The sequence below is a fragment of the Megalops cyprinoides genome, chromosome 15, assembly GCF_013368585.1.
Source record: "Megalops cyprinoides isolate fMegCyp1 chromosome 15, fMegCyp1.pri, whole genome shotgun sequence".
NCBI lineage: Eukaryota > Metazoa > Chordata > Actinopteri > Elopiformes > Megalopidae > Megalops > Megalops cyprinoides.
The window spans coordinates 4,377,921-4,512,499 of NC_050597.1; the positions used below are offsets into that span (position 1 = coordinate 4,377,921).

The window sequence follows — 134,579 nt, forward strand, 5'->3', positions numbered from 1 at the left end:
TACAGCATCACATTTAGGGGTGAAAACTGAATTATCCAAATCTGATAGACTTCACTGGTTAACCACCTTTTTGTGAATCATTAAAGGTATCCTTTAAATGATTGCTGAAACAGATGATGCTGAGAACTCCTTGAGCCAAGTATAGGTTAATAGATCAATTAATAGATAATTAAGTACATCTGGGGATTTGAGACTCCCAGCCAATTCAGCTGTAGATGCAGATGACAACCAGACCCACACCAAATCAATTTCAGCATTCAATCTTTTAAGATGGCGTCAAGTATTATTCAATACATAAATGATATGGATGTCTTGGACCTATTTCCAGTACTTATCCACCTAATATGATTTGTTTCAGTCAGTGCAATTTAGAAGTGTTAATGCGCTGATCTGGGAAGTTTAAACAACTTAACATGAGATATCTTTTTTTTTTTCCTCCAGAGGAATACTAAAATGACTCAGAAGAACTATCCTTGTCACAAATGCTGACCTCTGCAATTTAAAGGACAATGGAATTCAGAGGTGTAAAAGACCTCCTTTCTTTGAGGGTGTCAAGTGCTGTCACACTAATGCTCTGATTATTTTACTCGTCAAAAGACGATGTTTCAGACAGAAAATGAATAAGCCTGTTGGAAGTATTTTGACGCCGTCGCACCAAACAGAGTAACCATGATAGAAAACAAATGAAATATATGAGTCGAAAAGATTTCTTTCGGAAACCCGAGTTGAACATGCTTATTTATCCAGGTAATGGCGTGTGTAACTGAGAACACATGATGTCTATAGAATTCAATTTCCCTCGTCTAATTGCACTATTTGGCTAGCGTAATGACATTTCAGCAGGTCGATGTTAAGTTGTTTTAGTTTAAGTCTTAAAATAGCGCGCTTATGGATGGTGATGACATTTAATTATCTAATTGCGGCAATACCGAAACAACTGTAATTTTGACACAACGCCGAGAAACACCTATAGAATCGTCTCTCAAGCAGATGCTATCCTGGCTCCTCGTGTATAGCTCCCTCTCTCTCGCTCTGTCTCTGTCTGCCTCTCTCTCTCCCTCTCTCACTTTCTCTCTCTCTCACTCTCACTTTCTTACTGGTGCAGCTTCGGCGCCTTGGCTTTAATTCTGCGCCTTCCCGTGTAGCGGTTCATTTGGTGAAATTCTTCAACGTGAATTGTTTGGCTGAAAAGCACTTTTCCGACAACCAAGACAGCTGCGACGAAGCTGATAACCTCGCAATTTAGGTGTTTTCTGTTTCCCCAGTTATTATACATATACATTAAAAAAGCAAAGCTCGAAGGAAATTCCACACGAATCTTAACCTGCGATGGAGACGAGGGCTGCATTGTGCCCAGGCTTGTTTTTAGCTCTGTGGACCTGGCTTTTGATCTGTTCTCAAATTCCGGCAGTGGCTGAGGGAGCGATAACCTGCGCATCGTGCCCATCGCCAGTTAAACTAAAGCTGGAGGAATTACCGCAGGGACGGCGCATGAACCCGGCAGAGAAGATGACATTTCCTGAACAGGTCCGTAAAGAATCTCACCTATCAGCAGACCTTAAGATGGGAGTACCAGACGGTCCCGTGGCAGTTAAGAATGTGGCAGAGGATGCGAAGGAATTGGGTGAAGATTTGAGAGCGGATGGAGTTTATACCAAAGTGTCACTTGATCGTTCACCACAGGCTACTGAAACCGAAGAACTACTCACCCTTCGGCAAAATGAGGAAGAGGGGGGGATTGTAGGGAATTCGAGCGACGAAGTTACTCAAGGTGCGTCTAATATTGTACACAATGACCTCAAAGACGTAAAGTTTGCGAGGGTGAAGCGAAGTGAACTAGAACTGTCCGAAACGACAAAAGGCGTAAAACCCAGCAACCATCCTCTGGACGGAGCGCTGATGGGAGACGGAAAGAGCGCTGGTATCGCGCTGGACGGGCTCAGAATGAGGTCCGAATTTAACTGGAACAGGGATGATGACCGAGCGATAAGCCCCAGGAAAGAGGAGCCCAAACTAATCAGCACCACTTTCGCCTTGTCTGGGGATTCCGCTCACAACCAGGCGATGGTGCACTGGTCTGGACACAACAGCAGCGTAAGTTCTTTGCGTTCTAGTTCATGCGAATTTCGGCACAACAACTAAAATATCAACGTCGCCCAGGTGTGTCTAGATACTGAAATACCCATTTGATGTGTAATTTCACACGCGGTTAAACTGCAGAACTAAACGCCCAAGATGTGCTTACATGTGTATTGCGTACCTTTTCACAACTGTAACAGGTGCACATATTCGGTTGTGGTCCATATCCCATAAAATCTGATTTCACCTTAGTGGAATTACTAGAAAACATCAGTTTCCTCTTGGTGTTATTTTTCTGCATCTGCACAATAGATTTTTTTTTTTTGACAAATTATCCAGATACGCACTCGCAACGCTTTGCTGCAGCTGCCGCGCTCCCCTCTATACGAAATACGCAACGGAAGAAACACCGCACAGATGCTGTTTATAATGCAATTGTCCAAGAGAATTGAAAAAAGGCTCAAACAGTTCTTTCAGCCAGATGGAATTTGCAATGTGTGCTTGCGCCGTAATGATGGTGCATGATTAAAGAAAATAATAATACGCTTGATATAATACGTTTGAATACACGTGAGAATGAATTTATTAAAAGCCATCACATTGAAGAATGCCCATAAAGTATAAGTTATCGTGAAAGGTAAATAGTACGTTTTAACGGCAAAACCCTTTCAACAGTATACATTTTATACTGGAATTTACAGTGCTGCATGTGGTGTTGATTTGTGGGTTTTCAATTAAGTGCATATTTTAACATAAAGAGAAAGTATTCTGCTCACCTGTGTGTGTGTGCGCGCGAGCGCGCGTGAGTGACAGAATGAGAGAGTGAGAGAGACAGAGACAGAGACAGAGAGAAGGAGAGAGAGAGATTGAGAGTGTTGGGGGGGGGGGGGGGGGGGGGGAGGGGAGTGGCAGTAGGCTACTGGTATATAAAAGGGGAAATGATAGCTCAATAGCTAAATATTTTCAGAGCCTCGATAGCTGTCTTTTCCCAGTGTTACCTAAGTTTCTGTATGCTGTCTGTATAGAGAAACTTTATATTTATTGCTGGTGATGGTACTTGAGGTTTCTAATGATGGTGGGGTGCTAAAGATGTTGTGCCTGCAGGTTCTTTCCCCCAGAAATGTGAATCTTTTGGTGGGACCCTCTTCTCAAATTATTATGCAACAGTTTCCTCAAAGTGACTACAATTGGTGATTATTTGAAAAGGGTTTGGTTGCAAAAATATTCTTGTGGAATGGAATAATTTAATGTGGCAAGCATTTAAGTTCACATTGCTCAGTAGTGGTGGGTGTTAAATATTTTATGCCTTAGTCTCCAGAAAGCCTAACTATAAATATATAATTTTTTTTTATAGGCATATATTGGTATGAAACTTTAGATCTGCTGCTTAATACATGTAAAATATGTGACATTTCTGTACGCCTGTGTTTAGATGTTGATACTTGAGAAAATGCTAAAATTCCTGAGGCACTGTATTTGACTTGATTCACATATTTATTTCATTTATTTCATTCATAGAATTTGCATCATATTGAGTAGAAAGGGTATCAGTGACAAAAATGTCTGCATTTAATGACCTTTATGAGGCTCACATTCCCACACCTAGATGGAAAGAAGTTGTTGGATGAATTTTTTTCTCAGTCAACGAACCAATCAAACACTTGGTGGTGTTGTAATGGCGACAGGTGGGTGTTGTCTATCTGTAGTCTCTTGTGTTTGTTTGTAATTTGTTTGTGCATACACAACTGCTTGTGCCACTATGCTGTGTGCAATATGTGTTCTTAATGCTATGTCTGTGCTATCATGTATCTGTGGTTTAACAAGTCAACATGCCACAAATGAGGTTCCTGTGGGAAAAAACAAAGTTCTGTTCTATTCTATTTAATATAGCATACTTCACAAATACATTTTTCGCACTGCCTTAAAGGTACAGGATAAGTATACAGTTGCATGATATACCAACAAGTTACATGATTTGATAATAAGGCAGTTTCAAATTTTCCTTTGAGAGGGCAAAAGCCGACTGGCCCCCTGAGAGCAAGTTAAGGCTTCCCATGGCAAGGAAAAAGCGATTCCTTTTTGGCTGGTTTCAGTTAAGAAACCACAAGGGAACCAACGGTCTGTAGATTGAACATTTCCTGTGGGTCATCTGGAGAGTTGTGCATGATGTTCTAGCTTAGAAAGCATGTTATATTCAGGAGAAACACATTGAAGCAGGCTGGGTTGATCAGGTCAAGTTGATCAAGTCTCTGGGGTTAAAGAGGTGGGATGGTCAGGTCTACGGTGAGTCTGCAAGGGGATACGTAAGGTCATTGATGGGTACGTGAAGAAGTCTGGTATGTTCTAGGGAGGAAGTGATCTCGTTTATGTTCCTGAGATGGAGACAGGATGAAGGAGAGGCATTAGAAATTGTACACTTCAAGTAAGAAATTAAATAAAAGAACAATAATGTGATTATGTTAGATGAAGATTTTAATGTATTGTTATAGGGATGGGAATGATGACATCTCAGATGAAGGGAAAAGCAAGATGTCAGGAAATCTATATGAGGGAGGGACAGACCAGCTCCACTTGGGTGTGCTTTACTGATCATTCCCCAGATTCAGACACAAACATAACAGATATATCTGCTGCAGACTGGCCTGCTTGAAGTATATCCTACCCTGATCTGTATACATATGTCAGCATCAAGTCAGCCAGCTTGACATAAAGCTCTCTGGTTTCAAGAAAAGACCTCAGTGTAAGCAAGGTGAAAAAGTTCTTACTTTTCAATATTGTCATACATCACCATATTAATAGAATATTAATATCTCATCTTGAATCTAACAGGGAGCCAGGATTCACTGCGCTAGTGAGAGAACAGCACCACTGTTCTGTTGAAACTGAGGTGGCTCTGAACTACAGTTTGAGCTACTCGACAGAAGACATTGCAGTAGTCTAGCCTAAAACTGACATGCTATAGTGAAGTTGAAGGGAGTTTGTATTAAATGTTTGCATTTCAAACCAGGGCAAATGAAGCATTTACTGAGAATTAAATCTGCCCATTCAACCCCAAATAATACGTTTCAACTTGTAATAAAAAATGCTTGCTGAAATTTTTCATAAATAACTATTTGCTGTGTGCCGTTTGCTATGTAATTTATTTGTGGAGCCTGTTATTTCATTGTAAACCCTCATTGTGCACATGGTAGTTTCCATAAAACACTCACCATGTGATTCTGCCTGTCTGTTAGAAAGCAAGTTTGTTTATTTTTGAATGCTTTATCAAGTGGCAAATCCATTCCCATGGAGATGATCTGAATTATGGAGGACTGAATTGTATGTGCCCAAAACACAAGAGCAAAAAAGGTTAGAAATAAAAGTATGTTTTGTGCATTTAATTATGTATGCATTTTTTGTTAAATCATTAATATGTGCAATTGTTTGTTCATTCATTGCCATTTGATAACAGGCTAATGAGTTCCATAAATCAGAAGCCCAGTGGGTGATATCAGGCCCCAGTGCTGAATGGAAGCAGTGCTTGTTTGTATTTGATAAAACTAAAAAATGCTACTCGGTTATTGTTAGCCATTTTGCTAAAGATAGCAGAATTTATTAATGCAATTAAGAGGGACAACATAGAACATTTGCTGTTCAAATGTATAGCTGAGATGTGTCTCTAGGTTATGATTTATTTCAAGTTTCATAAACTGATCAATCTTACAAGAAGACTGTCACTCTGCTTTGTGATGACGAAGATATGTGATGTTGTTAGGTATGTCGTATATGGAGGCTCTGGTTGACTGACCGATATTGCCAACCATTTCCAAGAAAACCGTAGAATGAATGGAGAAGAATGGTGTTGATATGTGATAATGGGGAGGAAAAAACGTAACTGCAATAAAAATAACTAGCTAGCTATGGTATATCCAGTAATTATGTTTCTTTGTGTTATGTGTTTGTTGTCATGATAATCATGATTGCCTTTTAACTCTGCACACTGGCAGTACCTTTGGACATGGGTTTTATTTTTTTTCTCCAGTTCTTACAGACATAATACCATAATGCATGATTCCACTTAGCCATGGAAACCTATTATGCCATTTCAAAAACGGTGACAGCAATTAACATGCATGTTTAAGTTTGTCATTTATTTTTGAAAATTGGCCATTATTTGTGTGAATAGAATTTTGCATTAACCCCAAACATGAATCACTTGCCATAAAAGGAGGTCTCCATAGAAACATCTTGACTACCCAGGAATTTTCCACAGCCCAGTTCTGTACAGTTCAGAAGCTGAATGTGCTATTTATTTTGTTTTACTCTTTTTTTTTGCTGTATTCAAGTGAGTTCATTTCTGGAAATTGTACCATGTTTTGTTGTTTATATCCTGTGGATTGTTGCAGATTGGCAGGTCTTTATGCCTTCCTTAATGACTAGGGACTGTTGTTAACCCTTGAGGCACAAGACTGAAGCCGCCCTTTTGAGTTTCTGTTCCCTGGCAGAAAAATGGTTTTTACCTCTTTTCTTCTACTCTCCTGATGGAATGCTTTGTCTTCATTGGAATGACCCAGCCTCTGACTGTGATTAATCAAGTACATCTAGGTACTGTGCTGGATCCTGAAGTCCTTTATTTAACTACGGTCAAGTCTTAGAACAGACTGCTCTGCAGACCTCGTGCTGGATAGCCTAGAACTACTTTTTTTCACATAATGTTTTTGGCGCTCTTACCAATGATGCCCTATTGTTGAGACAGGTGTGGGGGAGAGGGGTGGGGGTGGTGACAAGCTACTTTGCAGCCACATGAACTGGTCAGATGTGAGACTGTGAAATATGAATGCTCTGCAAAATGATCAGTCCTATATGATTTCAAGATTTTTTTTGCCCCACTTTCAGATTAATACATTTATATTGATTATCATTTAAGGAAAGCATACATGACGTGCATACACATTTTGCTCTATTATACTAGCCTAGAGTCTAGAGTCAAACTAGAGTCAAACTGGGCTGTATAGATGCCAGCTGGTTGTCTCATAGAATTAAGATATTCTAAAAAGAAAAGAAAAATGATGTGTAATATTTATTGTCCTGAGCATACTTGCACCAGGCAGAATTTTTGCACTTTTGCACTTGGAGTTTGTCTTGATGATGTAGAATCTCACACAGTTACAATGCACTATGACATCACAGTCAAAAGGGAGAGGGGCATACATGCCCCTGGAACTGCAGGAATGGGTGTTTAGCACCTAAGTCAGTTCAAGTAGTCAGCCATTCCACTTTCACATACAGTGAGTGAATAATAAAATGAGCCATTTCCATGTAACAATAAATGCAACAATCTTCCTCTCAAGGAAATGTTGGACTGTATTTTTACATCATGAATGCAGCATGAAAAGGTGTGCGTTTTGGAATTTCTGCCACTAATTTTGGCTCAAAATTGGAAGTCATTAACATCGTACAACATGACACAAACCTTTGCGAGCAAGAGCCAAATATATTTGGCCCATCATGAATAATATGTTGTTTATCTGAAATCTGTAAATTTTGCGGTGAAAACACTAATATGGAGGAAGAAAAATATTTGCCAGGCACAAACCCAAACAGATCTTACTCAAGCATTCACACTAAGGGCTTGCTGTGGCCTCCCTCATTCCCAAACCCTGGATACTGTTCTTTATAAATCATTAGCTGTCTTCAATTAAAGAAACCTTTTATTTACCCTCTGTCTCATCCCAAACGTGATGGAAGAGGAAATGAGTGTAATCAATTATTTACTCATCCAGAGGGTTCATTTTTCCCCTCTAATTAGTGTTTACAAATGAGTTCCTCTGACTTTTTTTCCTTTGCAATAGAAGTTGGGTTTCCTGGCTCAATGCCTCCACCAGAGCGTTTCTACCCAATGTCTCAGATGGCCAAGCGTAAACTTTGCTCAACGCCAAGTGACATGAATTGGTGTTTTTTTCCCCAGAATGTTTGAAGCCAAGAGGTCTGCTCTATGCAATAGATTATACACCTCTCAGTTCATTCAGCGGATGACGTACGATAAAGTAACGCTGTCCTAAATTCATTATTTATTCATTTAAGTATTATAATTAATTTCACGTTAGTTTAGAAGAGGCTCCCAAAAGAGTAATACCAGTTTAATTTAGTGATTTTTTTCCCCTGTTTCGTCATAATCAAACAAGCTGAATAAAATATATTTCGGAACCCAATTCAAAATCAGTTGAAATCAATATGAATTCAATGTGGAACCAAGTGTATTTAATCAAAAAATCAAAACATTCCTATTGGCTGTCATCCCATCTCCTGCATGGTTATTGCAAGCTGGACCCTTTGGGGAGCTGTGAGATTTGCTTTCCAAAGGCTCCAGGGAAATATGTGAGATGCCTGAATTTGATGAAGACCTTATCAGGCAAAGAGAGAAACAGAGTAACTGTAAATAGATGTAAATATTACAATACGCAATGTATGTAGGCCAAAACTTGAATTATTCATTGGATTAATTAAGGAAACAAGACATGGACCATAAACGCATGCACTGTAGACTGTCCTTATATACACGCATAGTATAGTACAGTCCATGCTGTCTTAACCGCAAGGGCGTGAGTAATTGTAGAGTCGCACTAGTGTAACTAGAAGCATAATGAGCTAGTTTCACTAGCACGAATCGTGCAAATCATTTGCATTTCGTCCTCAGTGTCTGTAGGTCCTACTTCTGCGTGGGCATTCTGATTGTAATGAAATTCTGAGAATTGATACAGTAAGTTGTTACAGCCTACTTTACATGCAGTCTCTCAGAGCTGCATTTAATTACTCTGTGGAGCACACTGTCTAGACTCCTAACACAGCAGAGTCAATCAAGCAGTGTAAGTACATGCAGCAGCAGCTACCTCACATTAAACTGTTCTTAATATAAACAAATGTATTTCTGTATTCATGATATTTCATATCATAACAACATAAACGAATAAAAAAGGGACATCCCTGAGGTAGAAGACTAATGCCATCTTTCCATCTAGCTTGAGAAAACTGAGAAACTATGTTAGGAACAAGTTCCCAAGAAGGGAAAGACTGGAAAGACTTACAAAAGGGGTGACTACACTTTATTTACATTAATATGGTTGTGTTGCTAATGTTATTTCTTGTGTATTGCAGTCAATGAATTGTAGGATATGTGGACATATCATATGGACACCCACTACATTCTTCAGGCCTGCGCAGTTAAACGTCCACAATCACAGCCTAATGGCTTCTTGCGCAATGACTCAGTGAATGCAGATTAAGTGTCCTTTAAATAAATTTAATGTAATGTTGCAGATGCTTGGCCTCCATTGTGTCATCTATATAGAGCTATCTTGATCATTAGGTAGAATTCAGATGACAAATGCAGTTGTGCAAAATGACTATGCATGCTATTGCTTTCAATGGAGAGGGCCAAGCAGCACTGTATAGGCTGTGACTACAGTCCAGCAGTGTAATAAACCAGATGTGGCAAAGTTAACAAGGTGGGAACTTTTACAGTAATGATAGGTTAATGCACAGTAGATGAATTTTGACCAATGAGTGCTAAATTAGTAATCCATACAGAGTATTACATTTCTTTAAGATGATGGCAGACAGTAATACTAAAAACTAAACTGTTTCAGCAAATATCTAGTTGTATAAATGGATGAAGTGTAGTGCTATCTGCTAGGTAAATAACCCAAGTGAAGGAGACTTCAGAGTAAATGAAGAACAATGGTAACAGCAACACCGCACACTGTAGTAGATAAATCATGAAAGTACTTCATTGAAGCCTTGAAATTGAAACTATTCTGATCACACTCGTCATTTATATATATATATAAAAAAAGTGAGATGAGCTTTCATGGGTATTTCTGCAATAATATATGCTATTGTCTTAAAAAGAGCAACAGCACACCGTGGAGCACATGGTTAGCAGGTAATGCTCACTGTGCTGTGCTGTAGTTCTCAGAGGAAAGTGTGAGGGTGAGCCATTTTCAGACTCTTAATTCTCCCCCATGGTTCACAGCAGAAAAAACATAGTCTGTTGTGAATGTCAAACAATTCACATAATATCGTATTTAATGGCAAATGATCAGCTTTTTGAGTGTATGTGTAAAGTGCCTTTTACTATGTCAGTAAGGTCCTCAGTCAATGAACACCTGGTAAAAGGGAAGTAATCATATTTTTCATTTCCAGTTCTGTCTGGCACAGATTCGCAGAGGTTTTGCTTCAGTGGATTTTACCTTTCTATCCTTGCATGCAGTTAACCAAAGAGTTAACCAAACTTCATTTTTTCCCCACCCACAATACATTTTAGCTTGGTTTGAAGTTTTCCTCCTTCTGTTTGTGAAAAAGTACTGGAAAAAAACACAGAAAATTCAATGATGAGTGACACAAATCCTGTGACAGCTTGTCTTTGAAACCTTAGACACAACCACCTTTTTGTTAAAGACACTTACACAGTAGATCATTTTAGACTGTATCACACTAGTTTTACATATAATAAAAACAAATATGAACAACTAATGTGACAGTTTGATTTTTTCCATGGACAGTGATCAGCCCTGACTTAAGTAAACAATACCTTTGTCCAATTTCCCTGTTCTAACGCTAATCACGGTCTGTGGACAGTCGAGTTTGCGATGACGATGGTCAACTTGTGACATCCCCTTACCCCCAGTGCTCGACGTTAGATAGGTTGAGGAGTCGGGATGGCTGAAAGAAGGTCAGACTGGTCTTGTCTGCAAAAATAAAGTCTGTATCTGTGTCCCCCAGCCAATGTCTGTCCCTATATTTACTTTACTCCATCAATGCTAGGACAGCTCATCCAGCCATGAATCCAAGGGTTCAATCCAGCACTGGTTGCCGCGGGTTTTTCCCGGCATCTGACTGTCACAGTGCGCCTTTGTTTCATCACCCAACCACCACACTCCAGATGTTTTATGTGCAGTATGACAATCCTGTGCTGGCAGAAAGCCCTGTGGCAGCCATCACAGGTTGACTGATATTTTACCCAGCATCAGGCATTGTGCTGAAATGTCACGCCATTGTACAGTTATTGGCAAAACTACAATGCAGAAAATTCTGTTCCCGCCTCAAATTAGAATGCCAAAATTCCGTTCTTTCCTCAAATAAGAATGCCAGAGAAATTCACCCTCTACTTGGGAGCAAAGAGGGTTTGTCACTTTCCTCAAGGGTGAGGTCTGTGGGCGTGAAGTACACCGGTGTGTGGGACTCTGAATGTGAAGTTCTCCCTGGGGGGTACTGTGATACACCGGCTTTCACATCACTACTTTAAGACAGACACTCTTTTTGGTGCACCAAACAGTCCTGACACTTCAAAAATGTCAGCCTCACCACAGTATGCTAGGCAAGTAGAGATTGCTGTATGAATCTATTCAAATTTCCCTTCCAACCTACATGATGTTTGTGGTTCACCATCCGCCGAGTGCATATCTTTGCAGTGGGGCCACAGAAAATGAGCAGTAGGTAATTACCTGGGAGGCAAGAGAGAACAGAAGTGTGTGGGTCAGTGCCCTTGTCACACAGTTTGACATTTATGCTTCTCCTGATATTAGGCTGGCTGATTGCCAGGTCTCCACAGGTAGCTGTCAACACATTCAGTGCTATTACATATACAGCATAGTCTTGTTTTAGTTCGATAAGGTTGTTCTTGAATATGAAAAAAAAAAGTTTACTACCACACCACTTGTTTCATATGTGTTATGCATGCAATAGATGGTGCATTAATGTATTCTTATTGACAATTCCCTCCACCCTCTAATGCATGCTTTACAAAGCACCTTTCAAAAGCTATAATGATTTGAGTTCAAAAATGATTTGCGCTGAAACATTTTGTTTGGTCAGAATCACTAAGAAAGTACATAATTACATAATTTCTAGTATTCTGAAAGACCAGGCTTGATTAGTACCTGGATGTGAGATCTCCTTGAGAAAGAAATTCTAATAATACTAAGGTTGATTTGAGTGGAAGGGGCGCTCTTTCCTCTCCACCAAGCAGATATGAATTCTATAGCATTAGTGATGGGGACACTGTGCTACAGGAGGTGTTGTCTTTCTAATGAGATGGTAAACTGTGGTCTAACCTCAATCATTAGACGTCATCTGGCTGTTACAGTAAATGGTAGCAGTGGTCTCTTCTGTCTTTGCCAAATTTTCTCTGTCAGGCTATATACTCACCCCTCAGTCTAACTTGCTGCGTGAATTCTGGCCGTGCCCCTGCAATTGGTGTATGGTGAGGCTTTTGATGCAAAATGGCAGTATTGTGCCACCTAGATGGTGAATGAGATGACTGATCCCATCACTACAAGGTGCTTGGAAACCCTTGAAACAAGAGACACTGTATACACGCATGCAATTATCATAATCATGTTCCAGTTAAACACTGTAAAACATGTTTCATAGTGTTTGGCCTGCCTGGTGCCATAAAAATGTAATATAAATGCAATTAAGTTTCAGAATGATGTATTCGCTAACAGCGCAGTGTCTTTCATGTCATACACTGTTACAGGCGGTGCAGAATTATTTATGAAAGACAAAAGGAGATTCTCAAGCTTAAACTCTTTCACACACAATCACATACATACACACCCCATGAAAGCAATGGAGTATTTTCACTTCACAGTGTCAGTATACAGTATACTTTTCACTCCTGAAGCAGGGTTTTCCAGACAAATTCAAATTAATCCATGACCTTGATCTCAGGTTTCCTTTGATTAATCATCACAGTTAACAGTAATCAGTTGTGAACCCCATTTTGTCAAGTTCTATTTGTTCAGAAGAACGCAGCTTTTACAGCTGAACAGAGGTCTGACCGTGGCCCAATGGGCATAAAATGCAGGAGAGATAATCTCAGGGTAAATAAACAGTTGGACACATTTGCAAAAATTTAGCTTGTTCTCTGCTTTCTTTGTGCATGAGTATTAAAAGAGTCTTCCTTAACGCACACTCTACAGCTGATCACAGCAGATTGTACTGGCTTTGTGTTCCATTTCCTAGTTTTTATTGGGCTCCATTACTGTGTACAGATTTCTATTTAAGGAAACTTGTGAAATTAGAATAGCTGTTGTTTTGAAATGGTATGCTCCTTTATAGTCTGCAGCCACAAAGCATGCAATATTAATGCATACAACAACTTGCCAACATGTGACGGTAGATGTTGGAGTTGTGTCACACCCATGCTGATATTTTTGAATGAGGCTTTTTCTTTTTTTTGCCAAGATGTCTTGGCAAAGACATGTCTACATGTCTTGTAGGAATTCACAAAAAACTTTGCCATGGTGAGACTGTTGCAATGCATTTGATATTAAAGTATATTTTTGTAGTTCTTAAGTTTGGTGCCACTAAGTATTTGTCTGGACATCCCTTTGAACAGCAGACAAAATACTGCTCCTTGTTACAATCAGTCTGGGAAGAAGCTGGCTGATACTTCAAAGTTTTTTTTGTTTAAAAATAGATTTGGAGAGTTTCAGAAATGCATAATGTATATGCAAATAAATAAGGAAAGTTAAATTCAGAGAGTCAGACATAAAATAATTAAATAAAAAGGGGGGGGGGGGAGTCATGCTTTTAAGCAGACAAGGGTAAAAGTGATTTTCTGTTGCAAAATATATGTCATTAAACACACAAGACCCTGAACACAAATAACATACACCTTCAGCACAAATATAAAAACAGGAAGGAAATGTGTGTCCACGGTAAAGACTGCATCTTCACACAGTCACTCAAAAGAGTGAGAAATGAAAGAAAATGCTATTTTAGAAATCATTAGTACCATCCTGAGAGTGAGTCATTTAGTCAACCGGCCTATGCAGGGCAACTGTGTAGAGATCTGTTCAAAGACGTTTTGTGTGTATTTTATTCCATTGTATTATGTGGTTTAATTGGATTATTTCTCTGTACTGTGCGTCTTTATACAGCCATAACTCTTTCGTTTACTGTAACTGAACAATGAAACCATAGATTTTCCCTTTGTACGCATTGCTCATATTGAAGTTACATGAAAATTGATGGACCACTGGTCTAAAGACCCTATTAATACTAATCCCATTAATCCTATTACTGTTAATGGCAATGCAAAAAAAAGTCATTATTCAGATTCATTATGTACATATTAACGCAGCAGAGGCAATGAGGTCAGTGGTGTATTCTTACTTAATGCTAAACAGTGAATACATTATTGCCCCCTCCTAAAAGGACAGGAAATCAGTTATTTAAGACATGAGTTATGAGTATGTGCTTTTGCTGAAAGCCGAGAAGTAACTATGGAAATATGAATTATCTCCTGAGCAAATCTCATGTAGGTCTTACATTCTGTCAATACAAGGCCTTAATGGGTTTAAAGTAAGGCTGCTTGATGGGGAGCATAAGATGGCAGCTCTTTGTCCACTCTTTTTCTGTAGTTCACCTTGGTTCAGCGTACCAGTTCAGCTCACTGCACATTCTCCCGATCTTCCTCCCCTGTGTAGACCTCTCATTCTAATTGGATTCTGACATGTTTTGTGAAAGTTTGATTGCATTTAAATGCCCCTCAGTCTCACACAATGTGTTAATATACAGAGTCTGAATTGTTAGATGAACCCTCTAGATTTCAATTTTGGTCAATTTTAGATTGATTCTCCAGAGCCATTAAAGTGAACAGGTTTAGCAACACCCTTGCAAACAGCAAAATGAAACGGGATGAAAACGAGCTTTATTGCCATTCAATTAGGAGTTTACCCTGAGCAGAGTGATGTTTAAGTGTTCATACAAATAGCTGCATTTCAATTTGAGCCTTTAATGTTTTTCAAAATAAAAGTAAATTTTTTTTTTTCATAAAACAAAACTGTTTCTGTTTATTGCAGTTCTGAATAGACTAAGATGATAATGAGGTACTGTGCTTTTCTACAGGTACTCGATCATGCATAATTGATGTTTTGAAGACTAGGTGCAGTCTCTCCCTGGCTGGTGTTTTTATTGCTCAGAGGAAGATCCTGAGGCAGTGCCTCATGCCAACACTAGAGGGAGTAATTAGATTACGTGACATACCGTAAACACCGGATGCTAGAGGGGAGTTAAGGAAGGAAAACTCCATGAAGCCGTCAGCACATGTTAAATGCTACCTTAACCCTGTACTCCAGTAACGCCATTTTGTACTCTTTCCAAATTTACATTCTGTGTTGCAACTCGGTCGGCATATGGCACATACAGCCCAGGCCGAGTCAGTTGTTTCTAAGATGAGAGATGCTGAGGCAAGTGAGGGAGGTAGATGAAGCTTGATGAACTAAAATGTTTAAAATTAGCAGTTCTTTTCCAGCATCATCTGTACACTCGCACAGGTATAAAAATGATATTGACAGCAATATGACAACACTGTTAACACCTCACTCAATCTGTTTCTCTCTCTCTTTATTCTGAGAGGTCAACAGCACAGTCAAGGGCCAACCTTTCTTCCATTCAAACAATAGTGATTAATTCTGTTTTGCTAAATGGCTTTTCCCTGTATTTTGTGTAATACAACATGACCTCAAACCCCACTGGGAGAGATGTGAGATGTGGTTGGTCAATGGACAGACACCAGAATGTCAAAAAGTGTGGAGACAACTGAAAAAAAAAGCAATACAACATGTCAAAAGGGGGAAAAAATAATAAAAAAAGACTCAAGCTCGTAATAGAATTGATTTTGACCCAATGAAACTGTGGGCACAGCACTCTCTCACACAAATGCAACAACAGCTTTTTTCAGGGAATAAAGAGAGTCTGATTTGCAAGGTAAGTGGAGTGGAGGAAAAAGGCTGTTGCATGCATGCTTTTCATTTGAGTGCAATAAACGACAGTGCGGTAATATGCTCTGGCTATTCAATAGCTGGCACGTGTGCATTCAGCTAAAATATGCCATAATAGTAGGTTCCAATACAATGCACAATGAAGCTAAAATAATAGCTAAATGACACTTGTATGATTTGAGGGTCTATCAAAATGTCAGTAACAATACTGCTTGGGCAATATCCACCATCTTGGACTATCTTTTTTCAGTGTGTCAAAAGGAAGTTTAACTCTCCCAGCTAAGTGGTGCCTGGCTGATGCAACGAAAATACTCCACAATCCATGCCCATTGAACTGTAATCAAAACAAAAAGCTTGAAATAACCTGAGATGTGAAACAAGATTGCATTTACAGAAAAGTGTTATATTCCTTCACAAGATGAGGTAAATGTTCCAAATTCATTCGTTTCAAAGAACATTGATGAGCACTAGTGTCAGAGCAGAAAATAAGAAAAAGAGAAGGATAAAAGAAGTTGAAATGAAATGCAGACAGTAGAGCTTTCCAGGCATCTATATGAAGAGATTAAGAGTACATTGTGCAACAGTTCAGATTTGAAGTGTTACTGACTTCCCTCCACTCTGTTACAAAATAACTTTCTTGAAGCAGAATATTAAACATCAGGAATTATAAATAATGAACAATGGACGGTGTCAGTAGAGTCACTCTACATCATACATCAGAGATCAGTCCCCCATCTGAAAAAATATCCCAGAAATACTACTTCATGTGAGTGGTACCTCCTGACAGAGAATCCATTGTTTGTGCTGCATTTGTGGTCAGGATAATTAAGTCTTCCTCTCTTAAACTTCCCTGCTGGCCATGGGTATATGATGTCATGAACCCTTTTTTTTTTTTTTTTTTGAAAATTAAATGCTTAGAAATGCAAATTCACTTCAAGTCATCATCAGTTTCTGAATATTTCTCCTCTCTTTTTGTCCTTTTTTTCCCCCATCCTCATTCTTATTCCTACCTTGAATGTATTCATATTTTTAGAGAACTGAAGGCAATGATGACTTTGACATTTTGAGAAGGAGAATGATAGAAGCGCTTGTGTTGGCGTGACAGGCGTCTGAGCTCACAGAGCTCGCGTTTGCTGACTGAGGGGTTTTGGGAAACATACATTCTGTCAAACTCCCCTCACTTCCACTCACTCTCTGCTCTAAGGAGGACAGCCTTGGGGCTTCGCGGATGAATACCGCCACTGCTTTCCTCTGATAACACCTCCAGATCCTCCAGTTTAATAATAATTGTATTAAGGGGAATCACACTGAAGCCAAAAAGGCGATTGGATAACTGGATTAGGTGTGGATTTATTTTTTTAATTTTTCGTAATGAAACTGATGATCAACCTCTTGGAAAGACTGACCATGAAACACACAGAGTCATATTTGTTTAATGTGGGAAAAGAAAATGGTATTACAATAGATGTATTCCCTGAAACATGAATAAAACTCTTTGCCAAATATGTACTGCCACAGAACAGAGATGCTCATCCACTAGTCATCCTGGATCCAGTGGTTTGAATCCAAATAAGACATATCCCAGAAATACTGGGTCATGCACAAAAACAGCATCACTGTAATTTAATCAGGACAGTGCAGCAGTATTCGTAGTTTACATCTCTTCATGGACTTTGCAAGTACAGAAGAGGTAATCAGAAGAGGCAGACAGTCTGCTTTCAGCATGTAGACGAAGTGCATGAACTCAGGCTGTCCTGCAGTTCCTCCTTAATATAAATAATAAGAGCTGGGAGACTGATGGGACCTTAACAGTAACCTGCGGGTGATGTCCACATTCATCCCCATCTCATCCTGTCTGCTCAACCTGTGTCCAGCTGCATCCGCATCTGTCTGCTGTGTCATTCTAAAGAAACATCCCATTTGTCGCAGTATTACAGAAGTAAACAACCGTTATTAGCCCTGCAACACACTTGCATGCATCTGTCTGTGTTTCATCAAATGATGTCCTCGAATAAGAATAGGTCTCTGACATTTCCAGAGGATCACAACTTGCATATCTGAATGTATAACTGTTTGTCTAAAGCATTGTGCCAAAGTGAGAAAACCTGTCATAAACCTGTCATCTGAGTATTACGTAACGTTGTTCTAGTCGCTGTGTAATTCTTTAGCTGTTATACATAGCAAGCGTCTGCCTGGCTTAAGTGTTACATAATACTCTCATGATCAACAAGAGAGGGTTGGATTCTGCTGATTGATTGCTCATAACTGAATAACATCTCATTCAAGCTTTGAAAGCTGTTTCTTTGCCACCAACAGCAAGCGTGTGGCTGATGGAGATGCATGCACACGCAGTGAGATTTTAGAAACATAGTGATAGCACTTAACACAAATGGATTCATGAATAATGAAATGAATAATGAGATGAATAATAAAATGTTTCAGCTACACAAATTTTCATCATATTTCCTGTAATAATAATAATGTCTGTGATGGAAACCCAACAGAATTATCGTGTTCTGAATTTGCATTAACCTGGGCCCTACATCCCCTGGTCCATTTAAAATATGCATATATTTTTATCTGTAGGATTATGAGGCAAATCTAAGAGGCAGTATTTGCATTACGTTTTAATTGGATGTGTGCACATTATTAATCCAATGGCAATAACAGGTTCCTTCCCCCTTTTCAGTTTTCACCTCTGGCACGACTAGCCAGAATTGAACCGGTCTTAGTCTTCCTTCATTTTCTCTTCTCTGAAAGTCCTCTTCTCTCTGTGAGACATCAAAAAAGTGCTTTTTTCACATTTTGACCTTGAGAAAGGAATAATTCCTTCTTCTCATGACAAAACTTTGAACTGGCAGCTGCAGTAGTGCTGAAAGTCAATGGCTACAGATCTGAAACAGCGGTCCTGTCTTCTTTTTTGGCTTGAAATCAGCAGAGAGGAAAATAAAATTAAAAGAAATTAAATCATCTGAAAACTAAAATTTGGTTGCTTTGCACACTCACATAATCAAACACTCTTGTCTTTCATGTCCAGTTTTTATTAAGGCATTCAGCAGCTCTCTCAGTAGAGAGAAAATTAATTTGCATGACTAATTCCGTTCATTTTGGAAGGAAAGACAACACACAGGCATATTTATGCATAGATGAATGTACACACACATGCACACACACACACGGATGCTCACACATGTACACACATATACATGAATGCTCACATGCACAGGAATGCTTGCATGCTCTCTCTCTCTCACACACACACAACACACACAGACATGAACGCACACACACACATGCTTATGAACGCTCACACACACACACACACACAAGCACGGACACGAACGCTCACACTCTTTCTCTCTCACACACACAAACACACAGATTAATGCTCACTCACACACACACACACACACACTCAGATGAACGCTCATGCACACACACACACACACACACACACACACACACACACACACACACAGTTGAAGTGAAGAAATCTCCCTGGAATTCCAGTCACACTGTGCACATGATCACAAAGGTGAGTCTTGTCGCTCCGGGGGGCCTTCTCTGCAGGAGAGCGAGATTGGTTTGGAACTGTCCATGTAATTAATCAGAGTAACTGGCTCAACACTGCGCTGAGTGAACCTCCTTCCAATCCACCTCCTTGGAGGTTTCATTTTCACAGAAAAGAGGCCAAACTAAAATATAACCAGCCTCAGTTTAATTAATAAGACCTGTAGGTTTCCATGGTGTCTTTCTCACTCTTTCAAATATAAATAGAAGTCAGTAGAACGTGACATCATCACGAATGATGATACTATTTGCTTCCATTTTATTAATAACAATGCAATTCTGCAACACAGGGGTTGCCCGTGGGTATGTTTAAGTAATTTCAGAGGCAGTACAGTAGAATGGGTCGTTTTCAGGGCACGCTAAATAACAAGATACAATGTCTCAATATTTTCGGAGAGACGGAGAGAGCGGAATTTATTGAGATCAGCCTTGTTCTCCAACTTTGATGCTGCCCTTCCCCACCGGCACCCAGAAACTTTAACAGCATCTTAAAAGGAGGAGAAAATCCCATTGGACGCAGTGACAGAAAAGCATCACTCTCTCCTCCAGCTAGCTAGTAGAAGGTTCCTGTGCAGTCAAAGGAAGACTGATATACCAAAGTAAAACCCTTTTGCTCCAGGACAACTGTGACACAATTCAGTCATTCGGTCGACTCTGGCACAGACTGTCCACTTTTCCTGTCTCTCAGTCAATTTTTTTTTCAGCCATTTTATCATAATAATTATGACCCATTGTTCATTTGGAAGATCTCCCTCAGAGGTGAGAGATTTCTGATTGTCAGATGTTTTATTAATGTCCTGTCAGACATTTTTTTTTTTTCCAATATCATATGATGTCTTTGCTCATGTCTCTGACTAGCAGGTCTAAGGATAAGTAGGATCAGAGGATTAACCTGTAAAGCATACATGACCTCCAGGTCTTCCCACAATATTTCATGTATTTATTTATAACCCCACTTTCATTATACACAGCTTGACCTTTTGGGCAATAATCACATTCATTAAAAATAAAATGTGTATGAATGTTTACCCATCATTTATGTTTATACATTACATGCTTGATCTGTGGATAACTGAACTTATTGATATGCTGTATCTTTTTACAAGATTGCAGAAGTTTTAGTTTTGCATCTACAATCATGTTTAGTAACACTTTAAGGTTACATTAGTTAACAGGAACACGAACCCTATGTTTTTATGGATGTTTTTGCTCCAGGTATTCATAATGTAAGTAGAAGTTGATACTACATAAGTTCATCCTGGATCAGCCAATAGGGTAATGGCACTCCAGGCGGATGGCACTCCAAGTCAGCCTATGAGGAAGCTTTGATTGTGCAGTTGTTTGGGGGAAAGGAAAATTAAAATGCAGATCAGTGCAGTGGTGGCCTAACACTTGAAACCGATTGAAAAGAAATGTGATATGTGATAAACAGTAATGGTAATTCGCTACCAAACTGCTCATATTTGAATAGTGACTCCACAGCAGCATTCAAATTAAGCAGCTTTTCCCTCTGAACTCTGACGGTAAGTTTTGCCCGTTTATTTGGCTAGGGATTCTGGGATAGGAAATATGGCAGAGTACCTGAATGGTATGCGGCCAGGGTATTCTTTTTTGGCAGTTTTCTGGCGGTAATAAACAAGATGCTGTCTACTGTTGGATGGAGGGTCCCTATTCATAGTCTGCCTGAGGCCACCATGCCATTCCCTGCCCACCACACTGGCCTCACATTGGAACTGATGCAATGAACTGATAACTCTTTCATGCTACCCCACTGTTAAAGTTTCTGCAGTTTTCCAGGAGTCTCTTGCCCGCAGGGAATTTCAATTGTAAAAATGTGCTATAACAAATAAAATTTGATTGATTGTACTATAAAATCTGGGTACTTTGAAACATAGTACACCATCTATCAGGTGTGAATGTACTGGACAGCCACCCGTGCTTGATAAGTGTACTACACACTGTGGTATGTGATTTGGGACACAGCGTCCGCCTTTGCTTCTCTTTGAAATCAGCATAGCCTGGTAGCACTGTGCCACTGTGCAGTGGCACACTGCCACTGCTCAAATCCTCAATGTCCCTATAACACCATGAAGAGTAAAATGTGCAAAGCTTTTATATAAATATTTATATACATATATAGCAAATAACTAAACTAAAATGCCTTTTAGTTATCGCCTTTTCATAATAGCGTAACAGAATCATAAGCCATTTTTTTTTTTTACTTTTAGAATGTTTTTAAAAACAACAAAAGCAGTAAAATAAAATAAAACATTCATGACACACAGTAAGGGGTCAGGTGAGGAATAATACGGCCTAGCAAATGCTCCAGTGTGGAAACGGTGCGGTCATAGCTCCCTCTTCACTTACACACACTTAAAAGCGCTGACACGATGCACACCTTTCATTTAATCGTATTTAAATGAGCATTCGTTTGTATTACAACGTGACTTGTAAGGTTCTTTTGTAAAGGGGGGGAAAAAAAGCAATGTTGCACGCATCCTGTTACAATCTTTTAGGAACGAAAGACACGAAATAAACAGACACACACACTCACCTAATGCTGAGACAAAAGGCATGGCACGCATTTATTTGTCTGATAAACATTTACACCCTGTGTTTAGATTCCCCATTGAAATGTACCCGTGGAGTGTTTTAAAGCCTCCAGTCACTGTTGATTCTTTTTTCTGTCTAGACTAAACAAAATGTATTCAAACGTTCCCCTGAGTGGCCCAGCAAGACAAGATGGAAAACCTCAGGGGCTGAATAATAATGAGCTCTAAATAAGTTTATGAATTCGTCACATTATTGACTGTAGCAAAGACTGCTGAAAAGTAAGAGCTTGCTTCTGCATAATCCAACACCTGAGGTTATTGAGGTTATGCTAACTGAGCGGCTAATTGCAGTCTAATGTGAAAATAAATATGGCCGCTTACATAATGGCGTCAGGTAGCTCTCACTGTCCAGCATTGTGTCATATTGAATGTGTTGGGATTCTGGTGGGTTTTCTGTGAAAAGAACAACACAGCAATTACCCACAAGGACACAATGCATCACAAATCTACCAATCTTTCGTTTATATATAATACATAATGACTGTGCAAAGCCACAGCTGATAAGCCACAATGAGTTCTGATGTTACTATTCTCCTACATGTCTGATTGCATATCTTTCAAAATGAAATTTGTATTTCTGAATCTACCTTTTATTAATACTGGGTGTTTTTACTTCTCAACATATAGTACACTGTCCAATTTTTCATCAGACTGGAGCATGTAAGAATGATATCGTGAGCTGCAGATTCAGAAAGCATATTCAGTAAATTAACTTAAAAGAAATCTCGCATTATGGAAACTACTCGTATAAACCCAATAATCAGGGTATCCATCTTCCCTCTTGGTCCATTGCAAATATTGACTGACTACATTTCACAGCCACGATTCAGTCTGGCTGTGTGTCAGAGCAACTTGTCCCTTTTAATAAGTTCAGCTGTTTCCTGACTTAGAGCTGGTGCCTCGATGGACTAATTTAACTGCTTTAGAGAATTTTTGCTAAGAAGTTTTGTTTTGTTCAGATTGCCAGACATCTGGTGGCACAGGGATTTTAAATCCTTTGTCATATTTGAATTTGGAGCAGTCAATACATACATACACACACAAATGCATGCACAAACATACACACACACACACACACACACGCACACATAAACACACACACAAACACACTATCCACTATACAAGTACACTTACACACTATACATTTCTACATAATATAAATTCATACAACCAGGTTCTTTTAATGAAGCAGTTGAAGTTACCGCACCTCACCACCTGGGTCCCTCACCTGGTAACAAGCCCAGTATATGAACCGTTATACAACACTGCTACCTGATATGATATCTGCAACCTTAAGGTTACAAGCCCAGTACATCAACTGTTATATGAACGTTACAAGCCCAGTATATGAACCATTATATTACACTACTACCTGATATATCTACAAACTTAAGGTTACAAGCCCAGTAGATGAACCATTTTACAACAGTACTCTCTGATATGATATCTGCAACTGTAAGGTTACAAGCCCAGTACATGAACCATTATACCGCACTGCTACCTGATATGATATCTTGAACTGGAACAACAGTGTGTGCAGACATGTTCCTTGGATGAATGCTTGTTTTATTATCCATGTATGAAATCTAACAGACAAGAGTGCATCTACTGTACAATGTACTCGAGTCAAAAGGGCTGAACATGTGAGATGCATTCTGAATGCATCCCACAGCATCAACAGCATTATAACATATTGGCGGTAAACATGCTTTTAAACGTTTTCAAAGTAAAATGTACCTGGGGTGTGAAAACGACAGATTGCTTTCAGCGAGTGATTGGAATAATTCGGCTGCAAGTGCCTCTTAGGGTACATCAAAGTTATGGCATTGCTGTTGGGTGTTCTGGTCTGTTTGTTGGTGGCTGCCAATGTGTTCAAGATGATGGCCTTATTCAGCTCTCTCTGATGTCACATCTGGGGATGCTGAATATGCCTTGCTGCGCCCTCTCTGCATTGTAGACAGTGAAACACCATGAAACACATTGCAGATATCATGGAGAATATTGTGTTATCTTTTCAAATGTAAAGGTTGGTTCAAGTGTTCCGATGTGAAACATTTATTAATAAAAGGCATCATTTTTTAAAAATTGCCTTAAAATTTCTCCTCTAGGTTTTACAGCCCCCTCCCGCAGGCGCTTTCTGCCTTCCTTTAATTTGTTAATCAGGTCGGCAGGGGGCCAAGGCCCCAGGAGTTGCCAAGCAACTAATTAACTAATCAGGTCTACGTAGGGGCTGGGCCCAAAGTACTGCCTTTCAGCAAAGCCACAGGGTGCAGAGGAGCGATATATATATGAAGATATTCAGCACTCCATTTCACTATGGCCTTGATCTGCCTCTTGATGAGAATAGGAGCTGCATGGCCCTTTTACAGGCATTACACAAGCTCCTAGGTGGAAAGTGAGAAGTTAGGGAGAGGGCAATAAGAGTTGGATTTGGGGTCAGGTTTCTGCCTCATTATTGGCTTGCAGGCTGTCACCCGCACACCGTGCCTGGGCATGGTGAATGAGTCAGCGTCACCTGTTCAGCCCAAAATGGCGATTCCTCATGTCACTTTTAGTAATACACTTACTGGCTTGATGCAAATGTCACATAACACAAACGACCGCTCTGCATTGTGCATGTGGGCATTTACAGAAATGCTGCTACAAAATGGTATGGCAGGCTAGCGGTCTGGTGTACCTGGTGGTATATTTTGATGTACGCAGCAGCCTAATTGTCTGTGGGACCAAAATTTTACAAATTGCTGTCAAATTGTATTATATTTTATGCCATGTATTGTATATATATTTGTCAGCTAAAACCACAAGAACCATGCGCTGTAAAGGAAGAAAGCATCTTTTCTGGAGCCGTCATTGGCATTCGGTGCTAAGAATTCCAGGAGATGAGCATAAAAACTCTCCCGCTGAACTGCTGAAAGGAGCAGCGTAGGCAATGTCCTCTCTCCTTCACTCATTAGTCATGGGCTGGAAGACGGCAGCCACTGAAATTCTGGCCCTTGTTCCAAGGGCACATTTGTACCACAGGGATGTTGATCATATTTGAGAAACCCACCTCAGTGTGATGTGGTCTGCCAGTGCTTCTAATAGTGGAAATTGTGCTTGCTTTTTTAGCATTTAAAGCCACCGTTCATTTTGCTTTTATTGACAAATAGTTAGATCATTGTCATTACTTAAACAAAACATACACCGTATCCTAGTCGAATTTCTCCCTGGAATTCTGTGGCTTCCAGGTTTTATTCTAATGTCACTCCAGCATAAGGATATAACATGACTGTAACTATGGATACATATTGTAATTGAAACAAACTAAGGTATGACTACTAGACATAATCTAGACCATACCAAGGTGAGGGGTGGAATTGAAGTGGAAGTGGAAAAGAAGATGACATTACAATTGTATTTAGTTATTTAAAATCTTTGGAAATGGCATTAAGGACATCTGTTGTATTATTAAGGAAATTGTCACTGTTTTTCTTCAAATGGAGGCCCTTCAGACACTTAAAGGCTGCGTTGTGTATTAGGAGGGCTGCGATAATTTGGTAATAGCATGCTGCAGGAACACATTCTGTAAGGGTCAGACGCAGAAGTGCTGGTTGATTGCAAATTTTTGGAGTCACTTCGGTCTCTCTGGCGCTGCTGCTGTATACACTGTCTAATGCATCTCTCCGTTTGAAAAATATTTCATCTGAAAAGTTGGCCAGCTGTAATAATGTATTCTAAATTATTCTGAAGCCCAAGGAGTACTGGATTATTTCATGTATTCATTTGAATTTCTTCTCAGACATTTACATTTTCAACATAAATCACACAGGTCTGACTGAATGATTAATTTCCCCTGACCTTAGATCATCCGTGTGTGTGTGTGTGTGTGTGTGTGCGTGCACATGTGCTGCCTTTGTATGCTTGACTACAAAAAAAAAAAAAAAAACTAAAATTGAGGCAACCCAAAGTACTGATGAACCATTGCTGAAGCCAAATACATTGACTGAAATAATAATTTTAAAGCTTGATTGAAACTATTTTTAATGAACAAGGTAAACATTCTCAAACAAACACAGTTGTTAAGTAAACTACAAAGTCATGATCGGCTATGGAATGTGGTAATGAGATGCTATGAGTGTTTGGGTCTGCACATTGACCAGGTCAGCAGTATTACTGTATTGTAGTGTAGGTCATGTAGCCTAATCTCAAAAACAGACATAAATTATGACATTATGCCGCACTGAGGGGCCAAGCAGATGGTGCACAGAAGCACTACATGGAAAATGCGAAGAGGAGAATATTAATTGGCCATAAGTTCATCCATCCAGTTGGCCAGGTCTACTGTTGCTAGTGTTGCACGCTTGAAGAACAAGAAGCATGTATAGCTAATTACGTGTTTGTTTTGGCAAAACTTTGACAAAACAGAACATTACAATGTTGAAAAATTAGCTGTGTGACACTGGTGCTTTCTATTACCCTTCTTCTTCAGCAAACTCTCTATCCAAAACAAAAAAACCATCAAGCCTTATCAGCCTTAACGCCACCTAGTGCGTAGTCTGCACATCTTCAGTTAGCTGTAGAAACAACATGAGACAAATATACATTTTATGCATATTTACATACTAAGTCTCTCACGCTAACACTAGATTAGATAGTACTCTGGGGATTGAAGGGAAGAACATATAACTTTTAAAAATCTTTGTGTGTGATTTTCAGGGATGCCAGTGACAGACTTTTACAAAGAAAGTGAGGTACAAGTATACTGTGTGTCTGAGTAGAATGCAGCAATTGTCTGATTTTGTTTGTGTCAAACCTTGACAATGGGTAGTGTTGTTGCTGTACAGGAACTGTGATAACAGCTATTCCCCATTGTGCTCTATAGACAAACATATCAAGACTGGACTCGCATTTAGAGATATATTGACACCACTTTAAAGTAATTTACTTCATCCTGTTTGGGTACACATTTTTGGTGTACTGTGGTGTTGTTTTGTTACCTTTGTTCTCAGCCAGAAGCTAATACTTCCTCTCAGTTTGATTGAATCACTGGAAGGTTTCATACTACTATGACAGTGACGATTCTTGAAAGAGCTCCTCTGAGTAACTACTGTTGAAGTCTCACAAGGCCATAATTAGAGACTTACAGAGAATGGGCACAGGCCTTCCTCCTCGCTCGTAGGGCGTTCTTCCACTCTGAAACAAAAGTGAAATGAGAACTCGCTTCTCCCTGGAGTTGAATGGAAAGTTTCTTTGCTTTGTTGCTGTATGCATGTGCTCGTACTTTGAATCCAGACAACTAATTAAGAATTGGAAAAGATAAAGAGAGGGGCTGAACTCGTTCTGCTGCTAATGAATGTTTCTTTGCCTCAGTGTAACAGCACCAACAAACAAGCAAACAATTGCAACAATAAAGAAATTACTACAGTACATTTACATAATTAATTGAATAATGAATTTATGGCTATGTCACGGGTGAAAATCAGGAATTTGTTGATATGAGTTTATGTATTCCTTATTGATTATTGAAATATGTTTTCTCCTTTGCTTCTTTCACACACTGACAGAGGTAAAGAAGCATTCATGGATTTGTGCATTTATTTGTGCTGCAGTTGTAAACCAAACTAATAAAAATAGGTGAGTGTTTTCAGAGTATAATGTCTTCCTGATTTGAATAATAATGTAATGTAATTCAGCATTCTAAAAATTTGCTTTAAAAAAGCAAATTTATTGCACATCAAACATGGGCGAAATCAATGTGCAAGATTGTTGCCACCACCATGTCGTTTTAAATGCATTAATGACTATGCTAAGACAGTGTTTCTTCCAGGCCTTATAGAATGCAGAAGTAATCATCAAGAAATATTTCAAAATATTCCTTTCCACCCTCCATCAACTGCATTCAGAATTAGATTTTTTTCCACCTCATTATTTCATTTTCTATAACACATACACAGATGTAAAATATTTTTAGAGAACACAATGCTTGAATATTAACAATTACTTTGTTAACAGTAATGAAAAAAGTGATTTATACTGTTGTTAATTATAATGACATGATCATATATGCACTATTAGATAAAGTACTGCCATTTTAATCAAGGCAAATCACATATTTTGTTTATAATTGCCTTTGAGATTATGTCTCTTACAATGCAATACATTTATCACCAAGTGCTATTTATTATTCATGAAAATAATTAACAAAGAGAGCATTCCCATACACAGAACTATAAAAAAACGAATTAATTATTTACACCTCTAATTTTAGGATGGAACGCCAGCCTCAATGTAACACCAATTTGCTTCCAAATTATTTTTCAACATCATAAATAATTCAAAGGTTGAATTCAACGTAAGCATCTAGTGCATAAACCAGGCGCTTCCAACTGAAATCAGATGTATATATTCCATTAGGATGTCTTTTTTATGGTGTAACAGTTGTGTTTTATTATATTTAGCATGAATTAGCATCACTAGCTTAAGGATGACTTCTAGTGCTTCTGCTTCTACTGCCGGCCCTCCTTTTCCCTCTCAGTGCTCCTGCTGCATTATATCTGACCAGACAGAATTACTTTAAATAACAGGAGAAACACTGGGTAACATTCATTTTGAATGGTGCCTCTCGGGCAACTCTTGAGCGTGAGATACAGTAGTCAACGTGGGCAAACTCAATAGCCGTGAGATAGCGTAGTATTGATATCAATATGCTGAGTGGCTGATCTACTTTCAGAAACTCACATACACATGGAGATATGACTTGCACCTGCATGTAAGCTGGCATGTTTTTACACTGAAAGTGTTTTGGTCAGAGGTTCGAATGAATCGCCTCAATGAAGAATGAGCTGAACTATAATTTCAGTCATGGCCGACTTATTTTTATTTTTCTCCCAAGAAGTGTCTGCTTGTGATCTCATCGTCATTCAAGCGTTTCCTTTCAGAGCATTGCAGTCACTGGTGAAGGAAAATTCTTAACATTTTATTGTCTGTTTGCTTGCGACATCCTCACAGCATTAAAGCGGTAGCCACAAGTGTCATGTAAGGTGATGCTCTTCAGTTGCTAGACTGTCAGGCTAACTCATGCACAGTTTCATCTCTGCAGTCTTTTGCATTTTTGCTCATAGCAGTGGCTAAACCCACTGAAATCGTTTGCCAAACTTAAGGACAAACCTCAGATGTGAGGGCAGCATTGAACTTTGATGACAATTGGGGCACAAGGGCTCCTAAATAATGGATAAGTCTGAGTCCTTGATCTAGTTTTGCACTTTGAGGGGAAAAAATAAGGGACTGAGAACTAAAGTTACTTTTAGAGTCTGTGGCGCTACAGTCTAGAGCTTTTAGGGCGGGCGAGACTAACATGAAGTCTGCCTAATAGCATGTCTGCACTACATCATTGCTGGCATTAGTCTGTGTGCCAGTTAAGTTGACTAAAAGGATATTGGACAAACAGGGCACTGAGAGGATAAATTTAAAGATTTTAAATTCCAAAAACCACACCCCCACACCCCCCTCCCCAACCCTACCCCCACACCCCCCCTCCCCCCTTCCCCCTCCCCACCCCCACACCCCCCTCCCCGTTCCCCCCTCCCCTCCCCCCCTCCCCATCCTTACCACTGCACTATTTCTGCACAACTTGCTCTCAGCGTCTCGGCTTAGCTCTTGGACTTTGGAGAAACTGAGGAGTAAGAATTAACTAGGTGATAATCTGACTCAGTGGGCACAAAGTCAGTGTCACATCAGCCTAGCGCCTGCTATAATCAATAAACAAACAAAAGGTAATGACAAAGAATTGATACCTGCCGATAAATCTTTCCTTTTTGTGCTTTATTTCCCTTTTCTTTTGTACAAGATTTATACTGCACCACTTACACACTGTGCCGTCACTGAAATTGCATGCATTGTAATTTACAATCATTACTGAAATTGCATGCATTGTAATTTACAGTTACCCAGCTGCAGGACATTAGGTGGAGTGTATTTTATTTTAATTTCTGAACTCTGTTTACTGTGGTTTTGAAACACTGCAGTAATAATCAAGAGACATTTTTATTAAAAAATGCCTGGGACCAGCAAATCCAAAAGCACCATGCAAATGAGAAATTGAGTATCCTGTTGCTATGAATCAGTTTGTGGCTTTATTATAGTTGATTGCTGAAACTGCACTGAATGGAAATGTCATTGGTGTGGGTAGCAGGCGACTGCCAGTTGTAGAAAGTTGCTTGAACACTGAGCCGCAGATAGTGATAGAGCTGTGTGTACGTGAGCATTGCTTATGTCAGGCACAAACGGATAGGGGCCCCGTAATAGATCGCGCGTTACTCGCACAACATTGATGCATTATCAACAATCAAGGCCGTTCATCGATCTTGCGCTGTAACCAAAAGCAGGCTGTCAGAGATTGGCCAGCCCAGCAGAGTGGCATGCTATCCTGCACACACCCGCATCCTTAATTGCCAAGTGGGGTGGAAATGTGCTCTCTCTATTGTGCGGTAATAGCTGTAATATGTCACCATTACAGTGGGTAGTACAGCGGCTTCCATTTCTTGATAAAGAGCACTTTCTCTTCTCTTCATTGAGCATTTCATGAACCGCTACTATGGCTCACGGGGGTCACTCGGAGAAACTGCAGATTTTGGTTTTTTTGTTGTTTTTTTTTTGTTTTTTTTAGAGGAGTTGCCTACAGTTGCATTTAATTGGTCAAGAGTGATGTGGAGATGTGCAGGAGGAACACGGTTTGAAGCAAATAGCAAAAAAAGAGGACTCTGGCCAGCCCCAGAGACACCTCTGTAATGTCATACTCAACACAAGCTGAACTGGAAATATGTTTATTTTCAGGGTCAAGAGAACATCCCTATATTCCAATGGTGATGTTTTTTTTTTTTAAACATGTCCTATTTAATAAGAATACTGACTCAATGAATAGTAAGACTGTAACATATAATGCATAATATGGATGGCTAGTTGTCAGGAACATGGCATCTATAGGAAAACGAAAACAAAAAAAAGTTACATGAAATGAGCACACAGGAAGCTGTATGTTAGCATGCCACAATTACTGTATGTTTTTACAACAAAAGCTGTTGCATTGTGGTGGGATCTTGGAAAGTGGCTTGTCAAAGGGAATATTCAGTACAGGTATCCAGCTATGCTCCAAGTAATAACAGAAATTAGAATGATTTTCTGAAGGGGAGTTTTATATCCTCAAGAATATATGAACTTTTGTAGGTGGTAAAGCCAAAATCATTTTAGATATACACACATAATTTCAGATACCATCTGCATTTTGCCTTCGAAAAAAAATCCACAAAGCAGGGCAGTACAAAGGAGAGAGAAAGAATTATATTTCAGTCATCCATTGGGAATCTTTCACAGGGGGTTAATGGCAGTTGTGTCACTTTGTCCTAAACCCCTCAACCCCTATCCTGAAAATGAAACACAAAAGGGAAAATGACTTTCAAGCAAAATAGTTTACTGTGTTTCAATATGAAACTTCAGTAGATATCGTGCAAATGTAAATAACTGCAGTAGCTCTCTTTATTCTGCTGTTGGGTACGCAGTATCATAATTGTATTTATTTAAACCGTGTATTGTGTGTAAAACCGGGAAAAAATGCAGTGACGGACAGTTTTGTGACTTTATCTATCGCCAATAATTACATAATTAAGCAAGGAAATGCACTGTGCTCTAATTACTGAGCCCAAATAAGGTCAAACATTCCATCAGTCTGCCAGTTCTTGCACTCAAACACGAGGACTCTGAAATAACACACAGTCAGCTTTGGGACTGCAGGCTCCAAGGAATCCTGCAGCCAAAAAATTTGCAAGTGAATTTGACTGTTGTATGAAGAGGACTAGGTCCCCAACAGACAGTCTTGCAATTTCATAGGGCTCAGATGGACCCAATTATCTTAGGCGGTGGGTGAAGAGGGGCTTGCTGGCAGCATTATTATTATTATTATTATTATTAATAATAATAATAATACTATTGACTGATCACCTGTTGGCCATATCTGTCAGGGCAGTTTAGAGAGTATTCATTTGCGCCACATCTTCCCTCATACAAGCTGGAGATAAAGCAAATTTAGTAGTAGCTAGAAATTCCTAACTTTGTAATTATTCCTAATTACTTGATAATACAGAGTTAGTAATATTTTAATTACACTATATTGTGTAGAAATGGTGAGCAATTACTGGTAACAGAAATAATATTAGAATTTAAGTGCATATTAGTTTTAACATGTTACTTCCCTGCTGAATTATGGGTACTTGATAAGAATGGAAATCAGGTACAGATTCTTGGCGTTTCATGAAAACAGTAATTACTGGTAATGGTGATGATCTTACCATACAATTACTCATTAGTTTCATGAGAATTAATTGAGGTAAGTACCGATTATTACCAGGTAGTTTCCTAGTAAATGTATAAGTAGCTGTTTTAGTGTCACCAAGTAATTACTCATTACTGCTCCCATAATAATAATTATATAATAATATGTATTTTTACACAAGGTGAATGCATAATATCTGGTATATGTTTAGTTGATTAATTTTGGTCAACTTGCAGCCTTAGTTTGCAGAATATGTTAAGAATTAAAGGGGTTCTGTGTAGTAAAGGTAGTTTTCTAAATATCAGGGATTGATTATTGCTCTATTCGTGTGCCAATCCAAATCAATTTATTAATTATTTTGTTACTTTCATTAAATAGAAGGAACCTCTATTCTGTGTAAAAAGGTTGTATGGTTTTCAAAGCTGATGTGCTCCACTGCATCAAAAATTATAGGAGGGCTTTTGATATGGTACAGCCTCTTAGCAGTTCTGCCCTCTCCATAACAGTGAGTAGTACCTTTTTCAGTTCTGTGAACGTATCCTCTGGACATCTACACAACTGTAAGTGCTTGTATTTTAGTGACATGCTAGCAAGGCATCAAACTTTACGAGTCCATATTGAACATAAAGACACAAAGGACTAATACCAGCTGAATTATGGTTCCAGACATGTCTGTGTTGAAATTTCATACATTTAAAAGCTTCTGGAAGCGCAAACAGTACTCTCCCTAAATTCAAAAAAAGAGGAAAAAAAAACCAACAATACCAACTGCTTTGTGGAATCCATAAGTTGTATTTTACAACATAAAATGGAATTTATTGATATTCGCAGCCCGTGTTAAAAGCTTTCACCATCTGTTCCCCAAATCCAATGGATTGGCTTTCAGGGGAAACCGTGCTGAAATGCCATGACTGCAGCTTGTCTCCAGAAGCTGCTCTCACAGCCGTCTCCGTTTGTTCCTGCCCGGAATCACAGAGCGAGGACGTGCGGGCGGAGCCGCACAGCTGCAGCGTTTGAGCGGGGGGAAAAAGGGGTACGCTGCAGGTGATGTGCTCAAATTATGCAGAGGTCTGCAGGACTCTTATTTTCGCCACCAATCAAAGGAAACATCTACATATATGGACGTTTTGTGATTAAAAGGAACTCAGTTCGCCTCCCAGCAGAACATTATGCACAGTTGTGTACACATTCTTATAAATTGTGCTTGCTGTCAGGTTTGTTCTAGTGCCTGTATTCATCATGAAGCTGCTAACTTTACATTACATTATTATCATTTAACAGGTGCTCTTTTTCCAGAGGGACTTACAGCCGTATAACTGTACAACATATAAAAACTGTAACCTATGTATGTTTACTGAGGCAATTCTAGTTTAAGTGCTTTGCCCAAGGGTACAGCAACCCTTGGGCAAGGCACTTAACCCAGCAGGGAATCAAACCAGCAACCTTTCAGTTATGAGCCCTGTTCCTCACTGCTTGCTAAGCTGCACTGTTGCCTCATAGAACAGCTAAGTTGTTCAGGCAGAAATGACAAAGAAGGATTTATTGTATTTATGCATGCTGTTCATCATTTTCTGAATGTTTTCAAAAAGCTGCATGATTCATTGATATGGACAGCTCTTTGGGAAACGCTTGAATCTGGCTTTCTGTTACACACCGAGCAGGTGGGTCTGCCTCATATACTATCCCCACATCATGATCATTTCAGCCAATCATCATCTTTTTCTTCCATGGGACCCCAACGCTGAGCATCACAGGCTGCACCTTTGGCAGTCTGATCAGTTCCTGTTTTTCGAGGACAAAGAATTACTAAGGACCAGAGGGGACATGTCCTCTGCAATGTTAGGAGAGCGATGTTGCAGCCCCTCCATAAACCTGCCCATCTACCCCTACATGGCTTCCACATGACTGTTTAATGATTTATTCCACAGAGTTGATGGTGATGGGGCGTTTGGTGCATAGCAAAGTTTTTGCAGGTTAAGTGGTTTCCACATGAAAAATTTTGAAAACCAATATTACCCTAACGTTGAAATCGACTGGCTGGTAGCAGTGTCAGTGTCCCTTGCCAAAATCACCATAAAGAAAATTTACTGTTTGTGCCCCCCCCCTTCAATGTCAAAATGAAACATAGGCCCTCGTCTCTGCTTTACTTACCCTATGTGAGAGCGGACCGGCTGCTTCTGTGCTGTAAGACGCAACTGTAAGGTCTCCTGATCCCAGTCAAAGCTTGTCACACTGAAAGTCACCCGGGTGGAGAGTGAGTAAGCAGGTCCTCTCATCCCTCCTTCAGTGGCGGCTGAGTGTGCTTGGACTGTGGTGACCCGGGGCTGCGGGTGCCCTATATTCTCGGGTCACCCTGTGTCCTGCGATGTGCCTGGCAGCTGCACGGGTGATGCCTCGGAGCTGTGGCGAACCTTTCCTTGGCGCCGCAGCCTGGTGAGCCCGCCGCAGACTCAGAAGCGGCATCATTTGGCCGTCTTGCCCGAACGCACAGCTGTCCGCTTGGCCGTTGCCTGCCAGCTACTCATGTAGAGGCTTACGATGCCGCGTTCGCCGCGCTGTCTGGCAGCAGGCTGTCCGGCGGGGGAACGTGTTCTCCTTCCAGACAACCCATTGCGCTTGCTGCATTTCCACCAGAATGGACACTGATTGCCAGTGTCTGGTGGAATCAAGCAAGGCCCCAGGCAGTGACATCAGCACCGTTCCGGTGGTCATGTCTGGATACTAAGCAGGGGTCATTCCAAAATACCTGGTTCTGGTGGTGGATGCACAGGTCCAAGCTCTGCTGAGGTTCCGTGTTGCCTAGTGTACTGTATTTTGCCCCCATATGCAAGTCTGTTTCATTTTGGCATTTCCTCTGTATTTCATCACCAAACCCCACAGTGGGTTTAGTGGTCTTGCATTTGATTTCATGATTTCAGCTGTAACAGAGAATGAAGGGTTTCCAACTTTGGTGCAGCGGTTTATGCCTGAACCCCCTAAATTCTACTTTGTATTTTACGTTTCCCCGTCCACTATATTACGCAAGGTTTGGGAGCACAAAAGGATTTGGAGAGGTCCAGCACAAAGCCCCCAAAAGAACCGAACGTCCTAATTTACCGCTTCGCACGTTTTCAGAATTTAGATCTGACAGCAATAAACAGGCAGAGGGAAAACGTGTTGTTTTTTGATATCTATAACCTTTATCATCCTGCGCAAAATAGGTACGGAGCTGTTGAAGCGTGAAGCTCCGTAGCCCCGGCTTTGCCAGGAGCCAAGTTTGACCTTTTTCTCCTCGGAGTTGGAGATGTCTCCCATATTTCACATTGTTTATCGGCTCCTTCTGAGGGGGAGATTAACAGCAGGCTTCTCACTCTGAGCTCACCAGAATAACAGGGGCTATCTACAATAAGATTAGCATCTGTTTTTGAAGTCAAAACAAGCATCGTGCTAAGCTCCAGTAGTTTATTTTAACGAAGCATTTTTATATACAAAAATGAATCTTGCAGTGCAGTGTTTTTTTTTTTCTTCAGTATACCATCATTATCTCCAGTGTTGTACAGTACACGTTTCTCAATTAGACCCCAAGGAATCCACTTTGCTTTGTATTATTAATGAAGACATAAGTGATATGACATTCCTCTATCATAAATATATTGCTTTGAAAATTCTGTTGTCCTTATTTCACCTTTATTTAATCTCTGTTAATTAGTCAACTTTAATTATAAAAACAATAGTTTGACTATCAATGACCATGAATTTCTGCATGTTCATTAAAATCCACCCACAGATGCCCTTGATTGTTTATCTTAAGTTCAAAACAAACAAAAGAGCAAAATAAACCTAAAATTTATTAATTATACAAAATAACTAGCTACTAAAATATGTTTATAGAGGCATATTAATACACCTGAGTTGAAATAGTTCTTGTTTTGCATAAAATATCTAAATAATTGGAGAGTTTGAGATCTGTCATATATTTGTCTTCGGTTTCTCAATAAATATATTGACATAAAAATTGATATAGTGGGGTTGTTTGAAACTTTTAATCAGAATTTTTTTTACACATTTTTAAGAAGCCAGACTGATTCCTTCAGTGTTTCCGTTGAATGGCTTTTCCCATCAGAGGAATGCCCTAACATTTCCTCAGATTTTTTTTTCCTGCAATTAGAAAACATGGTTGAGCCACAATGGAGGTTTGATCCTGACCATGATGTGAATAAATCACTCACATGTAACTGTTTGATCAGATTTTGTAACTGAGATTATACCTCTTGAGAGAGATCTTCAGTTTCTTAGTTGATCTGGTTAGTTTTCTGGTTGATCTTGAGCTTGTCGTTTGATCCTGGGAATATTTGTCTGGACAATGAACAATAACCAATGTGTCAATGAATCTGACATCATTTTTAAAACCTTCCTTGAATGCAATGTTTTTGCTCCAGTGATTTTTTACCTTTTTTACCTTTGTAAAGGTAAAGGTGTAAAGGTGATCAGGTTTCACACACGCTCACGCATACACACACACACGCATACAGAGTACAGATAAACTCACTGCACTTGTGTCGTTGAACATCAATTACATAAGTACAAAACAACAGACAATGGCTAAAAGCAAATATATCTGGCTACAAAATAACTTTAGTACAACATAGGATAAGAAAAGTAAATGTGATTTAAGGACACCATAAAAGATTATTCAGCTTGTTCAGCATTCATTTAACAGCCTAGATAGAATAAAATGCCACTGGTGTTCTCCTCCTCTGAAAAATTACTGGTGAATCTACATGAAATATTGGCCCTTAAATGTGAAAAATTCCTCATAGGTTTCCGCAGTTTAACCAATGAGCCCTGTGATCTGAAATATTCTTTGTTACAACTAAAACCTAAGAACATCATCCACTGAATTTAACCCCCTGTGTTACATTACATTTAAACAGTGGGTGTATGCATGCATACTCTGCATGTGTACTGTGAGCATGGTGTGCATTAGGTTAGATAACACAAAAAATTTGACAATTGTAATGTTATGCTTTTGTGAATTTGCCTTCCCACTTCCCGGATATCCAAAATTTCAGATGTATGTATCCACCTGGATATCCATCACATTTGGCCAAAAGGATAAGGTTATTCATGCTTTACACGGCCCCCATTTTCATGCACATCCCAGTATAAATTTCATGTACATTGATGCCATGCAGGTCAGTTTTCAGGCAGGCATACAGTGCACATGCACGTTTTTTATTTATTTATTTTTTTTGTACAGGTTACAGCAGCCTTAGCATTCTAGCTTGCTTCACAAGTGCTGTCCACAGTTGATACGAGGTAGGCACAGTCTAGCCAAAGCAATGCAGGAAAGAAGCCCTTGTCTCCAGCTGACTCCTTGGGGCATCTCACGCGGGTTCTAGCCCAGGGAACAGAGAGGGGCGGAACATGATGGATTGCCCGGGAGGCAGGGGGGGAGGCAGGGGCTGTGGAAATGACAGCCTTTGGGGTTCTCTGTTTCCCCACACGTAATCGAGCATGCAGTGCTGTGATGGTGTGAGCTATTGTTTAAAACCCCGTGCTTTGCTGTGGGTACAACAGAGAAAAGAATGATCTGTTTATAAAAGATGGGGGTAGGGGTAGAGGTGCAGAGATGGAGGGGTGTGGGGGGGTGTGGGGTCCACAGCCTCTTACACCTCTTGCCCCCATGCCTTTCCTCTTCTGTTGACTTAATATGTCAAGGTCGGTGCCTTGGTCTTGTCCTGCTTTAACAGTTTGGTTCAGAAGCGCAGACTGAGCATGCTCAGGAGTAGCAGAGTCGTAGGGATGCGGGAATTGATTCAGCCTGAAGTCTGTGTGTGCCTGGATCGTATCAGGCTGGATTTCATACTGACATAAAGGACCAGAATACCTCCGTTGCCATGGCATCTACTCATCCCAGCATAATGACACATTGGTAGAATAAAATCACTTCAGCCATCACTGGTGCTACCATACATCATCTGTAGCAGGAATGTGTTTTTAAGCAGTTGGGGGAAGGGCCCTGAAAAAAAAAAAAAAAACTGTAACTACTAATTTTCTTCAAACTTCTTTGTATACAAAGAAGTTTGTAACTACTTTCATCTTATTCAGACGTCTTTGTATACATGCATATTTTGTTCCTTTTTTAATCTACATTTATACGTTTGGCAAATGCCAATTATTTATGAATAAATGTAATAATTCTGGAAAATGTAAGGCAGTAAAGGGTTCATTTTTAAACAAATGAAAACATATATTTTACAGTTTCATTAACTCAGAATATCCAAGGTGCAAGGTGTAAACACTGGTTTGAATAAATGTACCAAATTCACTGTGCTGAACAGTACCCCCCCTGCAAGTTTGTTTAGTAATTGTCTGGTAAATGCTTCATTCATGCTGGATTCGTTACGAGTCCCCCTCTGAATGACTGTGTTCAAAGGTCATGGCACAGTGTAATAAAGTACTGTATTAAAATTCCAGCTCAAGGCAAATTTTTCAGAAGAGTGGAAAGCCTCAGGTTCAAAGACTTGTGAGACTTGCTTTCTCTCAGAAACCAGTTCGCCATTTAATTGGATTCGTCATAACACAGCAGTCAAGAGGAGCTGAATCATGAAACACTATGGTGTAATACTGAAATGCAGAAAGGATAGGTAAAGCTGAGATGTTTAAATGTCAAAACAAAAGTATTCATGCATTTAGTCGCTATCTTCCTCACTTAATAAGGCTTTGGAATGGAGCTCTGTATAAACACAACAAAAGCACTGAGGATCAGATTCGGTCTCACTGTTGTTAATGTGCCATTAGTTTGAAGACTGATGGGTATTGCAGCAAGTGTGCACCAAGATTAAATGATTTGTATAGTTTAGCCTCGGGGAAACTGCATTAATAAGACAGAGCGCATGCATTTCTCTCAGCACCCTGTGGAGCTCTACAAAAAAAATACACACACACACACATTATATATATATATATATATATATATATATATATATATATATATATATATATTTTTTTTTTTTTTTTTTTTTTCACACACGCAAAAGAGCACACTTTCACACACTCACACCCTCACTCTCTCTCTCTCTCTCTCTCTCTCTCTCTCTCTCTCCCTCCCTTAAGTTTCCTTAAGTTAAATGTGCCTGAAATGAACTTTGTGTATATTTGTAGAACTCTGGCAAATCAGATCATTTATTTTTGTCAGATATGTATATCTATAAATTTCTACTTTTTAAATGGGTGTCCACAATTATGAAAATTAAACATGAAAAACAAAAGCCGAGAAAAGACCTAGATCCAACTTTTTAGCAGGCAGTGGTGATATGGAAGTTCAAGTGCAGCTACCCCCCTACCTCTGTCATCTGTTGCTATAGTTACCACAGACATGGATCCATATTTGGTAGTGAAGTACTGAGCAGTTTCTTCTGTTCATATTACCAACAATATTATATGAACTTCCTCACTATCATCATATCGTGTATAGTTCCTTCATGCACTTTTTCCAAAATATTGCAGTGAAGTGCAAACCGAACAGAAAATCCTAAACTGTCCAACCAAGCAGCAAGCCTTCACCCTTGAACATGTCCAAAATCCCATGTTTTTGAGTCTGCATCATGCAAAATAACAGATAATGCAAAAGTAAATCACTCCACATGAGCCCAACCAAAAGAAGAGCATTTTCAAAAGTGTCCATGGCTGTGAATGTGCTTTACCAGAATCCACACTGATATTTACATACAGTTGATCTTACAGGAAAATGTCAAATTGCAAGGGGGCGGGGGGATTACTTTTGTAATTTTGCCTCCGTACTTGGGCTTCAGATCCAAGGAAGGGAGAGTATTTGTCCATAAAGATAAGGTTGTTGCCATTTTACAGTTTTTTTTTTCATTGACAGGAGGAAGCAGTTATAGCATATGTGTGTTTCTCCTTCACTCTCTCATGCACTGGTGATTTAGCTGTTTCCACAGTAACTATGGTTTTCCACTACAGGGCAAAAGGACAGCAAAGTATCACAGATCCTGCACAACGCCTACTCACTTCAAGGTTTCACAGTTTGTTAAAAATATACAAATTGGGAAAATGTAGGTGTTTCTTTCACAAATTGTATAGTAGCAACTGTTATTTTGTAAATGAAACTTCCTCAGAAATTTTTGATTTCCATGTTTTGTTGAATCTTTTTTCTGTCAGGAAGCAATTTCATTTTGCAGCATCTAATAGCCTCAGGAAAGCAAGTTCAAAACCTGTACAAGATTTGACATTAACGGTGCCCAGTCCCCCCTGGGAAACCAAATTACACCGATCAAGAGATTTTGGCAATCATTTTGTGTTGTACGGTTTCTGATCTTGACAAACAACAAAATGAAGAAAACCACAACTGTAAACTGATGATAAAGTATTATTTCTTTTTATCCCAAAAAGTGACCTTATGAACTGTGAAGTGCTAGAGCGTTGTTGTAATCGCTTAATCTAGTAAGTTTGTAATGGATACCACAGCAGCAAATCAACACACTATGATATGCTATCAGAGATGTATCCAATCACTGACTTGCCACCTGTGCATCGTGTATCAGTCTGCACTTACGGATACACTTCAAGTAGTCACCGCTCCACTGACTAACTCACTGCTCTCAGCCTTATCATCAAGTGAACTAAAAGTCCTTGCCGACAACACATTGTATTTTCTGTTCACAACACACCAGATTTTAAAGGCTTGTAGAGTGTGATTTCACATTACTAAGTGCCTCCATGCATGCTCTCATTAAGAGACCAGTTCTGTGAACTGACAGGGGTCATCTTTGAAAGCTGTTTGTCCTTAAGTAATATCAGGTTAACACAGGTGCCACACTAAATTAAACCATAATCGATTGCTGAATGAAAACCTGTTTTTTACATTCAGGAAGAAAACGGTCGTTGGCTAACCTCTGCGCTGGAGAGGATGAATAACAATGCAAAGAAAACATAAGAATATAAGAGGTTTGATGATGAAAACCAGACATTCAGCCCACCAGAGTTGGTCATTTTGGGGTCTCGTTTACAGTTTTTGGGAGATGATTCCAAAGATCTGTTGAAAGGTTTTCTATGCTGGATTTTAATGGAATAACCCAAGTAAACATACTGACTTTCACAGGCCAGTGGACTTGCCCAGATGCCTATGACTGAATCGGCCACAAAGACACACTACCACGGCAAGTAGTTGAATGATCTTTTTATTACAATACTATAGTACTAATAAAGGATGGCAGACAGCTGGCCCTCACAAAAGACATCCAAATGACAGAAAAAGACATACCTGCTCACGTGCATCAATATGGCACAGGTTAACAGAACAGGATAATGTTTCCAATTACTGCTGTAAAGGTCCGGCTAATAGCTAGCTATTGGCTAATGGTATGATAAATGACAGACTTCAGGGTGCCCCTTTTTAGATTAGGGCCTCTACACTTAACAATTCAGCACAATAATCCATTGTAAACACTGGCTCACAATAAGCTTCCCACAGGACCTAACCCCTGCCTCTGACTAACAGTTGCTACTTCAGCCCCTCCCACCCCCTCCACTCTCACAGACCGCTGACCATACTTGACCCTGCACACAATCTCAACAGGATGGCATTTAAAATGAGTTAACGGTAAGATAGATCTTGTCTACCAAACGTCCATACCTTATGAACCACTCTCCGGTTGTACTGTTTGTGGATGCAGGCCCACCGCAGGGAGAGCAAATGAGTGCCGACATCAGCAGACGCTCTGTCTCGGATAATGTGCCCTCTGACAACTGCTTTAAGCGGCAGCTCATCCTTGCAATAATTTGCTTCCACGCCTATCGGTCCCAGCGGTGAGTTGCCATAAACACGATTTTCTGGGTCAACATTCATAAATGACCGTTAAGCAAATCAGGGGAAACCACACAACCTGCTAAGTTTGAATAACTCTTGATTAAACAGCATAACGTTAATGGCTGTTCTTGTTGTAATTTAATGAATATATAAACAGTCACAAATGAGAACCTCTTAAGTACACAAGACCTAATTTATATTCAAAGCCATCATGATTTGATTTGCATGGTCCCTGATAAATGCTATAACTTTTCCTCATTTCTCTATCAAAATAAGGAGAAAAAAATACATGTCCATTCCAAACAATTGGTCAAGCTGAAGATCTTTAAGAAACTTTACAACACCATGAATGTTCAAGTAAAAATGTTTCTTATTTATGAGCACATTAAAGCATTAATGTTTAGTGAGTGGTTGAACAATATCCCATCCAGTTTATATGAGAGAGTGGAATGTGTTTCTGAATAAGGATTGAATAACCCATTGGAGAGACATGTTTTGTAGTATCTATAAGTTAAAGTAATATATGGTCAACTTGAGAGGTTTCACTGTGTGGCTGATAGTGCTGAATAAATCCACCACAATTATGTGGTATATATGGAATGTAAGTATGGTGTCATGTCCCTGACACTGAGTTGTAGTAACATCTCGTTATTACAGACCTTCTTGAGACCATGGAAGTTGTGAATATTTCAGCATAGAGATGGAAGTCTATTCAGCAAGGTCTGAACTAAGAAAATAAGTTAAAAAAAACTTCTCTTGCCTTGATGAAGCTGTCTCTTGGTATTTCATCAAGGAACTGGCTTGTGTCACCATTTCATTGGTGGAAAAAGGAGACGTTTTCTTTCAGTAATGAATGCGTCCTTTGGGTGTGTGTGAATGGCGTGTCATGCTATGAGAGGCACAGTATGAACCTCACGAGCTGAGAATTAACTTCAGACCCAATTTTCTTACTGTCCATATGGTAAGCAGAAGGCAGAGGATGTTACTGTTATTGACATGAAAAATAGCATGAATCACTTTTATAGGACATAGGTGGGAAGTCATGGTAAATTTCATGAACAGTATACATTTTTCACATAGAGTTAATTCATCCTGGGTTAGTTACCAAGATGAATTACCAGGATTCAGGATTAGCATGGCGCTACATACACTGTAGACTGCAGGCAAAATTATGAGCCTGATAGCATGAATTGTCTGTTTTAATCATTACGGGTTCTTTTGTAGCTTGTTTCAGTTAGGTTTCTGAATCCAACTCTGATTAATAGTCAATTCAATAAGTACTAAATAGTTTAGAGATGCAGCACAGAACCTGACAGATTGATACTTTTACTTAATTCTCAAGGGTAAAAAATACACCGTCTGCACAGAGTATATCTATTTATGCTAGGTAGCTAAAATCCATATCAGTATTTGGCATTCTCTGCACCCGGTTTCAACAAACTTTGTGAAACAGTAATGATTGAGCCACAGTCCCCCAGCCCATCCTCTTGATCGACCGAGTTCACCCAAACTCACCTTTCCGCTGTTCGTGGGTCCTCTCTCTCCCAGCACAATCAGGCAGGGTGTCCCTTACTCCTTCACCCTCACAAGGTGAGATTGCTGTTCATCATGATCATTGGCTGTAGCATAACACACACACACACGCACACACACACACACACACACACACACACGCACACACACACACACACACACACACACACACACACACTCTCTCTCTTCTCCAATAGATCTATTTTGCTTGCAATTGTTGCCACCTACTTTATCATGAAGGGTGACAAAAAAGTACAACAGCGTAGCAGTGTCGTTGAGTTGATTTCAATGGGACTTGTTAATATACAAGTCAAAATAACATGAGCTCCTGTGTTATTCTTTCTGCAGTTACTGTGTTAGGGTCTGGAACTTTACACAGCATGCTGCTAGTGTCTCTGAGGGTCTGTCTTTTTTTTAAAGCATTTCAACATCACTAAGGACTCTAAAATGTTGTTTTCTCTGTGATGATGTTCCGGAAATTATGTGTTTACCAAAACTGTTACATTTTGTGAGCTGTCAAAGGTCAGGGATTCTTGACAGCTCTGTTTTGAGTAATTTCTCAAGTGTGTTATTTTAGTGCAATGGCATCAAATTACTGTCATTCAATGAAAGACTGATTTGTAAATTCCATTAAGCTGTTAAGCTACTAACTGTGATAATTATATAAAATTTGACGACATAATTACTGTGAATGGTGATCAGTGTTATTTATTTTTGTTTCAGACACTTTGCTGCAGACGTGTAAATTTAGGTGCTGTCCGTAAAAAGGATGAATTCATGGACTCTCCCTGAAAATTTGTTAATAACTAATCTGATTATGTAAGAGTATTTTATTTAAAAAAAGAGTTGCTCTCCAGAGTGCCATTTCACAAATGTGACTGGAAAAAACTAAAACTCTCCTTAGCGCCATTAAGCCATATTCAGGCTAATGGGCTTCCTGCTGATCAGCTTGCTTAAAACCTGAAACATGTACAACTTAAATGCCTTGCTTTTTTGTCCTCTGGGGCCAAATGACCTCTCCTGAGCAAAAAATAGTATTTATGAGAGAAAATTTCAGTCCTACCAAGTTTAATAGGAGTGATGTCTATTATTTAAAGGAATGAGTTCATGCTGAATGGTGTTTATATGTCACACATTTCAAATCAGCCACTGCGCCTGAGACATGCTTTAAGGGACAGTCTTTTGTATATTACTCAGATCATACTACTAGCCTTTTCAGAGGATATTTTTGCTTTCTGTTGGCCAACTGTTACATGTATAATGACCATGCTGCTCTGACAATGGCATCGTAATGGAAAACAACACTTTGCTAGGTACTTCTCTGTTAGCATAATGGAGCAGTATGGGTATTATCTGAAGGACATATGTGCCTAAACATTGTGATGGAGCATTTTGTCAGTAGCTGCTAAACTTTCTGTGTAACTTTTTAACTTGAGGAAGACCTGGCATAACACCAGTTAGAGGAATCAGTGGAGCATCAGTATGGACCTGGGAAAGACTGTGTGGAACTTCTGTATAATGCATCTCTAAAAATAGGCATACAATATCACAAATGGCCAAGTCAGAGGCTGGAAAAATAAAAAAAAAACAAAAAAAAAAAAACAAAAGCTTTTCTGAGCTGCTCTTTGACCTTGTGACCTGATAAATGACAGAACTCTGACAATACAGCATAGCTAATTCAAGTAATTTTAGTCAAGTTTAATTAAGATTCATGCATAATTGGATGAAAAAGAGATCAAGGACCACTTTAACAATGGAAAGATAACTCAAAACCTAATTTTGTCAGCAGTGAATAACATTAATTGTGGAAGGCAAGTGGAAGTGTATTTATATAAATTAAAACTGTTAAATAGACCCCATTTAATTTTTTCCTTTTTTCCATAAAAAAAAAAAAAAACTTAGACATGTCAATGCAACGTGTGACTAAGATGACCAATTGCTTCATGCATTAAAAAAAAATTAAAACACAGAAGCAGATATCAGAAAAAAATGATGTGGTTATTCCAGATAAATCACAAATTAAAATCAGCAAAACAGCCACAGGAAAAAGGGATAAGAAGGGTACACCAAGGATTAAAACAGAATAAAACAGGAATATAAACATGCCACGCAAATGCCCTTTTAGACCCTTGCTCTCCCTCTTCTCCCAGCCTGCACTCATTTTTATTATCTGGTTCTGTCAGCTGGGACTTGTGGCCAATCAGCCGATTAACAAACCACCCAATGGACAGCCACTGGGTGTCCATTCCAATCAAGCAATCAACCAATCACCTCTCTGGACACAAGCATTGTCATGCACACAATACGTGACAGTCGTAAAAGTGATGGAAAAGCTTTATTATGGCAACGCTTGTAAAATTATGAAATATGGGGTCCTGAAAGCAATTATACAAAGTTGCATTCACTCTAAAGACAGGAAGGAATTTAAGTTCATGTTTGGGATGATTGTCGTCTTCACGCAGTTGCAGTACAATGAACCTTTTTGGACCCAAAACCAACAATGGGGGGACTACCATAGCTTTTGTCTTTTACAATGGGACAGGGCTTTGTGCTTGGGAAAGTATGGGAAAAAAAGAATTCCTTTTTTATTGAACCATGTTGTGGTGGAACAGAATTGATATTGTAATTTTTTTCTCAGATGTGCTTCCGCTGGAATGCATTTTCTGGAATAATAATCTGAAGTGCTGTGATACATTGCTTTCCGGGAAGCAACCAGGGAAATATTGAGGTAGTATTTTAAGAAACCATAAATATAAATGAAATTGCCACGGCTGTATTATTTTAAACTGTGCTTGGCTTCACTGATTCAGTGCTTTCAAATAAACATGAGTCTGCATGCATATGAGAACAGGATTCCACATTGCCCTCTGTCTAAACTGTCAGAAGCTTTTTTGGCTTCGCACGCACTGCACAATTAAATCGAAAGTGACACTCTGCGAAGGTGTCTTCTTTTCGGCCACATTCACGTCTTTTTCAAAGTATTTTTTTTTTTTACTAAGGTACTTGTTTAACGATAATAATGCAGTTAGCCATTCTTGGCACTACAGCATGCAAAGACGTCCCGGACGCCCCAGGGGTCTCACATTAGGGGCAGCAAAGGTCTGCAATGCACATTGTTTTTGTTTTCTGCACTTTTTTGTTGAAAAAGTATGAAGAATTTAACTTTCGGGTGTAAATGTGCCATGTTTGTCAAGCATGCATCTCCCGAGAGGCCTCAACAATCCATCGGGGCTACAGTTCAGTTAGGACAACACTGAGTAAAGGTGCTGGAAAAAAAAATGTTCCTCATGACCATCATGATCGTCATCCTCATTTTTGAAAGATTTATTTAAGTGTGATTCCTGAGTAGTACACGTAATCAGAGAAGATTACAAGCAAATGGGTAATGTGTGAGCAATATCAAAGACATTGTTAAGGACAGAAATATTTTCTTTAAATGTTATGCAGAAAAAGTTTCTCTTAAGCGTTTAGCTTGGATGGTTTAGCTATGGCTGAGCCCTGTGTCTGACTTGCAGGGAGAATCGCACAGAGCGGGTGTAATGGAAGTGCGTAATGACAGAGCCATGACATCCACATGGTGATCGATCTAACCCGCTCAAAAGCAGTGAGAGTGTAACCAAAGTAAATCAAACCCCTTGGTTATGCGTTACCTCAATTTGTTGGCGGCCTGATTGCGGTTCGGGCCGCGTGTTGTCAGAGGCGCACGCCTCGTGAAATGTGAGTAGCAGGGAGGCGTCGGCGTGACAGCGGAGGGGCTGTTAGCGCGCTGGCGTGCTCGGTCTCCAGGGGCGACAGGCATTGAAATTCCGCAGGAGTGGCAGTGGCCTAATTGGGCAGGCTGCGCGTCGCGCATAGCTGAATCACACCTGACCTAAAGGTATTTCCACCGAGAGCGCCGGGCGGTGTAATCCCTCTGTGATAATGAGCCCTCACCCCAGGACGGCGCTTTGTTTCAGTGGATACACACATAATTATACCTGTCAGTCTTCATCGGAATCCCGGACAGCTTTATTAACCCCTGTCTGTTTATGTTGCAAGGTAGTTTGGCTGGGGGGGGGGGGGGGGGGGGGCACGCCACTGCTATGAGCATTCCACAGAGAGCACCCTTATAAGACTAACACTCAGTGCCATGTAAATAAGTTAACTTGTTGCCAATGGCTAATTTTATCCTGGAGCTCCAGCCGTGAATCTGGCGGAAACGTACGGCCGTGTTGCCGTGTTCTTGACCGCTGTGATAATACACTACTTAAGCCGGCTCCAGCCTGCACACTCAGAGTACTCGTGGATTGTGGAAGTGATTCATTACATTATTAAGGGCAGCCAGAAATGTTGATTATCATCACTGTAGCAATTATGACTGTAATGCCAGGTGACAGGCCTAGGATTGAGGTTAATGCTGCGGTATATTTCAAGCTGTGAGCATATATTATTCCTGAGGTAATGTTTGTTTGCTTGCAGAAGGGTCTTTCATTTTATTAACTTGATCTGTTTTGAGGAAACAGAAATTTTGCATAAATGTATGCTTCATTATTATGATATCTTTCATACATCTATACTGATATAACTCTCTTATTCATTCACCTATCTGTAAATTAAACAGCAAACCACTGTCTACTCATTTTGTTCATTGGTTTGTTTGATTCAAAGCCAGTATTATGCGTCTCGCCTAGCTTGACTTCAGGTGAGTTCATTGCTCACCTGTGACTGGATCATGCAAGCTCAAATAAACACAAAGTGAAAAAATTGCAAAAATGCCAAAATGAACTATGTCTGGCCAGGTTTTCTTCTTAGGAATCAAAACCAGTATGTGTGCTTGATTGTTGTTAAATTTTAAATTAATGTAACTGGTAATAATATTGGCATTAAATTTGCACCCTGAGTATATCATCCATCAACTATAAATAAATCTCCTACTGATGGTGCTGGTGAGTTTTTTGATCTCAGGATGGTTCCCGCTCTGCCTTCTCACTGTGAAGCCATGCATGTGTGGGATTCCCAAATATGATAATCAGTTCAATAACTCAATAACAGTGCATATGCACTCCAGAATTTTCCCCAAGAAACAATACATTTGGTTTCAGAAGCTCACAGACTCTACTGATTGCGTTTAGGAGCCTTGGAAGTTGATATGCACTCTTCAGTGTCAGCCACAATGATGCATCACTGCTTGTGAAGTGTAAAGGTGTGACTGGATATATTTATACGATTCACCGCGTTAAAGTACATTAGGTAGAGAACACTGAAATGTGATTTCAGCGTAAAGTGAAGTTATACTCATTGGTACCTCACCTCCCTCTGGAAGCTGGGTTTTAAATGGCATAAAACTGAAATGTAAATTTTGTTTGCTGTGCTTCATAAACCTAGGCCACATGGACTGCAGGGTTTTAGAATGACATCCTACAGAGAACAGGTTCAATAGAAATGAAAAATAACAGTCATTTAGCAAGGTGTGGTGGTTAATCACTGGATTTCTCATTGTACCCATTTGACCTTAAAACAGAGGGTATACAGAGAGAACAGATATGCTCACTTACCTTTTAAGAGGAATAATTTACCAAATATGCAAATATCCACATTAGGTTTACTATAAATAATAAGTAATTTAGAAAATACTCCTGTTTAGGAAAACATGCAATTCATGAGAGAATACATAGAAGATTGCAATGCCTCCAATATTATACAGAAAAAAAATCTCATATGACTGTATGAGTGACCATGCTGACAAGTCTTCAGGGATTACTGGAAACAGCACACAAGTCACACGGTATGGAATTAAACTCTAAAAAGCAAATGAGTCATTCCTCAGATCACTGAAGGAAAACATTTCTCCAGCCACCTGCAGAGTGTAATCATATCGCACAGCTTTAATATCACAGGATGAGTGAGCTCTTCGGTGTGTGTCTTGGATGATGGCTAGAGGGGCAGGTATATTATCTGTTATGCTGTACACCATTTTGTTTATTTTTCCATCCCTGCAACTTTCGACCCAGAGCTGAGCTCTAAACTCCCATTACGATTTCAGACGCTCCTCTATGTTAATCATCTGGCCCAATGCCTTGGCATCATAGTACATCAGAAGATGCACCAAACATACAAGTCATTGACTATGGCTCTGCTCCCTCTCAGCGCACTAAACAGGTCTCTCTGGTGTGAGTGCCAAAAAAAAAAGGAAGGAAAATTCAATCTGTATTATTCACAACTTGGTGTTGTGGCTACAGTTCATTATTGGTCTGCTAAATAAATAAATGTAAATGTAAATGTAGTCTTCTCTTGCGTGATAACCACTGAGCAAAAGCTATGATGGGTGAAAATGAGTAGTTTAGAAACTAAACAGAGTACATGCATTTATACAAAACAGCAGTTTTGGAATAACTCCTTGCAAATGTTATCAACATGTTCATCCACTATACAGTGTGTGCGGTGCATACTGTGTGTGTGTGTGTGTGTGCATGCATGCATGTATGTGCGTGTCTGTGTGTGCGTGCGTGTGTGTGTACCTCAGCATTTTAATCTAGGGCCCAAAGGAGAGGGGCCTTTAAATAATGCTGAGCGTTTTTTTTTTTTTTTTTGGGGGGGGTGGGGGGGGGGGGGGGTGGATTGAAGGCATTTGTGAGCACATTTCTGTTCCATTTAATGAAAAGCCAGGAAGTGTTTTGGTCGTGCCAGGCTTCACTGCCCAAGCCACACAGCAGCTGCTCTCAGCCCTGAGATTTCTCTCGCTTCACTCACTTCAGGGCCAGTCTGAGTGCCATGTCTATGGGGGGAAAAGGCCCGTCTGTGGTATAACAACATGAATAAAATACACTTCAAAAATGTCACTATGAAACATATTTTGCTGCAGGACAGAAACTGGTAAATCTTGAGACATTGTGGTTTCAAAGATTTGTTGAGAAGCCTTGATGAATAAGCTTTGTGGCTGAAGACAAAAAAAAGAGTGCTTTAAAAAATGCTGTCAGACATGCAATATATACACAATATTTGTCTTTCATTTCTTTTCTTTTTTTGATTGGGAGTAGGAAGAATCCACAGCAATGTTTCAGCAAAAATGACATTAACTCCTCTTCCTCCATTTTACAAAGATAAACATACCTTAAAATATACACTAGAGAATTATATACTTTCAAAACCTTTCACTACATGCAAAAAAGAGGCTGAAAAAGATAAATTCCTTAGCATTAAAGTTTCTAGATTGAGTATCTGGCAAAGAACATGTCATATCACACAAATTAAGTTTTATTTTGTAAGTTGTTACATATGCAAGATTTATCTGAGGAGCTAGGGGGCAGTCAAATGAGTACTTGTAGGAACCAGGTAGGTATATAAGTGTGTTAGTGTAGGAACTGCAGTTTGTGTGACAATAACAGCCATGATAATATTAATATTCTCCCATTTAAGTTATCTTTCATGTAACAAATAATAAATCAAAGAGATAAAAGAAGCAATCTAAAATAGATTTAGGTTATTTTTAAATGTCCATTTGTACTGTTTGTAATTTCTAAACTATCTACTGGATATGTCACCTCATGAAAATTTTGCAAGGGAAAACTTACTATTTTTATTATTATTATGATTATCCTCCCAAGAAATCACATTATATAATGGTGAAGAATTGACCTATACAGCAGATAGTTCCCCTGTGCTTAGCTGTGAAATTATCTGAATGTCACTTACAGCAATACTGGGGGATGAGGAAGTCACAGCTACATGGTATGGGCTGTAGGTTTTCAATTAGCATGGAAATGATGAGAGTCCAGATACCATTAATTATCCCAGCTGACTATGTATGATGTGCTAAAATGTATGTCTGCAAAGTTATAATTGTCTGCTTTAGCTGTCTTTATGTTGTTTGGGAATGTGAATCATTGCAGATGAAGGAGTATGTATTCGCATAGAGTAAGTTTAGCTTTCTTACCCCATATACCATTTTTTGTGAATGACGATGATGATGATGGTGTTATTCTATGGAGGCTATGAGGGATGATGTCTGCTGTATGAATGGCAACAGATTGGTCCTCCAAAGTCACTGTCACCATATCCCAGATTTGATACAGTAAATGGCCTGTTTGAGGACCCCTGAAATACTCAACCTGAAAAGATGAGCTTAGCACACATTTGGCTTAATATGGCAGCAAAGCAGGTATTGATTCCCCTGGGATCATTCTCCATTTCTGAACATTTCCTCATAACTTGCTAACCGTCTTAAAAAACTGGTGACATAGTAACAAAGAAGTGGTTAGAGATTATTACCAATGGCAGTGTATCAGAGCAAAATCAGTTCGGATCAAATTAATTGCAAATGAATACAAATTCATCTGCAGTTAATACCTGATAAGTAACACAGTCACTGCAGATACACTTTGGGAGAACAGTGAATTGTCCCAGAAGCAGTAAGAGAATGTAATAACTACATCAAAAATATTGTTCAAAGTATTACATAGGTTCCATTTTTTTTATTTATGTTTGTATTATAAATCAGGTGCAGTTCCAACTCATCATTCAGCGTTCAGGTATATTCAGATTGTGAATGCAGATTCCCATCCACTGGCAGCAACATGGGCGTTTTCACAGCACTGGCCTGATACCATTTATGATGTCATGCATACATACAGGGGTGACTTGGGGGGGATTGTTTTTTGTTAATTAACACATAATAAAAATCAAAGCTAAAACAGAAAAAAAAATCTTCCAGTATGCAAATGCACTCTTCTTCAAAACTGCCAAATAATGTAACACTTGCACTGTGTGGGCATGAGGAGTGAATAACTGGCATGGTTTCCTCTATTATGCTGTGAAACATGTCAGAAGAAAACTGCACAGACTGTGAATCCACTAGGTCCCATTTTACATTAAATATGTATTCACACATACTTCATAAGGAATGTATAACGACTTCATTACCACAGCATAACATCTTTACAAAGCAATAATAAGCATTTCTGTAGGAATTCTGGTTAAGAATGTGACATTACTTGTCAAATTGGATAATAATGTCATTTAATCCTTCATAATGCATTGAATTTATTTTCAAATCTTAATTAAGGCCTTAAATATAGTCTTTGAAGACTTTAAAAATACTTTGTGTAAAGTTTTACCATATGTTGCAATTATTTTTGAATACATTTTTAGTTTTTGGAACATACATAGTTGAATGCATAAATGTACATTCCATAAATTTGATTGCAATTACACTTTAACAAATCCATATCACAGTTGCTGGGTACATCTGTGTTTAATTTTGCATTACTGTATGCTTTAATTATATGTATGAACAGTCAAAACTGTGAGGGCACGAATGTTTATGACCTGAATGTCAACATCACTTAATTAATTTTTTTCAACTGAATTAATAGTTCAGCAAACACACTTTACATGTTAGTGCTGTGATCACTCAGAACCAATAAGAAAAATGTCTGTTTTTTGAGGCAACTGATGTAAAAAGTAAATATTTTATGTTGACCCAAACTGGCAAGCGCTTCCATTCCAGTTTAATGAACATTCTGTACCTTTATATACATAATGATTAGAGGTCTGGCAGAACATACCATTTTCCCCAATCTTGCACTGACAAATGGCATACAGAAAAAGAATGACACCTTGAATAACAGCATGCCTGTGAATAATGTTTTAACCCGCACACCCACCGTTTATTCAGAAGAGAAAATGACAGAGGCGAGCGGTAACTGCTGCCTAGACTAATGCAGCTTTACTGCACTGCTGGTACAAAGTCTTCACATTACCTTTAAGTGACTGCCATCAACATCAAAATATACTCCATGGAGAGCATAGGCTGGGCACTTTCTAATCAACTACGTCCATCAAACATTCCTACCACGTGTGGTGTGGTATACTGGTTCATTTGCATGCTGGGGTTTTTTTGATGTTCACAAACCTACAGTGATTCGTTATAATGAGAATACCTTCATGAGAAATATCAACTACTGAGCTAAAAAAAGAACAATCAGCTTGAAAATAAATGAGGTAATTAAAAAGAAATTAAAACAGTATTTCCTGGGTAATAATGGATGACTGGTATGTAACACGCAAATAAAGACTGAGTCTTCACTGAATAAAGCTTAGCATTTAGAGCACAAGCTACCAAGGACAAGAACTGAAAATAACACGTTTCAATGGGAAGAAAGTGGTGTGCAATCAACACAGAAGCATGGAGCAGAGCTATACAATGAATCCACTAAAGTGGCTAGCAGTGGGCGTGTTGAGCTTGCCGTGCCAGTTCAATACAAATGGCACAGAGAGTATTTGACTATATGGGCAAGTATTGTATGTAGAGGTAAATGTCGACAAAGTTATGCTAGCACACAATTGCCACAAACTTATTGGTAGCCGTTTGTGGGTGTGTGTATTTATTCATTTTCTTATTTATTTATCATGGGAAAAGAGCATTACAAATCATAAGCAATCCACATTGTAAATACTAGGCCTGCTTGCCACCATAGACCAGCTGGTACCTGTCTGCAGAGATAAGGACAAGAAGATGGCGTGGAAGTGAGGAAGGGTAATCAAAGGGATTCTCTGAGGTGTGTGTGAAAACTATGGCATATGGAGTTAGATAATGACATCTGCATGGGGGACATCAAGGAGAGATGGGTAGTGGTGGCAGAAGGTGCAAGCGAAAGACAGCATGGAAGTGTGGAGATGCAGGCCAGAACAAAGCGTGTCTGCAGAGGTCCGTGCCTGGCGCAAGGGCCGTAAAAAAATAATAAGTATCTCCATCCGTTCAGTAACTGTGGAGATGACTTGAAGGGGTTGTTTTGTGTTTTTGTAGCTGTATTTGGTTGTGCTGGGCTTTTGAGTGATCAGGAAATGGAGTTCCAGCTGGGTCTGCCTTTGGAGAGAAGATTATTTTCCACCTGAAAGCACAAAAGGCCGTTTTTCCTCCCTTTCCCAATTGGATTGTGTGAATTGCTGTGAATTGTTGAAACATTTGTCTGAGCATTTCATTATTTCATAATCGCTGACAGTACATTGATATGCATCAGCAGGAGCAGATGCAAATCGGTCCTTCTCAGAAAAAGAATGATGGTTGAAAGGTTGGAAATATTTATTTATCTCCAATAAGTCAGCATAAAGGACCTGTCTCCGCAATAGACTGAGACAATGCTGGCAAGACAGTCTCTCAGACTACTTGTGATATGAAACAGAAAAAAAGAAACTTTTTTCCAACTTAAAAATACAGCTAAGACTCCCATAATACTGTATGCCAAAATCAGGAAACTCTGTAGACTGCAGTGTACATTTCTACATGAAAAATATTTGTGGAATGCCATTTAAACCTTCAAATAACATGCCTGATTGGAGAACTGACAAACTGTTAACTAATTCATCAGTTATTTATAGCTGATTATCAGTTACATTTACATATTTCCATTGAAGTGAGCATGCAGAAGGAAATTGAACAAAAAATGTTTACGCTTTAGTTATGTTTACATGTATTAATTTGGCAGATGCTCATGTGCAGATGGACCTATCAAAGCAAAAGTATGTGAGTGCATTTAGCAGTACACTGCTGCCTTTTCAGAGGGTTTGAGTGAATGGTAATGCTGCTAGCATGTGACTTGGAGGATCACATTATGGCCAGATCAGACATGCCCCCAGCATCCCCTGTGGCTTGTTACATTGGTGTGAGAGTGGAATGATATTTACATCAATCACAGGGATGAAAATGTGGTCAGTCCTTGTAGTGCGGGTACGTTCTTAGTCTTGGCAGCCTTGTTTCGTGGCTTAGTAAGTGCAGCACTGACCTGCCTCTAGGAACCCTCCAGGCTCTCCACAATGTATTTGGTATGGCAGAATAAGATAAAGTTCAATGTTGAAATTAGACCATTCAGCCTCTTATCTTCTTATTTGCCTACAGTTTAATATAGAGTGAATCACTGTGTCAAGTGTGGTCCTGTGAGTCTCAAACTCTCAGATCTGCTATTACTATTATTGCCAATTATTACGTACCTTATTATTACATGGCTTTGTGATGTTATGTGTGATGAAGCACTTTCTAGTTTTAGTTTGAAATTTTAACTCATTTCAATCTGTTTCAAATTAGTTTTGTATCTGAATGTTACCAAAGGAGTATTTATTTTCAAAGTAATGTTTCTCATTATTGAGTAAATTAGATCAAAATAATGCAAGATCTACACACAAGGATGCAGTGGGTATCTGGAGAATTTATTGGTTTAATAAAGCTAACTGTGTTGTTCAGGAATCAAAGCCCTCTCCTGGCATTTATAGATGCCTATAAATATAAAAAGTCAAATTCCTTTGACAAATAAGTTGCTGTGAAGACATGGACTTTCACAGCTTCGTATGTGAAAGCTGGAAATGCTTGAGGAAATGCTGCGTGCTTGTGCATGTACATTTAGAATGTCATTTTTCAGAGCATTGATCCATGTTGTTAGCGAGCAAGTCAAGGCCTTCATGAATCTCAAACTATCGCGCTTGAAGGGAGAGATGAGTGGTGACTTGTTTACTTTCAGGCCGCATTTCCTAAAGAAATATGCTTGACTAAAGTTTGGTACTTTAGTCAATTCCATGACAGGCTGATTAGGTAGTTGGTCAGGATATTCACCTGATAAAGCAGAATACAGTATTTCTGAATAACACTGTCAGCAGATGACGATTTGACTGTGTTTCGTTCATCTGAACAAAGGCCTCTGTCACTCTGAGCAGGCCTATGTGAAAGGTAAACAGTATGTCTTCTTCTGTACAACCATTTTCTAAACCATACTCTGTGGTGTTTTGCAAAAAAAAAAAAAAATAATAAAAATAATTAATTAATTAAAAAATCTTCAGATGGGTGTAGTTAGTACTGGAATTTCTAGAATCCTGAATGCAGTATGTAGTGCAGCAAAAGTATAACACAATTATATCATTACTTAAAAATGGCAACGTTAATTATAATTGGCTGTGAGGAAATGATGCTTTATCTGTATACCTATATGCCTATGCACCAGCTTACATATTAACGAATTCCACTAAATATGCATACAGGTACATAGGTACAACAGGAATGTACAAGAAATTCACATACTTTGCGCATGAATACTTACACACCTTCTCACAGGGACTAGATGTTCCCCCAGTACCCTCTGCCCTCAACACAGAACCTCAGAGATTCTGTAGGGGACAGAAAGCCACTCTTTAGCAGTGTTGAGTCATCAGTCAAGATAAAGAGATCAAGCATCTAATTTTCTAATAAACACATCTCTGTTATTTGGCTGAGTAATTGCTTTCCAGCTGACACATCACTGTTTCACTGAAAGCTTCATCACTTCTGGATAATAATCAGCACGTCTCCTGTTGTGATGCTGTCTGTTTCATTATTTGCAACCTCATCAGCTTGTATGGATTCAAACGAGTTCCTGCTATTCAGTATCTCTCAGCCCAAAACAAATACATGCATTTCCTTTGATTTGTAGTCTGAGCATGAACATGATGTTTGTGTGGTTTTTATTGAACATAAAATAAATGCACCGGATGCAATACTCTGTACAGAAAGGCTTTGGTGAATCCTGAAACATATCTTCTCACATTTTATTTGTTTTCACAGCAAGCACTGATGTTTCTTTTTCTGAGGGCAGAGATCCAGCGATTGCAATTTATATGCAGGTTTAATTGAGTGCTTCCGCTGTCAGGTTGCATGACTTTGACCCTTTGCAACAGACACCAGCAATCTGAAGGAAGTCAATTCAGGGCACTGGCAGTCCAGGGGATTCTGGGTTTTTTTTTTTTTTTTCTCAGCCTCTCAAAAAAGCAATTAGGGCCAGCATCAATTCTGATTAACTAGATCAGTATTCACAATTGATATGTGCTCTTAAGAGTGCTCTTTGTGGACACTCTGTATTTTGTCACACTAATGCCATTTTTTTGACAGTTTGTTAATTAGAAATTGAGTGAAGATAATAAGTGCAAGTCATCCTCACCAGACTAGAGGGTCAAATGTTTTGTTTTGAATATTAGAGCCATCATTGACGTGTAGCCCTCTTCTTGAACTTTGAAGTTAATTTGATTATATGATCTGATTACTTCCATTAGCATGAATGAATTTAAAATATCAGTATCAGTAGTTTACCTAGTAATTCAAGCACGGAGGCAAACAACACTAGAAAACAATAATATTTCTAAAATTGTAAGTTAATTCACATTATACCTTACAGTGGCAATATCAAAACAACACCAGCAATAATGGTACCTCTGCTACTACTGTTGGAACTAATAATACTACTAGTGATAATATCTCCTATGGTAATTAAAGACTTAAATCTGTTCTGGTTTGGTGCATTAAATGTGGTTTTTAAATCAAATGGCTATGCATATTCACCGTGGCTGATCTGTGGGCCTGTTTATTAGACAGTAATTACATTTTTAAGGCCATCACAGAGACCTTATCCTTAACCCGGCAGCTTTCTCCCCTCCTTCCAGCTGATAACACCACACTCTCTGCCTGACAATTTACCCCCTGTAGCAAAGTATGCCACAGTAGCAGTGTTCATTTTTTCGGCTTGGCAGCAATCCATTCCTGCTTATTCACTCCCCTTTTATTTGCATTGTCCTCTCTGGCAGTGCAGCCTAGCTTGGCCCGGGCCATCTGTTCTCAGTACTGTGCGAATGAGCCCATGGCTGCTACCTCATCTCCCCCACTGAAGTTTCAGAGGTGCGCAGTGCAGGACTTTTTTGTGAGGTTGTGGGCCAGCTAGTGGGTCAAGCAGTAGCCCAGAACAGGGCCAAGAACAGGAAGGCCAACAGGGGGGCTGGTGGTCCCATCAGGATATATCAGTAAGAAAAGTCATTTGCTTCAGGGAAGCATAATTCATGGAAACTGATCTACATGCTCAAATATTTCGTGGATCAAGCACACATATTGTGCTGGCCACAAACTAATCAGCACACCCCCTGTATCCTCTCTTGTCCTCACAGATATGATACGATAAGCTCAATAGTCAGATCTCTCTCTCTCCCCCCCCTCCAGTTGCAGCCACACAGTTCCCACCTCCCCCTGATCAAAAGAATTCTGCTCCCTCAACCCAACTGTATCACCTGCAGGGAGATCTGCACAGCTTTGCACATCACAGGGTGATTGGGTTGGAGAGGGTCGGAGAGATGGCTGAATGCATTTTCATTCCCACAGAAGCAACAGGAGAATTTCAGTGAATGCATTTCATGTGCCCCGTTTAAAAAGGATAGATGTGCACTCAATTATTACTGTGTGACGCAAAGCAGGCTTAGTTCAGAGTTGGACATGATGCCAGTATTGCAATAAACATGATGTTTATTGCAATATTGGCATTGATGTTTATTGCAAGATTAGCAACAAGGCCAAATCTCCTGCACAAGTGCATGAGATACATTTACTCCTGTATATAACTATAACTCCAGAAGCTGCTATTCACCTCAGCTCAGACCCCGAACGATTCTCTTTCCTCTTTGGTTCAGTGGAAAAAAAAGGCTTGCAGTTTTGTTTTGAATTCCCATCAGTAATTGGAAGCACTCCACAGGATATCTGGATTATTGGACGCTCAACCCATCACCATTTTCTCTCGCAGGTAATCGTCAGAGGAAAAGTATGAAGATTACACTTAGCGAAGCAACCCGCTGTCTTCACATTTACCCCACAACGTCCCCACTGGAGCAAAACAAGAAAAAATGGCTCCTGAAAAAACACCAATTTTGGTTTCGCTCGCATTTTAAAATTTCATCAAAGCAGAATTGTGTTTTTATTATCGGACCCTGGGAATGGTGTGCAGCAGTTTGACGTTCGGTTTAGGACAGCGCCTTCTCTGATTTAGCTCTGATAGTACCAGCTCATAAACACCTCTGTGTATGAATTATAAAACAGGTGGCTACCATTTGAGTTGCTGTTTGTCAGACTGCTGAAAAGAATTTTGGTGCTTCCAGTTGTGGTTAGGCAGGTAAAGGTTTTTTGAAAAAGTCTTATGCAGCCAGCGCAATCTTGTGTATATAAGAAGTCTGCATAATATCTCTAGAGCATTTCATGATGCTTGTGGTGTCTATAAATGCTCATTAAATCTGACAAGTATAACTGACAGGTACTACTTATTATAACACAACAAGCAGGTCCTTTAATTATTGTTATCTTAATCAAAAGCAATTCCTTTTTACGAAAGAGTTTTTCCAAGAGCCATAGAGCTGTTTTGTAAACGTTATAAGGCTTTTGTAAAGTACATAATGTTCACAAATGAGTGCTTTAGTCATGTTTGGCAATTTCCTGGTTGTTCAAATATTTCTCTTTTTTCTTTTCAGGTGATCCTGATCTTGACAAAGCTTTATGACTTTAACTTGGGTAGTGTCACTGAAAGCTCTTTGTGGAGGTAAGAATGAAGCCTTTATCTTCACATAATTAATCATAAATGATAGATCAGAAACCTGGTGCAGCTTGCTGTCTGCTTGTGTGCTTGTGAGACAGCAATAGGACTATTTTACATTCTGAATCACTGTGTTTAATGACCCGGTGTTGAAACAGTGAGCCTTTGCAGTTGACATCATATTTATTTATTTAACACTTTGATGAAATGCAAACAACCAGAGTTTCTAGAATAATACAGGTTCCTTTTACTGTATGTTTGCTTTGTACCTACGAAGTTAAATTAATTTTACCAGTATCAAACAGCAAGCACTGGCCTCATTCATGAGTGCACAACCTGAGAGAAAACCTGTTATTGCAGCCTTGAATAAGGTACTCTGTGGCATATAAACCTGTGTAGAATAAATGTGCCATGTTAAGTTTAATGAAAGGCACTTAAATGTTGATACACAGGTGGAAATGATCTGTTAATAAATAGCAAGGTGCCTTCTGGTGTCTTCTTATACGGCACTGCGGATTGCATTACCCACATTGGTTATCATCAATTCCCATTATGCCGTTTCCCTGCTTGTGAAAGGACATTAAGTCTTCCTCCTTCTTTTTTTTTGTTTCACTGCGTGAACATCCTCTCCCATGGACATTGCATTTGATGGTCTGTGTCTGTGTGCGTCAAAGGGGAGCAGCAAGGGTGCTTTGCATCTCACAGCGGAAGCATCGGCACTGTGTGACTGCAGCCACTCGAAGGGAACAGGATCTGTGTGTGATGGATGTGTGGCAGGATGCGTGACTGTGCTTGCCGTCGTTTGGTTTTGTCATCTTGCTGTGACATCGTATTTCAAAGACAGACAAAAATACAAGAAACAGGACACCTTGCACCTGCATCTGTTTTTGACAATATTATGATTTTAAAAATGTTACTTCACCGACTGCAGTTGGCATTCACTGTAAATACTGAACATGTTTTGCTCTAACCTAGCTAGCGATAGGTGTGGTTAGCGAACAAAAAGTCTAACTAAATTTCCAAACACTGATTCCTTTATTTCAGAAATTAACTTAAAAGGCTTTACGTATCTGCTCACTACTTCTGTCAAGATTAGTTTCACTTCATAGGGGTGTGGGGATCACTAAATCACCTTGTGCGGCCTGAGGATTGTCAGGTCAGTGGATGTGCACCATGAAAGTGCATCTCTGTAGTCTCCCAACAAGAGGTATAAAAGTCGCTCCTTTGGGTCTGATAATGTGTCAGCTAACTATATAGGCTATTGTTTCAGTGTTTTGTAAACGTCAGGTAAGACTAATGTTCCTACACATGAGAAGCATGGTTATTTAGAATTTACAGAGCTTTGCAAGTGCTCTATGTCACAAGATTACAAACTGGGGAGATCATATCAGTGAGTGGACACAAGGCAAAGAGTTCTGTCCAGAGCTACTGAAAGCTGTCCATCCAGAACAGCAAACAGTGGATCAACATAGCTAAAAAATGGACTCATATTTCAAAAACTGTGTGCAAATCAACGTGTGAAAACTGAAAAGTATCCTAGCTAGCTAAGTGAGCTGCACCACTAGGTAGCTGCTGGGGATGAAGTATGTCATGTTTACCCAGCAATGGAACTGAAATGAGAGTTAGGAGGTTGACTAACTAGCTACTTTGGTGGCCTAAGGTAGATATAAACTATTTACGAATTGTTCCCAATAGAACAGCTGGAAATGACATTTAAACTAAGAACTGTAATTTTTTGGTCTCAGTTTAATTAGCCAGGTCAGGTTGCAATGCACTTGATAAAAATGCAAAAAAGTTAGGCCACTACCTCATTTATGCATTTTAATTAATAAGATTTATATTGACTTCTGGCCACCTTCTTATATGGAATTTACGTAACTGATGACCATATAAAACTGGCCATTTTATAAAAGCAATAATCAAGTATGGGGTGTGAATTACTGTGATTATTGACACTCTGCTTATTATTGTTTATTATTATTGATGCTGTCAATACTCAGCTTTGCCTTGTACCTAGCGAAAACACTGCTGCAGTACTAATAATTGCAATAACGCACACCCTGTTGTGTATGATTGCTTTAGTGTGCATCTCAGTGTGACAGCGCAGGCACCTTCCAAACCTCTCATACTCTGTGCCTGATCTGACATTTCTGCCTATGCCTAAGCGTTGACATTTTTGGAACACAAGCTTCATAATGACCGCAAATCATAAAAATGGAGGTCACGAAAATTAGGGTCATTTACAAGCTTGTGCCTATGAAGTAGGTAAATCCACAGCAAGTGTGTGCACACAGTTTTGGGTGCCAAAAAGTGCTGTTTTTGACAGGGAGCCAGAAGACAATGTCAAGTAAAGTCTGACAGACTGATTCGTCCCGAAAATAAAAATACGACAAAAAAACCTTCCTGCCAATTACAGAAGCAGAAGCTAGGAAGCGAAAAGTTAAACAGGAGCAGCTCTAAAAAAGTGGTATACTCTGTTTCTTGCCTCATTTGTCTTTCCTTCTAAATAAGCATTTTCAGAGCCAGACATCAGTAACTCATAGCAGGTGCATGAATAGATTGAATATGTTGATCTGAGGAAACCTTAGAAAGTTTCAAAACTTCTAAAAGTGACACAAACATCCTACTAAGTCTTTCAATCTTTTTTTTTTTTTAAAAAACCCAGAGAAATACATAGCAATCTGAAAACAGTTTACGGAAGTGCCTGTCTCCTTCACATTCTTGATTCATTGCCGTCACTGTCTTTATGCCTTATGCTGTCACACACTCACAGGAATGCACTCCAGCAGCCGTGATTTTGATAATCCTCAATGACATTAAAATCCATGCTAGTCTGCCCTCAGTCTCTTTAACACAGTTTTTCTATGTCACTTATTTATAGGCTGTTCTGTCAGTTTGACATCACCTTTGATCACGATTATTTAAGGTTTTCAAAGGTGATACAGCCCTCATTTTTTTCCAAGGGAGCAAGGGAAAATTCACATTGTTGCCCATTTTTATAGTCATATTTGAAACAACAAAATGGAAGTATATGTATAAAATATCCAAGATTTCACACTGTGTTTAAAGCCATATGCTTCCAATGCTGTCATTTTAAAAACATGAGTAGATATGTGACTATAACTAAACCAGAAATGATTGTGTTGAACCCTTGCTGAAAAGGGTGTTTTATTTGGTGATGTATTCAGCAAAGCATACATGTACAATGATGTGGCACCTTAAAGAGTCACATAATGCCACTACATGTTAAAGTCATATTAAGCAGTTGTAGTGTCACTCATCTCTCTGCCTTTTAGACAACTGTACTCTGCATGGAAAAGGAAAAAAAAACATCAATTACGCATGCACCTTATCAGCAGACTGAACTTAAATTAAACTCTGTTACATCTGACAAGTTGATGAGATTTTTACTCAATTCTGAAAAAATAAGGGCTTTAAAAAGGGAGCTTTTGAATTATAATGGCTGCAGATCAGCTATGCCAAATGCATTGTGAAACTCATGATCTCGCAAATTTCAAGTGTGGCAGAAACGAAATTACAGAGCGCTTCAGGATGTGAAGAAACCCCCGGAGGATGTTATTAAAAGGTAGAATTACAATAGTATGAAAAGGAAGGCAGTAAATTACCTCCATAATAACAAAATGAATGATTTATGAATGCAGCCTTAGGCTTGCAGCAGGAATAATGTTCATGAGACAAAGCCTCCTACACTAAAGGCACTCAATAATCATGGCTCGTGTATCTAAGTACATCTGTATTCACAAAGGTGAAAGCTTTAATTTTTTTTTACTTTACATATTTACTTGGAAGACATCTTTTCCTGAACGATTTTCAGAGTTTTAGTGGATTCAAGTAGAGACTACAATGCAAATCAAATGCAAGTAGTGCAAGTCAAGGCATCACTCAATTAAGATCATTTTTCAATTATGAAAAAAGAAACAAACAAATACACAGACAAAAAAAAACATGATGCACTGTGTGAAATCTAATCAATGGAGAAATAAGTAGAAGACCAATTATACACTGACAGAGAATAATCTCCACAGAAAGTGTTAAAAACATTTTTTTAAAGCAGCTAATTCACCCGTTGTCCTTGTAGACAGCACACTTGTGTATGTTGTGGTTTAACTATATAGATAAGGAAAGATTGCATGTTTGGTGTGCTGCATGCATTCAGTGCACATGTAGTAGGAAGTATTTGAAAGACATTGCTTATTAATTTAAATTTAATCTGTAGTTAACTTGGGGAGCGTTGCATTGAGATAAAGCAGCTTTTGACACATGTTCTTCTCAGATTAGTCTCAGGCTTAGTCTAGTTCATTTTGTATAAACATTAATAGGGATGTATTGGTTTGTTGGTACATTTATATGCTTGCAAGTGTGAACAGCCCAGTACGTTTGGAGACAAGACTGTGTCTGCAAATTATCAGATACCCATAGATGCTCATCAAGATGTCAGCTATTACTGGATAACTGCCGTTGTATGCATGCTGTTCTTCTTGGTTATGACAAACGGAACAATCGAAACATGGCACAGGTGTCTGACGGTTCTGGCAGAGAGTGACAAATATGTTAATGTGGCACCCAGCAATGCTCACTGCATTCTGCAGGTGTGACACACTGCTGCTCGTTGTAATGTTGCTGCAGTTATAGCTCATTATAACCTCCCACTTCTTTTACAACAGAACTCTACACAAACACGCAGATTTTTATTTGTTGGAGCAGAACCAAGAACATTTTACAAATGTTTTGTTTTTAAAGTCAAATATTCAGATTATTCTCTAAAGAGAACAGACTGTGCTCATTTCAAAACAGAGCTGTAGTGTGTGTGGGCTTTAAAAATCTTTTTTCAGGGGAGCTCTGGCAAAGTAGGCGGCCATATGCAAATATTATAAATAGCAAAACAACTTAAACTATCAGCACGTACAATGATCACACAATAAAAGATATAAATAAGTACAAAGCAGACAATGATAAATAGGCCTACTACAGAGGAGCCAAAAGAGTCAATCATTCTTCCTTGGTTGCAAATATTTAATGATTTATATGCCATTTAATGAAAAAAGAAATGCTTTTTCTGTATCCCATGCCCATAAGAGTGGCATTAGCACTGGCCATTACAGGCTTATGGAGGAGGGTGTTGCATGTCTGCACACTGGCTTGGTGTTCAGGAACGATTTGCAACGATACAATGAAATTGACAGAGAAAAACAGATTTGGGTCCGTGACAAAGGTGGCTAACACTTCTCACAAAACGGAACACAAGGAGCAAATCTACAAAAATCAAATAATTTTAAAATGCAAAAAAGGAAAGAAACTCAGCATTGCTCACAAACGCCACAAGCTGCTCTCCAAACTGTCCTCCCAGCAATAGCCACACACCTACAGTGTATTTAATGCACCTTTAATTAGGCAGGTGTGGCCCATTGGCTGGCTTCACATGCACATCAGACAATTACACTGACAACAGGCAAACAATTAACAATTAACAGATTTGGATGCACTTTATGACATATTACCTGCCATTGGTATGTTTGAATTGCATTGAAGGTAAAGGACCCTTGAAGATTTTTACGATCACCACATACTAACAATTATTATGCATTCAGTTTGTAAGGGAGGTGAAGGCCCTCCTTCACAGGGTCATAGCAATGGAACTCCTTCTCAAATATGTGCATTCGTGTACAAAAACAGGCAAACACAGAAAGTTGTGTGTCACATTCTGAAACAGGAAGAGGTTACATTGCAACTTAACTCTGAGCATCCATGAAACCTTTGTTGAGCAAAATATAGCTTGCTATCTTTGTTACTTTCACTTGCTGTGTTTTAATGAAGTTATACATTCATTTTTCATGTAGTTTCCTCAGGCTTTGCCATGAAATGTTGATAAAAGACTAATAAAACCGTGCCTCGTCAGGGAACTCATCAGCAGTCAATTCATGACATTTCAAGAAATATTTCAAACCACATCTGGGTGACTCATTTCACTTCACCTTTCAACATGCAGAAGAAATCTCATTAGTTCGAGAAACTTGTAACTACTAAATGCCATGAATAGAAAGTTTCCCCAGCTTAAAACACTCCTTCTGAATGGCAATGCATATCTCCAGGATACATCTGTTTTGTTAAAAAACATTCAAGATCACATCAAAAGAAAATAGCAGGCATAAGACAAGCAACAGATCAGCAATTGACGATGTGATCTACATTGATTTAAAACCAACTCATTAAATGAGAAGTTTCCACTGGCAGCAATGGCAAGTTGAAGTTGTTAATTGCGAGGAATAGCTTAACTCTGGTATTGTGATCTCTTCTGTGAAAACTCATTGATTATCATGTTTTTGTTTCAAAGTAAACAAAATCCATCTAGACTGTAGTGTTTAAGGTTTATTCAGGAAAGGAGGAAATATAGCCAGGTACTCACAGGTGAGACCCTGGCAAAATTATATCCATGATGCTTTGATAGCCAGAGATGGCCATCACCTGCGGTGATGAACTTGAGGGACAGTGGGCTGCAAGTGCTTTTCACTCAGCTTGATCAGTGATTTGGCTGAATTTGCCCTGGAATGTCATTTGGAAATTGACTTCTCAAAAACTCCCAGGTTTCTTGTTCCAACATTTGGTAATCCTGTGGCATTTGTGGCTGCATCTGCAAGGAGAATGAGCCAGCAAGAGGAAACTCAGACTGTGATTTCAGAGAAATCCTTCACACAAGTAGGGGCCACAAAAAATGAACAGAGAGAACAACAAAATGAGTACTCCATGTTAAATGGCCCATCTTAAACTGATTGCGCATCTACTTTTTTCAGTTTGTTGTCCTGATTGTAAATATTTCCTTCATTGTCAGTAAACATGTTTTAGAAAGCACAAAGATGAGCGAGAATAAAAGAGAATATTGCCTCTGAGAATTGTCAGTTTTTTTTCGTGGTTGTTTTTTTTTATTTTTTTAAATTTGTATTATTTGTATTTTCACCAAACATTTTAGAATCTGCAACTGTACATTAGGCTTGTCCCACCAAAGCAACCTCTGTACTCACACAGAAGGGCAGGGTGAGACAAATGCAATTCTCTGATACACATGCACTTCTACTGCAACCACTCTACAGGTTCACACAGATGACACAGCTGGGGTCAAACCCGGGTCACAGAACTCACACTGTGCTTACACCAAGCTCTTTAAGTGTCTCAACTATTTGGGAGCCGACACATGAGTGCTGATGGATCATTTACAACATATATATTTATATATCTATATGATATATTTATATACCATTTATAACATATATTTGCAACATATAGACACATATTTGGGATTTTTTTTATTCAGATGAGTATAAGACAAATAATAACTTTATACAGGTTTGATTTGGGTTCTATGTTTCAGTTTAAAAAAATAAGATGGACATGTTTCTTGATGATTATTTGAAGCATTTCCATAATCTCTGCAGTCTCATTCTATCCACATTGGATCAGGAGATTTGCGGGTCTTTTTTCCCCTGTGTCTAATCCTACTGAGCTCTCCGATACTGTACCATACCTGCTTGGGCTAGTTATCTGTGTAATGAGGAGACATTTCACGTTCCCCGAGTTTTAAGCCTGAGGCTCTTAGCCCTTGTCTCCCTAGACTGGTCGGATAAACTGTCGAGTTCTCCTTAAGGCAAAGCCTGATTTCCTTCATCTTCTTTTTCTCTTCTTTATTTATTTATTTCCATACACTGAGAGAGATTTAGGAGGTTAGTTGAATTAGTGGCATAGGGAAATGTAGAACTTCCTGGAAAAAAATGTCACTGTGACTTAGTGGTCAGCAGTGAGTGTCCTACCCACACCCACAAATCCATACTCTCTGTCCTTCCTCCCAAATGCCAGTTCAGTTTACATCAACATTCACATATAAATGCTCTCATAAATATATCATGCATACATTTTTTCATAAATATTTAAAAAGGTGTTTTTTTTTTCCTTTTAGCTGGATTAACCAGCTTAACATTGGTTTTACACACACACACACACACACACAGAGCAAATAACACTACATATAATTAGTTACATCAGACTTGTTCACCGCTCCTGTGTATTAGAACTTCCAAAAGATAATCTCCTATTTTGTTTATATGTTTTCTCAAGGTTTAATGTTGCAACTTGCTGGTGATCTAGCATAACAATCCTCATTTCTCAATAGTGGTAAAGTTCTTCGACACTAACTTATTATTTTAATTTCTGAAAATTCTAGTTTAGCTGTCTGTGTTGATAATAGCCATTCATTTCCCCACCAGTTTTGCAGTCTGAAGGGTTCCTTGAATGTTACTATCCAGGTAGCTAACGTTATTACTCATCAGATACAGTAAACAAAGCCAGGTCCATCCATTCTTGTGTCTCCTTTGGCATCTCCGCAGAGAGGAAAATGAAAGATGTGTGCTTAACCTAGTAACTTAGCAATAGCTGCTTTGGCACTGTGGCAATACAGTTTTATTCATTATCTGGCATCTGTGGCCAGGTAGTGTATCTCGTTGGGATTTTCCAAATATATTTATTAGTTATGTCAAGTTCATTGCTAGCCCCCCTCCCCCCCTCCATTTATTCTACAGAGCTGTATCAATCTGGTTTCATTAAAGTCTCCTCATACCTTTACAGGTCGACAGACTATGGCACTACTTACGAGAAACTCAATGACAAAATCGGAAGGACAGTGATGAGTTACCTGTATGTCTGCCCGACAAATAAGAGAAAGGTAAGACGTCTAGTCTCGTGTTTACTTTACAGTGTCTATCTAACTTTTGTCTTTTGGATACATGTGATTTGACAACGCTGTAGACACGATGAGATGTATATAACTTTTTTACATTTATGTTAGTGGTCTTCAGGGAACTTTTTTGTTGTTTTGCAGTTACAGGGACCTTGGAAGAGCAGAACTTATCTAGTCATACAGTTCAGTGTTTCACTAGCAGCTGGTATTTGTACAACATTATGAAATCCTTTAGTGGTCTTTTCAAGGAACTTTACATTATTAAACAAATAACCATGTGTATAACAGTAATATTAGGCCACTATACATTGCACATTATGATGGGCTTCAATGTATATATGAAAGGTATGTAAAAGGAAGTAAATACACCTGAAAACTGGAAAAGGTGTGGACTGAAGAGAGTCCACAATGGCAGCACCAGTACAAGGAATCAGTTTGCTTGACTTTACAACTTTACAATCTTTTATAAATACATCATACTTACTAAAAATAATAATAAAATAAAAAATAGACAGTATAAGAATAAAGGATTTATCTAAGAGTGAAAAATGCAATTTATTGAGCTCTGGCATGTACCATATTTATGCAGTGTTGTAGGAGCCTTCAATTAATATAGTCATTTCCTTATTTTTGTTCATTTTGTTGGGTGTATGGTACATAGATACCAGTAATTCTTTTGAGGCAATAATGAATAGAAGGCAACAATTACCAGTATGTCAAAATCATTTTTTAAATGTTAAAATAAAAACTACATAAATGACTTATACTACACTAGTTTTTCATTGCAAATGTAATTGGTGAATATTCTAGTGAAATACATTTTATTCATATGTGAAGAATCTGGAGGACATGATTTATTCTAATGTGATTTTTCTTTGCCATGATCACTAATAAGCACAACATTTTATCAGATTCCATACACTGCGGCAGCTCGTTGCTGGGGGGAAATGGCTTGCTAGCACTTAAACCAGGTCATTGAACATAATGACCACTTGTGCCAGCAGTTAGGCAAAAGCTGTTAAGGCATATCATTTGCCATCAATTTTTTCATAACAAACCAATGACAAGATTAAGGATTTTTTTTTTCATATGAGTTGACTTGAATTCAAGTACATCTCAGTTCACACTTGTCAGGTGGAGCTAGGGTCAGCCGTAGCTGTAGCCATAGTTGGGTATTTGGCTGTTTGGGGGGATCTGGCAGCAAAAATACTAGGGCCAGCCCTGTGTGAAGGATTCCCCATCATTGAAAAATCGACAGCTATTTAACAAACGATTGCATTGAAAACTGCATTCAAACAAATTGACCGAATCCTGATTTCGTACATCTCATTTGCTTTCTACTCATATTGTGAATCAGCAGCTAGACCTAGAAGATGCTGACTCACTTGAGAGTGGAGGGGGATAGACAGACATATTTTTTTGTCTTTTTTACTATGACTGCATCATGGCCTAGTAAGCCGCAGACACAAGACCTTCAAAAGTCATCATTCATGTCTTTTGTCTGCATCAACATTATGGGGGAAAACAAGGAAAAAAAATCTGTGCAGAACAATCTTATTCAATCTGAGAAATAAAAAAAGAAAATGGGAACAGCTCAAACCAAAACAACATTCAACAGAAACTGTATTCCACCATTAGCCTCCTTTACATGGCACGCTAACTGGCTGAGCCCTTTAAAGCTAGCTTTTATTGGTTTTCTCCATTAATTCGTTTGTTGCAGATGTGATATTGGCATCTCTATAGCAGTTATTGCAAAGTACAAAGTATTCTAAAGTGTTCACATGAACATGACGTAACTGCCAAAACAATGCATTCAGACAGTCATGGTTTCACCAGAATGCTCTCTTTAGCTGACTAGTGACAAGACATGACCATCAGTATGTCAGATTTGTAATTTAGACAGAACACCAGGCTAACACCCAATTCTTTCAAATATATGCCACAGTATGGCTTTTTTTAATAACTGCATTTGAGAGATAAACATAAGACTTAATGCTGGTTTTGAAAATTAGCATCTCCTACAGCAGAGTAAGAAGCATTTTCTCAGGTCTATATGCTAAAAAGACCTGTTTAGCCTCAGCCATTTGTCAAGAGGAAGCTACAGTTTTTTCAATGCTGGAATATGACATTTATGTGACGTACATGACAAATGCCAAAAGGTCTATGTGTACTGAGAGTGGATTAATTTAGATAACACACGTGTAAGCGCAATGCTGACAGAAGCATCAGGAAAGCAAGGTCAATGCAATTTTCCTTCCTAATAAATTCCGTCACCGAATACAATATTATGGACAATGATTAGGCCATAAAAACCTGCAAATTACATCCGACAAGACCCAAGACACACGGAGAAAAGGCCTCTCCTGTCATCCTGCCATTGTGACAGTAATGAATAGTAAAAATCACAGTCCTGGCCAGCTAACACTGGCTCAGAGTCCACTGGCTGTTTATTGGCCGTTAATGAAAAACAATTAGTCTAAATCAATAGCAGGGAGGAGCCGCTGTTAAACCTCAGGGGGGAAAGGCTGGCATTTAAATCTGGGACAAATTGGCTGCTCCTGTTTTTTCCCCCCTATTCAAAGTCCCACACGGAGGCAAGTAGGAAATGAGGAGCAGCCAAGCAGGAGGCCCACAGAGCTGCGTCTGTGAAGCGAGCGTTTTGTATTCTCTTACAGAACACACCAACCTTTCTGCCAATAACTATTTACAAACTGAGATGTAAACAAGTATGACCGAGCACGGGAAACAAAAAAAATATCCAAATTTCTCCCATCACTACATATATTTGGGAAGATTCAGTATCACAGTAATGGCAAAGTATAGAGGCAACCCAAGGCTTTACCCCACCCCACCCTAGTTATTCCACTGCATTAAAATACGGGGCCAGTTAATCGCATTTAAACACATGCCAAATAAATGACTAAAAGTGTAAATATTCACCCAGAGTCATACTGTACATTGAACCATAGATTATTACATTAAAATTAACAAGGCCTAATTCATTATAATTTACGGACTATCACAAATGGATCTCTTTCATTAGAGAACAGAACAGAACATGCTCTCACTTAATAAGCTGAATGCACAGCACAGTACATAACACTTTCCCTGCTCCATCCACAGCTGGAGGTAGTGGGGGCATCGCCATGTACGAGTCTGCTGTTTATGTTCACGTATTTATTTCCCAAAACTTCAATGTACCATAAAAAAAAAAAAAAAAAAAAAAAAAAAAAAAAACTGTCTTCAGTAGAGTGGAACCATCTGTTGAAGTATGCATATACACATTGACCACCCTGCAAGACAGGAGGTTGTCATTTACTGGCATCTCTAGTTTCTCTATGGAAATGTTCTACAGAATAACAGGTTCAAATTGATTTGTGTGTATGTTTCAGTATTCATCTGTTTTATGTCTTTTTCCAGCCTAAATGGTTTTCACTGATTTTTGATGTCATTATTCCCATAGGGAGACTGAATGGCATTGTTTTAAAAAAAAGCTTGTTTCATAGGGAGTATTCTAATCTATAGCATAATCTTTATGAAGGCCAGGTGTCAAAAATTGTAATTGTTATTTAGATTATAAGGAGGATCCAATAAAAATGAGGGGGAAAAATTAGGGCTGATGAGTCAGTGGGAGAATTGCTGCCAAACATTGCTTCAGGATACTGCCACCGAAACAGGTAAAGTGCATTGTGTCATGGAGAGTATCAGGAAAGGCTTTCTGGGATTTTTCTAGGATTTTTTTCACCCTCTCTCTTTCTCTTTCCTCCTCTCCGGGTGTCGGCCTTTTTCAGATAATGGTGCTGAGTGACCCAGAGCTTGAGAGCAGTGTTCTAATCAGCTCAGATGAAGGCGCGAACTATCAGAAATTCCGTATGAATTTCTACATTCTCAGTCTACTGTTTCATCCCACACATGAGGACTGGATTTTGGCTTATAGCCATGACCAAAAGGTGAGTTTGTTGTCTGCTTGTTTTGTTTTTGAAATTTGTCCATACAAGTATGGGAAAATGTGGGAGCTTACATGTGCAGTATGCATAAGGTATATGCAGTATATAGGTATATGTATACACAACCCTGATTTAACAATATTCTTTAATAATTCATAATTCATTACATTCCAGAAAACACACAATATACTAACACTATGATTCCATGATTTTGCGGTTGCACATTTTTCTATTTCCACTGTGTGTTTGTCTCCAGGGCCAGCACTTGGCTGTTTCTGTGGGATTCAAACACTTATGTGACTAAGCAGAATGTCAAGAGATTTTGACCAGACTTTTAAACCCAGATTCTTTCAGTAATTCATGACAAAAAAACCCCCCTCTTGCTTCAGATCAAGATTGAACATAATGTTTTATGACTGCATGCAGCTAATCTGTGCTCTGTGGTGGTTGTCTCTGGAGAAAATCTTAAAAAGCTTTTAGGGATACAAGTACTTTTTCTAAGATCCATTCATGTTTAATCAACTCAAAATAGCTTCTGCTCAACAGAGGCTAATATTAACATGCAGTCCCTTCCTCTGCCCAACTGAGCTTCGAACATAAGGCCACATCAGCCTAATCAATATTGAATTCTGCCGTTTGAAGAATGATCTGTTTATCTTTTGAAGAACGAATACACACTCTCAGCTATCAGCTAAGAGCTAGATTCTAATGTCATGCTTGTTTTCCTTCTATTAAGTGGAGCTACTTTGGGAAAAAAGGTATACAAACATGGCTTGATTTTCTAATTATATGTGTTTAGTGTGTTTTCACAAGCACTGCTAACCTAGCAGAAGCCAGGAATCTTGAGTCTCCAACAATACCAAAAAAGGGCATGCTAAACTTCAGATTCAAAGATAGTCAATTTCTAGATTGGAAGACAGATCTGTTAAAGACATCTGAGTTCCTAACTTTTGACATGATTCGCAAATATTGCACCTTATGGTGCATGCTTGGAAATTTTTTTAAAAATCTGTTCCGTTCTAGAATTTCTAATTCTCTATTTGTATCTGTAAAAGAATATCCGTTTTCATTGAAACAAGCAGATATTGATGCCTTCTGTCAGGGTATCTATATGGCTGTATGAAAGAAGGTTTGAATCCTCAGCAACCTGTCCTGTAGAGAGTACGACAGTATTGAGTCATGTATCAAAGCCGACATGAGGCGCTTGTGTGAATTTTTGCAATTCTTTCATTTTTGTCTGGAATTAGTAAACTGCTTTGACTACTCTTCAGATACCAGGGCTATTTTAGCTGAATGACCAACAGTTAGATTTGTATGGAATTGCATTAATTTTACATTACATTACAATAATGTGTGCTAAATGAATGTAAGAAAATATAATCTCAGAACATATAAATGTCTAGTATATCCTATAACATGATGTTCATAGCTTTAACACACAATTTCAGGGGATAATTGACTTTGTACAGCACAGCACAGGTTTGCACATTGAAATTAAGCTTTGAATGGGTTCTTACTGGCTGATGTCTGTCTAACTTTAGAAATGAACTAAAGAATCTGTTGCTATGCCTGTTGCTATGGAAGTGGAAATGCGCTTTTCCACGGTTCCCCATTGACCGAATCACCAGGCAGCCTTTGCAGAGCTTGGTTGTCTGTTAGGTGCTTGGGGTTGTTGTTAGCGGGTGACACTTGTTTGCGTGACGACAGATGGAAATTATTTTACCACTGAGTTTTGCGAAATCAGAAGTTGTTTTGTGGGTGTAAATATCCCAGATCCCATTCAGTCCCGTCCTCTGCAATTCAAACTTAAATCCTTACATTACATTATATCCTTATTAAGCTGATAAACCATAGTTGTGTAAACAATGGAGGGGTGGTGGTTTAGAATTATTACTTTCTTGTGCTCAAGGCATGAAATAAAAGTACACTTTAAGGACCAATGAAAAGCTACGGGCCTGGTTTCACTGTAATAAACAAGCAAGGAGCTTAAAGCAACATTTTTTCAAGACGGATGTGCCTTTGCAAAGATGGGTCTGGAAATACATAACTACCCTCCAAGTGTCACATCCTGACCAAACAGTTACATAATTGCTTCAAATATTTCTAATAGTGTGTGTTGCTACATAGGTATTTTGATAAATGGCGAGACATTGGCGACAATGTATGCCAATGTCTGTCAATATTTTAGCTGGTGTTGTATGTAAATGTTGTATTTAAATAAATATTGTATTTGTATAAGCAAAATATTGTTTATTAAAATATTAGTATTATTACTAATTATTATTAGTATAATATATACTATGGGGCAGCAGTGTAGCATAGTGGTAAGGAACAGGGCTCATATTTAAAAGGTGTCTGGTTAAATTCCTCGCTGGTGCACTGCTGCTATACCCTTGGGCAATTGTGGGTTAAGTACCTTGTCCTAGTAAATATCCAGCTGTGTAAATGGATAAAATGCAAAAATTGTAACCTATGTAAGTCGCTCTCGATAAGACCATCTGCTAAATGACGATAATGTAATGTGTCCCAGACCCCAGCTATATTTTATATTACACACACATACACCTAACGATCTTAACTTTTCAACCTTAACATAGCACTGCCATGATCACACGCATTATATTATTAGCTTCCTAAACTTGTAATGGACAACATAACACAGTGGTGGCAGACAACAGCAAATAAGTGCCTGTTACATTTGAATTGCTAACACAAATTATACATCATCCATCTATACAGCCAAATGCTGAAGCACTTAAGTTTATATACCTTGCAGACAGCAGCACCCGACCTGAGAATCATATCAGCAGCCATGAGTCCTGCTCCTTAACTACCACACCACACCGAAATCCAGTGGAAAAAAAAAGAAGGGGGCATCCTGCTTTGCTTTCAATTCACCTGTATTCTCTGAGCTGTGTCTGAGCCATGCGGGATGTATGAAAAACACAAAAACTAGCTTTCAGTTCAGCAGCTCTCTTTTAAGAGGCGGTAAGAGTTTTTTAATTGCAAGGCTAAGATTGGTGAGGATTCAAATGTTTGGAAGGTATAGACAGCTTAAGCCAGGCTGTCGTTGACAGAAGCTTGGGCAAAAAAAGTTGGAATGGTACTTGAAGTTCATTCAAAAGGCAAGGTCAGGTGGAAATCCATTAACTGGTACACATTGGAAGGCATTCCTTTAACACGTAAATGGGGAAGAGTGAGGAACCCAGATAATGGTAATTGCAGCAAACCTCTGAGAACGCAAGTGAAAATTAAATGATGTCTATTATGTGCAGAATACACTGAAATTATTCAGATGCGGGCAAGTATGAATCTGGAGCAGAAACACTAACACAAACACTAACACTAATACAAGGTCATCTTAAATGTTTTGGGGGAAACAGTTTGATCAGGCTTTATCAGGATTATGGAGTTGGCTGGCTGACTTGTAAGTTTTTTTTTTTCTGGTTTCATGTGTGTTATTGTGTCAACAAAAATAAACAAATCAAGATCTTAAAATGAAATGAAATGACATGGTGTAGAATGTAGCATGGAATATGCTCCTCAGCAGTTTCATGGCAACCGGCTTCAAAATAAATCTGACAGCTTAATTTTTAGCTTTATTGGATCTAAGATGTAGTCAGCGGCCACACTTTTGTTCTACCTTACAGAGCAGACACAGTCATGCAGGACAAATTGCTGAGCTTTGCAGTAAAAAAAAAAAAAAAAAAAAAAAAAAAACATGGTCATTTCCCATAAGACACCCCCACCCAGCACTGGCATAAATATTGTGCCATTCACTCAATACACCTGAATGAATTCAGCTCCTTTGTTGTCAGTTTCTTTTCAGATTTAGTATTAGCTATTGCCCTGAGAATGGACAATCAGATTCAACTTGAAGCAACTAGCACTACACTAGCAAAAGCATATACAGTACATTAGTGTAGTCTCTGATTGTACACACTAATGGACATTAATCAAAAATAAACATTATAATTCATTCACTGCAGTGGTATTATAGATCTATTTACATCTGCTCACATAGTTAAGCGGGTTTGCTTCAACGAAATGTTTTGCTATCTAAGGTTTAGATACTCTGGTGCTTTTATAATTTGGGCTGTAGTTGGGCTGTACATTTATTATTTGTTGCTGTGGAGAAGCTGGTCAACATTTCTCACAAAAATGAGCAGCCATTCAAAAGAGCTAAAACTTTATTTGAAAAACCAAAGAAACCAGCCTGCACAAACAGAAAGCAGAAATAAAACGAGCCCTCTTGCTCTCTACCCACACACCTTTATTTAATAGGCCTTTAAATAAGCAGGTGTAGCTTGTTAACCAATGGGCTGGTTCCAAAAGACAAAGAAGATTATAATCACAAACATGAAAACAATTAGCAATTAACAGGTTTCAATGCAATTTATGAAATTATCTCCTATTGGTAGGCTTGAATTTGATTGACAACCAGGGAGCCTTGAACATTTTAAACAATTGACAAAATTAACATCACTTCTAGGGGAGGTGAAGACTCTCCTTCACAGTTGCCCTTGTAATTTTTATTTGTTTATTTATTTACTGGGTCAAAACCCCAGTATATGTAATGTAAGCTGTAAGCCTTTTCACTCTTCAAGCACCATGGTGGTACCCTTGTTTCCCCTAAGTCTTGAGACTGTCTATTTATAACTTGAACTAGCATTTGAAGAAAACCTCTTTTTTGCTTTATCCGAATAATAGGAAAGATAGACACCTGTCACATAATATATTTTTTATTCTTTTTATTCTTCTCACGTAGGCGTAGGATTGAGAATCTGAGAGGATCTGCGATCAACGGTGTAGCAAACAGAATAGCGTTTTGGGAGGAAAGCTTTGGTGTGCTACAGTGTGAGTGAAGGAGTGAATGGTGCTGTCTGAGTGCATTAAATATAATTTGAGTAATCACTCCTTCTATAAAATGTGGTTAAAGATTATTTAAAAATGACACATTTGACAGCATGACAGCTGATGAATGCAGTAAATGCAGCTCTAGGGACCTGCTCTCTTCAAACAATAACAGTCAAGTCATCCAGGTGGTGTGGATGAGAACACTTCTTCCACTGAATAGATGTCACTGCCAAAGTACACTTTTCCAGCCCAATAAATGTTCATGTGCGCATTTTTAACTTTCACTTTGGCTGCTCTCGGGAGAAGGATTGCGGTTTGGAACACATGGACACATTCTGAATTTACTGGTGCATTCATTAATCAGCAACAATACATGAATGTCATTCTACTGCAAGTCCAATGCTTTTTAAAAAAAAAAAAAAAAATTTTTATATATATATATATTATATATATATATATATATATATATATATATATATATATATATATATATATATATATATAATGTATGGTCCGTTTTCAATATTTTCAGCTGGTTGAAATGAGCATAGCAGGGATTTGCAAGAATTTTGGTGCCAGTTCTGGACATTATGGGGTTAACCATGATAAATAAGTCAAGTTCAGTTATATGCGTCCCGCTGCCATTAATATACAAATGACGGTGAGTCATTTCTGCATTATAAATCACCATGTCTGCTTTTTTAAGGGCACTGTTAATTTATCGGCATAGTGAAAATTTCATCCTTACAGAAAGGAATGGTATGGTGCATCCAGAGTGTATTTACTGAGTAAGAGTACTGTGTATTTTACCTTATGTCTGTATCCAACCACGGTGAACCTACTTTAAATAAGAAGCACGAAGGCAGTAAGGGAACAGGAGGTCTTGAACACCGGCAGGGCACACTGCAGGAACAAACCCACCTGTCCAATCATCTTATTTGCCTCCTGGCATCGTTGTCTATTCAGGAACAGGTTTCAGGGATGACACAAAGTCAGGAAGGGAGAGGAACCTGTAAAATTTTAACTGTCACACAAAAACAAAACAAGTATGTGAGAGAGTACTGAAACTAGCAGAAGGATTGACGGGGATGTGTTTTAATTGGAAACTTTGTTTTGTAAATGAGTAATATAATGTATTATCCATAAAGAGGTCATGTTTTTTCACTTAACCTGTCTTCTTTATGTTACATTTTGGAGCATTGCCTATTCTCAGCATTTCACCTGGCATAATGCGGTTTCAGCTCTGCTGTGGTCTCTGCTCAGATGGTAATTTGGTGCTCAGCTGGCAATTTGGATGCCAGAGTATTCCTGTAAAAATTCTCAGGTATAATGTGATCTCTTCAATAGGTTCATTTCATAATGGTTAATCAAACTTTATTGTCTGCAATTTTTGCCTTCACAAACTGGTAAGGAAAATTAATACTCTAGCTTAATAATTGTTTATTTAGCCTGCTGTACTTGCTATAATACTACAAATTTGTTATTTTCATCCTTATGTTTACCACTGGCAAATAATGGAGTGAAGCATTTTTGCCTTTTTTGTGTTTAGTCCAGCATTTAGAAGTAAGAGTCCCTTAATTATGAAGTCCGTGGCAGCATTTTCGATGAAAACGACACATAACTGGGTTTACACACCAGTATGCAATTATGTTTGGTTAAAAAAGTGCCCCCCTCCCCCCTTAGAGTTAATGGTGTACTCCGCACCACTTCTGTCGTTGCTACGCAACATTCTAACTGCTGTGGCAATAACACTCTGAAGCCTTCTTGTCCCAAAAGTTTTACGGTAAATCTGAGCTTGCTTAAGGGAAGAAGAAAAAAGAGGCAGGTTGTTACTGGAAGTGGTGTTGGTGAGCCAATAGAGAGCAGGTGTTAAAACATTTCAGTGCAGCGGTGGGAACACTGCAATGCAGAACGTGACTTTCTTCAGGTGAGCTTTTATACTGAGGACTTGATTCTCCATGATCATTAAAAGGGCCACCTAAGGGGTGGACACCTGCTGGTCTCTCCCAGTGGGCAGCATTGTGGCGTGGCGGTAAGGAGCAGGGCCCGTGAAACCAAGAGGTCGCCAGTTCAGTTCCCCGCCGGGGCACTGCTGTTGTACCCTTGTCAAGGTAGCTCACCCATAGTTGCCTCAGTATATGTCCAGCTGTATAAATGGATAAAATTGTAACCTTTGTAACTCACTCTGGATAAAGGCATCTGCTAAATGACTATAATGTAATGTAATGTCCTGGTCATTAGCCACCTAACCATTCTCCTGCAGTTGTTTGACTACACAATCCCTTGCATAGCCTACTGACCTTGATACCTCAGGTGTCATCACTTTAAGTGAGAAATGAGTTCACATCTGATCTTCCTGGTAGAAGAAGGAAACTATATTTCACCTCCTAACTGCACTGCTTGCTGATACCTACCCCACAATGGTACAAGTCTCTCAGTACCCATGAGCCATGATGCCCAGACCATGCATGTGTTTCACAGTTCTAGAATGGGCACAACAATTTGAAAGTCACGGTCATCATAAACTGTTTGGTGCAGGCAGACTTTGGTTTAAAAAGTTTGTATTTTCATTTCTCTGGATCACTGAAAATAGCATGAAAATATTTACTTATCAAAACTGAATTCCTGAATTTGGATTCGCTTTTCTTCTGCACAGACACATAGACCAGAGCATACTAAACTGCTAAAGGCAATCTTTAATTCTTATGTCTCCCCCCCACAGTTATATAGCTCAATGGATTTTGGAAGAAAATGGCAGCTTGTCCATGAGCATGTGTCTCCAAACAGGTTTTACTGGTATGTCACCTGTTTCTCTTTACATATGTATCTGTGAATCTCTATTCAAATGGAAAATGCATGCATCTCACCTCTCCTCTGTTGCAGGTCTGTCATGGGCCTCGATAAGGAATCAGATCTGGTGCACATCGAGGCGCGTACTACTGACGGACGTGAGTGGCTCCTTTTCTCAGGCAGAGAAGAAAATCACTTACCCGTTCCAATTATAAGAGCTCAGAGCAGTGGAGGAGCTAGCTCACACATAAATTCCATCCTGGGTCGGAAACATGTCCCAAAGGGATTACACCGGATTCCTCTGCTCATAAATGTAACACTTGATGGATTATTAATAAGGCCTTTCATTTCATCTCACTGAGGGATGGACTGTCCTCACCACAGTTGGGAATGGAACTACTGATATGGTCAATGTCTTTACGCTTCAAGAAGTGAAATTTTACTAATTAGGGCCATGTAGGTTATGTGGACTGATGCCTGTAAACAAATGTTTAATTTCCCCATTAAAGGCTAATTGGAGAAATTAACAATTATCAAGGTAAAGAAAGTATACAGTAGGAAGTGAAAAAGCCCATAAACGTAAATGCATATTTTAAAAATATTTATATCCTCTTTATCAGAGATGGCAGCATATCATGTAAATAAAAGGTAAGTTCAAGAAAGTAAGGTGCCAAAAATTGCTCTGCAATGTGATGAATGTAAAATTTGCCCAACCTTGACAAAAAACTTTCAAAAGAAAGAATTGCAATAGACAAGGTAAGTGGAAGAATATCAGCATTGAATCTTGTGCTGGAAGTCAGTCTGGATAAGAACATCTGGAAAATGAACGTAATGTAATGGATCATTTCCAAAATGTTTATGCCCATAAGCAGCCATAATATATTGAACAATATTGGTTCAGCCTGAAATTATAAAATGTCATGTGCTGTCTTTCCACTGATGTATGATATGGGGTACACTTCAGCAGATGTAGACAACAGTAGTATACGAAGACTCACCAGGCAATCTGCGGTGAACACGCCTTATAGATTTTTATGGTCTGTTAAAAAACAAAGATGTTTGCCACATATGTACTATAATATTGGCACATACTGTGTACGTGAATACTGAAGGAAAAATATGACTTCATGGTCACACTAACCCATTGTTGCTAAATTATTTAATTTACCAAAGAATCAAAAACATTTCAAGATTTGGATGGCTTATGCTTTATTTTCATTGTCATTTGCCAGCTAGCAAGCCAGCTGGCAGAAGAGCTAATCATTATGGTGTGCCAGTCAGTAAGCTCACCAGTGTGCCAGTGTGTAAGATTCCCTCATGGGAGAAAATGTAAATGCAATATAACTCCTTACTGAAATAGCTTCATAAAGAGAAAAGGTGTCTATATATCTGTTATAATTGTGGAAATTTAGGAAATGATACCTTACAGCAGAGGCTATAGAATTCCAATGGATATATTACGATATCTAGATATTTCAATCAATAATGGTGAAACAAAGGACATTTATCCTTATAGACTGTTGAGGCTACTGAACAATAAAGCCACCACACTTGTAGCCCAGATATTATTTTACTGTAGTTTTGTGAACCAACGCTTTAAAAAATAATAACAAAATGTGTGTAATTACCAAAGTGTAAAGTGTAATTAGCAGTGGGTGTGTCTCATCTTTGTTCTTTTTTCCTCGCTGAACAACTCCCACTGCTGTGTACATCATCATACACAGCTATGTTACAACATACAGCTACATTCTCCCTTAGCAAAGGCAGTTTAAAACCGGACATGACAGCTGCTTTATATGGAGTAAGACAGACTTACCCAGCTCATCGGTTTTGTGCCAAACTGAGTTTGTTTTGTTTTCTGAATGTGCTCATTACTGTAAGTAAAAAGCCACTGTGATGCTAATATTAGAACAGCCTTGTCAGGGATTGAATGTTTGTTTGTCATCATGTCACAACTCCTTGCACATGCACTTCTTGTTGGTAAGGTAGCTGGCATAAATATGATTTCACAGGTACTGCTCAACATGAATTTTCATCATTTAAGTTCTTCTTCCCTAAAATGGCCATTGTCCAAACGTGCTGCCTTTTGTCAGTGATTCTGTATTATTTTTTCTTACTCTGCTAGGAGCTCACTATGTCACATGCAAGGTGCAGGAGTGCACAGAATCCAGTAGAAACTATCCATTCCCAGGACACATTGATGCAAGCTCCTTGGTAGTCCAGGATGACTACGTCTTCATTCAGGTATGAAACTGCATCGCGCACAGTTACCCAGAAGAGAAAAACCAGAAAGCTGTCATGCTTTAACTCCAATCCACTTCAAAGAAGCTAACCATCGAACATGAAAGATGAATACCTATCAAGGACTGACCATGTTTCATACCTGTACATCCAGTGGAACACATTCCCTCCCTTGGCTCTCCCTCCTGCTTTCTCTGTTTATTTTCAGTCCTCTTCCCTCTCTCCACTTCTCCTATCCTATTGTATTCCTTTTACAGGCCTCAGGGGCCAATTGGTTATTTAGTTTAATAATGAAGCCCTTTACCCCATGCCTTAAAAAAGCAGACAGGTATTCACTATGTAGCTGCTAATAACTGCTTCTGCGTGGGTGAAAGGATATATTCACATTGCTGATTTGGGTGAGAGTCATCGATTGGAACGGTACACAGGGATGCATGCCACATTTACTGGCATATTTGCTGTAAGCTGTATGCTTTCCTCAGCTGGGGGAGTTAAATATTTCTCTGAACAAAGAATAATGTGGATATTGATTGGCCGTTCTGCCTCAACATCTCAGATGAGAAAGAGAGCAGAAAACACCGTAGGTATGTTTAAAGCTCTGACAAAACCTGCACTGCTTAGAATATGATCATAAAGCTGCAGTTGTTAAGTTTCAGTTTTATATTTTGCTACTACGTTGACTTTTACTGCACTGCACTAGGTGTTATGAAGCAGTGTTCACCTTTGAAAGCACACTCAGGTCCTTCAGCTGTATTATTATCTTACCCTCAGTGTTGAAGTTGGGACCTTGATAGTCAATTTATTTTATATTATATACCTGTGCCTGTTTGTTCATGAATAAATGCATAAAGTATTGTAGCACCACTTCAGTTTGAATGTGACCATTTTGAACTTGATTTTGGTACTTTTGAGAATATATAAGCCTGATTTCCATGGTTTTAATGCATTGGGATATTACATATTGAAAATTATTAGCACAAAATGTAACGCTGTGCTTTTCTGTTTTTCACTGTGCGTCTCTCAGTGCTTGATTTTATATGGAATGACCAGATCATTTTTGGGGTGCTTTTTTTTTGTCTTAATGCATTCAGCTGTCTAACTGTTTAAACAATAATGTGTCCCAGTAACATCAGAACTATTGACAGGTAGCGAACATGAGAAAAAAATATACATTGAAATGTCTCAACATTTCAATGTGGTTAATATTAGTTACGATACATTTGATAACCACTAGCTTTAGTTATAGCCAGTATATTATGTTTCCAATGGCTAGTCATGTGTTTACTATTTGACCTGCTTAACGATCAGATTGGCCATACAGCTTACAGCTCCACAGAAAACCATCCTACCCGCTGCCCAATATTGACGCTCACTGTTTGAGTTCATTTAAATAATAAGCCTTACTTTTTTATGTATTCATTTATTTTATTTCTAACAAGCCAGTCGTCGAAGATGACTAAAACTCAAACCAGGTAGATCTGATAACCTCACCCTAAGCCATAACCCTGCTCTTACACCAGTTGACCCACTGAAGGATCAGAGCATGGAACCAGGGTTCAGGAGAGTTTAAAGCAGCCTGTTTCCCCTGCTGTCGGCCCCCCTGGTGTCCTGATGGAGACAATGGAAAAACACAAGGCAAAACAGGGTGGTATGCGCAGGGCAATCCAGGTTGTGAAAATGAGTCCACCAAGGTTTTGAGACAGATCACGGTAAACCTGGCAGAGGCGTGTAGCTTTTCTCCCGGCACACAATACTTGCTTGTCTGTGGTTGGCTGAAAGTGTCAAATGGAGCATCTAGACCAGCTGGCGCAGAATCTGCATTGTGTGCAGAGTGGGAAAAAAACAAAAAAAAAAAAAACGGTTCGCTCTAGTGAGTCTCCATACATCTATCATCCATCTTTGAGAATTTCGGTTCTCAGAAAGACAATGCTTCCGTGTTTCATGCCAACATGCATTGGTATAACTGTGTACTGCGTTTTCCCGTTGTGTTAGAGCCGTGAAAATTGGGCTTAATGTGGAAAGTGAACGTTGTTATTGGAGACAAAATGTTCTCACTTGCTTTTTCTGCTGTTGCTTTTGTTTCCAGGTTACCACAGCAGGAAGGGCAAGTTACTATGTGTCCTATCAGAGAGAGGGATTTTTGCGCATCAAACTACCAAAATACTCTCTTCCCAAAGTAAGCAAACTGGGCAGATGATGTCGCTTCATTTATGTGTGTGTGTTTCTTTTAACGGCATGGTTTGAGCTGAAGAGCTGAACTGAAGCTGAAATCCTTCCAGAATCAAAACATAGAAATAAAGAAGCATAATTTATTTTTATAAGGATGCATTTTGATACTCCAAAATATTAGAAATGAATTCTTATGAAAAAGCCTGAATTCCACATGAATGACTGATGAAATTCAATGTAAGATATGAATTCTTACAAATTACATGGAACAAATAGTGTTGTCCAAATGCTTAAGGATAAAATGCATTTAAAAAAACAATGATGATGATGACTACAATGATTGTTATTATTAAACTGTACGTGTGACATAAATACAGGATATTTAGTATGTGCAACCTCAGCAAGTTTTGGTTTGTTTTATTTTCAAGGTGATCTGATAAATCTCTGTACACACAATGGTTAAAAAAAAACAAACCAAAAAAAAAAAAAAACTTTGCAATACCTGAGGTTCCCATTGTGTGAATTATTTCTATTTAATCTTCATTATCGGCTTTAAATGCTTTCTTTGGCAGTTCACCTTCCTCATTTGAACTTTCTGGAATGATGCTAGAGGCACTCTCACTATAAGAGGGAATCGGCTGAATCAATATTAGAACAAGGTGGCTGCAACGAAATTACACCCCACAGTAAACTCCTGATAATGGAACAGAAGTTAACATGACTAAATTAAAGCATTAGGGGGAAAATAGCATTTTAATTTAAACAAATATACATGTACCATTTTAAAGTGTCTTTTTTGTGAGAACAATGTTTAGGAAGTTAATGAAAGTAAACACTCCCCCTGAAAAAAATGACACAAATCAAATTTAAATGTTTACATTAGTTAAAAAGTTCTAAAGTAAATGTTCAGATGAGTTTTCACGTTACACTAATTTTAAATTGTTTTCAAAGTCTAATTTTCACACTAATCTGATAATGTTTATGGCTTCTGACTAGATAATCAGTGCATATACCCTGACTCATAGAAAAAGAGTTTTTTCTTCCCAAAATTTCTTGAAATTAAATGAATTGAAGAATGAAATTGAAACAAACCAAGAAGTCATTAAATGTGAAACCAGAGAGATGGATGTTGGCACATTTCCATTAGGAGAAACATTGCTGTAGAGAGGAAACATTCTCTGAATGATGTTTTCCAAAAACCAAGTACTTTAAACCACATATTACCCCATGTTTAAGTAAGTATCAATATCATACGTTAATGATCCATAATAAAGCTAGAAATATATTTGCTATATTGTGGCATGCATACGCTTGTTCTGTTGTGAAAGCCATCTTTTGACGGTTATGATCCTAAATAAAAGCTAACATTTTTTTTTTTTTTTCATCACAATCATTATTTGAGATTCACGTGTTGTTTTTTTTGAAGTTTTCCGCCTTGCTGATTTCATGTGTCAGATAAGAGATCTGCAGCAATGTACAGCTGCAAAACATTTTTAGATGATCTTTAGGCAAAAAGGGGGAAAAAATCAAGCACTGTTGCATGCAAACAAGGAAAAATACAAAATGGAAAGCAACCTTAATGGCTGATTCAAGCTATGAGATCCAATTTAATTCATATTCTAAAATGTAATTAAAGGTGATGTCCTATCAGGAATAAAAATGTGTTTCGATGTGCTTTATGATATGCATCAAGTGCTTGCATGCACGGCTGAGCATTCTAAACTAAGTCCCTTAATCCTAGAATGTGACTGTCCCTCTCTGGTCAACTGCACATGCTGGTCTTACTACCCAACAGGGATTTTCCTCAGAGTAAAAGCAGACATGTAAAACCTTATAGAGAATTCTGTTTGCCAGCGGATATGAATATTGCAGTACATTACACAGGGAGCTACACTACCCTTTACAAGGGAGCGTTCAAATTCAAGTCAGAAAATTCAGTTAGTGACTTCTGCTTGATGGATAGAGATTCGATGAAACTTACAAAGGCTGAGAAGTATGAATAATCGGTATAATCTCTTTTGGATCTTTGAGTAGAATGACCAGTGGTTTGCATAAACACATTGTATTGCAAAGTAAAATCTGTAAATTTACTATGCAAACTGTTCCAATCACATTTTTAACTCAAAAGCAATCCATGGTAAAAAAAAAAAAAAAAAAACACACACATACACACAATCTTTCATGACACATAAGGATTTTCTTGTTATTAAACAGAGAAAAATTCCTATAAATCATTCTGAGGGATTCAAAGGTTCTAATGCATTTAGAAAGGTCAACCTGTCATGGTGCAACACATAATATGAAGCCAATAAGAAATAAAGCTAGCTGTAAGCGAGGTGTCTCACCTGTGAATTTACAGCTCACTGCCTTGCCAAGAAGAGCGCTTTGACTTTCCTTTTTTACGCTTTTCTCACAGGGGGTGAAAGTTAACATATAAGTTCAGGTACCCCCTATCGTTATTACAGCTGCCATGCTGCCATACCTTGCTGATTAATTACTGGAGGACCAGTGCTATTTCAATCCTAATGCAAAGGCCAGAAATGCATTGCCAATTACCATGGGTGCAACATCTCATGCAGAATGCAGTGCCGGTGAAGAGAAAGAGAGGAAAGCATTTAATCAAGTTAAAAAAAAATAAAGATAAGGTCCCTGTGAGACAGTCTCCTGCTGAAACTTCAGGGACTTATTTGCTCTTTTCTCCCTTGAAAAAAAAAAGCTGAATATAAACTATTGTATTGATTGATTTGTTTGATCGATTGATTGAAACCCATGCTGGATGCAGGAAAATGAAAGAATGGAAGGAAGTAAGAAAATGAAGGTGTGAGCAATATTGTATATGTTCATATTCCAAAATATTTCACTGATATCAATTGCAATAGATCTTTTATTGTTTAATATCTTTCATATATTGGCTTTAATTGAGTTAACTTTTCTATTATTAATTGATTTTATTTCTGCGTAGGCAGTGTATAAGTCCTTTTCCTCAAAACGAGTGTGGATTGACCCCTGCCCAGGCTATGATTAGATTAAAGAGTTTTGTGCAGATTCATTTCCACAGAAAAGGGCAAAAATTGAACACTCAGGTTTCACAGTAGCTCTGGGGTTTGTACGCTGAATATGAACAAAGACAAGAGTTTTTATGACTGAAACACCCCTAGTGGTGACGAGGTGGCTGCGGATTCTAAGTGCAGGCAAGTCATTCAGAGCATTGCGAGGTGGTCGGGTTTTTATCCAGTATCTCTTTGACATTCTCGGAGGTGTGGGAGTGGTGACAGTGCTGTATGCATCCCTGTGACAATTGCAGGAAAGTAGAGCAGATGAGACATAGAGACAGTTGTTTTTGTCGGTGGGATTTCATTTAAGCAGAGATACTCAGACACTAGGGGAGCAATGTCTATAGGAGACCAATCTTTGGTCTCTACCATTGCTAAAACGTAAGACCGCATGAACCAGGAAGCGGCTATAATGAGACAAAATCAATACTAACAGTAACATGCATTCTTCAGGGTATATTTGCTCTCCCATGGGTTGTTAGTGGCTCCGTATTAAGGTTCAGTCGTCCTATCCTCAAGATTATGCAGGTTTTCCAGCCGTACTGAAAACTAATGATTTCTCTTCAACAGGACATGCACATCATCAGCACGGATGAGAAGCAGGTATTTGCGGCTGTGCAAGAATGGAACCAAAATGACACATATAACCTCTATATATCAGACACGCGGGGAGTCTATTTCACTCTGGCCTTGGAGAATGTGAAAACCAGCAGAGGACTGGAGGGAAACATAATGATTGACCTGTACGAGGTAGGTGTCAGCCAATGAGCTTTGACATTGTGGGAGGTAGAGCGGCGGGCAATTAAAATGAGTTCAGTTTCATTGTTATTTCACTGCCAAATTAAAACCACATTTAATTCACTGCATTTCGAATTCTTCCAATTCCTATCTCCCGAAGCATTTCGGAGGCTGGAGAATGCACAAAATCAGAAACAAGCACTGGCAATTGGTACAGGCTTTGTTAGAATGGACTTCTGCTGTGAGCCAAGATGTCAGATTTTCAGTAAAGAACCTTGCCCCTTTCCCTTCAATTACTGATATTTTAACAAGGATTTGTGTGATAAAGCTGGCCAATTCTTATCACATAAAAAGGCTCTCATTGAATAGAGACAAGCAAAAAATATTGAATAAGGTCAACGGTTAAAATTGGTAGAACAGGCTCAAGTAAAAAAAAAATAAAACTGCCTAAAACAAGGAATAAAATAACTTAAGCCAAAGCACCAAAGCGGCAAAGCACAAAAGCACTGAAATGAGATCCCCCTTCTGCCTGTACTCACTCTGTTCTCATGGCCTTCTTGTATTTATACCACCTGTTATTAATTAGGAGGTGTGGCCAATCAATTTAATCATTCCCCATTTATCCAATGACCGAGCAGGCACATTCTCATGCACAGAAATCTTGAATGTGGTGAGACTGACGACCCTAAACACAATTACACACATTCATACTTAATGTCATTTTGTGACATCACAATCACATCACATCACATCACATCACATCACATTACACAGTCAATTGCTGCTTCCACTCAGTGAAAGCTCTAAACATCAAATTTAAGGAAACATTCTATACCACTTAGCAAAATAAGCAATTCAAGCAAGAAATTAAACTCCTGTTGAATGAATTGCCAGAATGTAAAATTAATATTATGGAAAAGTTTAAGCTTTACATTCTTGGTTGCTCTCACAACATATATATTTACAGATTTGATTGGCAGATGCTCTTATCTAGAGCGACTATCATGCGTATTATCAATTTTGCACAGTTTGTTATGTACAGAAGCAATTTGGGTACGGTACCTCATTCAGTACACCAGCTGAAGCTGGCAAATTATCAGTTACAAGCCCTGCAATACACAATACCACTACACCATAATGCTGCCTTTGTTTTAAAATTAATTGCATATGTTAACACATGACATTTTATATGCCAGCTGGAATGAAAACTAACCTATGGTTGGCCAATGATACATATCACACACAAGCACCTACAGTCTGATCAACCTGTCTGCAGAAATAGCCCACACACACACACACACACACACACACACACACACTTTTCTCACTTGAGGCAGTGTCCAGGGGTAATATAGTTTTTGAATGACAGCTTATTATTAACCCTGGCTGTCCAGTTAGCAGCTCCTGTACTCTCTGTCAAAAGCAGCGCCTATTAATGCCACTTATGTGCCTCATTTTGAAAGAGAAAGTGTCTGGACTCCTTTACAGCTTTCTCTTTGTTGGAACTGGTTTTAAATTTGCCAAAACTGTTTTATGGCTGGAATGATTTTTTTTTTTTCATGAATGTTATTTCTAAATGATTTTCAAGTTGCTTTGGTTGCACCAAACGTCATCTAAAGATTAATGGCAGGAGGAGGTAACAGTTTGCTAACTGAATATGCATGAGCAACGTAGATGTCACAGAGTGCAATTTCCAGTTCCTCTGAGTGTCTATATGATTGTTAAGCTTTATTCCCATTTCCCTAGGTAGCGGGGATAAAAGGCATGTTCGTTGCGAACAGAAAGGTTGATAGCCAAGTGAAGACCTATATAACCTACAACAAAGGGAGGGACTGGCGCCTGATACAAGCTCCTGCCACAGACCTTGCAGGAAATGACATTCACTGCATTTTGGTAAGCATGATCTGCTGGAATGGTGTGGATGGGTGCATGTTACACAACCTTTTTTTTTTTTTTAATTTGCTGAAGGGAAACCTACCCTCCCTCTAAAACTTAACTGCACAAGCATAAGCATGAGCTTTTAGAATGCCCTTGCAAAGGGCAGAGTCCAACCCCACTCCCTCTTTTTTCACCCTTGAAATGGTCCCGTTGTTACTCCCATAGCCGCATTGTAGAAGATGTTATTCCCTTTATTTTAGCAACGCTCAAGCAAACCGCCTGAGCTGAACCCAAAACACACAAAGTAGTGTGTTTGTAGATCCTGAAATGCTCAGGAATGAAGTGGTTTGAAATGCATCTACATCTAGGCATTTAAGCTGTAACCTCTTAAATAATTCATTAGAGCCTCCTAGCCCATCCTCCTTTTTGGTCTAATGGTAATCAGGGCAGGAGACTTCATTACAGTGATGATAACGTTTACATCGTTGTGCTTAGGCATCATCTCCTCCAGCATTAGAACCCAACCCAGATTCCTAGTCTTACAATGACTGACTGTCAGCCATGCCAGGCCTCAGGGGAGGAATCTTAAGCATATTTGCCATGAAATGTGTACTGTTTTATACCTGTGTTAACCATACATTCTCATCTCATGGTCACCTCCATTCTTACAGCAGATAGTCCTCTATTCAATCTATTGTGCTTTCTATACCAACATACAGTTTTGGAATGTTTTTAAGAAAAAAAAGTAAAAAAAAAAAAAAAAAGTTTTACTGTATTTATTCAGACTCCCACACCAGCCCTTCTGTCTCCGAGTGCATTGCCACTCTCTATGTGATTATATGTCTTACCAATTGTACATTTCTACTCAGCAAGGACAGGAATCCATTCAGTAGCCTCAGAGACAACCCCAGAGACTAACCCTAAAATTTGCATGAGTATGATGATTCTGGCATGGGGACAATTAAATCTATCATTAATTTACAGCACTGCTGCAGACAGTCTTTGGTTGACAAAACATGAAATATGTTTTGTGCTTAACTTTGAATAACAAAATAAAGGACGTGTTACAATTGTGACGCTTGCACAATATTTTTCATTAATAAACAACCATCCGACGCAAGGATGTTAAGAACAGAAAAGTTGTTCAAACTTACCTGAAATTGTCCATGAAAGTTAAAGCTAAAAACTACTCTACTGGCATCAGCCTGGTAGTGGATGGAAACGGTAAGAGCACCACAGTCATAATCCCAACATCTTCTCCCCTCTCGTGCAGAGACAAAGAGTATATTTTCCCCTAAAATTGTGAGACTAATGTTTTTCCTGACAACAGGATCCTATTACATAATTCTGGCAATAAAAAGTCTTTTTTCTTTTATATTATAAAAACTGACCCATGTCATAGCAAACATTTCAAATGACAGAGTGCTTTAACCAAAGCTTTTAAAGTAAGGACACATTAAATGGCACATCAAATTAAATCTCTCCCAACTAATGTAACATTTGCTCTTTAGCAGTTCACTATGGGCATTGCATGACATAGTTTCACAAATGATACCATGGGATATGTATAATTGATTAATATAGTTTAATCCATTTATAGATGGATCTGGAAGTGTATTTCAACAAGTGTTGCTCTGCAGATATTGAAAAATGTGCTTTATCCTCAAGGACATTCTGCCATAATGAATTAATCATCTCTAACGATTAGTTTGTATATACACACGCCACATGGCGCTTAAATATGCACAAGCTCTTCAACAAATAATTAAATCTGATTGCTCTTAAGTACCTTCCCGACTTCCTCATATTACCTCTGCCCTTCTGAAAGCTTTTTATTGATATTTTGTAAAATAGCTAATTTAATAAGGTTTACCGTTGAATTAATACAGTTAAGGAGACTATTGAATCCTGGAGAAATATTTAAAGGTTGACTTTAATAGTGCAATGAAGTGACATTTTAATTGCACGCTTGTTTTTTTGTCTCTCCCTTTAGATTTCAAAGTTCAGTCCTATTGTCCTCGGTGTCCTTACTAACAGTGTCATGATATCAACTGAAAGGACGGTGGAGAGCATTTTCTGCTCTCTGAGCTGATTTAATTGTCTTTTGAGGATGTCCTCTTGCCCTTGGGAACTGGTGGAGGCTCTTCTGTCAGGCAGCCCTCTCTTTGTTTAAGCAGCAGATAAAGGCAATTAAACACACTATCAATACTGCTGTCCTCTTACCAAATGAGAGAGGGGGATTCTTATTGAAACATAATTGCATGTTCCTCGCTGGTGAGGGATTTTATTTTCAGCAGAAAAGTAACTCTCTGTGGGTATATCCGCACGGGCTGTGCAATTAAAACCAGTGCCGATGCTCTTATCTGTGCATTTTGTCATGCATCTGTTCAAATATTCAACGCTGCATGACAAGGTGTAAGTAACTGTCCTACTGGGGTAATTTTTTGAAGTCCTCCGAGTGTCAATATTAATGCTCAGAGAGACAAAGTTTTGAGATCTGTCAGCATTACAGTGTAAAGCAATGAACTAGTCAGACTTTGTCTCATCACTACCATGCCCTTACAGAACACGGTGACACACTGTAACATACACGTCCACCATAGCCGTGCCCCAGCACAGCATTGGATAAACTAGAGCATACTCATGCACATACACAAACACTTACACTTAAACACAAGCATAAACATGAACATAAAAGTAAATGTAAAATTAAACAAAACTAGGGAAATCTTTCGGGGATGCCTTATCTGAAAGCCATATCCAATTTCAAGTCCCGAATTCCTAAGTTCATAATTGCAAGTGTTTATTAGGGTTATCAAATGCACAAACTGTTTTATTTATCTAACATTCTGTGATGTACAGTCATTTAACCTTGAAGGATGTAATACTACAGTTCCACAATTATCAGAGTACATGACATGTTTTTGGAAGCCAGTGCTTCAATCTTGCTACCATAGCTCTCAGAATTTAATATCAAGGACTGTTTTTGCAGTCAGTGAACAGATAAGAGAGGAACTGATATTCTGGTTTGACATGATTTTTCTTAATTTAAGATACTGTTATATGTAGCAAATGAATTTCATAACCCATGCTAATTCAGCAGGTAGCTATAGAGCCCCGCATGGGACGGTGGTTCTTTTCTCGGTGCTGATTTTTGTTTTACATTTCCTAAAACCTGACCAAACCTGATTCTTATCTAGCTGAATAATGTCTGCATAATGCACCCCTTTCAGGGTAAAGAAATTCAGATTTCTCCCATGATACATTTGTTACTCAAAATTGTACCGTTGCTTGAAAACGGGATGTCAGCCGATGCATATCGGAATTACAATAGGTAAGTCGTGATTATGGACTTTGAAGTTCTCATACCAGCACGCCATTGGCACATGACACAAGCACATGAAATTAAATTCACTGTCTGACGGTTATTTATACAGAAGTCTCATTTTATATGAGATATGAAACATGCTGTTCCCTCACACGGCTGGAACTTATATTACTTATTACCCTAGGGAGCTGCCAGTATTCAAACTTATTCACCAAAAGTTTTAGCCATTGTGCCCATGATCACACCCAGCTTTTGATTGATGCTACTTCAGTAGGTGCTATTGTAACAAACAGACTTAATTTCTACATGTTTTTTTTCTTTAACTATGTGTTAAAGGCAAATAAATGTGGAACCCAATAATAAAAAAAAGTTCATTCACTATTCACTAAAGGATTGTTTTTCTTCAGATACCCATCAATAGTAGACCAGCCAAAGGCGAAAAAGACCTTCAGACTAAAAAACGTAATGGCATAATCCGTTAATGTATGTTAACCATGCTAGATCAAACTGAACATGGCCTTAAACTTCCAAATCCAAAGTGTCATCCTTATTTCAATGACAAAGGGTCAAAGGTCAAATACAAACAGGATTGTTCATGAATAATCTCCCATCTTTTTTACCCACAAATCCCATTCAAATCTCAGTTTGAAACTACCCCCCTCATCTTAAAAGGGTTTACATCCTAAAAACATATTTGTCCCTGAATGTCATATTACCATGGTGTAAAGTGCTGTTTGTTCATAAGGTGAAGATCTTAAAGGTGGTCTGCCTACAAATTGTCATAGGGGTGCCACTGAGACTAAATTTAATAAAATTTGTAACAAAAATCCCATTTTCCACATATTTCTGCTTAAGTAGTTAATAAATGTATGGGGAAAAATGGTTATGAATACATGTGTTACATACTCTAGGGCATGTGTTCTTGAAAATGGAACAGATTTTTGTGGATATACTGTTGAATAGAGTCTAATGAAATAATCCATGATTATTTGTGAGAATTTTGGATTTATTTGACCTTCAACCCCTTAAAAAATGATTGAATGAAAAATTACAAATCCAAAATTTTGTTCCCCCCTGTCTTGTCACCCTGTGACTGTTTAATCTAGCAAGAGTAACATCCAGTAACAGACAATGCCATTAAAATAAATAAATAAATAACTCATGTTGGCTGTTCTATTACTAAGAGTACAAAATTATCCTTTCCTCGTTTTTGCGTGGTTTATTTTTGTGTTTGTTTGTGTGATTTTAAACGCGAACTGCAAACCGTTTCTGCCGAAGTTAACTGCAAACCATCTTGTTTTAATTCCTCAGCCATTCTGTTCACTGCACCTGCATTTGCAAATGTCAGAAAATCCGTACAGTTCCGGAAGCATCTCCAGCAAGAGTTCTGCACCTGGAATAATCGTGGCTACAGGTAAAAGAATGCCAGCTGAGAGTGGGGGAAAAAAAAAAACATAACACTTCATAAACGTAGGAGAGGGGGGAGGGGCAGTTATGCATGCAAATGTTGTTCTTTTGTGCCGTTTTAGCTACACAGTTCCACACGGCATGTCATTGTCATTCAGAACAATGAATACAACACAATACAGCTGACATAAAGTGCTCTACAGCTTTGCATTGCTTTCAGCAAGATCATATTATGTTAGTGGTAATAATATCCATGAATGTTTGTGAATGATCAGGTAAAAACCTGCTAATTGGCACTTCTGTGTGAGCACTGTATATTGTAGGTATCGTATACTCACTATATTCATTTTTGCTGCTATCTTCATGATACGCGTGTATTGTGTATTTCTTAGGCAATATCGGAGCCGAGCTCTCATACAACAACGTTGGGATGTACGTGTCCTCAGACGCTGGGAACACCTGGAGACAGGTGAGAGGGGTCTATCCTTTGGCACTGGTGTGCTTTCATTCATTTAGAATTTAATAAATATCATTTAATTATGGAACGCATTACTAAACCTGCTATGCATTTCCCACTTTTGGTTTTGAATTGTTTTGCTTCATGTAAACTTGAGTGATGAGTTCAATTTAAGTTTAAATTTAAGTAAATTTCAGTTTAATACTCCAATGAGCACAGCTAATTAAAAGGGACGCCCCAAAGATTTGTGGTTTTGTGTTTGAGACCAGAACATATCTTGAAACAAAACTGGTTTTACATTTTACCAGCATGAGCTACATTATGAATAATATGTTTCATATAGATGCAATTACATGGCTGACTAATTGTTTATTTATTCCCAAATACAAATTATACAAATAGTAAATGATACAAATGATAGAGTTTTAATAATTACAGATTGGATCCACTGGAGCAATTTAATGGCCGTCATCATGTATAAAGTAAATTAAGATATGAAATCAAACCATTATGATCGACCTCTGATATTTTAATCAGTAATTTTGTAGGGCTGTGTCACCTGTATGCAACAGTAATTTTTGGTTATCTTTGTCTAATCTAGATTTTTGAGGAAGAGCACAGCATTTGGTTTTTGGACAAAGGTGGGGCTCTCCTGGCTGTGGTACAGGCAACAGTACCTGTCAGACACTTATGGTATGTTCAAATGATATACAGCCAGCTGTTTAATATTGTGTGCTGTGTAATGGTGCGTGATAACCGTAATATGGTCTGCTTACGAATGCTTAATGACCCATTAATAAAGGCATGATCAAGTCATTATAAAATCATCGGCGTTTCATCAAATATTCATATATACAACAAGGAAGTTGCAAGATTGAGAAACCTTCCACATGGGGTTACAAAAACCACCGATGCTCTGCTTGTCTATGCTATGTTTCTATGCCCATCTCAAAAATGCAAAGACAGGACATGTGTGGAATGTGTCTCACTTTGGCATTCCTGACCTCAAGCATTAATGCACTAATGACCTATGGACATTTAAAATCCTTCTGTACATGCTTCTGTATAAACCATACCGTGTCTAAAGAGAGGCTACATTATAGCCTTCTTATGCATTGCGGGTCTTTTGAATCGGAACAGTTCAAGGACTAGTATAGAGGTCAGGCTGAATGCACATCAAAAAGACGACGATTGCCTTTCCCCCCCCAGCTAACATGGGTGTCAAAAGTTTCCAGTCCATTTTTCCAATGCTCGTCAAAGCTGGTGGACTGGCAGCCTTGCTAGCACTTTTAGTCAGATGAAGGCAAGTACAGTTTGCAAGTGTCATGGGAGCCTGTGCATTGTAGCAGCCGTGTTATTCCAACCGTGTCACAGCAAGGTAGTTGAGTGTACACACTTCTGACGTGCTGTTGATAAGCTGTCAGGATCGATACGAGCATGAGTCTGTGATGAATGTTTTAAAAATATGGTTTTATTTGCTCTGTTATAGAGTGGTTAGAACATGAATAGTTTCTCCATTTCTCACTTGAAGCCTCACTGCATTTTTTTTTCCTTTCCCTTTACTAGATTTTTTTAACTTTTAGAAATACACTATCTCTATGCATTTGACTTATGCATGACCTGTGCTCTGTGACAGTGCAGAAGAGGGTTTCCTTTCAGTACTTCACGTCTGAAATATTGATCAGAGTGAATTGGAGCCTCCAATTTAGGTTCAAGCTTCAGTGCACCTGTGATACAGTTTTCATTGTAGTACCGCCTTCATGCACGGGAAAACAGAGGTACCTAACGCGGGACGACTATCACAAACACTGCCTTGTGAGCCAGGTGAGAATGCACTATGTTGTGTTGCCTGCAGGATCAGTTTTGATGAGGGGAAACACTGGGAAAGGCACAGCTTCTCTCTGGTTCCTCTGTTCGTGGACGGAGTTCTCGTGGAGCCCGGGACAGAAAACCACATCATCACGTGAGCAAAAGCAGTGGCCAAAATCCCTCCTGTGGCCAATTTGCTTTGACATTACTTTCTCGAGGGTTTGAGAATAATTTTAAAGCTTTGAGTGGGCCCTGGTGCATATATCGAACGGCACGCTTATTAAACGTATATCGGGGAGCTGAGAATCGATTGATGATGCAACACTGTCTCCAGGCAACAACATTACCATGATACAAATATCCAGAACACAGAATTTGTTATATTGATGTAGGGAGGTACATATCACACCTCCTTTTTCTCGCCCACTGGCATGCCACCCTTCTTTTTCCTTACTCCTGTATCCCCATTGATCACAACAGGAGATTTGCCACTTAATTCTGCAGAGCTGTCAGGGTAAGGCAAGATAAGCTTGTATGATTTTGTTTCTGTACATTACTTTGGGTAAACAGTATTGTTGCAGTTACGTAACAGCATTGATTTTCTACTGAAACCTCTGCTATGAGGTTAGCTGTATAGTTAGCTCAATTCATGCTAAGGTTCTCAGAGTTGCTTTTTTTCCATTATCAAATAAACAGTTTTTAATCCCATGATGTAGCTAGGTCATTAATGGATCACAGGCAGATTGAACATGTTGCTGACAATGTGCACAATAAACAAAGGCGTGGCATAACAGAAATACTTTTTTCCACCAGTATAACAAATTCTGGGTTCTGGCCATTGATAGCTACATATTTGCCTAGACACTGGGTTGGACAACAGCTAATGCACATACGAACTGAACCATTACCTGAATTAGAAACAGTAGTGATGAAAGTTGGGTTCTTTATGCAAGTGGTTTTTCAGAGAAAAACCTGTGTAATATGAGACAACAATAAACTTTTAAGCTGTTTTAAGCTTTTTTTAAAATACAACAGTCAAAAGCTTTATTAAAAGATTTTGTTTGATGTAATCTGCAAGGTTTCATCAGAAAATGTGATAAAGTTTTCATTTAACTTGCATTTTTAAAGGTTGTTTGGGCATTTCAGTCATCGATCTGAATGGCAACTCATAAAAATAGAGTACAAGTCCATCTTTACCAGGAGATGCACTGAAGGAGACTATCAGACATGGCACTTGCACAATCAGGTAAAAATGGAATGAGTTAAATATTGATATATGCATAATTATATTTAAGGATTTTGTTTTCAACTGAAAACATTAGACTTAAATATCATTTTTCATGGATGTGAAGCAAGTGCAGTGAGCTTTTGTTTAATACAGGTGCATATGGGCAACCATAAAACTGCATAAAACAAGAGGATGTTTTGATATGATGTGAGCCGATGTGAGTTGTCTGCAGAGCAAAACATGAAATTTACCTAACAAAAATGTGACACTGTGAAATGTGAAATGCATGATACAATGCTTATATAATGCTTACATAAGAAAATTAATCTGACAGTGTTTTCTTGCATATTTGCAATGTTATGCATTGGATTTAGGTATACATTAAGACTTCTGAAGAATTAGTTATATCTTTATATTGTGCCTTTAGTTGTCAGATTATTTTTTCACTGTATGTATTAATGTTCTTATAACAGTGTCTTCCACATTTCCTGTGGTTTAACAGGGTGAACCTTGTGTAATGGGAGTGAAACAGGTTTACATGAAACGTCGACCAGGGAACAGGTGCATGCTGGGAAAGGACTATTCCAGAATCCTTTCGGCTGAGCCCTGTATCTGCAAAAACTATGATTTTGAATGGTAATTGAATGCTTAACTAAGTGCATATAGTACATCTGTGCCATCTGTTCTCTGAGTTTTACCAGAAACACAGGTTGTCAGAGTTCACCTTGGTGTGCACTATGACAATGGTATGTTTGCGTGAATTATGCAGAGTAAAAACATATTTCATTAATCTTTAGGCTGCAGAAAAGTGATTGTTTGGCATGCGCACAGATTTGATCCCAATTAATGGTGGTAGGAATTACAGAATCTGTCAGATCCCGATTACTGTGATAGTTAATTTTGCTGGTTCTATACACACACCATATTGTGACATGCCTCATTTAGAAATTACTCACAGTAAATCATTTTCATATGGCTTTTTGAGAATAGTAGATTGTACTATAGGCCAAAAATAATCCTTAGACCTGCACTGTTAATCACTGTTGTGGCCATTTCTCTTGGCGTTAACCTCTCAGCTGTTTTTACAGACAGTAAAGGAGCCTGGATGTATTTTCCCATCTAAACAGCGGAGCATAGTCTTGTCAAATTCATGATAGTATATTTGCTCATTCAATTTTAAATGTCTCAATGACACTGCGTATGGATGAGACTGACAAACCAACCCTCAATAAGGCCTAATAGCTTAGGCAACGTTTCTTAGTGATAAAAATGCACGTTGTCTGTTTTCAGCGATTTTCGCTCTTTTCCTTTGGTAGCGACTACGGGTACGAACGGAGACGGAATGGAGACTGCTTTCCTGCTTTTTGGTTTAACCCCAGCGTTGTGGCACACAGCTGCAGCCACGGCCAGAGCTACCTCAACAGCACGGGGTTAGTATCGCAGCGATTTAAGGCCTGCAGCATTTCGGAGTGTCGCCTGACAGATTGCACAGCACTTTTCAGCGCTTCTCAAATAATGTGCGGAGCTGAGGAAGCCCTTTAACGCACCACATTCACTCAATGTAAGGTTACGGCCCTAAAAAAGATGCCGTAGGCAAGATATGAATGTTCTGCACCATCTTAATAAATCAACTTAGGTGCAATGGTGGAAGATGAGCTACCAGCATGGTTGACACATCAGTTACTTATATCTCATAATTTCCCACAATCTGTTTTTGCTCTTTTCCACAATAAACAAGTATGCAGTCTTAAATAAGGATCATCCTTTAGCAGCTGATTCCTTTGTGCTGTGATGCCATTACCCCTGTGCGTTTCAGATTAATCCCTTTAGTCATACTGAAGATTAGATTGAAGTTTGAAAACCAGTTATGTCAAATCAAAATTATTGAATGTGACCAAGTCTCTATGTCATACGTGTATGTATTTAATTTTGAAGAGCTCTAAGGTACTTACAGTGATGCACAATTAAGTAAAAAGGAATTAGCTGCTGATGGGTGATTTATTTAAATTATTTAGAGCAGCAGCCTCTTAATTTTGAGAAAAAAAAAAACAGAACATGAATAGAAGTTTAAAGATTAAAGGTAAGTTCTCTGGCTGACTGCCATTGCTCAGAGGTAAATCCGGGGCAGGTTTCTTCCTCCCAAATTCACCCGACTCCTCACCTCCTCCTTTACTTCAGACGGGAGAACAATCTTCAGTTGTGTTCAGAGCCGAATATTGCATTTCCCTTTTCTCTCTTTTTCTTCTTTTCTTCATGCATATTTCTGAGACCCCAATCCACTCTGTTCCTCATAGTTCTACTCTCCTTTTGCAAATGGTGGCTACTGATCATCTTCCCTTTAACAGTCTCCTAATGGTTCTTTACAGCATCTTCTGTCATATTTTCCCCTCTGGTACTGTCATAAACCAGATGCAATCTTTTAAGAAAAATAAAATCCAAGTTAAATAAAGTTAGCCGCAATGAATGTGTGTGAAATCGAATAATCTAGAGATCGTCCAATTTCAGCCTTATAAAACTGTCAAAAAAGTATGATCTGAAATCGAGTCAGAATGGTAAATACGGTTCATTTATTCCTTCTCTCCTCGGCGGGTTGATTGTCTCTCTGACAGATACCGGAAAATAGTGTCCAATAACTGCACTAAGGGAGTGAAGGACATGTACACACCCAGGAAGCAGAGCTGCCCCCATCGGGCTCCCCGTGGCCTACAGCTGGTCACGAGTGACGGAAAGCTGACGGCTTCGCTGGCCAGCAATGTCACATTCCTTGTGCATCTTGAAGACGTGAGTACGCACACTTCCCTTGCCTTCCATAATTTTCCGTGATATAACTCCCATATGTGATGTGTATTTTGAATTTATTATTGTGGAACAATAGTCAAGTCATGCCTGTTATCATCAGCAGCACAGCTGTTGAGCTGATACCACTGTCAGACAACAAACAGTTTGAAACAGTTTAATAGAATATGTGTAGTTGGGGCAGTAGTGTATGACATGCATGCATAATTGAGCATCCATGAATATGAATGGGTAACATCTGTAAAATGATTGGTCAGATCGTCACCATTTTGGCTGTGCTGAAGGTATGAGTCAGTCAAAAGAAAACGTTTTAGTGAAAGTATCTTCTGGAGTGGCACTTATTGACAAGTGGTATTGATGATTTAAAAGGAAAGTCTGTGGCCCTCAAATTGCAAGGGTTCTTGGGGACCCTTGCAATTTGGGAAGGATCTCTGCTTCCTCAAGGCCAGCTAGTATTAATTTGATGTGAATGGCCGGAGATTCAGTCCATTTGCAGTTTGGAATACATTTGTAGTTAAGTGCAAAGTTCTTTTTTTTAAAATGTCAATATGTGTTCCCAAATTGAATCCTTGGAAAGCGTTTGGACATAATTGACAAAATGGTCCTTGGATATAATTGACAAAATGGTCCTTACAAAGTTGGCTTATGATAGTTTACATTCAAATGCACACTTCTCTGAGGTATGCGATATGCTTTCTGAGATACCCCATCCTTTTTTTCCAGAGAAACCTTGTGTGACCTTAAACATAACAATAACCTCATCAAAACTGTAATACATAAGTTCTGCTGTCAGCATTTTATTAATGACCCTCTGCCATGCTGTGACTGATTTTTGTTGTCCACTGTCTCGGTGTCTCCTTTTAAAAAAGCGAGATAGCTAGCTGTTTATCAAGCTGCAATAACTATGACAATACCATTCAGGCTTGCCACGGTAAGGTTTTGAAATTATCAGCATTGCTCCGATTGTTGTTTTTAATAACACCAGTCACTCTGAGGCAGCAACTTTTTTGGAGCTTACTTGTATCACAGCTACATTTGTGCCAAGATACTGGATTGAACTGTAATGTAATACCCCATGACACCTTGACACCTTGTGGTGAGTGTTATGTATGTGTATGACATCTGTCAGATCTGTTAGCCGCTCAGCGCTTTCTAACCTGTCGTTTGAAATGGGCTGATGCAGAGGTGGGGGCGGGCTGCCCCCAGACGCCTTTGTGCTAGTCTCGTTAAAGACAGAGGAACCCGTTCCACTGATATTAATATGACACCCAGAAGGCCGGTCTTTGAACGCGGAGAGGAGTAAACGCTCTCCTCCCGAGCCCTCTCTGTGGCGCGGCCGTTACATTACTGCCTGATGACTCGGAGAAAGGAGGCCCATTTCTTTCATTAAGAGGAGGATTCTCCCACATGAAAGAGATGGCAAAAGGAAGGGGATGAAGATTCCCCCACGGTAACAACAGCGCTCTGCGTTTGGAAGCCTTCCAGAGGCATTGAGCGTTCATTTATATTCATGAAATCTGACCCACCCTCCTCCCGGTGGTTTAGGAGAGGGAAGTCTTTCCAGGCGGTTCTTTTCCTTATTTGTACATTTTACAAAGGAAGTGATGTCAAAAAGAAGCCTAGGGCAGACAATTGCATGTGACATGTATTATTTAGTTTATATATATTGTATTCACAAAATATTAATGACTTTTAGTGATTTTGGTTTAGTAACTGGATGCTTTCTCTCTACTGTCACACAGAGTTTCCTTGGCCCAATGAGGGGTTTACCCTTGAAAAGTGTTTAACGCTTTTACATCAGCTTTTGTGTGAACAGAGGCTATAGAAACATTCTAAAGGTTTTGCAGTGTTTAAAGATTGATTTACAATGGGACAGGGAATCAATGCAATTATACCAATCTAGTGGAATTAGGTGTCACCTGTAACTCTGGAGGAAAAAAATTACAAGTTTTTGTGGTATTCCAATAAAATATTATATTATATTATATATATATATATATATATATATATATATATATATTATATATACACACATACATACACACCAATTTCTAATTCATTTATCCTTTGAAAAAATCCTGAATCTACAAGGCGGCCCAATAGACAGGGTGGCAATAGACAGGGTGGCCCAAAGTCACTCACAAAGTCAATAACTTGGAAGCCTTTTATGCTCAGGAAACACACAATGCCCAAACATGCCCCATTTATTTGAACTGACTAATTTCCGTGGTTCATTTGACTTAGATTTTTTTATTTTGTTTAATTCTGCAGCAGCTGATTGAAGTGAATCATCCTCTCTCTTCTTTTGTTAATCTGTTAATTTTGTAGCCTCAACCTAACCATGAAAATTTTTTTAAATTGTTATTATCTCTGTTATTATCTCCCTCTGTTTTGTCCCTCTGTTTTGGGGTACGCTGAACAGTGAAACATGTATATATAAAAAAATTTAATTAAAGTGGATTTCATTTTATTTTGAAAACCTGAGATGCACACAGAGACATGCACATAGAAGATGATACTGCAAGCATAGTTGCGGTAAGCAAGAGGCATCTCGTATAATATGTAAATCAAGTATTCCTTGAAGTCTGACAAAAGCAAAGGAAGACCCCGAAATGAGAGCTGAATCACATCTGTGGTAAAGCTTAAAAGCTTTACATTTTGAATCAGTAGTCATTCCTTTGGCATTCCCGCGCAAAAAGAAAGAGAGTTGCCTTTGGCACTTTTTTTTTTTGGTTTCGCGTTTTAATTCCAAGGGTGGAATAACATGACACGTCTCAAAGCCACCCGTGGCAATTACACATGTTCTCCACAGCACTCGACAGGAAACGCCGGGCTGGGAGGGAATTCTTGGGTTTGCTTTGAAGCCTCCCGGTTCCTGCTTGGTCAAAGCCGTGACACAAATGAACATCCCCACTGAGCTGCGGTTCAGCATGCTGGAGCGAGAATTGGGGGAGGGGGGGGGGGGATTTGCGAGCCTGGTTCAGATTAGCAGGGGTTTTGAAGCATGGGCCGCCATAGCCACCAGCATCTCTGCGAGTTTTAAGCCTTCCAAGTGCCAGGCTCTGCCCCAGAGAGGCCACCCAATCTCCTGCATGCATGCATTCATTATCGGGCGCTCTCTTAGAGTGAAGAGTGCTTAACCGGCAATGACTGCGCAGCGCTGCAAAGGCAAAGGGCAATAACCACAACAACAAAAGCACGAAAAAATGACTCCAAAGTTTATTTGCCTTGGTTCTCAGTTGTGTTTTTGTACATACTGCTAAAGCGACTCTTTTTTTGATAAGGGGGTGAATTTGGGTCAGGAAAGTCATATACAACATAGATCAGATACCACAGAGGCCATTTCAAGTGATAAGTCAGTTTTCACAAAAAGTCCAGTCACTCCCTTTTGCCCTTGTATGGCAGTACATTTTCATCAGTCCTCCATCAACTTCAACACCATCCACACCACTCTCATCCATCTGTATGGACTTAATATCTTTCTTTTCCCACATTCCTTATGTCACATCAATCTCAATACAGCTGTAGTTAGTACTGTGGTGCATCTTAAGTATTATGCCAGTGTATAAACTTGCTCTGCAAGTTCTCAATGCAAGAACACTAAGTGCTATGCTATGCTCTGTCACCCTGTTCTTAATGATGAAAGCATCGGTGGTACTTTCTGTGAAGGAGCCCACATAAGTGTATAACATTGTTATAAACAGTGCATAAACCATCATATATTACTGAATTCAGGAAATACAGAAAAATAAACTTAGACTGAGGTAGACTGATATGGGGTGTGCAGTATATCATGGGTCTGTGTATTTTCACATAGGTGTACTGTGTCATAAGACATTATAAAACTCCTCCAAAACACCATCTCAGACTCATCACTCAAATCTTCTTTGTTTAAGAGATAGCGGACATTAGACATCTCGGAAATATACACTCCATGCACAGCTTGGGGCTCAGTGCTGGTGGTTAGGTATGAATTAGCCAATAAACAAGCTGGAATATTTCCATTTAGAGAATGTACAGGAAAGATTCTGGCATACCTGATGTACCTATGCTGGAATGATTGACATCAGCAGAAATCAAGGTGATGTGGACTCATGCCAAAATTCCACATTTCAGTGGGTGTAAAATATATGGAAAACATATTTTAATCTATCCCCAATGTATGGCATGAGCCAGAGCCAGTTCTGGTTTTGTCTGCACAGAACTCTGGGTTCAGTAACATTGTGAATGATCCACCCATCTGGTGGTTGCAAATGTGAAAACTGGCAGAGAGCCTTCACCATCTTCCTGTAATGTCATGTGTCAATTCCAGAATCTTTCAAAGAACATTATCAGAAATTTGTCGATTATGAACCGCATGGCTTCTCTCACTGTTTGCAGGGTGACTCGATGAGAACCAATATCCAGCTGGATTTTGGGGACGGCACTGCTGTTTCATACTCCAACCTGAGCTGGGCAGTTGATGGAATCACCCATGTTTACAAATCTGCTGGGATATTCCGAGTGACCGCGCATGCTGTGAACAGCCTGGGCTTTGACACTGCTACCTTGTACTTACACATTACATGTACGTAAACTCAATATTTAAATATATCCAGAAAGCTGAAACATTGTAGCAGTAATGGATATTTGCAATGATCATGAGAACATATGTTAGTTTAAATAATGGGAATCACCTGTTTGACCCTGAATATGCATAGGAAAGTAACAAGCTGAGACACATGTGTGTTTTAAATGGGAGGACTGTTGCAAGTAATATGAAATATTATGAAAAAGTTAAGTGTGTACTGCCAGACAGTTAATGGAATATGTCAAGTTGAACAAAATGTTATTTATCTATTATAGTTTGACATATATTAAATGAATATTAAATCCTTTCAGCTAAACAGTTGTGCACTGATTTAGCTAGGCAAAATGTTTTGTCCTGTGATGGTAATTAAAGCACACATAAATAACACCCCTTAAATTCCTCAAGTTGTAGCCTATATTTGGCAACATTTTCATGGTCTTGCAAGTCGTTGCTATGGAGATGTGGACTAAAACAGCCTATGGATTTGGTATGCATGATGCAAAGCTACACATATAAGCTTTTAGGGGGCTTTGCAGGATGAATTCCTGTACAGTATCTACCGCAGGGGCAGGCAATAAAACAAAATGCCTCCCAGCTACACAAACACACAAACCAAGAGCTCAGGGGCAAATTAATGTCACTAGAACCACTGAGGAACATTATTGAGCAACTATGCTTTCATATAAAACCAAAAAGTGGCTCTGATTTATGACAATGCATCAGGAGCATGGTGTCCGTTTCAGGACATCATCAGCCGTCCTTGTCCATCTTCAGACTCAGCTCAGGTTTTTTTGTTTGTCAGTATATCGGAAAGTAAGCCTGGACTCAGTCTATAGCTGTCCTTGAATTTTACTTCCACTTAACTGTAAGGGTTATTTTTTTTTTCCTCCACAAACACAGCCCTTCTAGTTCAACGATCACCAAAGTCAATGAAAAAGACCCCTTCCAGAATAGGTGCTATACTCGATTAACATTTTGAGCATTACATCTGAATATCTGAAACAAAGCAGAAAATCAGATGCTAATGACATTCATATGATACACAGAGCAAGCTGTAAAACTACGCTAATGGCATTTGAAAAAGGATTATCAGCAATGTGGCATTCTGCATGCTTTGTTGCCTCGTGTCTGAATGAATGTTTTGTGGTTCAGGTCCTGTGGAGCGTGTCCATCTTTCAGCTCCGTTTGTTGCCATAAAAAACAAGGAGGTGAACCTCACCGCTGTCGTCTGGCCCAGCCACTCCAGAACAGCGGCCTTTTTCTGGTGGTTTGGGAACAGCACCGAGGTAATTTCCCCCCTCAATGTCACACCAGTCTCTCGTGTCCTGTAGGATATTACATTAATGCACTCTTAGGTATTTGACGGTTTTTTTATACCTCGTTTTAAATTTTCATGTGGATGCATTTTGGCCCAACTGTTTTCAGCAGGGTTCTTATTTTCTTTTTTTCTAAAACCAGCCCATAATAACCTTGGAGGGAAGCATTCCGTACACTTTCCTTAAAGAGGGAATGAACGTTGTTACCGTTCAGGTGTCTTCTGGGAATGGCATACTACAAGATACAAAGAAGATAGCCATCCAAGGTGAATAGTAATCATAAATACCATTTTATAATAGTAATTTTAGTTATGTTTTCCCCCCAAGTTATTGTTGATGTTATAGAAAATGGCCTGACTTTGTGCTGTCTTGACAACTGGGCCATGCTTATATTGTGTTTGGTTTGTGTGTGTGTGTGTGTGTGTGTGTGTGTGTGTGTGTGTGTGTGTATATATGTGTGTGTGTGTGTGTGTGTGTGTGTATATGTGTGTGTATATGTGTGTGTGTGTGTGTGTGTGTGTGTGTGTGTGTGTGTGTGTGTGTGTGTGTGTGTGTGTGTGTGTGTGCACACAGCTGTGCACATGTGCATGTCTGGACATATGTCAATTTGCTTCTGTCAAATATGTTTAGTTCGAACATATAGTTCCAAGTAGTTTCAGAGGCCAGATTACAAAATAGGAAATATTTCTGACCCCAGTTTTTCCAATCAAATGACAAAGATGCATGTAGGTAATTCACGCTAAATTACTGCAGTAAAGTAAAAGACTGGAGTCTACAGCACTTGAAGCGGCTCTTGAAAATGATTGTGAGGTTGAATTAATAGACTACCCTTGCCCATCTGTTCACAGAATTCTTCAAATCGCTGCTATTATCCTTTTCTCCGAATTTGGATGACAACAACCCCGACATCCCTGAATGGAGACAGGATGTTGCAGATGTGATCAAGAAGGCTCTGCTGCAAGTAAGTGTACTTCTGCTACAAGCAAGTGGAGCCCTGATCCAAGCTAGCATGGCTCTGTTTGCAAGCAAGTGCAGCCCTGCTACCAGTGACAGATGTTCTGTTACAAGCAAGTGCAACCCTTCTACCAGTAGGTGTAGCTCTGTTTACAAGCAATAGCTGCCCTATTACAAGCAAGCGTGGAATCCTCTGGAAATTCATGGAGACCCAGGCTTTATTCTAATTTTGAGTTTTAATTATTATTTTCTGGGAGTATTAAAACATGGTGTCTGTGTGGCCTGGTGTCTCAAGGAACTGGGCATGTATCCAGGCAATCAGGCTCAATTCCCAGGTTGACACCTGTCAATGTACCTACCTGAATTGCTTTAATAAAATATCCTGCTGTACAAAATGGCTAATATGTAAAATATGAACTGTGTGTGTTACCTTGGATGAAGGCATCTGCCAGGCAAATAAAGATTCGAGAGTGTGCATCTCTCATAAATAAAACAGCTTGATTATTCATAAAGAGCAATTCAGGAATGCTTGATTAAATATGTGATTTTTTCTTGTTGTGCGGTTTATTTCATCTGTTCTAACAAGCATGCTGTTTTAGGAACTGCCTTCATTCATTAGAGGGATATCATTTTTTTAATCTAATGTTCAATAACCTTGCAAGTATTTTTTGAACTTGAGCTTGTAGCACTGTCTCCCATCAGGCATTGCAGATATAATATAATATCTGACAAACAGAGACTTTTAATTAGAGAGTAAAAGTTGATGAATTTTTGCAGTGAAGGGCAAGATTTCTAAGTTCAGTAATTGTATATACAGTATATAATAGCCCCTCCTGGGGTGAAACAGATTTGTGGCTGATATTTGAATGCATAACTACATTTTAATGGTGTTAATAATTAGCTTTAGGAGAATGGCTCATATATTCTAAATGTAGTGTTCAGTATCCTGTCTCCAAATGTTTTCAGAAAATGCAGGTGGTCTTTATGATCAGATAATAAAATTACTTCACATATTATGGAAAGAAATGTTTTTCCCCCCCAACATCGAAGTCTGTGTACTCTTTTGGTTGCAACTACAGGATGTCAGGTATTGGCTTTCACAGTAGCATTGTTTTAATTTTCAAAACCTCAGGTCAGACTATGCAGATATAGAAACATTATGCAACAAGGTGACACACAATTCTATTAACATACCTTTCCATGGCACTATGTTTATAAGAGAAAACCTTCAGCTCTGTATGATGGCTGTTATATGCCAGTTTTCTGATACAGCAGATCCTTTTTTGGCTGTGCATCCTTACTGTACCCACATGGTTGTTACAGACGTCATAGACCGGCATCACAGTGACTGGAAATTACCAGCACATTCAACATTGAAACTCAAATTCAGGCCATGCCTTGCTTTTTGTCATCCCAGCATGGTCACAGCAAGTCACTGTAGATGGCAAATGAAATAAAAATCAGCATGGTTGACATTTAAAATGTCTTGATATCCTTACATTTTGGTGATTTAGCCAATGCTGTAATCCAGAGCAAATTTACAGAAAATAGAAATGCAACCCTAATCATAGCTACTGTATGTCACCATAGTAATTGACAGCCACTCTTGGCAAGCTATACAGAAGAGTCTAGTTTCAAGCCCCTGTTTGTAAGATAAATAAAGGATATTATTTTCTAAAGTGCTCTCACCAAAGGAGGAGACAACCTTTGTCTTACATTTTCATGTGTGTGTGTGGGTGTGTGTATATGACACAGTAGGCCATTCCCTCCTAACCCAAATCAAGGTCTAACCATTTGGGTTCACGCAGTAATAATACAAACATCATAACCATGACCAGGCCCCTTGATAAATTCAGTTTTCAGTCCATAATGTTGGGAGCTGAAGGCTGTGTGAGATGATGTGGGGAATAACTCATTACTTGTGGAACCACAGGACCCACTGTAGCCTTGCCCTTTGAATCATGCTGTGACTTCTAGAAAATTTCTGTAATTTTCTGTCCTGTGGGTTTTCTGCAAAACAGTTGCCTATAAAAGCTGCCTTGGGAGGTCATGTTATGAGAACATATGCATGAACATCTTTGTAACCTTCACTTTCATGGTATTTTTATCTTTATTATTTTTTTATCCTTCTGCCCAGTATTAGTGGAAACGCTTTGATTCCCCTTGCCTCCCGCATTCCCTTTACTGAACAACATGATTCCTTGACTTCAAATGATCCTTAAATTAATTGTCTGCCATTACGTTTGTATTACTGTGTATTTTGTTTGTTTAACAGTGTTATCCCCTGCTATGGTACAGTGACTTACGCTTGCAACTGCAAACTGAAATGCATCATTCATTTAAATTAAATGGTGCCTTTTAAATATCAAGTCAGGCAGCAAGATTAATTCGGCTCTAATGAACTCAATGCAACAAAATAATGTGATCTCCTCTGCTAATTGAAGATACACTATCAACACAATGTAGCTAATGATTTTCAGCTGTGCAATCCTCAGCACTGCCCTTCCACACAACATCTGCATACAGGATTAGTAAAATTTAACACACAGGAAATAACAGCAGAGAGAAAGTGGAAAGCTCTCTTCATATTGTAGGAAAGCTGATAATGTAAGCTTTCCTTTAATATGAATTTCATTTTGTAAACTTGATTTAATTACAGGTAAAGCTTCGACTAAACTACGGTATGCAGGTCTACTTGACAATATTCCAATAAAATGCCTTCTGTAGTAGTTTTTGACAATATTGAGCAGGGCCCTGGCCCCGTACACACACATTAATACAGACAGGAAATATTAGTCAACATCAAATATATTTACATATTTATACATAAATCATAAACTCAGAAATGTTTCTTTACAGGTGTGTGAAGTTCCCGAGGAGCAGCTTCTGGTGGCAGTGTTTCCTGGGATACCAACAGCTGCGGAGCTCTTCCTGCTCCCACAGAAGAACCAATCAGAAGACAGGAAAAAAGGGGAGGAGGATCTGCTGCACGTAAGCAGCAAGTTCTTAACTTTTGTATTTTTAACAGAAATATTCAAATCAGTGAGGTAGAATTTGACAACCGATAGATCTATTAGCAGTTGAGTTATGTGTTCATCACGTGAGTGAAATGCTTTTGGGTGGGTCAGTGGGATGTGGGGGTAGCTACCGTTTGACTTATCATCAAGTCTTGTTGCATTACAACTGACCTTTAGAATTCATAAATGAAGCTGAAGGTTACAGTATGTTACAAAATGCATGCTATATATTCTAATAAATGAGTAGTTAAAAGTTCAGAATTTTTTTTATGAAACTTGTGAGTGCAGCACTTTGTGTTAAATTGTCATATAGCACTAACTCCAACATCAGATTCATTCTGAAATCACAGTTCTTATTGACTTTATATTAGATTTTCACACGTGTGAATGCTTAATGTGAAAAAGTATATAATTTAAATTTAGGTAAATCTGCTACTTGTGTTTTAATGCACCATTATAGAAACTTCTGGCTCAAGACTAGTTTTGATAGGGAATTTCTATGACTTATGTTGTCACACACTAAAGCTCCTTTGTCTAACAGATCTCAGAGATACTGGTCAACGCGCTGAGTCAGAACCTGGTAGAGTTTGAGCTGAAACCTGGGGCTCGAGTGATTGTTTACATCACACAGTTAACCTTGGGTAAGGCAGATATATTTGAATAGCTACCGTGCTTGCTGTTATGAATATTCTGTATCTTTAAAGAGCGTAATTAAATCCCAAATGTCCTTAACTGAACCCTTTCATCTGTAGGGTTCTAAAACATGATGAGGGTTATCTGCAATAACTGTGCCTGAAATGAGGATAGATTAAATAGGTAATAGGGCACAAATGCACTGGTATGGTAAGTCATAACCACTATGAAATCATTGGGCTTTTAAGTAGTGGTTTATTTCACTCTGAGTTCAAGGGACACTGGTGATGCGCTCTGAAACAAAATCAGATTGAGAACAATGTGTGATTGTATTCACAAAACACTTATTAAGATTTAAAATGTGACAATAAGACCTTCATGAAGGTCTTATTAACACATGAACATGGTGTTACTAGTTTGTAACCAAATGCAATGAGCTTCATAAGGAGTGCTTTGGGTGTTCATTCAAACAATTGATTCTGAATCAGTGAGTTCTGAATTTAAAAAACTGACTGATTCAGGGAGACTGGAATCAGACTTGAATCAAATAATAACATTGTAGATAATATATTTAGTATTGCAATTGTTCACCATGTTTTGATGCAGTACAACTATATGAACATGAAATGATCAATGTCCATGTTTTGGCTATAACCTTAATAATCCCCCTTTTTTTGGTTTGAGGCAACATTTGACTCTATTCTTGAGCTTTGGGATAAGGTGTAAAATGGTGGTTGAGAGCTACTCTGACCACAATGTGTGTTACTATAAGTTATACATGTAACGAAAAATGTTATTGATGCATTTTTTTGGAATCACACACCATGATGAACAAGGTGGTCATTGACAACCACAAACAAAATGTTGGAATTGTGTAGCGCTTGTGAAAACTAGGCACTCACAATACAAGACAAAGTGTATTGTGGTATACTGAATCTGTCCTCGTGTCTTGAATACGTTGGGTACAATTTCTGAACCTTCACCATATGCTCGCTGTAACATTATGTTTCTGATATTAATTGAATTGCCTAATTCAATGTCAAGATAATCTCTTATTCTGGCATTCAGACACGAAATAATTTTGTTAAGGCATTATTTCACTAATATATTTTCCTCGACATCCTCTTAGCCTCACATAAAATAAAGAGATTAATGTGTATTTGGCTGGCATCACTATAATAAATGTCAGCATGATAGTCCTTTGCCTTTTTCTGGCTATGTCACTGTGGACTGGTACTTGCTATGAATGCACATTACTTTGCCCTCTACAACATGTGCCGTTAGTATTTTTACTCAGTCTTGTAGTCCATGGACCCTTACCCAATGTGTGGGTGTGATGGTCTGTTTTCTCTCTGCAGTTCTTATGAGAAAGGTCAGATAAGTTGTGCGCCACAGTGGTGATCATGTGTAACAGCACTGTTGGTAACTAGATGAGTGAAAAGAAACATAGAAAACAAGAGATTCTGTTTCACAAATGATAGAACTGTCAGCAAAACTGCAAATGTTTGCTTTCTTCTATAATGTATATTCTCATTTTACAAGAGGTGTATACCTCTTACATTCATAATATTCTCTCTTAGGTCTGAATCGTGGAGGCACAGAAGGCAGAGGAAATACATCATAGAGAGAGATACACTCTAATATTTGATAATGAACTCAACTTGTGTGATAAAATCCCTACTGCTAACATGGTCATTACTCATACATACTTGAGCACATGTACCTGCAAATAATGTCCCCTGTCATATGATTCTCTGTAATAACAAATCTCAAGTGTCCCATACTAGGTGCTCTTATATCCCTGAAATGAATCAATGGTAAGATCTCAGCGTTCCTCTGAAAACAATAAACAACCTAGCTAGTAAATACAAAGGGAAATTATTTTATTGCAACACGATGTGCTTTAATGCTTTCATTTGAAATGAGAGTTTAACTTTAAATAATGTGAGGAAAAACTCAGTACACTGTGGTGTTTTTCCTTCAAATAACAATATTTGATACTGATGTTTTTCAACTTGCACCATTTTATACAAAAGTATTGGAAGTGCTCATCTCGGTTCCAGAAGTGCTTTATTGTGTCAGAAGTATCTGCACAGTTTTCACAGTGAAATAGCACTGTGAAATAGTGTCTGGTGGCTGCATCTTTAAATGAGGACCAATAACTCTGTGAAAAACACATACTGCTCCAAGGCTCCAGACAGGGATATGTGGTAATTTACATTTTTTCACAAGCAAATTTTTATTACAAGTTAAGTCAAAACTGACAAACATGTAAGAGAGGTGTCCATAAAAACACTCAGTAATGCTAAGTCTGAATTGAACCCTAAGTAAACTGCTCACGTGACCGTTTACCTGGCTGTTTCATTTGTTGTGTTTGATCTGTTTTTTTTTTTTAATCAAACACCATCCCCGAGAAATACAGAAAGCCACACAGTTTAAATGCAGGCCTGTTTCTTTTATTTTATTTATATCATTCTTGGTTATATCATTCTCAGATCTGAATTAGCAAGACACCATGATGCCAGGGAGCATATAAGCCCATGGGATTTGCCACTCTTGTGACATTTCTTTAACATGAGTGAGTAAAAATTTCATAAAGATGTAAATCACAAGAGAAAGATTGGCATTTTATTTAAGCTTTCAGACTGTAAGTGTTCCAGAGTAATTGGGCTACTTCCATGTCTGACTCCATTTTTAACATTCAAGAAGAATAATATTTGGCATGAGGGAAAAGGCACTTTCATAAATTGATGTGTACACAACGCTTCCAGCAGGGAGACATATGTGCATATCCCATCTGGAAAGAGCCGATCTTAACAACTATAATGTGTAAATTAGGTACTGAAATGTGAAAATGTTTGTATTGTCTCATTTGGTATTTTAATAAAGTCATAATTTTAGCACATATTCAACAGAAAATGGAGTATTTCATGTATTTTCTAGTGCTTACTTTTTGCTTTTTTCTTTTTCAATGATACAATAGAGGGTGGAAGAGGAATGTCACAGCTGGGGTTTGATACATAAGATTTGTATTTTCCAGTGTTCCAAAACAACTCCAAAGTGCAAAGAGCAAGGGTCGGCAGGAGTGACTGCAGTCCCATGGCAAATGCAGGAAAGGTTGACTTGAGTACTGTAGACAGTTTCTTTAAGATTATGACATGTTGTCCCTGAGACAACAATAAGACTGAGAAATAACCAATCAATTCAGTTGAAAAGGTGTGCAGGGCAGTCAGCATCACCATCTGTTAGTGCATGTGTGTGTGCTGTATGCAAATTAAGATCTGAAGAAATGCACTGAGGGTTCCATTTACACACCCATAATATGAGCACAGATGGTTATCTGGTCATTTAAAGAAAAGGCTTCACTTTGCAGCCAAATCAAATGTGGAGTCACACTCTTTACACTTGGGGTTATCGCAAACAATTCAGTGGAACAGATTCACTATGCTCTGTTTGTTCTGGCGAGAACCTGGAGCCTGACTTTGAAAAACCTTTTTATTCTGCCTAAAAAGGAAACAAAGACAACAGGAGAAGTGTTGTATACATAGAGTCAAAAAGCAAAACATGAGCTTAAGAAGGACGAAGCAACAGATGAATAAAACATTCTTGAATGTGAAAACGCTCATTTTACTTATTACAACAATGAATATTATTAATCTACCGCACAAAAGCAGCCCATGTATTCTTTTCAGTTTGCAGAAAGTGAACTCTGGGTTTAGACAAGAAATGACAATTGTTTTCATCATACCTCAGCCCCCTCAGATTCCTTGCTCTTCTAGCTGAGTTTTGTAGGTCTGAAAAATAGCAACTTCGTCTCCCTAAAAGAAAAGTGATTAGCATATAACAGAAATGAAATCACAGTTCCAAAAAAAAAAAAAAAAAAAAAAAAAACAGGCAATACCTTAAACCTCTGTTGGCCCCATTTCACCCGCCCTTGCAGAGTTTGAGGAAATGTCTCCTGTCAGTTCACCTTTGCTGAAGCCACCTTCTCGTGATCTCAGACAGTTTGACAGTCCTTGTATGTCCTCCATGTTGATAAGCGTTCGTAATCATTTTGACAGACAACACTTCATGAGCTCTTACTGAAACCACCGCTTGAAGGTATGAGCGGAATGGAGTACATGAGGCCAGAGAAAGGGACATCTCTAGTAACTGGGAAATGAGCACAGAGAGCATTAGCTTTACCATACACAGAACTCCAGTGGACGGAAGTTTGATATTGTAAGATGAAACTGAGCAAACACAGAAAACCCTTAAACAGAAAGTAGCGGAACTCTTGATCAAATGCTATTTTTCATAAATTAGAGGAAAAAAATGACTTAGGTCAATTTCTGACAATTTTGCGTATGTGAATTGCTCTGCAATACCAAGGAAAAAAAAAGAACTGTCTTTTTATTACATATGACTCAATACATCTTAAGCCTTTTGGTATTTTTTGACAGTATGTGATAATCGATGCAAAATCAATCAGATAATTTCCTTTCAAATAATAAACTACAAACTGCGGACAGCAATAAAAACAGCACTCAGAATAATTAGTTGTGTGATGGGCATCCATGATTCACCATAACAGTGAGGGCATGGAGGGGAATTGTCCAGTAGCAATATGTCACTATTCTTCTGAGCTTGGCCACAAAAAAATTCTCCAATTTATGGATTTAGAAACCATGTTGTAGGTGTCCCTCCTCAGTCAATTTCATAGTGGGACTGAGGTCCAGCAGCTGTGAGATAACTAACTCCATATGCCTCAGTTTCACCTTGTTACAGCTATCCCTGTCCCTTTATGTGAAATATCCTTCTGACCCAGGTCAGCAGCAGTAGATTATCAGGAGCCTTAGAGTACAGACCAGTGTCCATGCATCCTGTTTTTTTTGACAGCACAGCTCTGCCCACTGATGGCCTTTGGTCCTGTAGACCCCAAGGCATAAGGCCCAGCCTTCAAGCATTGCAGTCATCCAAGTTATAGCACCATATAATATAACAATTTATGGATAGGGGAAGAAATGGGTACAAGAACTGGTATTGTTTTAGTTGTATCTGTCTCAGCTTTCCCTGTAGTTTATAATTAATCAAGCCCCCAATAACAACATTCAATACTGCCAAAAGTTAGGCTTTGTTTGGTAAGGTCTGAGGGGTGGACACAAGTGGGGGTCAAAGGTCATCATTTTGGTCACACTAATAAACCATGGTTATGGGACTTGATTAATGAGTCTTGATTAATTAAGTATAAAACTGAGCTTATCAGTAATTAATCAATAAAAGAGAATCCTCTAGTGCTGTGAATTGCTGGACCTAAAATGAACAGTTAGCATGTCTAACGATTTATTACTTCTGTTTGCATTGTGTAGTGCCGTATTTAACTCCTCTCTGTGGGGATTTAGTGTTGAAACACCTCTCCCTTCCTCCACAGCTCCCCTTGTTGACTCCAGCACAAGACACAGCAGCTCCGCCATGCTGATGCTTCTCTCTGTCGTGGTTCTGGGTTTAGCAGTTTTCTTAATTTACAAGTTCAAAAGGTATGTTAACATTTTAGCTGTTTAGCAGACAAGAGTGACTTATAAGTTAGTTATATTAGTATGTATTACTTATACAGTAAGATAATACACCATTGGCGTGACACAATGTTGAAGCTATGTACCAAATGTCTCTTTATTTTTAGAAAAATCCCATGGATCAACTTTTATGCAGAGGTTAACCATGAAAAAGAGCAAGAAATGATTGGCTCTGTCAGCAAAAATGAGAGCATTCCTAAAATGCCGCTTGGTGAGTTCTCAGCTCCCAAGGAAGCAATGGAAAAGGAGTTGGAGGCAAGGATTAAAGGTAAGTTTAAATGCACTGTACTGAGCACATGGTTATAAATATTTATTGATAACATGATAATGTATTGTTCAATACAGATATTTACACTGAGGGCATATGGGAGGCAGGTAGCACCACCTGTCCAATTGTTCATTCATTGCCAGACATACCCTGTATAACAGCTGTCTCATAGTACGCTGGACGGTATTTTCCCATCATGGTATTAGTCAGCAGTAGTACAAAGGAGAAGAGAAAAAAGGGAAAATTGTTCTTGCAAACAAGGATAAACTTGTTATAACAAGTTGTTTGGCCTGCTCCTTGATGCATTTGGGGGATGGAGGGTGGGGAATTGGCACAGTTTGTTGCCCACTGGCAAAACGATATTCAAGAAATTGACTCTCGCATAAAGGTGCTCAGAGACTGAAGCAATCCCCTGTAATTCTGTTTTTGTGCATTTCATTTCAGCAGGAGGTTTTGGGAAAGTTCGTGGAGTGGAGAGCACAAGGCCAATTCCAAACTGCACGAGTGTGTAAAACCAATCAAACAAAACACACAGCAACGTGTTGCACCTCTGAGGGGTCTTTTATTTTCCTTTGTACAAAATTAAAAGTCCACTTTTTTCTTTTTTCTTTTTTTTTTTAATGGACCTCATTTATACAGATCGCATGAGTGTCTTTTACAAGATTTATGGGGTTCTGTCTAATACTACTTAACTAGGGTGTTTTTTTTAATATAAATAAATCGTCATTAGAAAGGCTTGAGAAAGCATACATGGCCAAACGTGGATTGTGACTGTTTTTTTCCCAGGTTTTACATGAATCATTTTAAAAATAATGTTTTTAGAGATGGATACCAAAGGATAGCTCCATGGTAACTTTGCAGAGGACTTGTTCCGTCTTCTTGAGAAGCTTTTAGCCATATGTCTATGACCTGATGTGCTTCGCTGGAAGTGCTTTGCTTTTCTGAGTGATCATTCCAAGCATACAGTCATGCCTTTCTATGTATGTACAGACGGTATTTCTTCCAGCCAATGGTGAGACTCTCCACCAAGACAGTCAAATCTGAAGTAGCTTCCCATTAAAAGCCTTTCTGGTCCAATGTGGTACTTTTTCAAGAAGAAAAGAAGAAAATCAGACTGCATTTTATGTCTGCATATAAAGTGATAATTACAGTGACAAACATTAAGATTTTGAAATATACAGTACATATATAACACACAGGCCTGGTTATTAGATAATCATCAAGGATATTTTTGGTGTTATTTTATTAGATTAAAATTTGGCAAGACAGGCAGTTTACTCACAGGTTTGTGTTTTGTTCGTTGCATTTCTACTGTAATAATCAAAAATATTTATTTTGCAATACAAGCTGGAATCATGAGTTTATAAAGCTTAAACGCAACAAGCCCACTAAATGATGTGGAGCATTTTCAGTCCGTGGAAGTGAACTTTATACCACACTGCCAAATCTATTTTCTTAAACAATTTCTATGATCTTACAGTAATCTATTTGCAAGGTGTCATATGTTATTATTACTACCAGACTATATAAAATCAGATCTTTGGTCTACGAAGGGATAATGATTGTCATTACTGGATAACTTTATTGCTCTGTAAATAAGCATTCTCTTAACTTTTGACATTTGTGTAAGTATGAGGGAGTAGAGTTGATCATATTTCTTAAGACGTAAATATTTGTTAAAAAGAACATGTCCTTTCAAACCATAACTGTTTTTCATTGGGGGGCTGAATCTGTGCTATTGAGGATACATTGTAGATAAGCAAATTCTGTATATAGTCATTTTGTATTTGCTCATAAATTCAACATTATTTGAATTGTATATCGGCTCTTTTGAGTTGGCAGATCAATATTAAACTGTTAAACATATGATGTTGTTTTGGTTGTTCGACCCCTGTTTTTTATTGTACCTATCTGCTGGAAACATTATTTATACAAGGAAATTATCATTTTCTATACTTTTTTTTTTAGTTGACTCATACATTTGTACTCTGGACATTACCTTTGCAATATTTCACATTAATAAATACAATTCAAACTTAAAAATGGCCCAAAATATTACTAACCTTAAATATTACTAGCTCAGAATACATTTTAACACTATATTTCTACAGCAATGGCGAACAATTGTAATACTGTTCCTGCACAAAATTTTCAAATCATTTAAAAATCTAGATGCATGCTTCATCATAATTGTTCTTGGGTTCCATGTTTATTTCAATATTTCTACTGTAAAGAAACTCATTTTGAAACTGTTTCAAATAAATGTATTTTTCTACATGCTCTCTGCTGTGTGTTGTCTAGTTTATTCGTGTATAATGTTTGAGACATTCATAATACAGTTAATGCCTCAATAAAATTTTGATGTAGTGCCACTTGTAAAAAAATCTCCACAGATCACCCCAACAAGACACAAAGTTCAACATATATTTGATTCGAATTATCCGTACAAGTATGATTATATTTGTTGTACAAGTATGTTTTCAAAATGAAGTTCTAATTCTAACTGTATTATGTAACATGAATTATATACCAATGACCATTGACCAATATGTTTTTAATCCTGTTGTCACACAGTATGCTTGATGATTTCCCCATGGAGATGTTTATTGGCATTGCAGTTTTTATTTTTTCAAAAATAACAAGGAAAATACAAAAGGACAGAGCTCTTGACTTTATGCCACAGTTACTGTGTCCTGTTCTGCCTATGATTGCCTGGCTAATCTCACCATCTCCACTTGGTTTCAGGCAGACATGTGCATATCCCAGAGTCATGAAAAGTGTGCAGTGCTCTTGAAATTATTACCACTAATTCTTTCCAAATCAGAGTTTTTCTGCTGGCACAAAGAAAGCAACTTGTCTTTTTTTTTACTGTTTGATATCAAGTAACAATCACATCCCAGTCTCTCATGAGCAACAACCGGTAACATTAATGATCTCCTTTGTGATGCAAGCTCCACTAACACATACACACTCCACTAATGAAAGATGCATCCTAGAGTTTGGGTGAGTCTTTGGTTGCCTCGAGATGAGTTATGGCACCACAAACACTTCAGAAGAGCCCCTTTCATTGCAAAATAAAGAAGATAAAGAGTTCTTTGATGTAGATCTTTGCTGTAGTAAAGATGAGGGGGAACTCAAAACCTGTGTATTAGATAAAGAGGAACTGGGGGTTTTTTTTGGGTGGTAAAATGGGTCTGTTGGCTGGGATGGAGTTGTACCCTTGTGTAAATCACCTGCTAGAGGAGCACTTCCACAACATTCTGTAATACAGTGCAAAACAATCAGCTTCCCAAACCAAAAAAAAATGTATTTAATTCTAGAATGCAGTTCTGCAATGATGAAAACAATTATGACAGCCTTGGCTAAGATGTCATGAGTGATTGACAGACTACTGTCTGTGCATACTGTTGTTTATGTGGCTTAATTATAATTTACATTTATAAGTCGCTATGGACAAGAGTGTTGTGGAAGTGCTCCTCTAGCAGGTGATTTACACAAGGGTACAACCAGTCCATCCAGGATTCCACGATTCAGCAATAGCAGAAAAATCAGGGAAGGTGTACTATATATGGCGATGACTGCATAATCCCACGATCACTGCAAAAATCCTGCAGGAAGTGGCAATCAGATAAAATTTTGCTGTGGTGCTGAAATAGGAAAACACTGACTGGTTGACAGTCATTTTCTGCAACATTTTATTGCTGCCCTGCCAAGAAGAAATATTTCCCAGTATCCACTTCTCTCCTGTTGGGTAATTGGCTGGCATTCTCATCTGTCATTTTTGATGACCATGGCTCACTTGTCCTCAAACATTAGTGCCAAATACTGTGGACTGACATTTGTTTAGAGGGTGCAAAAACCGTAACGAGAGCAAGCAGTCAAGGTAAGATGCTAAACAATACACAAACAACATATTGATGGTGTTGTTTCTGTTAGTTGTATCCGTTTATGTCCAACCTAGCCATCTTACCAAATGTCAATGACATTAGCAGAGCTAACTGTTGCTTGGTAGCTGACTAGCCATTCATTATTGTGATTGCAATGGTAACATAAATGTTGCTTTTGATAAAATGACAGATAGCAAATCTTATTTTAAAAACTATGCACAGAATTTCTCAAATTTCACAAATGCTTCTTCAAAATCAGTATTTACAAAATTAGCATTACATTGCAAAAAATCACCAAATTCCAGTGGGACTGTGTACACCCCCACATATCTAACAATGTCGTATGGTCTGGAGGCACAACCTTCCAATTCTTGTCATTTACTTTACCATGGACTGAAGGCTGGGGGATAAAATCCAGTACTGAATCAGAATCAGAATCATCTTTAACGGCCACACGACCGAGGTGGGTGGAATTCGCTTTCGGTACAGCATGGTGGGTAAGCTCAATTCAACAGTGTCAGTAACATCAAACATCACATTATCAACATCACATTAGACATTCAACATCACATTAGACATTAGAGACATTGACTAGGACGGCAGACAATGTTCACAGATGCTACAAGACAAAATTCACAGACAATATTCACAAACACTATTTAAAAGATTGACATAGGAGAATTCACAAATGCCACAAGACAGGATTCACAGACAATATTTACAAGATTGGCACAGGAGCTTTAAGTGCAGGTACCTCTTTCAGGGTTAGACAGAAGTGTTCAGAGTCCTTATTGCAGTGGGGAAAAAACTGTTTTTAAAACGGGGTGTTTTGGCAGGCAGGGACCTATAGTGCCTCCTAGAGGGCATCCGCTGGAAGAGGTGGTGAGCAGGATGAGAGGGGTCAGAGATTTTTTTTTTTTTTTTACTCTTTTGATTGTGCATTTGTGATATAGTGATGGGAGGGGGGTGCCAATGATCTTGGATGATTTATTGACTATGCGCTGCAGTTTTTTTGTGTGTGTGTGACTGTCTGAACTGCCGTACCAAACTGTTATGGACTGTGAGAAAGATTTAGTTTATGTGTAAAGTGCACTGATGGGACACCTTTATGCTGATGGAAGATATTGCTGTGATTGCATTCTGATTCTAAAATGATGTAATTCCTACATCCATTTTTCTGATAAGCAGAGTAACCCCCAGAAATTCATCCAGCTTACCCTGGATGTCTTCCAGTTTACACTGCTATCTGATAACGGCAGCCTGAGGAAGTTCAATAGCACCTCAGGTGAATTATATCAGGAGGGTACCCATTTTGTGTTTGTAACTAATCGTAGATATTTGAGGAGAAGAGAAGTATGGCTAACCCAAAGTCAACATAATTTTCCTATCCTGTAAGTATGGATTACAACGCACCAGTCCATCAAATGACACCATTGATGGGAAATTTTTCATGATATTCTTCACAGACCATAATAAACACCTCTCAATCATACTGTGTATGTATGAACCCAATTCATGAAACGGTATACAAGGCTTGGCAGGAAGTTCCTTGATTTCAGTAAATTGTCAGTTCTAGTTTTAGTATATGTATTTGTTGGTTAAGGGGAGCGTTTGGATGGTATGATACCAAACAGTGCAAGAGCGCTAGGCTGATTTTGACTAATGGAAAATAATTACTTAATTGCATTTTTCCAAAGCTGCCTTGCATCATCTCCATTCCTGCCTTTCTCTTGTTACACACTGACAGGAAAAAATGTACCTCATTTAATGGGTTTTCTGAATTCTGAACAACAGCAACATCAACCGTAAACATCCCAGTGCATTTCTGAAATTAGAGCTATTAAAGCCAACTGCTGCTATTTTTTTCTTCTTTCCTGTGGTTCAAGCGGAAGTGTTTGGAAGCATCAATTTCACTGCAACTTGATAAAAGACTTCTGTCATCAAAGATGGCAGCTTTGTCATTTCAGAATTTGGCCTGTGGGATTGCTTCCGTTGGCTTTTGAAGGTACTCCATCACTAAATAGGCTTCCTTCGACCACGGTTTATTTCATTTTTGCAGAGTGTGGCTTTGGCAGTTGGGACGCGGTCATGAAATGGATCTCCTGGATGGTGACTGGAATTAAAGCAAGGCCATTTTTCTTTATTCACTGAGGGAATCCTAGAAACAGGCTCATTATACGGGAAGTCAGATTAATCTTTGGTCCTGTCTTTTCCCCTCACCTTGGGAGCTTAATGGTACACATTAGAGGTTTGTTAAAATCCAGAACACAGGCTCTATCCTTTGTTGGGACAGAGAGCAGCATTCAATTTGACTGCTCCAGTATTTTGTTCTTAACTTTGAGCAAGAAATTTAAAGCAATTGTGAATTTCTTTCTATTTTTACTCAATAGATTGCACCCGTTTCAGTTCCTTGGACTAATGATGAGTTGCACAGTGAGTATGAAAAAAAAAAAAAAAACATTACTCAAGATAAAGACAACGTAGAACAATGGTTTGACTGCATGTCCTCTGAATAGTTCACAGAGGAGCTGCCTAGACTGACATGGATTCCAAGTATCATAAATTCCCCAAATATTAGCCACAAAATTACCATACATTCTACATGTATAGCCTCATTCTATATTCTATATATTATGCTATTGCTTGATCATGGAACCAAAGTTGTTAAATTATGACTGACTGCCTTAAATTCCCAGATGCAAGTGAAGTGCGGCAGTGTTAACGCTATCTAATGTGGAACTGTAAGCAGACCTGGGCTTGCACTTTTCCATAAAGCTAAAATTTAATGGAGGGATCGCGCAAGCACAGTCCCATTATTCACTCTAGAATATTGTGCAGTGTGTCCTGATACAGGAGGGGCTGCCCAATGCAAACTGCCACTCCACTAATACTAAATGTGTTAAAATACATTTACACAGGGATTTTTAGGGGTCACAGAAAAAAAAACATTTCATTTTAATTTATTAAATAATCTGTATGCATCTTTCATTTAGCAAAAAAATCAAAGCAAATGTAACCAAAAATTCGAGTGCAACAAAGCATGCGGTGTTGTTTGATCATTTTAAACTCAAGAGACTCTGAGTGTTAACACTTTACATTTTATGACCTTCTCAAAAATATAAAGCAGGACCCAGGGGGTGTGACATTCTCACATGAATTCTGTTCATATTTATCATTAAACAATTAGAGGGACATAGTTTATATCCACCAACTAATATGTTTGTTTAATGGTGATAAAAACAATGGATTAAAATATAATGTCCAACACAATAACATAAAGACTCCATACATGTATGTAACGTTTCAGAGCATTATACAACCTTCAGGCCATACTACATACTCAGGATTAAATCCACAACATTGAATGCAATACTGATCCAAGGCTTAGAAAAAAAACTGAGAAAGGGGAATCCGTATCGACTTGACATAATCCTTTCAGCTTCTTGCTAAAAAGTAAATTGATAAAGAAGCTTCATTTTCAGTTGGTATCCGCTCCCCCACTGACAGTGCATTCGGATGTACCCTTTGACATACCCTGGGGTAGGAATGACCACAGAATCCCTGAATTTAAGATATTACAGACAAAACCCAGTCCACATTGGGTACCTTACAGTAGCTCCAACTATCATCTTGCCCTGTGGTTTTACTCGGCATTCAAGTGCCATGTAACAAAAAAAAAAAAAAAAAAAAACCTCTATGGTGACAGTGTATTGCATCTGTTTAAGGAGGGTGACAGATGTATACATCTGGGAGATTTTCTGCAGTACAATATATATGCATATTATGAAATGTGCCTCGGCCTGCTTTCTGCCTGCTGCTTTGAACTGGAGTCGATGACCAACAGTACACGTCCCATAAATGACATCAATATGTAAAGCATTTTGGAAAGTGCCCTTGCTAAAGACGCAAGATATGAGAACTGAATTAAAGATCTTATTTGACTAGGCTTATTACTTTTTCCAACGACACTATCTTTGTCCTATGAGAAAGGTATCATGCCTTCCACAAAACTTCTATCACTAATGCGTGGACAATAATAATAATAATAATAATCGGTACACTACCCATCAGACCAGATCACCTCTTTGAATAAAAGCTTAAACACAAAGTGAGACAGCATAACACGATTTCATCAGCCACCGAGATGGACCTGAGGAGCATCTATTTCTGGTCAGGCAGCATAGGTGTGTGTACAACGTGAGAGATGCACAATGTGAGTGAAGGAGGAGATGGATCTGATAGGTGGTGTTCTGCAGACGAACAGACGACAGAGAGGCTGGCAGTGACAGGGCGGTGGAGACAGTGACTGGGCTGCTGGGTAATACGAGACACTGGGGATCGGATATTCTAATAGGCTGGCACAGATGACACGGAATGACATTTTGAGAATCTCTGAGCATGTAGAGCTGGGGAGGGCAGTTGTTGTGAACGAATTCATACATCCTCCAGGCGATTATGGAGCCAGGGAGACAGGACCCAAAAGGAGGTTTATAGGGCACGGTGAGGAATGACTCTCTCTCATGGACCAGTTGCCAGCAAAGTCTCCATCGAAGAGGAGAAAGCTCTCATTCTTTCATGCAACCATGTGAGATGCATATGATATGTTTTTTTATTATTAGTAAACAATAATACGATTATTATTATTATTATTATTATTATTATTATTATGTGTGTGTCAAAATCAAATCTGAAAACCTCGCGTGTAAGTATATAGATGAGACATCTACACATCAACTCACATTCACAGGCATCTTCTAGGATGGTACACCATTTTGCCTGACAATCTCATGACACACATATTCTGAACTCCTAGGAAAACAGATGTCATTCTGATGTCATTTGTAGGACACTATAGCTTAGTGGCAGCTGGTAAGATGCACATATAGCAGAGACAGAGAATGTTTCTTGACAATTATTCTGAGTCTGTTTTTGACTGTTTGGTGTACTTAACAAGCATGAATCACCCGTTAGCAGCTCAACGATTCATACTTGACTTCATTTGACAGCTATGTCTTCATGCACACCTCATGAAACCATTTTAAACTAAGAACCTGTCCTCTTTGTTGATGTTGCTAGTGTGCAAAAAAGGTAAAATCACCTCATTGAATACACCTTTTGATGGGTGATTCTAAAATTAGCAAGCCTGTCAATCATAAAAATCAGGTTCAGGCAGAGTAGTACCATGTATTCTGAAAAAAAAAGCCAACTCTCAAAGCTGCATGTTTCTCTGAAAAATGAGTGCTTCTCAAGGAAGCAATATATGTGGAAAAAAAAAAAAAACTCCTGTGTTGTTCCAAAAGCCATGTTCTGGGTTACGAGACTGCAGACATCAAATCCCGAGATTTAGCAGAAAAATCTTAGATGTAACAAAGCCCCTGTAGAATGAATGGGGACCGTGCAAGCAAACATGCTAATGTCCCCTCTCTGTAATTTAGGGGTGAGCAGAATTAAAAAGACACAGCATGAACCATCAAAAGCTCGCATGAACCCTGTAGATACATATTTCTCAAGTAACCCTCCATTTTGAAGTAATTGCCACCTACAAACTATATCAGTTTACTAATGTAGTAAATCCACAGTTTTCTGGATGATTATCAGTTTGAAGGTAAATTCTGTTGCTCCAGTATCTGTAGCTCACTGGCCACTGCAGTGGTAATCTTAATAATGTATTACATCACATTTGCTAAGCAGATGCTTTTATTGTTTGCAACATACACAGCTTACAGTTTTTACATGTCACTCATTTTCAAAACTGGATATTTGCTGATGAATTTCAGGTTAAGAACCTTGCGCAAGGATATAGGGGCAGGAAATGGCAAGAAAAAAAAAACATGCAAAGATGACTGGTGTCACTGAATTCAGTATTATCCCAGGTCTTCCCTCATGGTTGAAAAACGGGTATTTTACTAGAAACAGGTGGGAAGCAATTTTACCTATTGGATACAGTCATGTGCCACTATCTAATTAGCTCTGCATGCTTTGAGCGGGGAGAAAAGAGGAACGCAGAAAAAGATTGCGGCAGTTTTGTGCTTGGATATTTATGGGAACAATAATGTTCCGGCCTCTTCCTTTACATCCCATTGGTGCTCTTTCGTGAGAACAACATCTGGACATAGTCTTCAATATTTAAGTAATTGCAAAAAATAAAGACACTAACAGTACATCTTAGCAATGATAGCAGCCTGAATGAGGACAAATGTTACATAATCAGAACACTTCTTGCTTGAATTTAACAAAGTTCTGTTGTGGCTTTCTTTAATAGTTGAGCAAAACAACAATTATTAGCAAAGTCTGAGTAATTGTTACTTTTCTACAATGGCAGCTCTGGCAAATACAATTTTAAATGAACTGTGATATCACAGATGAGTAGTAAAAATTTTTGATATCTGGGTCTCCATTTATTTTTTATACTGTTGGTTTAATGGAATGTGCATGCACAACATGTGTTATTGTTTGTGGCATACAATGCTCCACACAGTCTGCTTATGGGAGTACAACCAAGGCTACATACCTCACACAAAGAAAATGTGCCATCAGAAAAACACTAATACTGAATATTAAATATTCATATGTGTACTTGATGCTGAGGGTCAACCTAGATGTTCATAAAATATACAATATTAATTGGATAAAACAAGGTAGTAAACAGGGAATGTCCTTCGTTTTCCTTCTTTTCTTTATGAAACATCAGTGATATTGATTATTATAGATTATAAGATTCCCCTCTCTTGTCAGAGTTATTTGCTTAACGATAGCCCAAACAGGGGTCCTGAAATGCTGAAAAGGCATTCTTAATATCACCCCGCCCTTTTACGAATTACAACGTGAGATATCTTCCACAGAGCCGTGCAGAACGCTCTCCGAACAGATGCAGACGAAGTTGTTAATAAATCACCGGCAGCCCCTTGGAAGAGGACATTTCTCATGGCGGCACACATACGTGAGCAAATCCATCTTCACATGGTAAAATTAACTCACCCCGTACCAGTAAATGAGGGGTTCTTGGAAATGTGACCAGTGGTATGATTAGAACACATTAGAACGCATTAGAAAACACAAGTCAAGTGGCTGGAACATCAGCGTGATCTATATGCTACACAAACATTATTACTCCTGCAGGTCTATTTTTAGCTTCACAGCACGATATAGAGAAAAACTGACATTTTAAAAAGCTCATTAAAAAGCAAGTCATTTTGGAGCGCCGTGATAAGTCTGTACGGCACCTTGCACCATTAATGAAAGTAGGCAAACAATGTAATGCGCTCAGTCTTGAAGGTCACTGTCAGGTCTGTTAGAAATGGATAGCAAGGGTCGGTTCCATTATCTGATGTTAGCAAACATGTCAGAAGCATCAGAGCACATTGCATGTTATGACAGCAGCGTCCCACCTCACACTGGAACCAGAAGCCCCCAGTTAATTGTAAAAATCACAGTGCCACCTTTGACTCGTTGCGACAACAATCAAACAACACAACAGCACCAAAATAAATCCCTTGTGAAGGTCAGCACACAAAAGACAGGCTATATACACTTACCTGTCTTTTAGATACAGTGTATGTTATTGTAAATATACAACAGTCCTTCGAGCATGGTGAGTACAATGTATATTCTCTATGGAACACTGAGAAACGTGCTTGCTGGCTAATGGTGAAGAATAGAATCTTTAAAGTTAACTCAGAAATGAGTCACAAAAAATGAAAGCTTGCTTCAGCTAATCTTAATTTCTGTAAAATCTCTGAAGCACTCCCTTCAGCAGAGTAGTAAGCAAAGAGAATATACAGTGTTTGTCCCATAGTAGCGGCAATTCCAGATTTTAACAGCAGCAGCAACAAGTGAAATGTGAATACATGCCTGAAGACATTTTTATTGGGAAGGGTTAATACATACAAGGCCAAACTGGTTTATATATGTACGAAACATTCTATAAAAAGGTTATTCTGAAGTGCAAGTGCTTAGAGGTTGGCTGGAAGTTGAGATATTGTACTCTTTATGTTGATTGCTTTTTAGGGTTCTAAAAAAAAAGCCATCTCAACCCATTAATTACTATTAATTATTGCCATTACCAACATGAACATGAATGTTACATATCCATTAATGTCAGGCGTTTTTAATGAGGTTTGTATGACATTGATTGATAACGGCTTGTGAGATTGCTCTTTTCTCTCACTACTTTTTGCCACCAGCAATTATATGTGACGGCATCTAGTTGCTGCTATTCAACATTTTATATGCTGAATTCTAGATTAAATTAGATTCAGTGTATTCACTTAAAATAGATTGCGGAATTTTAAATTAAGGAAATATTATTCCTATCACGTGAGGACACCAGAGGGAAAAAAAAATATACATTATTATAAAGAATGAATGAATTATATTGTCTATGTATATGCCCTTTTTGAGCAAATCAATCATTATGTTTTAAATGAGGAATAACATAGACCATATAAATGTGGAAAACTCTGACTTCCTTATTTATGCCTTTTGTGTGTGGTTTTTTCACTGTAACAGTTTTCCTCAAGGGTGTGCAGAAATGCTTTTATTTGGCCTGCTTTGCCTATCTAATGCATGTCATCAATCATTTTATGAATCCAAATAGGTTCACATTAATGCATGCTGGCGTTTCCCATGGCTTCCTCCTATTAATGTTATGTCTTCCAATTTCCACACAGACTGAGAATACACGCGATGCATTCACACACAGCCACATACAGCAGTATTGATTACACACTGAGAGACTTACACACACTGCCAGTCACACAGAATGCCTCCAAATGGGAAAAGTTACTGTTGCATTGCACTGTTGAGTTATGTAATAATTTCCATTACTAAGAACACCCTGCCATGAATTGCAATACTCTAAAAAGTTTGACAAAAGAAATGGGCACATTATGAAAAATGAATTAAACATAAACTACAGCGGTAGCATTAGCGGATGAACGGTATGATTTTGCAACTAGATTAGAATTCCATTTCAGTCGAGGAATGCCCATTTCAGCCCATGGAGAGACATTCCATGAGAATTTACCAATACACTGTATATTTAAAAAGTTCAGCAACAGCAATGTTTTAACATATCATATTTTTATTTGGCATGTTACAACATATCAACATATCTTTAACAAGTGATAGTTTATTTCATAATATGAATTTGGTAATTATATTAACCATAACCATGTGAATGCTTATTGATAATACTATAACCAGTTGTAATTGAGGAAACCATGTTTTTAGAGCGTTAAAGCAGGTAAAAAGAATCAGGTTGAACAAGCACTATATGGAATCCAACTGTATGGTGCTCACCACTGGCAAACATGCGCTCTTTGTGTGCGTAACCATCTTAAAACGTCTTGTACAACATACCAATATTACCTCGGGGAAGAGATATCAAAGCCATAATTATATCCATTAGAAAATCTGGAAATTCTGTTTTCAAGTGAATAAATAAAAAAAAAAATGTATGATTATTTTATCTGAAAGGTGGCCCTAAGTGAGAACACTTGGTTCACTGTGGTAGTGTTTCCTCTACCTTCTCTGACTGCTGATGACTGTTTATTACAAGCACTGATTGGCTAATAATCTGATGATCACCATGAGAGTGGATCACGATTGGTGAATCCTGTAACTACCTGAGGGGAAGTGTATGGTGTATGGTGGATGGTGTATGCCCCAACTTTGATTGTGACCTCTCAGTTTATTGCTATATGCAAATACAGAACCATTAGCCCTGGTTATGAATAAATACAAAAAGAACACTAATGATCATAATGCATCAGGTAAACATCACAGAGGAGTAATTCTCTTTAAAAGGGAGTGGTTTATTGTGTTTGGCAATGTAGGAAGGGATATATGCACAATGTGGCCTGGCAGTGTCCGTGAAAGCTGGAAACATCTCCCTTTTTACTGCTAGGTTGTATTCCCAAGTCTTTCCTGGAAGCTATTCAAAGACTGGCACAACAAAAATTGGATGCGACATTTTAATTACAAAACATTCCATTACCATCAGCTTTTAAAGAGTGTGGAAAAATTAATAAACAGAAAGGCTGTGATATAAATCAAAAAACTTTCACTGACCATTAACAAAAAGGCAACTGACCAACAGCAGAAAGAACATAATCAACATGTAAAATATTAAATAGACTGAGTGAGTTTTTATCTTATCTAAATCATATAATGTATAATGAGCTGGTGGATTGGAACATACATGTATGCATGTTGTAAATGTTTCTATTGCCTTTCTTAATAACAGCAAAAATGCAAAATGTTGTTGGACAAAGAGAAGAACATGGATGTCCCACTCAGACCCACTATTAAAGTGGAGAACCAGTTACAAAACAAACTGTTGACAGCATTGACTGTATAGATTGTTAACCATGGTACAAGATGGCGTTCTGCAGAAAGATGTGTCAGGAGCATTTCAAAAGGACTTGTTTGCATTCAAGAGCAGGGGACTGGGATAGGATAAGAGGAAATAAAATGGATACGTTTATAGATTACTGGTTGGTTGGGTGTGATGAGGGCTTGTGCCGTTGTTCAAGATTGTTGGTTTGGGTCTGTAAAGGCTTTAATTCTCCTTCCAGAAAATGAGATGTGTATACCTCTGGGAAATCTGAGCTGCGGAAACCACACGGCTTTCAGCAGGGGCTGGGAGGTTCTGGATAGATGCTGCTCTCGTTGATAGAGGGCCACTGGTTCCTTTACTGTGACGGATCATGATGAGAGTAGGGGCCAATTTGTGTGCTCCTCAGACAGGCGCTGGGCCAACCGAAACACTGCGGCAGGGACTGGGAGGCTTGTTAAGAGAAGATGTATGATGTCCAGGGTGACGCCCGCAGAATCAAAGAGCCAGAGATCAACTCCATCAAGTTCAGAAGTGACCACACCAAAGGCGTGTGTTAGCTCCAGCATGTAACTACTCAGCCGAATCATGACAGATTTAACTGTTCAGGGTGCCCCGTTTGTTATTTTTTCCTTCAATAATTCTGTGAAAATACATGTCATGGTGTTGACTCTACAGCGTAAGCTTGTCATTATTGTTGTCTTTTTAATATGGATTCATACACCAGCTTGCCACGTTGTAGTATTTACTTGCTTACTTTGTTTATTTGCTTGTTAACTACAAAAGAATTTTCTGTACATTGCTCTGCATTAACATAAGAAACCAGCTTACCCTTGTTAAGGACACACTTTATGTGTTTGAGTGTGTATAATATGCATACCTTTGTTGTCTTTGGTTGGGCATATTGCTTAGCACTTACACATTTAGGAAATATATTCAGATTACAGAAAATTCATGAATAAGGATTTTATTGCAACCTTTGAAGATTTTTTGGCTGCCTTAATTTCTTTGTGGTTATTTTGACTTGTAAGAGAACATTTTATCCTCTCCCTTGCAAAGGTTTCCTCTTTGTTTATTATCTGATGACACTTATCTGAGTATGCTTTAAATATTTAATACAATGAGAACTTGATGTCCTTTGTATTGTCTTTGATTGTTCATTTGATTGAAACATCAGGCCATTCAGGGACAGTCAAGGGTTGACTGCAGTCTCTTACTTGTAATCAGGCATTCGTGGTGAATAATACATACATGGTGGTTGTTAGTGTTGCTTCAGTCTCCCACGCATGGTATACGTTTAACATGCATTACTACACACATTTCATTATGTGGAAGCAGACCAACACTTCTCACGGAACAGACCAGAGGGAACAAACTTACAGAACATGAAATAATTTACTTTAAAATGCAAAGAACCACAGCCATGAGCACAAGCACCAAAACTACAAGATGCTTACAAAAAGAGTGCCTCAATCAGCATCCACACACACACACACACACACACACACACCCCTGTATTTAATGTACCTTTGATTAGGCAGGTGTGGCTCATTAACCAATGGCTGGCTTCACATGCACATCAGCTCATTCATAACTATTGGATTTTGCCCTGCTATGCTATCTGAATGAGAGAGGAAACTTCCAACTAAGTACATGGTAGTGATTTAAAAAAAAAAAAAAAGTACCATTTTATGCAAAATCATTAAGATGCCTCTGGTTCTAGAAAAGCTTCATCTTCTCAGAAGCATCTGCTCAGCTTTCATAATTGAAGTAAGTGCCTTGTGACTACATCCTGCAATGAGGACAAATAACTTTCTAAAATAGGAGTGACAACTCTTCTCTAACATCCATCAACCCCCAGACTTTGGGCAGGGAGGTTTTGGTTTCTAGCTCAAATGATATTCCCTCCCACCCCACCCCACCCCACGCAACATTGTACCACCCATTTAAAGAGATTGGTGGGTGTTCAAGATAAAACCTGAAAAACACTAAATTGAGGCACCAAAAAAAAAAATGCTCAGTGCCCTCAAGTCTGAATTGGCTTCTCTGTGAGCATCATGATTGCAGGGCAAAGAAGTCACTTAATGACAACTGAAACTTGACTCAACAGAAAATGAAGCCTTAAACACAAAGGGGAAAAAAGATGTAGCAAAAGAAAGTATAACAATGCTAGCCAAAGCACTGCACCAAAAAAAAGGGCTTCATTTTAAAACACAACAGAACACAAGAGCCAGACTGGGCAGAATCACACCCAAAGTAACTGCTCAAAAAAAAAAAAGCTCTACAGCCATACACCTGTATTAAATAGGCCTCCAATCAGACAGGTGGGGCTCATTAGCCAATGACTGGATACCTGATACAATCACACAAGACAATGCTAATTACAAATAACTAGTCTGAAGATGAAGTTGGTGAAATGAAATCATTTAAAGGAGTTACTGGCAAGGTGGTTGATGGAAGTAGACAAGTAGGAGCCCATAAACACATTTATAAAAAAAAAACATTTAAATACAGGTAACACATGCAACCAATTAAACTTAAAACGGTGAATGCCAGGCACAGGCAGTTCAATTACCATTCCATTTGTGTGTAGA

At 38.7% G+C, this 134,579-nt stretch overlaps 1 protein-coding gene across 1 annotated transcript; it reads left to right on the plus strand.

Annotated features, from left to right (window-relative positions):
- Positions 1 to 1,503: 1,503 nt before the first annotated feature.
- On the plus strand, positions 1,504 to 118,304 carry LOC118789779 (VPS10 domain-containing receptor SorCS3-like). Its single transcript, XM_036546385.1, has 27 exons — positions 1,504 to 2,094; positions 59,950 to 60,017; positions 68,643 to 68,739; positions 72,546 to 72,704; positions 80,281 to 80,354; positions 80,442 to 80,506; positions 82,474 to 82,592; positions 84,676 to 84,765; positions 88,382 to 88,561; positions 90,296 to 90,442; positions 95,067 to 95,169; positions 95,555 to 95,631; positions 96,221 to 96,312; positions 97,475 to 97,582; positions 98,557 to 98,674; positions 99,159 to 99,292; positions 99,973 to 100,086; positions 101,266 to 101,437; positions 105,833 to 106,019; positions 107,175 to 107,308; positions 107,481 to 107,604; positions 108,187 to 108,299; positions 111,152 to 111,283; positions 111,851 to 111,950; positions 117,353 to 117,458; positions 117,602 to 117,762; positions 118,207 to 118,304. The coding sequence occupies exons 1-27, from the start codon at positions 1,510 to 1,512 to the stop codon at positions 118,272 to 118,274; spliced, it is 3,627 nt and encodes a 1,208-aa protein (XP_036402278.1). The 5' UTR covers positions 1,504 to 1,509; the 3' UTR covers positions 118,275 to 118,304.
- The last annotated feature ends 16,275 nt before the right edge of the window (positions 118,305 to 134,579 follow it).

Coding starts and splice junctions, on each gene's coding strand:
- LOC118789779 (XM_036546385.1), top strand. CDS start 1,510: ATGACATTTCCTGAACAGGTCCGTAAAGAATCTCACCTATCAGCAGAC. Junction 68,740..72,545: donor GCCCGACAAATAAGAGAAAG/GTAAGACGTCTA, acceptor GGCCTTTTTCAG/ATAATGGTGCTGAGTGACCC. Junction 97,583..98,556: donor ACAGAAAACCACATCATCAC/GTGAGCAAAAGC, acceptor GCATTTTTAAAG/GTTGTTTGGGCATTTCAGTC.